This window comes from Solenopsis invicta, chromosome 14, assembly GCF_016802725.1.
Source record: "Solenopsis invicta isolate M01_SB chromosome 14, UNIL_Sinv_3.0, whole genome shotgun sequence".
Classification (NCBI taxonomy): Eukaryota; Metazoa; Arthropoda; class Insecta; order Hymenoptera; family Formicidae; genus Solenopsis; species Solenopsis invicta.
Genome location: NC_052677.1, coordinates 3,840,177 through 3,984,355, shown reverse-complemented (window position 1 = coordinate 3,984,355; position 144,179 = coordinate 3,840,177). Strand labels below are relative to the sequence as shown.

The 144,179-nt window shown below is 36.1% G+C and overlaps 4 protein-coding genes, 2 long non-coding RNA genes and 1 pseudogene across 11 annotated transcripts in view; 4 read left to right on the top strand and 3 right to left on the bottom strand.

Moving 5' to 3' along the window:
- The window catches only part of LOC105202199 (putative nuclease HARBI1), a 1,062-nt gene extending 68 nt beyond the window's left edge, over positions 1 to 994 (bottom strand). The window contains exons 1-2 of the mRNA XM_026141867.2: positions 517 to 994; positions 1 to 439 (exon numbers count right to left, since the gene is read on the bottom strand). The exon at positions 1 to 439 is cut by the window's left edge and continues 68 nt beyond it. Of these exons, the coding sequence (XP_025997652.2) occupies positions 1 to 439; positions 517 to 768 (691 nt within the window). The 5' untranslated portion in view covers positions 769 to 994. The remainder of the gene's footprint in view (positions 440 to 516) is intronic.
- Positions 995 to 63,844: 62,850 nt separating this feature from the next.
- LOC105199700 lies at positions 63,845 to 64,381 on the top strand. The gene has a single exon (XM_011166899.1). The coding sequence runs from the start codon at positions 63,845 to 63,847 to the stop codon at positions 64,379 to 64,381; it is 537 nt and encodes a 178-aa protein (XP_011165201.1).
- A 15,726-nt stretch (positions 64,382 to 80,107) lies between these two features.
- LOC105207122 lies at positions 80,108 to 83,608 on the bottom strand (annotated as a pseudogene).
- Positions 83,609 to 85,358: 1,750 nt separating this feature from the next.
- LOC113005675 (solute carrier family 35 member E1 homolog) lies at positions 85,359 to 133,099 on the top strand. Of its 5 annotated transcripts, none has more exons than XR_005576246.1 (8): positions 85,686 to 85,822; positions 87,786 to 87,991; positions 88,121 to 88,681; positions 95,748 to 95,974; positions 108,824 to 109,067; positions 109,227 to 109,441; positions 109,594 to 109,695; positions 110,711 to 111,259. XR_005576246.1 is itself a non-coding variant. In XM_039457028.1 (3 exons), the coding sequence occupies exons 1-3, from the start codon at positions 85,495 to 85,497 to the stop codon at positions 128,152 to 128,154; spliced, it is 1,044 nt and encodes a 347-aa protein (XP_039312962.1). In that variant the 5' UTR covers positions 85,359 to 85,494; the 3' UTR covers positions 128,155 to 133,099. The 5 variants fall into 5 exon arrangements, 1 of the variants encoding a protein (XP_039312962.1); XR_005576244.1 differs by having other exon boundaries at positions 109,227 to 109,469; XR_005576245.1 differs by lacking the exon at positions 110,711 to 111,259 and having other exon boundaries at positions 109,594 to 110,022.
- LOC120359469 lies at positions 89,590 to 94,364 on the top strand. 2 transcript variants are annotated; one of them, XR_005576247.1, is made up of 4 exons: positions 89,590 to 89,862; positions 92,573 to 92,856; positions 92,989 to 93,140; positions 94,230 to 94,364. It is a non-coding gene; the product is annotated as an uncharacterized LOC120359469 (long non-coding RNA). The 2 variants fall into 2 exon arrangements; XR_005576248.1 differs by lacking the exons at positions 92,573 to 92,856; positions 92,989 to 93,140.
- Positions 115,588 to 117,370, bottom strand: LOC120359468. The gene is made up of 3 exons (XM_039457029.1): positions 116,948 to 117,370; positions 116,357 to 116,528; positions 115,588 to 116,276 (listed from the first exon to the last, which is right to left on the bottom strand). The coding sequence occupies exons 1-3, from the start codon at positions 116,957 to 116,959 to the stop codon at positions 116,125 to 116,127; spliced, it is 336 nt and encodes a 111-aa protein (XP_039312963.1). The 5' UTR covers positions 116,960 to 117,370; the 3' UTR covers positions 115,588 to 116,124.
- Positions 133,100 to 140,662: 7,563 nt separating the features above from the next.
- LOC120359521 lies at positions 140,663 to 143,512 on the top strand. The gene is made up of 2 exons (XR_005576279.1): positions 140,663 to 140,766; positions 141,512 to 143,512. It is a non-coding gene; the product is annotated as an uncharacterized LOC120359521 (long non-coding RNA).
- Positions 143,513 to 144,179: the final 667 nt, after the last annotated feature.

The window sequence follows — 144,179 nt, the reverse complement described above, 5'->3', positions numbered from 1 at the left end:
TAATCATATTATTTCGAGGATCTCCTATTAATATTGGTATTTCTATTTCATCGCGTCTCAATAAACAAATATTGTGTAAAACGCAACATGCGATAATATAGCGCGGTATTAAATCTGTTCGTGTCATTGGAAGTTTGTCCAATAAACAACGCCATCGTCCTTTCAACAGTCCAATAGACCGTTCTACGACCATTCGCGCAGACGACAATTTCTTGTTGAAACGATTTTCGGCCGCTGTCAGGTGATTATCTCTATACGGCACCATTATATGTCGTTGTATCGTGTATGCTGCATCCCCGAGTAAGTGGCTGTCTTCCGGAAAAAAATGTTCATTACATTTTTGTTGCAATCCGGAATACATAAAGGTTCGCATATCATGAACCGATCCTGGTTGCCCCGCGTAACAGTGAATGAATCGCAGTTCTGCATCGCATACAACCTGCACAATGCATTAGAAAATGATTATTTGTCATTGGAATTCACATAGTTAATTATTATTATTAGTAACACATTTACTTGTAGCTGTACTGCATGATAATTTTTCCTGCATATATATGCTTCAGGATGTACTTTAGGCGCAGTTATTTTTACGAGTGTGCCCTCTACTGCACCTATTATTCCTGGAAACTGGTATTGTTGTTCCATTTTTGTCCAGGTATGTTCAGCTTTCTTCCTTGTTGGCCAATATATAAATACATTTCGCAATTTATATAATGCTTTCACAACCCTTAATAAACAGTTGCCTTTCCAACGTCGAACTTTGTGCATATTGATCTGTAATGAGTCATATTAAGTGGAAAACAACAAACATTTCTTTATTAAGAGTTACAAAGTAATATTCATTAATAGCATTATTTTTTATTTAAATTGTGATAATCAGTTTTTAGGAAAAATGTTCAAATATTTATTAAACTATTTTTCTGAAAACATATCTTTATAACATAAAGTTTAAAATCTAAATTTATAGACGGTTCTCCAATCTCAAGCCTATCTCTGTTTCATATACAGGGTGAGTCATTTTAGTCTATGGACCCGAATATCTTCCAAATAACGGTATCTACAAAAAAATGGTTTAGATAAAAGTTGACCAGGACAGAGGGGGTCATTCAATTGTACCATTGGTTTTGACCTTGAGGTCAATTTTGAAGGTTATTTCAAGGTCACGATGGTTTTTTTAAATGGAACATTTTATTTTTGACTGCGGATTTCGAAAGAGCGGAAAATTTTACATCAAACTTGTCTTATGAAAAAATTGTTTTTGCGACCTTGGAAAGGTCAAAAATGAAGGTGAAATACCTAAAAAACGATATGGTGTACTTTTTCTGAAATGACGTGGTTTTCTGGGTAACACAAATGTGCATAATGCTTAAACAAAGTCAATGAATTGTAAAAGTGTTAATCACTTTGACTAGCTTGACCTTGAGATCAATTTTCAGGTTGTTTGAGGCTCATAACGCATTTTTTGATTAGTAAATCCTATTTTTGACCGCAGGACCCGTTTATTGACAATGGGCTCTTAAACAATGGCACTTTTTACATGAGCATAGGGATTGTTTAGTTTTTCGACCTGACCTTTTAAAGGTCATATCAAGGTCAAAAGCACTTTCATCTTACTTTTAGCGTTACCCGGAAACAACGACGTGGACGTAGTAAGTTCTGTTTCCTTTAGGGTGCTTGATTATCGTGAGTCTCCTTGCCTCTCACGTCGGGGTGCTTGATTATCGTGAGTTCCCTTCCCTCTCACGTCGGGGTGCTTGATTATCGTGAGTCCCCTTGCCTCTCACGTCAGGGTGCTTGATTATCGTGAGTCCCCTTGCCTCTCACGTCGGGGTGCTTGATTATCGTGAGTCCCCACGCCTCTCACTGACACTGTAATTTAAATGAATTACTCACGGAGTAATTGTTCAAAATTACCTCCGTTGGCTTCGAGGCATAACTGCAATTTGTTTTGAAAACTATCCACAGTTCTAAGCAGGGTAGCTCTAGGAATGGCTGCACAAGCTCTACAAATGCAGTCCATAAAATCATCTCTTGTGATTGGTCGTTCAGCAAAAACATCATTTTTCAAGTATCCCCATAAAAAGAAATCAAGCGACGTCAAATCTGATGAGCAAGGAGGCCATTCAACTGGACCCCTTCGTCCAATCCATCTGTCATTGTAACTGGCATTAAAAAGGCAGTTGACAATGAGTGCATAATGCGGTGCAGCACCATCTTGTTGAAGCTAAATTCTTGCTCTTGTTGCTAAGTCAACATCTTCTAATAAGCCTGGTAAGTGATCTCTTAGCAACGATAAGTAACTGTCTATCAACGTTCTCTTCAAAAAAATAAGGTCCAATCAAATAACCATTTACAATGCCGCACCACACCATAATACTCCATCGATTTTGATGATCTATTGGCCTATACCAGTGGGGATTAACATCTGACCAATAATGTTGTGTCTATTAAGTTGTCCGTCACTATAAAATTTAGCCTCATCTGAGAAAAGCACATACCTAAAAAAATTAGGATCATCGTGTAACATTTGTAAAGCCCACTGGCAAAAAGCAATACGCATCAGATGATGATTAGGCTGTAAAGCCTGCGTAAGAGTGATGTGGAAAGGGTGATAATTTAGAGCTCTTAAAATTCTAACAACAGTTCTTTGTGGTATACCTATTTCCCTTTCAATCTGGCGAGTACTAACATGAGGATTAAGGTGAAGTATTGCTAAAATAGTTACAGCTCGCGCATCATTTTCCTCATATTCATGATGTTGACGTTGACGAACAAGATGTCCATTGCGAGCTCTTTGGACTAAACTACGTATTGTCATATCAGTTGGATGTCGCCTTTCAGGAAAACGTTGAGCATAAAACCTTGATGCTGCATTGTAATTGCTATGACACTCCCCTAAAACTAATATAATATCAACAATCTCATTAGGACTATAATCAGCCATTCTGGAAAGGTAACTTGTGAATGTAATTACCTACATACCCTGTATGTATGTTTGGAATTTTTAAATTTGAGCAACTTTAAATAGTAAATTTTTCAATTATGCAAAAGTGAGTAAGAAAGAAAAGCAATAAAACTTTATTATAACAATAATTATAAATCTTAAATCAAACGTAATTGTTTAGTTTTTTTCAATCGTTGATTATTAGCATTAGGTATCGCAGTGCTGTCAGCTACTTGCAACTTTCGGCCGAATTCTTGTGTTACCCAGAAAACCACGTCATTTCAGAAAAAGTACACCAGATCGTTTTTTAGGCATTTCACCTTCATTTTTTACCTTTCCAAGGTCGCGAAAACAATTTTTTCATAAGACAAGTTTGATGTAAAATTTTCCGCTCTTTCGAAATCCGCAGTCAAAAATAGGGTGTCCCATTTAAAAAAACCATCGTGACCTTGAAATAACCTTCAAAATTGACCTCAAGGTCAAAACCAATGGTACAATTGAATGACCCCTTCTGTCCTGGTCAACTTTTATTTAAACCATTTTTTTGTAGATACCGTTATTTGGAAGATATTCGGGTCGATAGATTAAAATGACTCACTCTGTATATATATATATATATATATATATATATATATATATATATATATACTTTTTATCAGTAAAGTGATCGTGCCATCAAAGGATTATTTAAATCAAGGTATTGTGATTTACATAACCATCATCTTACTAATAATTCTCGCTAAAAAAACCTATTCTCTGTCTCGTATAAAAATCATTACCTTTTGAGAGGAAAAGTTTGCTGAAGTTATGCGTTCTAGGCGATAGTTAATATTACAATTGTTTAATCGTTATTCATAGGTACTTAACAATTGTGCTTATTGCTCGCGATAATCGGCATGACGAATTTTTCCTGTTCTTAAACTTATCCTAGCGATCTTTACGATTTAGTTTACCTATTTACTCGTGTAGATAGGTATATTTGTTTTATATAGAAACAGGAAAGAAAAAGGCGACCACCAAATCCCCTTCCTTTTTTTTTCTTTCATGTTCCTGGTTACTTATTTATTTGTTTTTAATTACTTTACAATATTTAAGACGCTTACAGAGTTTCTACATTGTTTTGGCGAGGTCAAGTATACAGATACATATTTTTCATATGGTGGCGTACGTATCCCCCTTTTTATTACTATCATTATTTTTTATAGGAGGAAAACTTCTTAAATTATTTGTTTCTATATAACTTATTCGCTGTATCATTAGTTTAAACATATATATATATATATATATATATATATATATTTACTTATCTATGGTTTCTTTTCTTCCTCTCTTTATATATTTATGAATGAAAGGAAATAGAAAAAGAAAAACGACCTTTGGCCCTCCTTTTCGGTTTCTTTTGTTATTGTCGATGGCTTATTCTTTTGTTGCTAATTACTCGACTATTCAAGTACGCTTGCGTGAAGCTCTGCGTTGCTTTCTTTGTTAGAGGATAATTCTTTGGTGAGAAGGAGGTTTATTCATATTTTTATATATATATTAATAATAGTCAAATGCGTACTGCTTTTTCCCCGTTTATCATTAGTATCATTCTCTTATAATTGTTTATCTATATACTTTTCTTCGCTATATACCCTATGATCAGAAAGTACCGGGAATTTTTAAATAAAACAAAATAGAGTTAAATTTCAGGCAAATTTATTTTATCTCCTTCAAAATATGATCCATCTGAAGCAACACACATGTGCCAACGCTTGACCCAGTCCTCCATGCATCCCTGGTAGGCCGACGAAGGGATGGCCTTTTGTTCCCTCGTCGCATTCTCTTTGATCTCCTCGATCGACTGAAATCTCTTTCCACGAAGTGGCAACTTCAACTTGGGGAACAAAAAAAAGTCGCACGGGGCCATATCAGGTGAATACGGTGCTTGCTTGATGGTATTTACTTGATGTTTGGTCAAATAATTCATTGGTGTTTTTGCAAGAAATTCAGATCCTTCGGAACGAGTCTGGCTGCCACGCGTCTCATACCCAAAACATCAACCACAATATGCTGTGCCGTTCCATATGCAATGCCAAGTTCACTAGACATCTCTCTTAAGCTGGTATGACGATTTTCAAGCACCATTTCTTTCACTTTCTTCACGTTTTCATCGGTGTTCGACGTCGATGGACGTCCGGAACAAGGGAAATCTTCCACCACTGTACGACCACTTTTAAAGTCTTTATACCACTCGTATGCTCTTGTTTTTGATAGAGCAGATTCGCAAAATGCTTTTTGCAACATTTTCAGTGCATCGGCACACGAAATTTCGTTCGCAACACAAAATTTCAAACAAACTCTTTGTTCAACAAAATTATTCATGATAAAATGCGGCAAAATGAAAAAAGTTGACTGATGTAAACAAACGCCAGGCAGACACTTGTAACGAACCGCTTTCCGACCCCCCCCGGACCGCCAAACCGTCCGAACCGTCCGGCCGACCATCCGCCGGACGGCCGTTAAACGGCGCATAGCGCCTAATAAATACACAAGTATCGGAGCGAACAAGCGATCGCTCCCGCGCTCTCATCTTCGCGCGCACGCGCTCTCGTTCCCGCGCCGTCCGTAGCCACGATATGCGCGCGTGGTCCGGAGCGAGAGACCCGAGATCGAGTGGCGGGGATGCTGCCACCGGACCGCTCCGCCGTAATGCGCCGCGCATCCCCCTCACCACGATCCTCGGGTATATAAGGCGACATTCGCCGGAGGCAGGGACCTGATCCGCTTCTGGCCGGTCCGCCGAACAGAAGTCTCCCCAGGTTGTCACTGAGATCGAGCGCCTCGGTCTCCGCTAAGTTACTTAGTTGACAGCCGCTCCCGAATCCGATCCCGAGCTCCGCTTCCCGACTCGTCAACCTGGGCTCAAGTACACTTGGTCCCCGTCAAGTCACTTGACACGAAGGCGATTCTCCATCCACCCCGCCTCCCGAGTCCGACGCCACCTCACGTACGGGGGTACGGTGCTCCGTGCCTCCACCAAGCGCACTTGACGTGAGGGGGTGTCCCCCGGCGGACATTCGCGATCTTAACTGCCTCGCAACGGTCCGCGCTACGAAGCTAACGGAGAAAAACACGAATTCGTGTACGCGCCGCGCTCACCGCTCCCCGCGCCACGCTACCGCCGAACGTCACGGCCACGAAAACAAGGCCGCCGGGATTCGCCGAAAAACACGCGACTAAATTCGCCGAACCGCGTCTCGCACAACAGGTGCACCTGTAGACCGATTCCCGCGTATACAGACTACGCTGAGCCGAATTGCTGAGTCACGTCCGTCCGCGCGCTTAACCGATATAACTCTTGATATATGTATCGCGTCCGTCCGAGCGTCTAGGAAGATTAAGTATGTACCGCGTCCGTCCGAGCGTCTAGGAGAAGTAAGTTTGTGTCACGTCCGTCCGCGCGTCTTGTAAACCTGAGTTCAACAAGCTTTGTATCACGTTCGTCCGCGCACTCGAACACAAGGCTCTGTACCGCAGCCGTGTCACCGCCGATGCCAAATGTAAAAACGTCGAGTAAAATAAACACGTGGTTATTTTTCTACCTTTAAGAAAACGTCTAATTCCTCCAAGCGACCTTTCGCGCCCGATCCTGTACCGTCGACCGTCCGTGCGCGAAACACGGTCGTTACACACTAATGATCGGATGGCACTAAAACCTGACAGATGTGCGTCTTAAGGTCGTACCAACATAAGAAAAAAAAATAAACCGGTTCCCGCATGCGCGGTACTTTTAAATAAAAAATTCCCGGTACTTTCTGATCATAGGGTACATACATTTTTGTTCGGGTAAAAACAGGAAAGAAAAAGGGTAACCATCGAATCCCCTTACTTTGTTTCTCTCGTGTTTCCAATTATTCATTTATTTGTTATTATTTACTTAACTATGAAGACACGCTGGTGGAATTAAAATAGCACATTAAAAATGGTTTTTCGGCGATGTACGTATCGTATGTTTGTGTACATATTCTTTACGCTTACTTATTTATCTATTTATTCGTTTGTTTATTAACTATTTGGTGAAAGATATATTGTGCGGATATGGCATCTCATGAACTGTGAGTAATTGTACTAAGATTAGAGTAAGCTATTTAATCGAGATGCAATCTCCACACCATACTTATCGAAAATCAAATAAATAATTATATGTCTACAGTAAACATTTTTAAATATTCTGTTAATTAAACATTGTTTATAATATATATATATTTTTTTTATTTATTATTTTTTTTCATTTGCTAAATAGATGCTTGTTATAAGTATTCCTAAATATCGCCTCTAAATATTAAGTAATATATTATAATGTGGCCCCCTTTTTTATACTTGCTAAATAGATATTCTTACAAAGATTTTGTTTTGGTATATAATTTTTTTATTGTATATATATATATATATATATATATATATATAAATTTATTTTTTTATTTTTTTATTAAACAATGTAATAGGTCTTTTCTCTTATTTATTGAATATATACAGGGTGATTCAGAACGACCCATGTGTCCCTGTAAAGACGTGTTCTTGGATAAATTCTGAGACAATTTTTCCTGTACGAAAATTTTGTCCGACGCTTACTTTTTGAATAATAAGAGGATAAAGTTAGCAAATCACGGGCCGTGTACACATGGTAGACAAAGGCGGCGCAACTCACCGTCCGACGCGGGCGCTTACCCGTATCGGACGGTGAGTTGCGCCGCCTTTGTCTACCATGTGTACACGGCCCGTGATTTGCTAACTTTATCCTCTTATTATTCAAAAAGTAAGCGTCGGACAAAATTTTCGTACAGGAAAAATTGTCTCAGAATTTATCCAAGAACACGTCTTTACAGGGACACATGGGTCGTTCTGAATCACCCTGTATATATGTATATATATTTTTTCTTCTGCGTAGGTCAAATATTTTCTTGATTATTTTTTCCTCGTTTCTTCTTTTGTGTTTTTTTTTCTTTTCTCTCCCCCTTTTTTGCATTGAGGTATTTACAAGACTACTTAATCATTGTTAACAGAGAACGGCGGTCACACTTCGGTTGGTTTGGCCGGCTCTCTGGCATTTGTTTGGTTTAATACATGGGTAACCCCACCCGAGTTCAGGCGTATGATGTCTGTATGCTCAAATGTGTTAAGGCAGTCCTGACATTCCTCGGCGTCGTTGTACTTCACCATCTCTTTTCGACAAATTGGGCATTTTTCTTGATTATACAGAAAATTCATATGGATCAGGAGATGTGGCGCCACGGCCACATGTTCTTTTTGCATTTTGTTTGACATTGTTATATAGCAATTTTCGCAAATCTTGCAATGGTTGCCGAATCGTTGATACATCGGGCGTCCGCTTATCGTGATGACGCATTTGAGATCCATTATAAGTCTAGCAGTATTCAGGGCGCGCAAGGCCTCTTTTGTTTCTTCTCCTCGGTTTCTTCTTGGCCAACAGGAGTTGAAAATGACCGACATCCTTGTGTACTGCAATCGACGATCAAGTAGTGATTATTGAAACTTTTAGTACAAGGGAGGAAGAGCTCTCTTCCCTTGTTTTCTTGAATTAGTTCGGTATGTTCGAGAGATCGGATTTCAATTTTGTTCTTAATTTAATTTTATGCACCTCTCGTCACATACGTAATACTACGGTCGCACAGATCTCGGATTTCGCCTAGAGTCGCTATTACCGGTATTCCGTTTCCAGCATTTAAAAACGCTCTATCGGCTTGCTCAAATTTTTGGAGGCAGCCTTCACATCGTTCGACTGCTTTGACCGTTACAGTTATCTTGTAGCAGATAGCACAGTAAGTATGATTGCGTACCGCGTTTATGTGGACTAAATGATGTTTATAGAGGCGTTCATATTTAAGTCGCGTAGCAGAAGACAAGATTAAGTAACAATGGTGGCAAATTTTTGAACAGTTTTCGGAATGTTGAAATATCCTTGAGTTTCCTAAGCTGGTAACGCACCGAAGGTTGTTCAGGTACACAAAGTCTTCCCAGAATAATTCACGACATTCCCTTTCTAGTTCTGGCCAATCGCGACAGAGAGCCTCCCTCATTCTATATGTATTTGGTGCAATAGGAAATTCATCGCTTTAGGTATACATGTATATATATATATATATATATATATATATATATATATATATATATATATTGTGACGTGGCAGTTTTATCTGCCTCGCCACTTCGTCCTCCGCCTAAGCGTAGCGCGAGGAGGCGCGAAGGACCGGGCCGGGCACTCAACGAGAGAGCGAAATCTCCGGCGGGATTGCGTTGCGTGTTATTTTATTTAATCATTCGCGGCTTCTTTTATGTAACCGCGGGCACCTCGACAAACGCCGCCGAAGGACCAGCAGCGGCGATGGAGACGGACAGCGACCGGGAAAGGAGAGGGCGATCGTCCAGGGCCGGCGCACCGGAAAACGCCGACGAAGAGGAGGAGATAAGACGTGGCGACAGCTAAGCGCCACGCAAAGGAGACTCGCGAGTGTCACAGCTGATGGACAGGCTGGGGCGGACGAACGGCCAGGACGAGGGCCGTCGAATGCCGGCTGTCCATCGAGGAGGATAGCGGCGAGGAGTCGCCGCTGGAAAAATTCTGCTGCTGTTGTCGTCCACGAGGACGACGAGAACGGCAAGGATGTTGGATGCCAACGGGGACCGCACGACACCTGCGGAGACCCGACACTGCGCTGCCGTGACGTCACGGCTAGATAAGGGCGACCGCTGATAGGCCGCGCCGCTAGGCGCAAGGATATCGCGCACCCTGGGGGAGGGGTAGCGCTCATCGATCACGCATCGAGCGCGATCCTCTCGGCTTTTGCGTGCGACCCGGCGATCCCTGCGGTGCGAAGCGTGAGCGAGCGTGCGAGATATCGGCTGGAGATATCGGGAGCGGCTATCGTCGAGTGTGCCAGGCCCGGACAAGCCCCGCGGATCGAGGAGCGGAGGAAGAACCGTGCTGAAGTCGAGGTGACCCGTCTAACCGCTGTGTGAAGCCACGAGCTGTCGGTGTCGACCGGCTCGCGTTCTGAGGTGGAGCCATTAGGTTAGTGTGCGAGTGCGTCCGCCGCGTGGCGATTGAACGCACCTTGCTTCTTAGTGTTTAGCTGGCTCTCCACCTCAAGCCCGAGACCTCGTCGAAGCACCCAGCTGTCGGCTGCCGCGTGTGTTTGAGCCGTCCCGCCGTAGAAGCTCGCGAACGACCGGCTTCTCGGGAAGCCGCAAAGCCCTCGCGCACGTGCGTGAGTCGTGTTACGGCCGTGATCATAAGGCCGTCCGAGTCGCTCGCACGCATCGGTGACTTGGTGTATCGCGCGTGGTCTATTAATTTTGTAATGCGGTTCCGGCGACTGCGTTGTCGTCGGCGCGAATCTTTTACTGTACGCACTTCCGTCTCAGAATTGCGTTGCTCGCCTTAGCGGAGGCTCTGCATTCGTGTTCTTGCCGCGCCGGTCAGAGCGCGCGTGATTGGCTGCCGCGCTTCGCGCGGGACCCGTCGTCGTGATCGGCGCGTGTAGCGTAATTACGGTCTGAGTTGAAATAATTCCCGCGTCTGGATTATTAATTCCTTTGGTCAATGCCTTATCGCTGTGTCTTTCTTTCGTACGTTAACCGCTTTTCTTTTTTTTTCTCTTACTTCATTGTATGCTGTTTCTATTATCTGCAATATATGTGATCTCTGTCTGTTACCTCGGCCTGACGTTATTTAGTTTCTCGCCTACCCGTCTCCTCCAGTAAGAGAGCCGCTTCGTCCCTGTCTCCGCTTCCCCGCCCCTCTACCAGTTAGAGGAGCTAGCTGGCCGCGTGCGAGCGACGATTTCGCGTTTCGGCATGACCCGTTCTCGCGTGTTGTTAAGCCGTGTTTAGAGTGGAAGAGTGAACCCGGAGACGCGACCGGTATTATCGCGTCTGGCGCCCAATCTCGCGATTTGGTGCGAACGTTTGGTGTTGCTCGGTTCGCTCGTCGCTCCCGCGCGTGTTTCGCGAGTTATCCCATTGTTTGATCGCGTACTTCGCCGTTGCTCTCCGGCGTCAGGAAAAGTACGTGACATTATATATATATATATATATATATATATATATATATGTATATATTTATGTGTTTGTAATACTTATGACCTTCCATTTTTATGTATGCAAAATTTTTTTATTACTCGATGAATTTCCTAACCGGGGAGTCCCTTTCTTTGACGTGTGTCGCGCTTAATGCTTAACCTTAATTATCCTACCTACTTGATGAATAATAGTTACTAATACTAATGTTATTACTTATACGCCTTATTGTTATACCGAAGGGTATGCATATGCCAGGATTCTTTCGGAGTCTTGAGCGTGGCCTAGTTTTACGAGGATGTCCTTGACGTCAAGTATTCCGCTCCCACATTCGTTTCTTATCTCCATCTTCACGAGCGCCGCTTCTTCTTCTACGTTCCCGACAGTGCTGATCCATCCTACCCATTGTTCAATTAAAAATTTTAGAAGATGTCTGGCCCGCCGGGTCAATATTCTTTTTACTGGGCAAGGTTCTGTATGTGCTAATGCGCAAGGGATTGCCCACCATTCAAAATCACGGAATCTTTCTTCAAATTGATAGATTTCGCAATAGGGCCGCTCGATAATGCAGGCCCAATCTTTTAGAAAAATGGTGGCTGTTCCATCCTCATAGGCACTAAGAATAACGCCACGTTGCCATCTCCGTCTATCATGAACGGCGACAATTTCATCTGCTTTGATGTCGTCGGGTCGGTGATGCAGCAGTCGCCCTCGTCGCGTCATCCGGCGTTGGAGCTCCTCTAGCATTTCTTCGAAATCGTCTGCAGAATTTTGTAGATGAACCCAAATCAAGGTGGGCGAGTCTACCCCTATTATTTTTACTTTCAGAGGGCTTCGAGTCAAAGTTCCCGTATTTATGTGGCCGATAGCAGTTGTCATCTATAAGAGAACCACGGACTCATTGGTGCAAATGTATGGTATTGTTTACGTTAGAGATAGAGAAAAAAAAATGGAAGACTTTTTTTTTTTTTTTAGTTTTTTCTCGAGCAAAAACTCGAGAATGTACGTTGAATTTTCTTTAAGCGGGAGCAGGGGGTAATTGTGCTGTTCCCGTCTAGGATTCTCCTGTAGTTCTGAGAATCTTATTGCTTGCGATCCTGACTCGTCAGGTGCTGAGGGAGATGGATTCCTTAATTTACAACGGTCCTTTCCTAGGTGTAACAAGAGTTGAGTGATTGAGTCCCATATTGCTCCTACCAAATATATTGACCATCCGTACACGGTGTGCAGGGCATATCCGTGCACAAAAGTATCTATTATTAGTTTTACAACTCTTACTGACATGTATATTCCGATTAACCCTGCGCTGACGTTCCCAAAGATCAGAAATCGATTCCAGAATTTTTCCCATGCAGATGTAGCTATTTTCTCTATGGAGGCTTCGTCCAAAAGGTTAGAGATAGATCCTCCATTTATGGAGCCCGATTACCCCATCATTCCTCGGGCTACCGTGTTAAGCAGCGCTGGCCATTCGGCAGGAAACATTATATGATCTCTAAGCGTTTCGAGTTCATTTTCTGTATATATTCCACTCGTGGCAAGCGAGCCGGGACTAATATATTTCCATGTTGGTTTAGTCATGGGCTTCATAATTATCGGAGGTAGCGTCTCGACCGGTTTGGGTGTGAATTTATACCATGAGTTTCCGAGAAGATACATGGCGGATGCGAGTGAGTTACAAGTAACCTCCGTCCCTTGACGCAATAAAATATGGGTTTGTGGGGTTAAAAATAGACTCTCGTTATTTCGTAGTACTGATAGTTGATTACAGCATTTCCCAGTGTGAGCAAGTTTTACTTCGACAGGTACGCATTTCACTATATGTATCACTTCTCCGGCTAACAAAGCCATATATCCTGGCCCTTGCATTATGTGGTAGGCGAAAGCGTCTGGGGCGTGAGTGGCAAGAGCCAATGCGTTTTTTAGTACCTTTTGTTCAAGGATGCATTGTTGTTGGAGGACATTTCGATATAATTCGTTTACTTGAGTGCGTACGTGTTTTTCCACATACAAAAACTTGGAGTTTATGTAGGCAAAAATATCGAGGTTTTGCGGGCGATATTCTTTACCGAATATTGAACTCCCGAAAGTTGTTTCATAGATCAATAATTTCGGGTGTTCGGTTCTTATGAGTGTGTATCCACAGTGTGTATATTGTCCTCTCATTGTCAGTGCGAAGGTCATTTCTTGAGAATTTAAAGAGTAAACTACCTGTGATTCTTTGCCGGTATCATCTACTAGTACATCCGCGAATCCATCATAAAGTGACCCGAAATTAGAAAGCGCACATTGACTCGGGGGGAGTGGGTCTCAGTAGGTGTTTCCTCCTTCTAGATCTACACATTGAGTGGACTTGAAATCGCAGGTCACTCCGGACCGGAGCACTATTCGATTTGAGTTGAGTTGGACCGTGGCCTCATAATCTTGGAGTGTGATTTTTACAGTTGCGAGCACAATCACGTTGGGCCAACTTCCAAAAGGATCGGAATAACTAGTCCCGTGGCACGTTCCTCCGTTATCTATGTGCCCTGCTAAAGTTACTGGCCGTGAGACCGATTGATTTGCCTTTACGTCGGATACCACAGTGTTGCCGTGACGATAGATTCCGATCCATTGCATTTTCATGCAAGCTTTACGGGAGGTTTCTTCTATGTATGAGTATTTGTCATTAAGCACATCACCGGTGTGAGAAAACATTCCGCATGTTTTTACTATCCTATCGATCTCAACTTTGCATTGAATGACTCTTACTGTTTTAAATTCATTGATCTGTAAGAGTTGTATATATTTTTTGGTCTGGTTCACACGTTGGAGAGGTATATTGCATTCCTCTGTATTAAGCAAGGACATTGTTGTTATATTTGCCATCGGTGATCCGCAATCGTAGCCTATTATTCCGGCTGTTTCGCGGGCCCATGCTATTATTAGTATTATAGCCATAACCCGGGGATCCATCTGAAATTTTGATTGTTGTTACTATTTATTTTAATGGTTAAGGGTGGGTTTTATATGGGAAACTCTCAATCGATTGGGATGTACAATTCGGCTATTTTTTTTATTTTAACGTTCTTTCTATTTATTATTTCGAGAATTTTGTGAAGGCCAGTATAATGATCTCCGAATTTACCGGGTTTTTAAGGCCCTTTTAATAAGAATACGTAATCTCCAGGCTTAAACGTCTGTGGATTAATTTTCTTGTCGTAGTATTTTTTCGACTTAATTTTGGCATTAATAACATTTTCGCTGGCGTTTGTTTGAATGCCGTGAAGTTGCGTAACTAAATTTATCAAATAGTCATCGTAACTTGCTAATTTATCTTCTGGGCCTAAGAGTTCATTAGTCGGAATTCTTGCTATTTTGCCGAATACTAATTCATATGGCGTGTGCTTCGTGGCTTCGTGGACGCTGGTATTGTAATTAAATATTGCGAGTCCGATCCATCTATCCCATTGCTTTTGTTCATTAGCATACTGCTTTAAATATTCTCCTAATGCATGATGCGATTTTTCTAATGAACCGTTTGATTGAGGGTGGAAAGCCGTTGTGCGAAATTTGCGAATTCGGAACATCTTTGCTATTTTCTTCATTAATTCACTAAAGAAATTTCTTCCTTGATCGGTCAATATGGCTTTAGGCGCTCCTAATACACAAATAAATTTATCTACAAAGGCTTCCGCTATTGTTTCGGAAGTCTGGTCAGGTAAAGGAATCCCCATACAGAATTTTCTCAGCTGATCCTGCAGGGTTAGAATGTATTCGTTTCCTCTTAAGGTTTTAGGTAACGGCCCCACAATATCCATAGCAACTTTGTCGAAAGAAGATCCTGGCGTGTCAGTTATCATCATGTGTTGTTTAGTTTTTACCCTAACTAATTTTTTCAACTGACACTGCAAACATTGCTGTATATAATGCTGGACATCTGTCTTCAAATTTTCCCAATAATAATTATGTTTGATTCTGTTATAAGTTTTTGTAACGCCACGATGTCCTCCGGTAGGCAAGCAATGTGTTTCTCCGATTATAATAGGTCGAAGATCTCTTGGAGGGTATTTAACTAATCCATTGCAAATAATTAGTTTAGTCGTGGAGTTGGTAAACGTTAATTGCAATAGTGGTTTAATGTTATTCCATGATACAGTGTTAATAATATCCGTTTTCGCAATACTAAGAGTTTCTAGTTTTAATTTTTTGGCCATAACACAGAGATCTTTTAGCACGGCTGTTACCTAAGTTAAAGTCATCGTTGGACCCTCGCGCTGTCCCTCGCTAATGGGCAACGCCATATGGTAACGTTTTTTATATTTTATAGCCTTAACCCTGCCTAAGGTAAGATCTTCCAGGTTTGGAAGCTCATTTCTTTCGAATAATTTTTGAGAGCCTAAATCTAAAGGTTTTTCTGTAGTATCTACAAAATATGCCACGTTATCCTTCGGCAAGAATAATAATTCTCGAGAGTCGCAAACGTTGCTTTTAATTATTTGATCTTTAATAATAGTAGGCTTTGCTTTTCGTCGTTTATTTATTTTGCTAATTTTATTTGCGTCATTTTCACTATCGCTTTCTTTATCCGGTGAATCATTTCTATTTCTTGCCTCGTCGTTTTCTTCTTCTTCATCTTCTGTTTCCTCGTCTTGGTTTTCCATTGTCTCGTCATCAGTATTATCGGTTTCTCTTGCTGTCGGTCCTTTTTTAATCCTTGATGATTCGGTTTCGTCTATCGAATATTTATGAGCGGTGTCTTTAATCCTCGCTGTCTGGCTTCTCATCTGTATTTTGTCGCGTGTAGAAAAGCCTTGAATTACTTTCTCTTTTATACGCGACGACTCCTGCGGTTTTTCTGTATTTGTAGACACAGGCTGTGTGGAATCCATATAGTTACTATACAGATCGTTGTCCGACGGCGGATTCTCAAATTCTTCCTCGTCTGAGAGATACAATTCAAAGTCTTCGTCTTCTTCGTCTGTTTCTTCTAATAAATCGGCTATAATTTCTGCGTCTTTTGGGTCATTAGGATTTAAGATTTTATTATGCCTAACTACATTACAGATTCTTTCATCGTAATCTACTGGATTTCTAGATAAAGCGTCGGCATTTACATTAGTTTTGCCGGCTTTATATACTACATCGTAATCATATTCCTCTAATTTAAGTCTCCAGCGAAGTATACGCATTTTTGCATCTTGTGCATTTTTGAACCAGAGTAGAGGTTTATGGTCTGTGACTAGCGTAAATTTGCGTCCGTATAAGTATAAACGAAAATGTTTAACGCAGTAAATTATTGCTAATGCTTCTTTTTCGTAGGTATCGTATTTTATTTTATTATCGGTTAATGTTCGAGATGCGTATGCTATTAGTCGATCTTTATTTATTTCTCCTTGTGATAAAATGCCTCCTACGGCTATTCCAGATGCGTCGGTAGTCAAAATAAATGGTTTAGAAAAATCAGGATATTGCAATACTGGTTTTTCGCATAATTTCTCTTTCAATGCTTCGAAAGAATCCTCTTGAGCAGATGCCCATTCGAAGCGAAAGTCGTTTTTTAGCAAGTTTGACAGTGGTTTTGCTAGCGCAGAAAAATTTGGTATAAATCGCCTGTAATATCCCGCCAATCCAAGAAACTGTTTAATATTTTTCGGAGTTTTTGGTCGAGGAAATTGTCTTGTGGCCTCTAATTCTTTCGGATCGGACTTAACACCGCTTCTACCTATTACCAATGACAAATATTTTTGGAGAGCAACACGAGCAAAAGCGTCAAATCGCAATTCATCGTCGTAGGGACCTTAACCATCCTCCTCAAGAAATCTAAATTAATACTCGTATATATCTTAATTGCAATCATATTAATGCGGAGATAAATGAATTAGCACATGATCCTGAATGTTTACGTCTAAATGTTGTAAAGCAAAAAAGAAATAGTTCTTGTTTATTTTGCAATCAATTGCAAGATCTCAGAAAGTTGTCTATCGAGTGTAGGATTAAAGCTTTTTAATAAAAAATATATACTGTCACGTACTTTTCCTGACGCCGGAGAGCAACGGCGAAGTACGCGATCAAACAACGGGATAACTCGCGAAACACGCGCGGGAGCGACGAGCGAACCGAGCAACACCAAACGCTCGCACCAAATCGCGAGATTGGGCGCCAGACGCGATAATACCGGTCGCGTCTCCGGGTTCACTCTTCCACTCTAAACACGGCTTAACAACACGCGAGAACGGGTCATGCCGAAACGCGAAATCGTCGCTCGCACGCGGCTAGCTAGCTCCTCTAACCGGTAGAGGGGCGGGGAAGCGGAGACAGGGACGAAGCGGCTCTCTTACGGGAGACGACGGGTAGGCGAGAAACTAAATAACGTCAGGCCGATGTAACAGACAGAGATCACATATATTGCAGATAATAGAAACAGCATACAATAAAATAAGAGAAAAAAAAGAAAAGCGGTTAACGTACGAAAGAAAGACACAGCGATAAGGCGTTGACCAAAGGAATTAATAATCCAGACGCGGGAATTATTTCAACTCAGACCGTAATTACGCTACACGCGCCGATCACGACGACGGGTCCCGCGCGAAGCGCGGCAGCCAATCACGCGCGCTCTGACCGGCGCGGCAAGAACACGAATGCAGAGCCTCCGCTAAGGCGAGCAACGCAATTCTGAGACGGAAGTGCGTACAGTAAAAGATTCGCGCCGACGACAACGCAGTCGCCGGAACCGCATTACAAAATTAATAGACCACGCGCGATACACCAAGTCACCGATATCTCGGACGGCCGTATGATCACGGCCGTAACACGACTCACGCACGTGCGTTAGGGCTTTGCGGCTTCCCCGGGAAGCCGGTCGTCCGCGAGCTTCTACGGCGGGACGGCTCAAACACACGCGGCAGCCGACAGCTGGGTGCCTCGACGAGGTCTCGGGCTTGAGGTGGAGAGCCAGCCAAACACTAAGAAGCAAGGTGCGTTCAATCGCCACGCGGCGGACGCACTCGCACACTAACCTAATGGCTCCACCTCAGAACGCGAGCCGGTTGACACCGACAGCTCGTGGCTTCACACAGCGGTTAGACGGGTCACCTCGACTTCAGCACGGTTCTTCCTCCGCTCCTCGATCCGCGGGGCTTGTCCGGGCCTGGCACACTCGACGATAGCCGCTCCCGATATCTCCAGCCGATATCTCGCACGCTCGCTCACGCTTCGCACCGCAGGGATCGCCGGGTCGCACGCAAAAGCCGAGAGGATCGCGCTCGATGCGCGATCGATGAGCGCTACCCCTCCTACAGGGTGCGCGATATCCTTGCGCCTAGCGGCGCGGCCTATCCGCGGCCGCCCTTATCTAGCCGTGACGTCACGGCAGCGCAGTGTCGGGTCTCCGCAGGTGTCGTGCGGTCCCCGTCGGCATCCGACATCCTCGTTGTTCTCGTCGTCCCTGCGGACGATTGCAGCAGAATTTTCCCAGCGACGACTCTTCGCCGCTACACTCCTTGATGGACAGCCGGCATTCGACGGCCCTCGTCCTGGCCGTTCGTCCGCCCCAGCTTGTCCATCAGCTGTGCCACTCGCGAGCCTCCCTTGCGTGGCGCTTAGCTGTCGCCACGTCTTATCTCCTCCTCTCCGTCGGCGTTTTCCGGTGCGCCGGCCCTGGACGATCGCCCTCTCCTTTCCCGGTCGCTGTCCGTCTCCCTCGCCGCTGCTGGTCCTTCGACGGCGTTTGTCGTAGTGCCCGCGGTTACATAAAAGAAGCCGCGAATGATTAAATAAAATAACACGCAACGCAATCCCGCCGGAGATTTCGTTCTCTCGCTGAGCGCCCGACCCGGTCATACGCGCCTCCTTGCGCGACGCTTAGGCGGAAGACGGAGTGGCGAGGCAGCTAAAACTGCCACGTCACAATACATACCCGAATCAACTCGCTGCTGCTTTCAACATTTAGATGTAAATGGGTGTATACCACAGGTCCTATTGGAGGATTTATAATTCATTGACAGGCCTTATCGCTTATCTGGTATACAGTTGCATCATTTTCTGCAAGGTTTACGTCAATTGGCAAGAGTTGATGAGCCTGACTTCAATAATAAACAAAGCTTTTCAGAAGATGAGTTTAAAGTGTTAAGTCCAATAACACGTGAGCAATTTCAAGATTTATATACCTATTGCGATCCTGTACTTGAACCTGGTGACCAACTATCATCGTCATGTTAGCAAAAAACATCTACTAACATTTTTATGTAAAATTCGTCAAGGATTATCTGATGATTTTCTCAGAGTCATGTTTAAATTCAATAGTAGGCAAGCTGTAAACCATGCTATTACTACAGTGAGAAGATCATTAATGTCATGCTTTGTTCCTTATAATATTGGAGTAAATACAATTACAAGAGAACAATATATTGAAAGACACGTGACGGATTTTGCAAATGAACTTTACAATCCGAATCCTAATGTTCGTGTTGCAATTGCATACGTAGATGGAACCTATGTGTATATCAATAAATGTAGCAATTTTAGAGCATTAAGACAATCATTTTCAAAGCATAAAGGTCGTCACTTGATAAAGCCAGCTCTTGTTGTAGCTCCGGATGGATATATATTAGATATTCATGGGCCTTATTTTTCCGATTCGCGTAATGATGCCTCAATGATCGTAAACGAAATGGATGTTGGACTTCAAGAATGGTTTAATAATGGTGATATATTAATTGTAGATCGTGGTTATTCAGATGCTTTGCCATTTCTCGAAAATCTAGGTATTAATTGTAAAATGCCTACACTTCTACAACGAGGTCAGCGTCAACTAAATACCGACGAAGCAAATGATTCTAGATTAATCACCAAAACAAGATGGATAGTAGAGGCACGTAATGGTCACATAAAATCTGTTTTCAAGTTTTTTGAAAAAACAGTTCATATGAACCATGCCATTAACATCGGAGACTTCTATCGAATTGCTGGTGCAATTCTTAATAAATATCAAAAACCCATAGTTATAGAAGGAGCAAATGCAGAGCTAGCTCAAATAATATTACAAAAGTCTCGTGTACCTAATGTTGTTCAAATCAGAATTGAAATAGATAATCTTCACATCAGAAATGCAAGATGGATTCATTTGAATGCAAATCACGTACCTTATTTTCCCAGACTTAATTTGAATTATTTAAAGGAATTGACAGTAGGAATATATCAAATACATCTGGCACCCGCTTACTTCCAAGACAAGCTGCAAAGAGAGCAAACAGAAGTATTTGAATTAGATGAACTTAAAGATGAACGAGGTCTGATTAGAGTGCGGATATATTCTCGTTTCAGAAATGCAACAAAATACCAACTCTGGATAGCATATATTGCAGACGACGTAAATCAACAAACTAGTGAAGAAGTTTCGCGTGAAGCAGAACACGATGAACCGATTTTAGGGTATTATTGTACTTGCAAAACTGGAGCCAGAACACTCGGTTCATGTGCACACATAGCAAGTATATTATGGTTCTTGGGATACGCCCGACACCAGCCACGAGTTAAATATCCTAGCACTGCAATGCTGGAAACAATTATTGATGCAGGTCACAGACCGTTATGAGAGATTGATCAGCAAACAAAAGTTCTACAGTCTTGTGCGTGTGCGTGTGCATGCGCGTGTGTGCGTATATGTGTATGAGCAAAAAATAAAATAAAAGATTATTTATTCAAAATGTTCAAAATAATGACTCTTTACTGCAATACAAAAGAATAAATGTTTTTTTTCCCAGATACATACACATACACATACGCGCGCGCGTGCGAGATATAAATTCCATAGACGTAAATTCACATTGTGCAACGTTCATATGGTATCAATGTTAATGCCGGCGTACACGCACCGGTACAAATAGTGTCCCTCCGCGCTGACGCTCTGAGCTTCTTCATAGCACGTCGATTCGTGTCTCCTCTCTCGATTCAGCGTCGAGCGAGGAGGATGCACTATCGTAACGCTCCCCACTACTTTTTGCCTGCACCCCAACCTCCACCGCGCTGCCACGAAACATGTACATGCACGTTTTCGCGTATGTGCGGCAGCCGAGCGTCAGCGCGGAGAGACCTTTTTTGACGGTGCGTGTACTATCTCCCCGTCGCCGTCGCCTCGATAAAGTGTTTACTCTAACAAAAAGGGATAGACGCTATCAGATCTGCGTAGATTTCAAGATTTAGAGTCTATCCTTTTTTGCTTACTCTCTGTTTCGCTCTGTCGAGGCGACGGAGAGATAGAAGCGCTTTGACTCGCGAGTCGATTTTAGATAGGCCTGTTTTAGCATTTCTGAACTTTTTCAGGGCTCATAAATGAACCGTGATCAAAAAAGATATCACGCGTCAAGTGCTATCATTGGTCTCTCAATAATAGATTTTCAATATGATCGAGGGCACAACGACAAAAAACAGTGCTCGGCACCTATTCCTTGCCAAGAGTTGAACAGTACACATATTTCAACTGTTATTTATTTCACGCAGGGATGCTAAACTACGGCTTCTGATTGCTCGGTCATGTTTGATGACATGTTTTGACATGCACGAACACGTCGAACACGGCATGCAGGCTCATGTACGACATACGTTCGTGCTACTGGCAGCCGTAGTCTAGCATTCCTCCGTGAAACAGAATATAACCTTTGATATCGCATGCATTCAACTGAGCTATTAATATATACTCGTATAATTAAAATCTTTCGACCATTACCTTCAAACTTGCATAATATTTCATCGGATAGACCCCATTTTACAAGCAATTCCCTCGTCGCAGTGTCCATCTCATTTGCCACTGTTCACTCTCCACAACAGATCACAACGTAGATCACTTTGGCTGCCATATTAAGAAATCGTGGCGCACATCGTGATGATGAGATCGATTGCGCCGGCGCGCTGCGCAGCATGTCCGCTTCGCGCCGGCGCCAAGTCAATTTTTGTAATCATAACAAAAATCATTTGTCAGCACTACATAATGTAATCAACAAAAATATTTTGTATTGTGAACAAAACTAAAATAACAAATTTTGCTTAGATAACAAAAATTTTTGTTGAAAAAACAAAATAATTGTTAACAAAACGATTTTGTTGACAAAACTAAAAAATTTTTCTGAGTGTGCCTATTAAGCCAGGGACATATACGAAAACTTAAAGTAGTAAGACGTTATACTAAGCGAATTAGTCAATCACAATAGAGAATGTAAGGTAATTGGCTGTTTCGCTTACTGTCATGTTTTACTGCCTTAAGTTTTTTTGTGTATCCCTGGCTTTATAAAAGAAAAATTACAACTTATCGATTAATTTGTCCATTTTTTCACTGAAAACCTTTATCGCATTTTCTTGAACAGCAATAAGTTCTTTGTGCCTTATATATTTTGCCTCTTCTCTTTTGTTATTAATATTGTCTAATTGCACAAACATTTACTCAAATTTAGTTTTTTTGGAATGTTTTTCTTTGGTGCTTTTTCTTCAGAGGAACGTTTTTTTATTTCGATATTCTCTTTGTTATTTTCAATATCATCAGCCTGCAAAATATTTTCTACATTTAAATCGGTATCTAACGCTATTCCCCGACCTCTAGAAGATGATGCAGTTGCGAGAGGAACGACATTGGGTTTGCGTCCTAACATTTTGTTGAATAAATCATAATATTCGAATTTTATAACAGCTGCACCACCCTGGTAAAAATTACGGATAGAAACGGACAGAAAACGTATTCTATCGTATTTGTTCGCTTTATTATGCGTTTCTTAATCCGTAATTACAGACAGAAACCGATAGAATGTGTTTCGCAATTTATCGGTTTCTGACTGTAAAAATGGATAGACAACTCCAAATTCTACCCGTTTCTGTCTGCAAATGCCTATATGCATCCTATCCATTTCTGTCTGCAATTGAATACATAAGCACCCTGTCCGTTTTTGTTTGCAAATACGTATACGCATCCTGTCCGTTTCTATATGCAAACGCGTATACAAAAGGTTTTATTATAAAAAAAATTTTTTTTTGTTTTCTTGCAAATCTTATTATTTTTATTTTTATTTTAGGTTAATCTAATTTGCATATATTCTATTTTACTAATTACGATTACGCTTTATTTTACAATTTTTAAAAACGCATATTGGCGTCGGCGGGATTCGAAAATTTCGGGACAATAATCTAATACGCTAACACTGAGCTAATCATACACTTGTGATATCGTTAATAAAAAGTTATATTTGAAGTAAAACTGATTTGAACAGGAAGAAACTTATTGTGTTGAGTATCGCGCGAATACTCTCACTAACCCTTTGATTATTTAGGCTTATTGTTAGATATTTTTAAAATAAACTATATAAACTATATAAATAATTAAAATCTGTTCCTTCGCTTTCTACATTCTACACGCCAGGATTTCTGTCCGCATCTATCTGCAATTACATATCAGAATCCTATCCGTTTTTAATCACTTTGTACCCGGCGCGTTTTTTATCTGCACCTGTCCGCGATTACGGACAGCGATTCTGTCCGTTTCTATCCGCATCTTGTCCGTAATCACATTTCACCTGTATCTGTCTGTAATTGCGTACAGAAGATCTGTCCGTTTCTGTCTGCATTCTATACACTACTATTTCTGTCCGCATCTATTTGCAATTACATATCAGAATCCTATCCGTTTTCAACATCCGTTTTCCACATTATATCCGGCGCGTTTTTTATCTGCACCTATCCGCGATTACGGACAGCGCTCCTGTCTGTTTCTATCCGCATCTTGTCCGTAATCACATTTCACCTATATCTGTCTGCAATTGCATACAGAAGTTCTGTCTGCATTCTAGATGCCGCGATTTCTGTCCGCATCTTTCTGCAGGACGTACAGGAATTCTAGCCGTATCTATCCGTATTGTATCCATTGATATTTCTATCTATTATCTGCCCGCATATATAAGTAATTAAAATCCGATCCTGCCCATGGTCCGACCAACAAAAATAGCAACAAGAATTTAAATTAAAAATAGGACCGAAGCATGAAAAAACATTAATGACGTAAAAAGAATTTGTCAAAACTTAATTTTGCAATCAATTGTTATAAATAAATTACTAAAAATTGATTGTAGAGGAAAACTGATTATGTATCGATTCTACGTGAAAAATTACTCGATAAACATATATACTAATGCTTTCTTAATTGGTATAGTTGTTATAATTGTTATAAACAAATTAATTTCAAAATTGCTTTTTGCAATTTGCGTTTTTGTGTTTTTTATGTTAATAACAATTTGTTTATAACAATTATAATTGTTCCCTTTTGCAATATGTTTTTTATGTTTATAACAATTTATTTATAATAATTATAATTGTTATAGACAAATTGTTATAAACATAAAAAACACATTGCAAAAAGCAATTTTTCAACTAATTTGTTTATAACAATTATAATAACTATTATAATACCAGTTAAGCGTTATATATGTTCATAATCGTGAACAATTGTGGATAGAACTTGCGACGAATAAGATAGAAACAGATAGGATTCGTTCACGTAATCGCGAACAGAAATCGCGACGGATACAATATGGATACAAACAGATAAGATTCGTTCACATATTCGCGGATAGAAGCAGACGGAAATCCTGATGGATACAATGCGGATAGTAACGGATAAGTCTTCTGTACGTAATCGCGAACAGGAGCAGACAGAAATCACGACGGATACAATGCAAATACAAACGGATAAGATTCTTGCACGTAATTGCGGACATGTACAGATAGAAATCGCGGCGTATAGGATGCAGACAGAAACAGACAGAACTTCTGTACGCAATTACGAACAGATACAAGTGAAGTGTAATTACGGACACAATGCGGATAGAAACGGACAAAATTGCTGTCCGTAATCGCGGACGGATGCAGGGAAAATGTGATTACGGACAAGATGCAGACGGAGACGAATAGGATCTACTACTGCAAATGCGGATTTTCTATCCGCATGTTGTATTTGCAGATAGAACGGACAGTTTGCAGTTAGAAACAGATAGAAATTCTGTCTGTTTCTGTCAGTTTCTGTCTATAATTTTTACTAGGGCATTTGCTGTCGCTTTCATATTATCAACTTTTGCAGTATATTTCTTTTTCTAATTTTTAAATTTAAATTCGCACTGTTTCGGTGTGTAATAAAAATTTTTCTGGCCCAAATTCGTCGAAATTAATTTCCATACCGCTTCATTTCGTATTGTGGATGATTGAAACATATTCATTTTATTTTTGTATTCGTATATTAATGCTACTGTTGCATCATGCGTCCATTTACTGCTCTTTTCATCGGTGCTATTGTGTTCAAATGAAGAGCTTTGACAGCTTTCATTAGTGGTCGACATTTCTTCTGTTGCAATTTTAGCATACATTAAACTCTTGTCTGAAAATAAAATTAAATGAAATATGTTAGTGATGCAATTTTATGTTACATTTACGCTTTACATTTGTTACGTCCAGTGTTGAAAAAGGTAGGTAAGATATGGAGGGAGAAGGGAGGGAAGACGTAACAACTTGAGAACGTGCACACGAGGCACAAACAAGCCGTGTCGACAACCCAGGATATATGGGTCAGTAGGACCACAGCGGGGAACCAACAAATATCCGGGCGTTCGCGTCCCTCGGTCCTGTTTTGAGTCAACAAATTTAATTGCTTTACCTCGGGATTGGACCTAGTGCTTGGCTTATTAGAACGAGGAATAGTGAATCAGATTAAGAAATCAATCAAGTTCCCTTATAGTCAATCATCGATTTATTAAAAAAAGGTAATGAAAAATAGAATAATAAAAAAAAGATTTAATACTAAATGAAAGTAACTCATTACAAGTTAGAGTTGTTAAGGAACACAAAATTAGTAATTAATTAGTAAAAACGAAATTTCGCAGACTCGTAGTACAACGTTGAAGATTGACAATTACGGTTATATATATATTTACATTCATAATATCCTATACTTATGTGATAAACAGGGTATCCGAATGTTTATGTATAATTGTGTCCATATTGTCTAGAGGAATTATTCTCTAATTTCTCTTACAGTAGCGGAATTGAGGCAAAAATGATTAAGGAATATTGTTTTCGGGACTAAGTAATAATTTGGGTATGTGGAGGAAGAAGACGGGAATAGTGCCGTCAGGAGGGAGGTGGGGAAAGTAGGCGCAAACGGTTTCCAGATCGAACTGATCAAGCCCAATTGAAAATGCGCCAGGAGGGGGAGGATTGGAGCACAACGGAAAGACAGACAGGACGGCATTTAACGACTGGAGGGGGCCAGGAGCGAAAAACGAACGAGGCGGGAGTGGTGGAAGTTCGTCTAAGTATTCCACGCTGGGGGCAAAAGAAGGGAAAGGATGTTTGTGCTCAAGATCGTGAGATCCGAGGATCGGAAGTTCCAAGGGAACTTCTTCCTCCTCCTCGAAATCGTGGAGCTCGGGGGTCGGAGATCTCTGCGGAAATCTTTCTTTCTCGAAGTCCTGGACCTCGGGGTTTGGAGGTGGAGATAGGAAGTTAGGGGAATCGAGGAAGATCCTGTACGTGAGTTGGCTCGAAACAGAGGAGGGAGGTGACGGTTCCTCTTCGTCGAGAGGGACCGGAGAGTAAGAAGGTTCAGGTGAAGAATTTACTGGTGAGTTTACGTGTTTGGAGGGGGATGACGGTTCCTCTTCGTCGAGAGAGACCGGAGAGTAAGAAAGTTCAGGGGGACAATTTGCGGGTGAGTTACCGGAAGTTATTGAAATATTCAATTGTTCGTTATGTAAATTTCCTCATTTAAGTAAATTAATGATAATTGGTATTTCTTCCGAGGGGAGATTGAGTGACGCAGCAAGCTTCCTCGCTCTCCGGTTTCTGCGATTCCGACGATGACAGGCTCCGGCGAGACTTATTTTTGTGTATTTTTTGTGGAATACGATTATTCACTGGAACAAAATAAATAAAAATTTGACTCCTTTTTCTCTCTAATATACGGAAAGAAAGAATTTAACTGGGGACAGAGAATGGGAAGGTAGTTGAATTACAAAGGAGTATAAGTCTGAATTGAATCGACAGAGCCCGATTCAAGTACAGAAAGATAATAGTATAATTTTTTTTTTTAATCAAATCAAGCCGAAGCTCGATTTAATCCAAAAATGGAAATTAAATTTGAATCAAATCAAACGGAGTTCGATTCAATCTAGAAAAATAAGGATATAAATTTCTTTGCATCAAATCGAACCAAAACTCGATTTAATCCAAAATGGAAATTAAGTTTGAATCAAATCGAACGGAATTCGATTCAATCCGGAAAAATAAAGATATAAATTTTTTTGAATCAAATTGAGCCAAAACTCGATTTAATCCAAAAATGAAAATTAAGTTTGAATCAAATCAAACGGAGTTCGATTCAATCCAGAAAAATAAGGATATAAATTTTTTTGAATCAAATCGAGCTAAACCTCGATTTAATCCAAAATGGAAATTAAGGTTGAATCAAATGGAACGGAATTCAATTCAATCCAGAAAAATAAGGATATAAATTCCTTTGAATCAAATCGAACCGAAACTCGATTTAATCCAAAATGAAAATTAAGTTTGAATCAAATCGAACGGAGTTCGATTCAATCCAGAAAAGGTAAGTCCAGTAAAGGTAATCAGAAATGCACGGAGGGAAAATGACAATTATAATATGAATATGTATAGATCACCCGTAAAAGAGAAAAGCTAGTCAGCAAAGATAAACTGATGATTGGAAATTACTACTTGTTGATTGAACGGTTAAGGTTGACAAATGTGATACTCTCGGGGCCGCAGCTTTCCAAACTGGGCCGCACTCAGCGGGAGATGAACAGTTCAGTCAAAGGTATTGCGGGTACGATGGAGAATGGTCGCCAGATCCCAAGTATGCCTGTTTCACTATGGCACTTTCCAGACCGAGACTTGTGCTCTGCACGAATTTAAAGGCCGCGGATCCGAGAGTCACAGAACTCGGGCATGCAAGATGCCACGGAACTGTGATTCGGATTGAGCAATAATCGAGACTAGACTAGCGCTCCGCTGGAAAACGCGCCTATTTATATAACTTTTCGTCTATGATTCTCTTTGTCCCATCGAAGGCCGTGTGCATCACTTTATTCATTAATACACCCACATGCAATATTTGTTTTTACGACTTTTTTATATTCCTCGGTAATTGTTATCCGAGAAAGCGGCAGGTTTGACAATTGAAGTCCCGGAAAGCATTAAATGTCAAAATTCATCGATTTATTGCTATGCGGGACATTCAGAACTCAAAGGGGTGCACACGTGCGTCTTCCAGCTCCCTGATTTTACTATCTTCGATGTTTTGGGCATCAAGCAACAGTGTTACCGCAAATCTCTATGATTGGTGAATTTATATCTACTTAATTTATGCCATCTGATTATTGCCGTGAGAGTCACCGTATTCTTCGAATCGGGGTGAGATCACCGCCGCTCGGCGCCGTTAAAAAGGATATCCGCTGGTTGCGAAGGAAAGAAATCGTTACTCCGTAGAACGTAACACATTGTAAAAAGATAAATTACAAAGAAAAAAATAATTTATAAAAATGTTAACCCTGTCTTTAAAAATTTTAACCTCTTTATTTGCGAGAACAGCTCTGTTTTATATTATTCATTAATTTGCAAGCCGTGAAAGGGAAACTTAATAATTAATTAAAAATGTCTTCACTAAAAAATAGAAAATAAATTACCTGCAACATTTTGTATTAATGTAAGGCCATTTTCATTTACAATTCTTCTTTCTATTTCGTCTGTCACTATCACATATTTTTCCATTTTTGATAGAATTAAAAATAGAATAGATACGCCTAAAAGCATCTTTATATTGTATTTAGTAGTAATCGGTGGTAATGGGGTGTGTATTATATGCACCATTACCTATAAAGTACCTCTTATTTAGGTTAAGGTAAACAGACACTCATTACTGCGCATGTCGAGTTATTTCTACCCACCTCTTTGACATGAGTTAAGTTAACTCTGTCAAATTTATGAACGACTTACTCTGAACGTACTTCCGGTCATATTCGAGTTTCTGAACGCTATAGAGTCAACTCTAGTTAACTTTGAGTTAAAGAGTAAACTTTGTGAACGCAGCCCGGAACACAGCGTAGTTAGTTACAGTGCTACCAACTTTATGATTAAAAAAACTATTTTCAATAGAACTTTCGGAATACACCCACTTAAATTCTAGTGAGTTTACTAGTAATATAAAAAGTGTACTGGCAGAGAGAAACCTGCCGTTTGTTTTCTGTTCCTAAACTCCCTGAATTAGTGTGCACTTAAAGTGAAATAGATGTATATTTGAAAGTTAGTGAAAACAAGAAGGAACGTTCCAGTGCAGTCTAGTGCAGGAATAGAAAACAAGCCTCTGAGAGAGGCCATGCGGTCGATTCTCGTGTAACGCTTTCTCTAGGTCGTACAGTGGCGCCAATGGATCCACATTTTCAGTCGGCGGAACTATATGGCTGGATCTACCTTTTTTTCCGCTCGATTGGTGTTTGTCCGTAGATCCACCTTTTATTTACCGATCGATTGGTGCATGTCCGTGCTAGATCTGTGCTATGGGTAAAAGTGAGAGATGCGTTAGTTAGGCAAAGACGGACAATCGAACTCTGTCCGTCCTCTGTTTAGACCATCAGTTAGAGAGAGAGAGAGAGAAAGAGAGAGAAAGCATCGCGGTGGCAAACACGGAACGAGCGGCGATGTTATCTCCATGGATACCCTCCTCTCCACTCTCCTTTTGCCCATCTCGTTTTCCGCGCTACGCTCTGGCCGTAAAATGCAGAAAGAGGATTTTGGACGATTTTTGGGCAGGGACATAAAGAGGCTAGAAAGCGCCCACTTTTTACAAATGTTTCATATTTTCTTATAATGGTATGTTCGCGCATGTATGGTTTAAAAATGACGATGCGCGCGTGTTTAATATTGTATAATAATAATAATAATAATAAAGACTGAGGGGGCGGTCCTCGGATCGAAGATCCGCCTACGGCACGCAGACTGCTGTCCATTGTGCCACCTCCAGTCGTTTGCTGCCTACGGGAGCCCCGATTCCCTCCAGAAGAGACTCAGGTTCCTCATAGGCAGCCTGCTAATCTGCCCTGGCTCGGGAAATGCCGAGCTTAGTAGTTTTAGTCTCAGCCCCGCGTAGGCCGGACAGTCGCAAAAAATGTGGAGACTTGTCTCCTCTTCCTCCCCACAGGCCCTACACTCGGCCGTATCGGAACGGCCCAGCCTGCGCATGTGGTAGTTGAGGGCTCCATGGCCAGTCAGTATTTGCACCACTAGCCTAGCGTCCCTTCTGCTCAAGGACCTTATGTCCCGACCTAGGCCCTCACTGGGTGTTTCCCCCAGTAGAGCCCCGGCCTGTCGACACTTGGTCCTCAGCTCATTTCTCCAGAACTCGAGGTGCTCGCCCCGCAGCCAGGCCCGAAGCCTCTCCCTGCCAAGGCAGAAAGGGACCCCAGCACCGGTCCCGGCCCGGACACCTCCATTCCTGATGCGGCCCTGGCGAGCCGATCGGCCTCTTCATTGCCCTCAATCCCCGAGTGACCGGGAACCCAGGTCACGGTAACTTCTTTGTCCTTCGCCAGCTTCTCCAGTGCATTTCTGCAGTCCCAGACCAGCCGCGAGGTATAAATCGGAGCTTCGAGTGCCTTGATGGCAGCTTGACTGTCCGAACATATTCTCACGCGCCCACCTGTCTCCTTTACTTCCAGGGCCAGTTGGGCACATCTCAGGATTGCCACGATCTCCGTCTGGAAAACCGTAGCGTACCCATCCAGGGGCAGGCTTTCCGTCACCCTCCTCTGTCGGCAAACAATGCCCGCGCCGGAGCTCGTATCCGTCTTGGAGCCATCTGTAAACCAGACGTCCCCGTCCCAGGCCTGAGCCGATGCTCCGGGTTCAATCCCGTCCGCGAGCCCTGTGACCTGCACTTTAAAGCGCCTGTCCAGGGCCCGAACTGCTGGCATCCTGTCCTGCCTCATTCCGAAGATGGGGTCGGTCAGCACGCCGCTGGGGAACTTAGTGTGCGCCGTCCCCTCTTTCCATTTCAGTTCACAGGCCAGTCGGTATGCGGCGATCGCCGCCGCCTCCACCACCACCTGGTGAAGTGGTTCAATCCCGAGCAAAATACCCATGGCTGCCACCGGCGTGGTTCGCATTGCACCCAGGGCCCCTCTTAAAATCAGGGCCCTGATGTGCTCGAGCGCCGCCACCGCCGCTTTCTTCCGCGCCCTCGACCACCACACGACTGCTGCGTAGGTAATCCTGGGTCGAAGTATTGCAGTGTAGATCCAACAGACCATCCTGGGCTTCAGCCCCCACGTCTGGCCCACGATTCTCCTGCACATCCAGAAGTAGGAGCACAGACTCTTACAGCGGCTTTCAAGATGCTCCCTCCAGGACAGCTTTTTATCTAGGATCACTCCTAGATATTTCACTGACTCAGTTGGGATTAGCCTTGTACCTTCAAAGATGGGCCCCTTTATAGTGCCCACTTTGTATTTGCGAGTGAAAACAACGAGCCCCGTTTTCAGCGGATTTACTGACAAACCGGTCCCCCTGCACCACCGCTCCACTGTTCCCAGTGCGTTCTGCATGAGCTCCAAGAGAGGCCCGAGAAAGGGTCCTCGCACTAGCAGAGCCACGTCGTCAGCGTAGCCCTGCACGAAGAAGCCCCTCTCACTCAGTCCCTCAAGCAGCCCATCCACCACCAGGCACCATAGCAGTGGAGAGAGTACCCCGCTCTGGGGGCACCCCCTCTCCAACCATCCACTGACCCTCGTTGTTCCTAACGAGGCTACAACTCGCCGTCCTAGCATGCCCCGGATCCACTCTACGAGTTTCTCCGGCACACCCCTGTGCAACGCTTCTTCACACACCACCTTGTGCGGGGTGTTGTTAAAAGCACCCTCTATGTCTAAGAAGGTGCCCACCGCGTAACCGCCCCTCTCCAGTTGCCCCTCGATGAACGACACAGTCGCATGAAGAGCCTTCTCCGTGGAGTAGCCCATGCGGTACGCGTGCTGCGCGCGGTGCAAGGGACGCCGCAGGAGAACGACGTCCCTTACATACGCGTCGACCAATTTCTCCAGAGTCTTCAGGAGAAACGAAGTCAGACTTATCGGTCTGAAGTCTTTAGCAGAGGAGTAGCTCACTCTTCCCGCTTTTGGGATGAATACCACTCTCGCTAGTTTCCATGCGCTAGGCGTATGGCCCAGAGCCAAACATTCCCTCAAAGTCCTTGTCAGAGGTCCCACGACCAGCTCCAGCCCCTCCTGTAGAAGAGCCGGAAATACTTGATCTGGTCCCGCCGACTTGAAGGGTTTGAAGGTGTTTATCGCCCATCTCACTTTTCCGGGCTTGACAATACTGGCCGCTAGTCCCCAGTCCGCCTTGCGAGCCCTGCGCGAGCCCACCGCATCATAGGCAAACAGTTCACCGTGCTCTCTGCGGAAGCCCGGAAAGCTGGCCTCCAGTAGATGCACCAGACATCGCTCCCCGGTCACCAATGTCCCATCGGGGAGACTAATGGAGTCCAGGACGGCGTCTGGATTTCTGGCTAGAATCCTGCATAGTCTTGCGGTCTCGGGCACGCCCTCTACCGACTCGCAGAACTCTTTCCAGCTCTTTTTCTTTGCCCTTACCACGGAGTCTCTGTAGTCTTTCTGGGCCCTTCTGTGAAGTTCCCAGTCCGACTGGCGGCCCGTGTTCCTGGCCCTATTCCAGGCCCTCCGAGCCGCATTTCTGAGCTCCTGCAGCTTGGGACTCCATCAGGAGTTGCCCCTGGAATTCTTGACCGTCCTTTCTGGGCAGTTCCTTTCATAGCTCTCCACCAGAGCCCTCTGCAGATGATCCACGCAGAGCTCCAGTTCCTCCTCGGTCCCGTGCCTCCTTGGGAAGCCCTCGAGATGGCATTTCAGGTCCGCCCGATAGGAGTCCCAATCGGTCCTTCTGGGGTCCCTGAACGTCGTCACTTCACCTCTAGCCCAGGCCAGCTTGAAGGTGATTTGCCTATGGTCTGACAGTGAAGGTTCGCGCGAGACCCTCCATCCGATCACGTCCCTCGATATACACCTAGAACAGACAGTTAGGTCGAGAACCTCTCTCCTCACCGTGCAAAAGGTGGGCTCGTTACCTCTGTTGAGAATCTCCAGGTCCGTCGACGCTGGAAATTCTAACAGCCTCCTACCTCTATCGTTGGTATCCGTGCTACCCCAGACCGTGTGGTGCGAGTTAGCATCGCAACCCAATATCAGGGGAAGCCGCTCCCTCTGGCAGTACTCTACCAGTCTGGTCACCGGTTCCGGCGGCGGTGGGGCCCCCTCATCATGGGGAAAATACGCGGAGCACACCACCACCCTCCTCCTGCTTCCCAGGGAATCGGCGACATCGAGCTCGATCGCCACCACATCTCTGGAACATAAATGCGGGATTAGTCGAGCGTCAACGCCCTTCACCGCTACGCAGGCTCTGGGCTTTTCGGCTGTTGGAGGCTTAAATAACCTCTCGCATACTGCCACGCCACTGATGCGGCCCCGGACAAGCCAAGGCTCTTGTATCAGTGAGATGGGTGTGTGCACCGCAGCTTGTTTCCTCGACAAAATCGCCGAGGCCCCTTTGCTGTGGTGCAAGTTAATTTGAGTAAGGGTCACCCCGGGACGATCGAACTTTACGATTCGTCCATAGGGGGCCCCTTCTCGCCCTCCCTATCCCCACCTTGGGCCCCGCTCACCTTGAAGGTGACTTGGTCGAGCCCGAGGTAGGGCTTGAAGTCCAGCGCCTTCAGTTTGAGGACGCTGGACTCTGGAATCCTGAGAACCAGGTTCCTACCATCCCTGGTAGCCCCTACGTTCTCACCCATAATTTTCCAGCTCCCGGTGCTGAGCCCAGGATTCTGCCTCTCCAGCCGCTCCAGGACCGCGGCCGGTTCATCGGGAGCCCCCGGGACCCAGACCACGGCCCTGTGCTGCCTTTGAAGCACCTCCGGGCCCACCACCTTGAGCTTGGCGTTTTCCCAGGGAGAGATGCTCCCCATCTGCTCAGCGAGCCAGACTAGGGACGCCTCATCCCTGCCTAAAACTACCGCGGCCGCTCCTCTAAGGAAGGTACGGCGGAAACATGGAATGGGTCCTTCCCGGATCCCACTGATTGCCCTGCTGACGGCCAGCTTCAAAAGAGCCAGCCGCTCAGCGGTAATTTCCTCCTCGGGATAACCCTCGGGGATGATAACCCTTGTTAAAGGGTCCGCCGCCGTAGGTCCCCCGGCGTAGGTCCCAGTATGTTGAGCCCTATGCTTTTTAGCGGGTCCTTCCGCCAAAGGGGGAATATCCGTGGAGCCCTTCCGGCGTTTGCCGCCGGCGTGCCCTTCCCTCTCTCTCAGCGTTGCTACTAGGGGGGTCACGGTGCCCGAGGAGGTCCCGCACTGAGACCTTTCTCGTTCCCGTTTGGCCCTCCTTTTCTCCGCACCAGAGCGGTTCCTCTTGCCAAGAGGGCCCGCCGCTGGCGCGGAGCTCTTCTCTAAGACGGTGGCGGTGGCGCCTCCGGAGCCCGGACGAGCCCCATCTGCACCCACCGCCTCCGCCTGTGTGCCGGAGCCGACGGCGGTGGCGCTTCCAGAGCCCAGGTGAGCCCCGTCCGCAACCCCCTCCGCCGCCACTGCGCTGGAGGTCCCGCACTGCGAGCCCTCCCTCTCCGTCACTACGACTTTGAGTTTGTCGAATGTATCCATACAGTTCCCACGAGTAGCTAGGGAACAAAAGGTCCGCCCACACAGAGCCCCGCATGCGTAGATAAAGCTATTACTCTGGGGTGTCGCCTGGTGCCCCAGAGGCATCGTTCAACACACTGCTCCCTCAGTGCCACGCAACCATCGCCACGATAGCTTACAGCTTGGCTTAGAGAACTGGTCCGCGGCCTTCCTGACCCCACGCAGGGTTTTACACGTGGGAAACCAGTTATAGCCGCCACTGACCGGAGGTACCCTAATCCCACGCAGGATTTTATCCCTGGGGGACTCGGGCCCCTCCGGCCGTTCTCCTATCCGCCACCCGGAGACGCGCCCGGTAGGTAGCTCAACCCCCGGGTTAATATTGTATAGAAAATAATAATATTAATGTAATAAAGATTAATATGGAATATATGGATACCTGATGAGAGTATTATTTTCTTTCTGGTATGGTACATCTTTCATATATATGCTGTATTATAATTCCGCGATAATTTTTTTTCTATATTAATACATATTATGATTACACACACACACACACAAACACACACACACACACACACACACACATACAGGGTGTCCGGAAACTAGGAAACCTACCGCTTTGAGAATATAGAGGAGATGGAAAGGGACAAAAAAGTTTTATACCATTTTGCGATATTTGCAATAACAATCAAGTTATAAAATAAAACGTCTAAGCCAATGTGCGGTGACACTGCGCCATCGCGCCTAGCTCGTAGGCAACGGCGCGAGACAGGTGACACAGGGATGCGCACGATTGGACACCACCACTCACAGCGGTCGATGCCTAGAGTTTTTCCGTTGGTTTGGTTAGATAAGTCAAGATGATTGGTTGGTGTCCAATCGTGCTGTGTCCAAAAGAGTGTCACCCGGTGACACGTCGTTATTTGAATTTGCACGGCGCGACGGTCTGAATCCGCCGCACAGCGTGTACATACACTGCAAAATTTAAATGTGTTATTTATCAAATGTGTAAGGAGAAGCTTCAGCTAAAATACGCGGTGAGACAAATTCAGACCGTTGCGCTGTGCCAATTCAGACAATAACGCGTCACCTTTACTGCTGCGCGCCGTTGCCTACGAGCTAGGCGCGATGGCCTAGCATCACCGCACATTTGTTAGACGTTTTATTTTATAAATCAATAATTATAGTAAATATCGCAAAACAGTATAAGACTCTTTTCCCTTTTCATCTCCTTTGTATTCTCAAAACGATAGGTTCCCTAGTTTCCGGACACCGTGTGTGTGTGTGTGTGTGTGTGTGCGCGCGTGTGTGCGTGTGTGTGTATATATATATATATATATATATATATATATGTATATGTATATATATAATGTTATTTAATAATTGGAATAGCGAACAAATTTTTTCAGTAATATATTTCTGTCATAATATATACTCATATAAAAAAAAATCATGCAGTTATAATAAAATATATTAGCAAATCTGAAATGTTCTCGTATTTTGAATATATGTATATACAGTATCTCATTACTCGTGGACCAATGCTCGTGAGCAGATAAAGCATAATAAGTTGAACAAAAATTTTATTGTTCAATTTTATTGTAAAATAAGAAGCTAATGCATTAAAATGAAAAGTATCTTTCTCTCTCTCTCTCTCTCTCTCTCTCTTTCTCTCTGTTGATATTATAGAAGTACAGTATCTTTACTGTAGGAGAAACAAATATAGGATTGGATAGATCAGGTTTTACAACATAATGCAAGTGTTTGGGTTGAAAAATATAATTATTACTGATGATGTAGTGACTATTATACCCCGCACAGCACGTAATATTGCAACAATATTGCGACAATATTACAATATAGCAAAAATATTACAGCGATATTGTAATATTACAGCAATATTGCAGCAATATTGTTGTTATATTGCGATATTATATGCTATACGGGACCAATTAAGTGTGACTATAAAATTAATTTGCTTTTTTTGTAAAACCGGACATTATATAGTCTTATTTAAAATTTATAGACAAACTTTGTATTTGTTATATTTTTATTATTACAAACAGAAGTTTATTTATATTATACAAGCGGTTATAACATAAAAATTGTTTAGTGACGCGTGATGCGCGCGTTGAGATGCCGGAATTCACCCCGAGTAGAGCGCGAGCAAGAACTGCGTGAACGATTGATTTTTGCGGCGCTCGGCCTAGACACGGCCCTGAGCGCGCGATTACGAGAGCGAGTCCGACGCGAGAGCGCGAGCGACGACGATAGCGTAACTTCTGTATAATGAGTGAAATGGGAGGCGGGAGAGGAAAAGAAGGCGAACAGAATGATCACTCGATATAATTAAGGTTTCAATTAATTACACAATGGTCGAGAATGTTTCTGTCTCGATGATGGGTAAGAATGCCCGCGCAATCTTATTCAAGATGCGCGTATCGACAGCAAACGCAAGTTCGCGCGCCTTATAACTCCCGACACTTCCCGAATTCTTTCTCGCTCGGTTTCGGATACTGTGTAACTCTCTCGCGTCGCTTCTTGAATCTGAATCTGCCGATCTCTCGCAGAGAGAGCGAACCTCCCTGCTCTGGTTTAAGCGAAGAAAAAGCCGGGAGAAGCAAATTCGGCGGAAAAATGTCTCATTGGCTCGGATGGACTAATTACTGTATCGTCATCGACGATTTAAAACAGCCACCGGACCGGACCGGTAAACTCGCTATTTGCTTGGGCCCACCTTTCCTTGCGTGTACGGACGACCACGACAAAAACTTATTTGCTTCGCACACAAAATATTATTATCTCTATCGTCGAAGTTTCTCGTATTCTTACTTTCGCATAACTAACGAGACAGAAGATTCTCGACGAGATACAGCGCGTAGAACGGATGTTCTTAGGAATATAATAATATGATGATTTGCACAATTTTCATAATTTTGAATTTGATTAATCAAATAAATTGACATGAATAAAATAAGAAAGAGAAAACAAAGTACGGTAACTTATAATTAATTTGACTCGACTATACATGAGTATTTTAACTTGAACCATCGCATAATGATTTGAACTCAAAACAAAAATTTTTATATTATCTCTAATATTTAAAAATAAAATTTTCTTTTAAAGAAAAAGGCTGTTGCCTTTAAAAGAATTATTTATATTTAATAAAAAAATATTATTTAGATCGTAGAATGCATTTTCAACAAATGTTTTAAAGAATGCAAAATAAAAATTAAATCTTAATAAAAGTGTTTAATTTCAATACATTATTTGTTGCTGTTAATAAACCTGACATAAAGATCGTAATGTTGTAATAATCGCAATAATACTTTTGTTAATCATTATAAATAATTAGTTAATAAAAATAAAGTAATATAAATAATTTTGTTAACAATGGTTTTCTTCATTAAAAAATTTTTATTTTTTAAAAAATATAGAAATAATATATAATAAAAATTTTTAGATTAAAATTGTCTGTATAATATAAATAAACTTTTGTTTATAACAATAAAAATATAGCAAATAAAATGTTTGTCCACAAATTTTAAATGAGACTATTGTTTTGCAAATAAAAAAAGTAGTAAATTAATTTTATGATCTTACTTAACTACTAGTCGCGACATTATTAATAATAATTATTTTCCAAGCCAGACACTTGTATTTGTTGTTATAAAACCTGACCTATATCCAATTCTATACATTTGTATGTTCTATAGTTAAAGGTCCCGTACTCCTATAATTTTAGCAGAGAAAAAGAGAGAGAGAGAAAGAAAGAAAAAGAGAGAGAGAGAGAGAAAGAAAGAGAGAGAGAGAGAGAAAGAGAGAGAAACTTATGATTTTAATGCATTAGCGTTTTGTTTTACAATAAAATGTGTACATTGTAGAAATTGTTATAAATAAAACAATTATTGTAATAAAATTAATATTTTTATTTATTTTTGTAATTTTAAATTATCATATATATCACATAATATTCCAGAAAACATTTTGCGGATAAACGTCCAACAAATCACGCGCAAAAGGGATTCCTACAACGCAAGCAAAACCTTATCCAACTGCGTCGTCATAGCGCTAGCAAAACACTAGCACACATTGTGAGCAATTTCAATAAGCGATATGCACGCAAAACGCTGGCATACTTTGCGCGCAATCTCAATAAGCTATACCCTGCTGAAAATGTGCCATTAAAACCGATTTAGAAAAAGTTAATCTGAATCGATCGGGATTTCTGCACCGAAAATACGGTATTAAGACCGATTGAAAAATAAGATCCAAACTCAGATAGATTTATTAAAACAGAATACATTAATGTAAACGAAATAAATGTTTAATTTACAAAAAAAATATTTTTGTATTATATATATAATAATATATAAGGTAAGGTACTTTATTCCTTGCGGAGTACATTGCGGACTTCCGCTCCGCTTACATAGTTTCAACCTTTTTTATTATTGCATCCTTTACAACGCACGAGAGAGAGAGAGAGAGAAAAATCACTCATCCATTCATACCTCCACACTCATTCTCTGAACCTCCGTTTCCGCCGCTTTCTTCCACATTTACCTCTCTTCCTTCCACATTCTTATTTATATCCACCCTCTTCCCTCCCTCATTTCCTCCAGTTTTTTTATCCAAACCTCTCCCTCCCCCCTCTCACCTAAAACCTATCCTACCATCTCCTGCCATCCCTTTTCCGTCCCCCAATCCGTGCATTCCTCCCATATATGTTCCCACGTTTACTCTCCCCATCCACATATCCTACACTTTCTTTTCTCTTTTTCTTCCCAGTATCTACCTCCTCTCATACCGTCTCCTAACCTAAACCTCGCAATCCTTTTCCATCTTTCCTCTTTCCAATCCCTCTTCAAATACTCCGGCACTCCCTTTCCCTTCACTCTGTTATACCATCAGTTGAACCTCGAGCTCCTAATTTTTTCCCACTTTTCCTCTTTCTGCCGCCTCTTCTCTCTTGCTACCACCTCTTCCCCCCTTAACCCTTCCTCTTTTCTCAACTTTTCTATTTCCTTGATATTCCAGCTCTTTTCTTCATAGAAACCTCTTCCTTCTTCCTCCCATTTTGCCATCACCTTTCCCTCCTTCGCTCTACCTCTTATCTCCTCCCAACACAACCTTTCCAACTCCCCCCTTTCTCCTTCACCCAGTTTCTTTTCGTAATTCCATGCCTTCATTCCTGCTCTTCCCCTTAATTTTTCCCTCTGCATCTCCTCCCTTACCATGTATCCCGGTGTGTACCTTCCCACCCCTATTACCCATTTCAAATACCTGTCCTGTATCCTCTCTACCCTTTTTTCCTCCCCCAAATTTCTGCCCCATAGCTAACCATCGTCCATACAAACCTATCAAATAACTACATCCTTCTAGCCCAGTCCTTTCTGAATTTTCTCTTTCCTATTTCCCATACTTCTCTCATCACCACCGCTCCTTTTTTGACTCTCTCCTCTATATGTTCTTTCTGTCCCCCATTTGCCATCATCATGTAGCCCAGATATTTATACCTTTTCACTTCCTCTATTTCATTTCCTTTCCATTTCCATTTCCATCTTTTTCTGTCTCCCACCCCCTCTTCTACATCTCATCACTTTTGTCTTCTCCACATTTACTTCTAATCTTTTCTGTTCTACATATCTTTCTAATGTTTTTATTAACCCTTTCATCCCTGCTTCATCCTCTGCCACCACCGCCACATCATCCGCATACGCCAGGGAATAGATTTTTCTTCCCTTCACCTTTACTCTCCCCCATCCCTCCTTTTTCAATTCCTCATCCAAATCCTCTAGCAGTAGTGTGAACATGCATGAGCTCAACGGACATCCCTGTCTCACTCCTCTACCTGTCCAAAAGTTTTCTCCCTCCCTTTCCCCCACCTTTACTCTACTTATTGTCTCCTCCTTCCTCACACCTCACCACCAGACTCTCTCTCACTCCCTTCCTTCTCATTGTCTGTACCAGTATCTCCCTATCCACCGAGTCAAACGCTGCTTTCATATCAACAAACATAACTACTATGTAACATATCCACAAACATAACTACCTACCCCCCTCACCATCACTATCACTCTTCCCAAGGTATTCCTCAAATTTCTTTTTTCCCTTCTCCGTCTATACCCCCCTTCTTCCTCTCCCTTTCCTTTTCTCGGTCCTTTCTTCCCTCCGCCCTCCTCCCTCTACCCATACCGTTATCGGCTGATGATCGGAGTCTACCCAATCCTCCATCTTCATCTTTTCCACCTTCTTTCTTGTCTCCTCATTCCCGATCACATAATCTATTACGGTCCCTCCCTTCCCTCCTGTATACGTCCATTTCCCTCTTCATCCCCCTTTACGCTTCCATTCAATATTGACCATCCCAATTCTCCTATATAACCACATAGTTTCTTTCCTTTTCTATTAATTCTTTTATCCTTCGAGCTCCTGTTTCCTTGTTCTACTCCTCTCTCTTTATCTTTGCCTATTATTCCCCTTTCTCTCCCCGTCCTAGCCTTGAAATCCGCTCTATTAACACCTTCACCCCTTCCTCTCTATCCTCCATCCACTCTCTCAGCTGCCCCATTTTTTCCTCCAAATCTCCATTTACATACACTCCTATTAGCCCACCACTCTCCCCCTAAATTTACTTTTACTGCTTGTAATCCCTTCTCTTTTCTTTCCTTATGATCTTTTTCTCTCCCTATCCCTTCCCTTATCCCCACAATCATTCCTCCCATTGTCCTTCCTTTCTTGCTCTTCCTTGCCACCTCTTGCACTTCCCACACGTATCCTTTTGGCAACTATTTTCGAACTATTTCCCATCCCTTCTTCTGTAACCAAGTCTCACTTAGGAACATCACATCCCATTCTTTTAGTCTCTCCCTGAAATCCTTCTCTTTGTTTTCCATGCCTGCCACATTCCAAAAGCCTATCTTATACTTTTTGCCATTTTCTTTTTTCTTATTCCTCCTCTTTTTCCTATGCTTCTCATTTTCTATATTTCCTTCTATTTCCCCCTCTCCCTCTCACTCCGTCCACCACCTTACTAAAAATCCTTTTTCTCTTTTTCCACCCCTCTACCCTTCTCCATCCCCCTTTCCATCCTCTTACTTCTTTTCCGTGCCATTCCCTCAACTCATCCTTAATCTTATCCCATACCCATAATTTCTTCTCAATCCATATTTTCATACATCCTTTTCTTACTTTCCTACCTTCCCTCCTTATCCTTTCCGCTTTCTTCCTTATCCACGACTCTATCCTTCTCTCCTTTTCTGTCAGATTATTCATTATCCACTCCCTCCTTTCCCTCAGCTTCGCTTTCCCTACACTCACTAATCTTACCCATACCATTTCCCTTTCCTCCTTATCTTTTATCCCTATACTCCTTATCCCTTCTACTCTCGCTGTCGCCCGCGTCGCCCCCAGTATCTCTTCTATCTCTTTTCTTAACCCCTCTATCCCTTTCTTCTTTACTTTCACTCCTTTTACGATTATATATCTTTTCCTCTCTTCCTTTTTCCTCTTTTCCCCCTTTTTTTAATACGATGAGGGAAATGCTCATGGCACACCAGGTTGCCTAGACCTGGTAGTGTTGGACTCGAGTCAGGATGGTGCTAACCCGGCCACGTAATTTCAGCGACCAGGCTCGTCCCCCCCGCCTACCAACTAAAAACCTCACCAAGCCACCTCGCCCCAGGAAGGCCCCGGCCGGCATATGCTATTCCATCAGTAGCTTTCCCTCGGGGTCAGAGCGTGAGCCCCCCGACACGCCAGTTTATCGGGTTGGGAGATGACGTAACAGGGCGGCAGCCGAGATACGTCAGCTGCCGCCTTGTCCACCCCGGGGTAGCGCCGTGAAAAATACTGCACGCTCCTTCCACGCTCCTTTAGGGCAGGAAGCGAGCGGCGAACTTACCCGTTCCGCTCCAACCCCCTACCCAAGGTCCAATGGTCCCGAGGGACCGACCGGGCCTACCTCCTATCTTCGAGTGGCCGACTCACCCGATGAGCGGAGATCTCTACTAATTGGGCGGCCCAACAGCCAGGGTCCTCGTCTCCTGAGCATCCCCGAGCGCAGGGGCAGCCGGAAACGAGGGGATCGCGGGGTGTCCCCCCCCGTAGGGGGGTTGCTCCGCGGCCCTATCCGAAGATAGGCGACCCCGGGGGAGAAGGCGTCAGCGCCTTCTCCGCCCGGGGTCTCAACGCCTCTTGAGAGGGGTGCTCGAGTCGCGTCCCACTCGCTTCTCCCGTTGCGGGAGAAGGAGGGGCTCGAGCACCACCTTCGCCTGTGGGAGGTGCGAGACACTCGGACTGTCGAGTGCCTCGCACCTTTTTTTGGTCGGCGGACTCGTCCGGAGCCCAAAGGCTCCGGACGACTTCGACAATATCTCGATCACCCCCGTGACAAAGGCCTCACCGACAGAGGTCTGCGTCACGGGAAGAGTCTCTTTTATGTCTACATCGGCCATTGGCTCCCCCGACACATCACCATCCACGGCCTGAGCGCCGGACGGGGTGGGAGGCGGAGGGGTCAGCGGCCAATCTTCTTCTGGAGCTCCGCCATCCTCCCGCTGTGGAGGAGGGGAAGCCTTCTTCCCCGGTCGCGCAGCCGGGGAAACCCACGCGCACTTCTCACCGCCGGGGCGGTGATTGTGCGCTTTACCTTTTGAGGCACACTCCGGGCAGAACAGCCTATTCGCGCATTCCGCCAGGGTGTGCCCCTCCCCCCGCAATTAAAGCAACACCGGGCTCTGTCTACACCGACAGGACACCGGTGCTGCGTATGCCCCCGGGCCAAGCACCGGAAATATCGCTGTGGAGGTGCCTTGAGCACCTCCACGCGAGCCGCCACCCAACCCAGAACCAAGCTATCCGACCGGGCAATCTTCGCAGCGGCGGCGACCGGGCACTGTATTATGACAGAGCCCAGCCCCCGCCGACTGCGCGTCACCCGGCCCATCTTGAGGTCCGCCACGAAGCATGACCCGGAGTCGGCGACCGACGTTGCCACCTCCTCCGGGGTCACCGAGTTGTCGAACCCGGAGATGCGGATCTCTATCTTCCGCAGAGGGCAAGAGATCCGCACGTCCGGGCCCCCCGCGACGCGCCGCATCTCCGAGGCCAGTCGCTCCGCCGCTGGCCTGCTATCTTCACCAGGGATCTCCAGGAGGAGACCCCCGGTCTGGGCTCGGCGAACCCGCAGCCCATTTCCCCCCTGCAGCAATATGTCCCCGAGGACGATGAACTCGCGAGCCCGCCGCATGACCCCCGTGTAGGAGGCGTCGTCCCCGGTCACCGTCACCAAAATCGCCGATGACTTGGGGACGCGCCTCCCGATCCTTCTCGCCGCGAGGACACTTTGCGGCGGACCTCTTTGTTGTTGCCCCTTCCCCTTCTTTTTTTTGGCTCAGCCGCCGGGGAGGCGGCAGACGCCGCTGCCCTCGATGGCCGAGTCACTCCTTTGTTGAGCGACGGGGGGAACATCCCCCAGCTGCTCACCATCTTGGGACAAACGGGGGGCACTCTTTGGCCCCCCTTCTCCACTCTCCTCCTCTTTTGGGTGATGGCGACTTCGACCCAGCTCCAATCGCTCGTAGGCGTATCGGGGCCGGGCGCTGCCACCGGCACGAGGAGGGTGGGGCGCAGGAGGCTTCTCCCGCGGAGCTCCCGCACTCCACTTTCCCCTCTTTCCTTTCTTCTTTTTGCCCCTGGTGTCGGCGGGGACGGCGGCCGGGACAGCCCCCGTCTCCAGGCGCCTCTTCAGGCCCTCCACCGTCGCCGTCAGCCGCTCCAACATCCCCAGCACTCGCTCCTCAAAAGAAGAAAAGCCGGGGGCAGAAGCGACCGACGGAGGCGGCGGAGGGGAAGGAGACCTCTTCCTCGTTGGCTGAGAAGCAGTCGCAGCCGAAGAGGGACTCTGCAGCATGAGGGCGCGTTTTGCTACCCCCAGCTGCTTCCTCAATTCGGCGACCTCGGCCCGGAGGAAAGCAAACCTCCTCCTCCCGGGCCGCAGCCGTCGCTTCCTCCTGCCCGTCATCTTGCCCGAGACGGCCTATGGCGCGGTACGCCAGCGTCATGAGCGCCTCCCGGGCAAGATGGTTGTTCAGCTTAATTCGCCTCGACAGGTTGTCCGACAGTGGGCAACCTATGGAGGCCTTGTTCCTTGCACCCTCGACCTCCTGGAGCCAACCATCGGCCAAACCGGTCAGGTCTGTGGTTGTGCTTCTGGAGATTACTTCCAACTGTCGGTCAACGTACCGGCATTGGTCCGGCATGAACAGGGTCGGGGGGATCCTGATACGCTGCCGAGTCCGCGCATTGCTCACCCCCGTTCCCTCTCCCTCCAACTCCGAGCTACGTATAACGTTAGCTCGGAGCCGGCGGGCCCTAAACCGCTCCAGGGGAACCCCGTTGAGTCGATCTTCCGCGTCCGCCCCATCGGACAACGGGGAGGGGGACCTGAAGGGTCCACTCCCGTCCAGGCGGGGTCGGCCACGGGCGCGCCTATTTCTGACATGAGTCGGGAGGTCGGATCCGTCTCCCGGAACATCCGGGATCCGGACTGGCTCTCCAATTCGTCCAAATCAATGACCGGCTCCAGGGAGTTCTCGGTCATTGCTTCCTCCTCCTCCTCACGCCGATCAACGTCCATGGGCTCAGCCCGGAGTTGAGAGAGACCCTGCCGCCTCTGACGAGGCGGGTCAGCAAGGTCCTCCCCACTCGAACCTCCCCCACGGACGCGGATCGGCGTTCTGCTTCCGCGGTTCTGCGGTAGCGTCGGGTACGCCACCGTTTCAAAAAAACGGGTCTCCGACGATCCAATCGCGTTGCAGTCCCGCCAGTCGACGCCTATCTTGCGGCAGTCGTCGACCAGCAGGATCGTGTCCCCCTCATCGATCAGGGCAGAAGCCTCGTCCTCAGGGGAAGGCTCCACTCCACCTCTCCCGTCAAGGGAGACACCCCCCCCGTCACTCGAGGAGGAGGAAACCTCCGATTCAACGCCGATAAGGCTCCACGAGCTGAGGCTTGCGGAGCTGCAATAAGGCGTCAATGCCCTAGCCAATCGGCGACGCCATAGTTTGCGCTAGTAGGCTTTGGACCTCGAGTCTGTCCAACGAATTGGAACAGACCTTTGGCCTATACGACTAGCGCGAGGACAAACACGTACATTAATTACCACACTAGCCTGATAGCCGGCGGAGCATGTGGTCACTCCGCACGGCCGCCTGTTGAACAATAACGACAAGGGGGCATCTGGGATACTAGTCCCCCCTTGCCGGCCCTGGGGTATCCGACCCTCCCTGGGCGGTAAAGTATCCCTATCCATAACCATAGATTCATAAATGGGGTATTGTTTTTTGAGGGGAACCCCTTCCTCGCCCCGAGGGATACTACAGGCCGGTATCCGGGGACCACCGGCCCAAGGCGACTCTATTGGATGACACACACATCGCACGCGCCGACCAGGGAAGAACATAGAACAAAACCTAAGGGCACGCGGTTAAGCACACCCGGGATAACCCACGATTGACGCGCGCCAGACAATGGACTGCGGCGGGCAACAGGGACCCCCAATCCCGATAGGCACCTAGAGCGATCCCCGAATCGAGGCCTCGGCAAGAACTAACACCCCCCACGACGATGTCCCCGCGCTAACGCGAAACATCCCCGAGAGGAAGTGCCAGTCGCACCGGTATACGGGCTGATACTAGGCCCGAGGACCCGGCGTCGATGCACCCGGGCTAGCCGGGGATATCGACAACCAGCGGGTCAACACGCGGGATTTAGTCATCGACCAGAAGATCACCCCAGGATTCTGCAAGGAGAGGGCGACCCGACCCCCCGCCGCGACGAATACCATACACTGAACAATTAACACTCCGCCATGGCGTCTGAGGCGCGAAACGCGACATCACAGACGCCGCCACCTTGATTTTTTATAGAAGTTGACTCCTCGCGACCCGGGCGGTGAAGCCAAGGTCCCCGGTCCATCACGCACGTAATTTCAGCACGTGATGGATTACGGTGTGTCAGCTCGGGCGCCAGGGTCGCTGAGATCCCTGAATCTACGGCTTACGAGAGACCGCAGACCCCTAGCGAGCTTGGAAACCGCTGGAACGCCAATTCCTGTATCTGGAGTCGATCCGCAGCCTCGGGAAGCCCCGAAACGACTCCAGACTCCTACGGGACTCTTTTCCCCCTCTAACTCTATTCTCCTCATCCTTTCTTCTAATTTTTTCATCTTTCCCTTTCTCCTTCTCTCCATCTGCTTTACCCCTTCCTATTCCTTCCTTTCCTCATCCCCTTCCTCTTTCCCCTCCCTCCTCCTACCCTTCTCGATCTCTTCCACTCTTTTCTCTAAACTGTCTAATCTTTCCTTCATATCTTCCATCCATTCCCTCATCTCTGCTTTCCCCTCCTTTACCTCTCTTAATTCCGCTTTAATTTCCTTAAAACCCTCCCTTACCTCCCTTAATATCTCACTCAACTCCCTTTTTTCTTGCTTTTCTGGCTGTTTTTCCGGCTGTTTTTCTAGCTGTTTTTCCGGCGATCTCAATACCTTTATACTTTTCTAAAAGATATCTGCCTGTAATGCGTCTATCTCCTTCCTTTTCTCTCCTCTCTTAAACGCATCTATCAGCGATAGACTATATACTCTATCCCTTATCCCTTCTGCTTTGCTTGGTGTTCCCACCTTCTTCTTCTCCTCCCCTTTCCCCTCCTCTACTTCCCTTTCCCACTCCTTTCTTCCCTCCTTTCCTTCTTCCATCTCGTCTTTCCTTTAACCTGCCCACTTTCCCTATTCAAGAGTTTATTTACTTGCAGTCGAGTTGTAAATAAAAAGAAAAACAAAAATTTCTTTTTTTTTTTAATTAAGTAATCTATTTTTGTAGAAAATATTTACTAGAAAATATGACTCTTTTTATATTTCAGATGATCACACTTTTACTCTAAGAAAACAATTTAATTAAGTTTAATAATATTTTTAGCTTACTTTTATAATTATTATATAGATGTAGCAAATATAAATATATAAAATCATATATTAAGATATTATATCGGTTACTCAAACGTTACTCCAATTCAAAATTTCCCGCAACTGCACTTACTCTCTCCTGCTATGCTTCTCACTTCTACCGCCCGATGTCGCTACCCTCCCTCTTTTCTACTTTCTCTCTACACTCTAAACCTGCTCTCCCGTCTAACCTTCAAATCCCGTCCCAACCCTACTCTCACTCCTGTCTCACTATTCTGTTACCCCGGCCCTTTACTCTTATTCACCCTCTACCACTAGCCTCTTCCCTTTCCCTTCACCTCCTCGCACTCCACCACGTTTTACCTTATCCCCTAATACCTGCTTATCAATCGCACTCTCCACACACACACGTCAATTACTTTTGCTATTGAAAACGGAAGTCCAATATTTTTTGTATTCTTTTCGTTAAAAAAGATTTAAAAAAAGATTAAATTTGAATTAAACATTTAATTTATGTACAAGATTAAATAACAATACGAATTGTTATTTACAGGTAAAAATATTAAATTTTATGTGGAACAGCGTTTCATACACACGCCATGTTTGAAAAAAATGAAAGCGAGTATTCGTCTCGAGGTTACAGAAAGCAGCTTCTAAAAGTATTACTAAAGTATGAGCTGACGAGTTGGCGGCGGTGGCGCCTAGATATAATGCCTGTGGCCGCACTCAACTCACGAGAAATTCTCCTGCGGCGTGGCCGCCTAGCGGTGACGTTAGCACTTACTTGTTAAACCCATTTCAATCTGAAATCACAGAATTTCAACTTGCTGGCAAAACTCACGCAAACCGCGTATACAGTTTACATGCACAAGACGCGCAAACTTTGCGCGCAAAAAATGTTATCTGGGGAGCAAACGACTAGCAATATGTTAGCCATCTGCATGTAATTTGCCAGTACATAGGATAATACATGAGCTATCCACTTGTAAGCAATATACACGCTGTAACACATTCTACGAACAAAACGCATACAAATCTGTTACAAAGTTCGTATGCACATCGCGCGCAAAACTTGCCAGCAAGAAATGATATCTGGGAAATTATTATAAAATTGTATTTTTTTTGTAGATGAGAAAAATCTTCAAAGACTTCTCTTGGCCCGTACCAAGAGCGAGTGTTGGATTCAACCGAGACTGAGAAACAGTTAGATCTATTACAAATCTGTCTTATCCTTATATCGGTTGCCTACTAATTAAAAACCCCACCTCTTATCTGCACACCTGAAAGAAGATATTTCAACGACCTAAAAGCATAACTTTGAATTATAAAATAAAAATATAAATACACTACTCAAAAGAAATAGGAAACACTTTCCAAACACCAAAAATTAGGCTATCTTCAAATGACTGTAACTCGGTGAAAAATCATCGTAGATAAAAAATAAAAAAAGCATTTCGAAGCTTGAAGATCGAGCTTTAACGCTCTATCAGCAGATTTTCAAAATTCTTTTAACTTCCTTGTCTTATGCAGTAAAAAAGCACACCTTGTTTTGTTTGTTAAAATTTTTTATTTTTTGACACTTTGCAGCTTGACCAACAAATTTTTTTTGAACAATTCAAGTAAAGTCAATAAACTACAATATTTTACAAAATGCTTTTTTTAAAATTTTTCTATGATTTTTTTTGACCGAGTTATGCAACTTTGAAGCTAAATCTACATTTTTTACAAATGATATCCGTACTGCATGAAAAATCATCGCAGACGAAAAATCAAAAAACCATTTTAAAGCTCGAAGTTTCAGCTTTAACATGCTATTAATGGTTTTCAAAAATTTTTTCAATTTCTTAATACTATGCCCCAAAAAAGATATCCTGTTTTTTCCTTAAAATTACGTATTTTTAATAGCCTGTAGCTCAATAAAAAATTTTTTTTCGACAAATCCAATGCCATAAAGTATGACATTTTCTCTACAAAATGCTTTTTTTTTAATTTTTTCTACGATTTTTTTTGACCAAGTTACATGACTTCGAAGAAATACATTTTTTACAATACATTTTTCTAAAAAAATGACGTCTACCGCCGACATTAGCATTACCCAATGTGCATCACGTGGAGGTTGCCGGTCGGATTTTTGCACATTGTGTGTGTGTGTGTGTGTGTGTGTGTGTGTGTGTGTGTGTGTGCGTGTGTTACAGCAGAGATAAGGAGCCCACAGTTCGTCACTTCTGCGGTATTTAATGACTCCAAACCCTCTCTGCTGTGTGTGTGTATGCGCGCGCGCGCATGAGTGTTCAATAGTGTGTATTTCCTCTTCTCTAATCAATTACTGCTTGCAAGCGTTCTTGCATATTTATACATCTTGCAATACGATCTTGCGAAAGGTTGTGCCAAATTTCCGTTAAAATTTTTCCCAATTCTTCTAAATTTTGCGGCTCTTTCTCGCGACGCCTTAATCATCGTTCCATTTCATCCCAAATGTGCTCGATTGGATTTAAATCCGGGCTATTGGTGGGATGATTTAACAGTCTAATTGCGTGTCGTTGAAAAAAACGTCGTTATATTCGCCGTATGAGGTCGAACGTTCTCCTGCATGAAAATAAAGTTCCGACAGGTTTGATTTAATAGCAAAACGTGAGGTCGTAAAATATCGTTGATATAACAAACACACACAAAATACACACTATTGAACACTCATGCGCGCGAGCGCATACACGCACAGCAGAGAGGGTTTGGAGTCATTAAATACTGCAGAAGTGACGAACTGCGGGGTCCTTATCTCTGCTGTGATACACACACACATACATACACACACACACGCGCGCGCGCGATGTGCAAAAGTCCGACTGGCAACCTCCACGTGGTGCACATTGGGTAATGCTAATGTCGGCGGTAGACGTCATTTTTCGGAAAAATGTACTGTAAAAAATGTATTTCTTCGAAGTCTTGGAACTTGGTCAAAAAAAATCGTAGAAAAAATTAAAAAAAAAGCATTTTGTAAAAAAAATGTCATACTTTATGGCACTTGCATTAAATTTGTCGAGAAAAAATTTTTTATTGAGCTACAGGCTGTTAAAAATATATAATTTTAAGGAAAAAACAGTGTATCTTTTTTGGGGCATAATACTAAAAAATTGATAAAATGTTTGAAAATCATTAATAGCATGTTAAAGCTGAAACTTCGAGCTTTAAAATAGTTTTTTGATTTTTTGTCTGCGATGATTTTTCATGCAGTACGGATATCATTTGTAAAACATGCAGGTTTGGCTTCAAAGTTACGTAACTCGGTCAAAAAAAATCATAGAGAAATTTTAAAAAAAGCATTTTGTAGGTAAAATATTGTATTTTATGAAGCTTTACTTGAATTGTTCAAAAAAAATTTGTTGGTCGAGCTGCAAAGTGTCAAAAATATAAAATTTTAACAAACAAAACATGGTGTGCTTATTTACTGCATAAGGAAGTTAAAAGAATTTTGAAAATCTGCTGGTAGAGCGTTAAAGCTCGATTTTCAAGCTTCAAAATGCTTTTTTTATTTTTTATCTATGGTGATTTTTCACCGAGTTACAGTCATTTGAAAATAGCCTAATTTTTGGTGTCTGAAAAGTGTTTCCTATGTTTTTTTGAGTAGTGTACATTATAACAATAAAAAAAATATATTTTTTAAATAATATTACTGAATAATATATTTAATTAAATTTTATATTTATGATATATTTATGAATGATACATTTAATAAAATGTAATTTTTAACGCGTGCAACGTATCTGAGAATTAAAAATTCTTTAATAGATTGATATATGAATGTATATGTGTGTGCATTTTTATTAACATAATGTAAAGATCACAATCACAGCTGAAATAATTACATAAATTTTAAACTAGCAGATCTTATCACGAGGAAATGTGATATATAATTTCCTATAAATAACTGAAAAAATTACTTTTTTTTATGTCTTTTTTTCCTTTTTTGTATATTTTGAGTATATCATATATTATTTTGAGTAAAGTGATCAAAATCACTTGTATTATATACATATTATACAGTATTCGTTGTTCCTTGCCCTTTATAATTGCTGAATACCGCGTATGCACGTACACATTTACTTTTATTTAAATTATACTTTCTTAACCGCATAAATTTTTTTTTGTCCAAAACATTGTTAGATAAAAATGCAATTACAACAAAAATTGAGCTAAAATATTAAATAAAATTTTTTTTAGTTTGTGCTATATATGGCGTTTGATGCCGATAAAGAATTAATATTTTATTATCATTGTATGCATCTCGTATTATATTATTGATAGTAAAAAAGATACATGATTTTACAATTTCTTATGATCTTATTAGAACCCTTTATTTCTTTTTTTCGTGATGAGATAACTGCTAGTTAATGATTTATATAATTATTTCAACTGTAATTGCGATCTTTTAAAAAATTGAAAAATCCATGCATCTTTTTCTCATTGCAAAACATAATTTGTAAATATTTTTTATAATGAATGTAATATCATGATATCATGCATGATAAGTAGGGGAGAGTGGGGTAAATCGGACCATGTTCCAAATCGGACCTTTTTAAATTAAATGAATACGGTTAAGCCGATTTGCTTGCCATTTATAATGTAAAGTCCTTATAAGACACCAAACATGTGACAGCAGTTTGATAGTTCTCTGTTATATCATTCACAGAATAGACGCGAATATGTATTTTCAGCCACTGTGCAAAAATAAAATAAAAAAATCCTTGTAAATCATTATTTAAAAAGTGTTAAAAATTTGAAAAATAATTGATTTAAGATAATTAAAGAGTGTAGAATTAAAAAATATAAATTATTTTGTGATCTCCTTTGCGGTTTATTGTAAAAATTGTTCCAAAGTTTGAAAAGACTTTTGTCTAAATCGGACTTTTACGTCGTTTGCAATGTGATCGTAGCACTGGTAATTGGCCGACTAAATTTGGTCGTAGAAATGTTAAATTAGTAAAATATTATGAATCATCAGACTCAGAATAATTAAATTTTATTGATTTCAACTTTAATTATATAATAACAATATCATAACATGACCGACAAAAGTCTAACTATATGAACTGTCACTAATTTGTACTTTTTTTAATAAAATTTTTATTTTTTACTGTCAAATTGTTCGTTTTTTTCAATACTAAGAAAAATACATTATAATCTTTTAAAATTTTATTTAAAAGTTGATAAAAATGGAAGTGTCCGATTTGGACCAGGGGGTGATCCGATTTGAAACCAGTAGTTTCAAATCGGACCGGAAAAAACGTTTTTACATTTTCTGTTATAATTCAACACAGATGAAAAATACGTCAAAATGGTCTGAAGCAAAAATGAAGGAAATTAAATTTTCTATTGGCACCTTTAGTTTTACAATCGGATTTTATTTGCGTCTTATAGAGAGCAAAAACTGCAACTAGGTCCAATTTACCCCACTCTCCCCTATAGTATTTTTAATACATTTACTGACAACATTGCAAGATGCATAAAATAATAAAAAAAATATCAAGTAAAAAATTTGAATATTTTTTTTCTATATGTTCACTATGTTGAACGTTATTTTATTTATTTTTCTTATTCTTTAAGTTGTTTATGTTTTATATTCTGCTTTTTTTTATTACAATGTACTTTATTATTATTAGGAGTATAAATAAGTTTCCGTCGTTTTTTATCAAAAATTGGGCATTTATTGTGAAAGAACGGTACCTAATGTTTTATTCGAAGTCCATTGCAAGCCACTACTTTTTACCATCTTTCTGGCAGCATACGGATACCGCGTCGAAAGAATGCTTCATCTTTTGAAGCTATCCACAAATCGACCCAATTTTTTGTATCTTCATATGATGTGAAGTGTTGCTCAGACAGGTCATGCGCCATCGATCGAAACAGGTAGTAATCAGAAGGAGCAATGTCTGGTAAATACGGCGGGTGGGGTAAAACTTCCCAATTGAGTGTTTCCAGGTAGGTTTTGACCGGCGCAACATGTGGACGAGCATTATCATGCAGAAGAATAACTTTGTCGTGTCTGGAGTAGTAGTGGACACGTTTTTCCTTGAGTACTCGGCTCAATCTCATCAACTGTGTTCGGTAGAGAGCCCCAGTAATGGTTTCATTCGGTTTGAGCAACTCATAATACACGACACCAAGCTGATCCCACCAAATACACAACATGAGCTTTTTTCCATGAATGTTCGGCTTGGCTGTCGATGTTGAAGCATGGCCAAGTGGTCCCCATGATTTTTTCTTCTTTGGGTTGTCGTAGTGGATCCATTTTTCATCACCAGTGTCTATACGATGCAATAAACCTTTTTGTTTATGCCTGACAAGCAGCATTTTACATGTGAAAAATCGGCGTTCAACGTTTCTCGGCTTCAGTTCATATGGAACTCAGTTTCCTTGTTTTTGAATCATTCCTAATGATTTTAAGCGATGTGAAATTGCTGGTTAAGTCACTCCTAATGTAAGTGCAAGTGCTTCTTACGTTTGGCACGAATCTTCATCTAGTAATGTTTCCAATTCCGCGTCTTCGTACACTTTCGGCCTTCCGCTACGTTCTTTGTCTTCGACGTCAAATTCACCGTTCTTAAACTTGTGAAACCACTCACGGCAACTTCTCTCACTTAAGGCAGCCTCACCATATGCCTCTACAAGCAATCGATGCGCCTCGGCTGCAGATTTCTTCAAATTAAAGAAGTAAATTAAAAGCTCCCGCAAATGACATTTATTCGACTCAAAACTCGACATTTTCGCACGAAAAAAGATATATGATCCTGATACAAAATCGCTAATATTTTAAGGTTATGTTGTTGCCAAATGTCCAACCTTACGATATAACGTTTTACAACAGACAATTTCAACTATAATATACTAGTGGCGCCATTTTTTGTGAAACGGAAACTTATTTACTATATACTCCTAATATTTAATTTTTTTTAGCTTCAGTTTTTGTTTTATATTATTTTTATTGTCTTATCTTTTTTTTATTAATATTAATTAGTGTTTTACTGGTTTAAAAATTTACTTTTAACTTTTTTGTGACAAGGTTAATTACTTATTTTTGCAGCACGATTATTATACCTCGTACGAGAATATAATTTTATAGTAATCATTTTAAAGCTTGTATCCGATGATTATAATATTTTTGATTTTTATCTAGCCACTCTGGATGTATTTTATTTGTTGCGTATATACATTCAATCACAATCTTTTCAAAAATCTGTGTAGATTCCCAATAATGTTGCCAGATACGATTAAATGCCATTAACTGTGTTTTCATTATATTTGTAAACAAAGTTGTCAGGCGTACTAATTTTGTCACTGTTAGAGCATTTTCATCTTCATTTGGATATTCTCGATATTCTATATATTTCTTATTTGCTGTTGATTCATCCAGGTTTCATCATATCATGGCGACAATGTTCACAATTGCTTTTTGCAATACTTTGTCACGCTATAAAACCAGCAAAAAATACAATAGCATTTTCATCATAACTGCTGTCAAGTGGATTTATACTTTCGATTTCTTCAATATCACATTCTTTAAGAAGAATATTCACATCTTTTGTAAGCAATTCGCTTTCGGGTTCATCATATTCTACATCAGTATTGCTTGTATTTACTGCATTAATATTCATTGAATTTTTAACTCTTTTTACGAGTTGACTTGGTTGATTTATAAGAGTTTCAGTTTCTGGACATTGAACATTGCCTTTATCACTCGCCTGAATAGGCGCACTTCCCGTGGAAAGTATATGTCTGATGGATAATCGGATCATTCTTGCCGTTAGATTAGGATTAAATCTTCCACGTTGTCTTAATTTTAAAAATAAATGTTTTACTGAGTCTTGATTACATAATCCTATCGCAAGCTCAAATCCTTCATATTTATTTGAAAGATTTTTATAAACTGCAAGAATAGCTTTTATAGTTAGGACTAAGCCTTTAAAGCAAGGCATTTGACTTATATGTTCTGCTGACTTTGATATATATTGTTAATAATTCTTCCTCTTTTCCGTCCCCGTCCTACGTTCACCCCGTCCACCCCGTTCACCTCATCCGCCCCGTCCACCCCGTCCACCCCGTCTTCTTGCTGCTGAAATTGCATTAGCTATTAATTTTTCAAGTTTTTCTCTCTAAAACAAAAACATAAAAAAATAAGTAAAGTAGCAATAATATTAAAATGTTCTAAAAAAATACTGTATTTAAAACTGTATTTAACATTATATTCTAAAAATTACTTACACTTAATGTTATCATTGTCGGCGTTGGATTAGCCGCTGACGGCGTTGTCATCGCCGTTGAATCAACTACCGTCGTTGGCATTGGATTAACCGTCATCGGCGTCGTTTTCGCCGTTGGATCCACTACCGTGGTTGGCGTTAGATTTATCGTCGACGGCGTCGACATTGCCGTCGGATCCACCGCCGTCGTCGGCGTTGGATTTCCCGTCGACAGCGTCGTCGTCGTCGTCAAATCCACTGTCGTCGTTGTTGTTGTCGCCATTGGCAGTATAAATGTTGGCGGTTCCCTTCTTGATTGTCCTTTTAATAATATAAAAAAAAATAAATAAAATTATCCTTAAAAACATTAATACTAGCTAAGTAAGCAAGTGAGAGTGAATAAATGAATGTATGTAAGTGTGGAGGTGTGAGTGTGTGTGTGTGTGTGTGTATGTGTGTGTGTGTGTGTGTGTGTGTGTGTGCGTGCGCGTGTGTGTGCGTGCGTGTGCGTGTGCGTGTGCGTGCGTGCGTGTGTGTGTGTGTGTGTGTGTGTGTGTGTGTGTGCGTGCGTGCATGCGTGCGTGCGTGCGTGTGTGTGTGTGTGTGAAACACAAACAACATTACTTTTTTTTACATTAAGCAATAAGTAACAGTAAAATTATTCATGTTTCAAAATGTAATGTAATTTCAGAAAAAGTATACATAATAGATTCTCGTTTTTCCTTACATTTTTTTAATAATTAGAAACTTAGAAAATAATATGTTTTTTGTATAAGAACAACTACAGAAATAAGAAAAATACTACATTACATTTCAAAACATGATACATTTCTATCTTTCGAACAAGTGAGCCATACATGTTTTATATCTACCCGTCGACACACACAATACACAACACAATACATAAACACAATGTCGACTAACTCAAATTTTTGGTCGGATAAACATAAACATAAAATTTACTCGCTTGAAAGGAGAAAGAATTATGAGAAGAATTAGATTTAGAACAACCAGAAATATATTAAATAAAATATTTCATATTTCAAAATGTGATACAGTATTTTTCTCAGTTTTGTAATTGTTTTTACTCAGAAAACTTATCTTACTTTTAAAGTAAACAAGTCTCTAATTAGTAAAGGAAAAGCAAGAATTATGTTCAATCAAAAAACTGCATTACATTATGTAATGTCTTTAGGCTCTAAGAAATCACTCAACGCAGTAGTACAATAATCTCAGGATATTTATTACCGTAAATGGCTACATACAACTAAATAAACTATTATACGAGAGACGCGGCGATCCGCGTGCTTGACCTCGCTCGCTTCCTTCTTTTTTTCCCCCACCTGCGCGTACCGATGCTACGCAGCGTCGCCGCTCGCGCCGCGTATACTACAACTTTCCCGCCTCTTTAAGTGTTGTTTTTGTTCAAATGAGGAGAGCGCCGCCGTTTAGTAGAAATCCCTCTTGATCATCTGATCGGCGTGTCGCTTTTGCAAGGTATCGTTTTTATCCTTGACTACGAAAGTGGACGGCGACGTTTGCTTTACAATTTCTCCTTCCACACGCTTGTCTGATCTTACGCTATAGTCATCGATAACTACTTTGTCGCCTGGTTTGAAATCAGTTTTCCTACTACCTGCTATCGCTACTATTTGTGCACGCTGCCGCTAATCAACTGTTTCACTCAGCGTAGGACGTAGTGAATCAAATCTTGTCCGTAGTTCACGCTTAAACATTAGCTGAGCAGGGCTCCCATCGGTTGTACAGTGCTCGATACTTCTGTAATCGAAAAGAAACATGTTGATCGCGTTACCTACACTTTCTCCCCCTTTAACAATTTTTTTCACTTTATCTTTGAACGTTTGAACAATATTTTCCGCAACCCCGTTTGTCGCCGGGTGGTGGGGTGGACTAAATGAATGTTTTACTCCATTTTCGCGCAGAAACCTTTGAAATTCTTCGCTTCTAAATTGCGGGCCTCCATTTATAACACAGTGTAGCGGGAACCCGTGTCTTACGAACAACAGTTTAAATTCCTCTATCAATCTGTACGCTTTCGTATTATTATTAAAGTTAATAATTTCTGGCCATTTTGAATGCGCGTCTATCACTAGTAAGTACGTTTTACCAAATAACTCTGCAAAGTCACAATGGATTCTCGACCATGCTTTGTCTGGATATGGCCAGGTTGTCAATAGAGTATGAGGCGGTTTTTTTTTTCAATCAAACAAATGTTACATCCTCTGACTAGCTTTTCAATGTCATTATCAATTCCTGGCCACCAGACGTATGATCAAGCAAACATCTTAATTTTAACTATGCCTAAATGAGCAGCCTGAAGTTCTTTTAATATTAATTTTCTCATGCGTTCTGGTATCACCGCTCTTAAGCCCCAGAATAGACATCCCTTTTATACCGATAATTCTAATCTCTTATTAAAAATACTTTTTAATTCCTTTGACATTTTTTTTTCATCTTTTGGCAATTCACTTAACGCGTATTTAATCGCTGTTGAGATTAACGGATTTCTTTTGCTTTCTTTTTCAAGCGTTTTGCAGTTGTAAGTTATGGGGTATACTACACATTATAAAACATGGTAATTTTTGTTTATATGTCTTTAGTCGTATTAAATGTATATGTTTTTCTACAAGTATAATTCTACTTATCCTTATGTATGCCAATTTCTTTTGCACCAACTTGCACTCATTCGCGGCTGACAATAGAGTGAAGACTGAAGACAAGATTGAAGAACGCCGAATAAGTCACGAGACGCTACACGTGCTTAATTCTCACTACACAAGTTTCTCAATAACAATAAACTGGCCAGGCCAATGGTAAACGCAAAAAGCATTAAACATTCATCATTTATCAATTTTCTATAAAAAATTTAAATTACATTGTAATTTAAAACATATAAAGATAAATATAAAAATAAATCTATTATATAAATGTAATTTTAAAAAATACTTGACATATTTTGAAAACAATAATTTGTATTTTAAGACTGTTCTTATATTAGTAGTAATTTTTATTATAAAAAACAAGTAAAAATAATAATAAAGTAAAGACAATTCGTTTATGATGATTTTATTGTAATATTTTTGTAATTTATATTTAAAAGATATAAATTCTAGAAATATCTAATGAATGAAAGAATATCAAGAAAGGAAAATATATATATATATTGTAACGAACCGCCTTCCGACCCCCCCGGACCGCCTAACCGTCATAATCGTCCGGCCGAACATCCGCCGGACGGCAATTAGCGGCGCATAGCGCCTAATAAATGTTAGCATAACAGAGCGAACGAGCGATCGCTCTCGCGCTCTCGTCTTCGCGCGCACGCGCTCTCGTTCCCGTGCCGTCCGCAGCCACGCTCTGCGCGCGAGAGACCGAAGCGAGAGACCCGAAATCGAGTGGCGGAGATGCTGCCGACGGACCGCTCCGCCGAAACACGCCGAACATCCCCTTGCCACAATCCTCGGGTATATAAGGCGACGTTTGCCGGAGGCGAACCTTATCCGCTTTTGGCCGGTCCGCCGACTAGGAGTCCTAGGTTGCCATCGAGATCGAGCGCCTCGGTCTCTGCTAAGCCACTTAGTTAGCAACCGCTTCCGCCTCCGATTCTAGCTCCGTTTTCCGACTCGTCGACCTGGGCTCAAGAAGAACTTGGGCCCTGTCAAGTCACTTGACGTGAAGGCAACTTCCATCCGATAAGCCTCCCGAGTCCGACGCCACCTCACGTAAGGGGGTACGGTGCTCCGTGCCTCCACCAAGCGCACTTGGCGTGAGGGGGTGTCCTCCGGCGATCACTCGCGGTATTAACCGCCTCGCGACGGGCCGCGCAACAAACCGACAACAACGCACGGATCCGTGCGCCGCGCTCACCGCACTACGCATCGCGTCTCACACGAGCGTCACGGCCACAATAGCACGGCCGCCGCAATTCGGAGAAAAACACCCGAAGTAATTCCGCGAACCGCGTCTCGGGCGACAGGTGCGCTCGCCGAAACCTGTATAAATAGATTCCCGTACCGCATATGCCCAAGCGTTTGTAAATAGATTCCCATACCGCGTATGCCAAGCTTGTATATATCGATAAGTTCCGAATCTCTGTGTCACGTCCGTCCGCGCGTCTAGTTGGCTAATTAAGATCCGCGTCTCGATCACCGCCTGATCGCGTCTACGGATTTCTAAAGCCTCGTACCGCTATTAGTACTGCGTACTAGTAACCACAACCGTGAATGTACCGAATTGATGTAAGCCTAACCGCGTGAAATAAACGTATGTGTATCTACCAACTTAAAACACACGTCTAATTCCTCCAAGCGACCTTTCGCGCCCGTTCCCGCACCGCCAGTCCGTGCGCGAAGTACGGTCGTTACATGGCGCCCGAACAGGGACCGATCTAGATCGGGAGGAATTAGACCGCGCCGGGAATGCCACGCAGCTGGATTTACCGCCTCGGCCGTGAACTTTTAATCCGCCAGCTACACCGACTCGAGCTCGATACCGCCGGCACCGTCGAGCAGCTCCGCCACCGCTTAAGCGAGTATTGCGTCCTGCAACCGGAGTACAGCCACGACATCGACATGCCGACTCTATCCGAAACACGCATCAACCTGACCGACTCCGCCGCGACCAAGGAGAACCGCGTGAAATCAATTAGTCAAATTAGGAAGTGGGGATGCCATTTCGACGGCAAGGACCCCATCTCGTTCCTCGAACGCGTGGAGGAACTGCGAGACGTGTATGGTTTTACGGGTTCGCAATTACTCCGCGGCCTCCCGAGATGCTGCGCGGCGACGCCCTGTTGTGGTACCGTAACAACCATTCCGCCTGAGGCTAATGGGACGCGTTTGCGGAGGACTTACCGCGCGTACTACTTACCGCGCCGATACGCTGCGAAGTTGCAGCGACATCCAGTCGCGCGTGCAGGGTAACGAAGAGCCGTACCGAAAATACGCCACGGACGTACTGACTATGATGCGCCGCGCCGGGGGGTACACAGAGAAGGAACAACTCGACCTCCTCTATGAGAACCTTCACCCTCGCTACAAACTATACGTCCAGCGCGAGCAAATACGCCGCACCGCCGAGCTCCTACGCGACGCCGAGGAGTTCGAAGCAATACAAGCGCAGACTCGCGAGCGTCAGCCCGCTCCTAAACCGCCCGCGAGTAACGCCGCCGCCGCATACGAGAAGAGCAAGTGCTGCTGACGCTGCAAGCAGCGTAGGCACACTCGCTTCGACTGCCGCCGACCCGCAAAAAAATTCTGTTTCCAGTACGGCAGGAATGGCGTGTTCACGCGGGATTGTCATCTGCTGCCGGAAAACGCATCCGGGACCGGGGACTAGACCGCCGAGCCCCGGTCCTCCGTATAAACTTCACCCCGCGGCCGCACATACGCCTCGCCATCGGAGGCACCGAGCTCACCGCCCTGTTGGACTCCAGTTCCGAAGCGTCCTTCATCAGCCTAGCCGTCGCCGACCGTCTTGAGCGACTGGGCTACAAGCGGCGACCAGCGACCGGACGCGTGTATCTCGCCAACGGGGCGAGCGAGCCCATCCGCGGATATCTCGTGCTTCCGATCCGCTTGCCTGGACACGAATTCGAGCACGGGTTTCAAGTCATGCCGGGGCTGGACGTCGCCATGATATTCGGGGTCGACGTCATGGCACGCGCCCGCATGACAATTCCGCCACCGCCGCTTATACAAAACCGCCCGCCGACGACCACGTCTGTGGTTCCGCGCGCCGACACAACCGACACACTACCGGTCAGTCCGCAAGCTCCGACACCGACGAGGCCGACCGACTACGCACATTCCTCGCAGAGGAATTACCGCTCTTCGAGCGCATACGGGGACCGACCGACCGTGTGCAGCACAAAATACGCGTGAAAGATAACCACGCACCGATCAAGCAAAGATACCGCCCCCGAAATCCGGCCGTACAGGCAATAATTGACCGCGAGGTCGACGAAATGTTGCGCGACATAGTCATTGATCGATCTCAAAGCGCTTGGAGCTCGCCCAAAGTCATTGTCAAGAAAAAGGACGGGAAGCCGCGGTTCTGCATCTTCCGGCGCGTCAACAACGTCACGGAACGTGACGCGTACCCTCTGCCGCAGATACCGGCCACGCTAGATAAACTGAGGGGCGCGCAGTACCTGTCGACACTCGACCTTAAGAGCGGGTATTGGCAGGTGCCCCTGGCATCCGAAAGCTGCCCCATCACCGCGTTTACCGTACCGGGCCGGGGGTTGACGCAGTTCACCGTAAAGCCGTTTGGGCTACACTCCGCCCCCGCCACGTTCCAGCGCTTGCTGGATTCCGTACTCGGTCCCGAACTCGAGCCGCGCGTCCTCGTATATCTGGACGACATCATCGTCGTTAGTCGCTCCTTCGACGAGCACCTGGCCACGCTCCGCGAAGTCTTCCACCGGCTCCGAGAGGCACGGTTGAGAATAAACCCCGAAAAATGCCGATTCTGCACCGACCGTCTGAAATATCTGGGTCACATCGTCAACCGGCAGGGCATTTGGACCGACCCCGATAAAATGGCCGCGATCGTAAACTGGCCCGCACCGCAGACCGTACGGCAGGTCCGCCAGTTCCTCGGGTTAGCGTCTTGGTACCGCCGCTTTATCCAGGACTTCGCAACCGTCGCCGTGCCGCTCACCGCGCTGACACGGAAAAACGCATGCTGGACATGGGGCAAAACCGAGCAAGAGACGTTTGAACAGCTGAAACGCACGCTCACATCCGCACCGGTACTCGTCTGCCCGAATTTCGGCCGGACGTTTGTGCTGCAGACGGACGCGAGCGCGATCGGCTTGGGGGCAGTGCTGACGCAATACTTTTCCGAGGGCGAGCGCGTCATCGCCTACGCGAGTCACACTCAACCCCGCCGAGCGCAGATACAGCGCAACCGAACTGAAATGTCTCGCCGTGCTATGGGGGATACGGCATATGAGGGAATACTTAGAGGGATACCACTTCAAGGTGATAACCGATCACCAATCCTTGAAGTGGCTGCAGACCCTAGACTCCCCGACCGGTCGCATAGGTCGCTGGGCGTTTGAGCTCAGGCAGTACGACTTCAAGATCCAGTACCGCACGGGGACGCTCAACAAGGTCGCGGACGCGCTATCCCGCAGTAACACCGCCTTGCGAACGGCTTGTACCTGGTAGTAGCGTTGGCTGGAGATCGCGCGAAACACCCCCGCCGACGCCCCCGACTTCCGGATAGAGAACGACCGACTATATCGTCACGTACTACACGACCTGGATTTTACCAAAACGCCCAGCGACACTCAAAGGAAGGAGTGCGTTCCGCGAGAAAACCGCGCTGAAATTCTCGCGAGGTACCACGACGCGCCGACCGCGGGGCATCTCGATATCGCCAAGACGATCTCCCGCATCGCACGCCAATACTATTGGCCCGGCATGTTCCGGGAGATCGCGCGCTACGTCCGACAGTGCCGGACGTGCCTCGGACACAAACCGGATCAGCGCAGACCAGCCGGTCTGATGCACCCGACTGCGGTAACGCAACCGTAGCAGTACGTCACGATTGACCTAGTCGGTCCGCTGCCCCGCTCGAATAAGGGTAACACGTGGCTGCTCACGATGCAGGACCGTTTTACGAAGTGGTTGGAGATGCGCGCACTACGTCGCGCGACCGCCGCCAACGTCGTATCTGCAATAACCGAAGCCGTTGTTCTGCGCCACGGCTGCCCCGAGGAAGTCTAATGGGACAACGGCACGCAACTCCGCTCGGCTTCCCTGACCCAGCTACTGCGAGCGCTCCAAATCAAACACTTAACGCCGACGTATGCCCCACACTGCAACCCGGTCGAGCGTACGAACCGAACAATCAAGACCATGATCAGTCAATACGTCAATCACGACCACCGCAAATGGGATGGCCATCTCGCCGAGTTGCAGTTTGCCTACACCGCAACCCACGACGCGACGGGGCATACGCCGGCGTTCTTGAATCACGATCACGATTTGCGGCAACCCGAGGAACGAGAGCGTCACGGCGAACCACGCGCACCGCACGTGCTACAGCACCGGCTACAAGACGCGTTCGAAATCGTCCGAATCCAACTCGCGCGCGCTTTTCAGCGCCAAGGAAAATATTATAATCTACGCCGCCGCGAGTGGCGACCACAAGTAGGGGAGTGGGTCTGGAAGCGCGAACACCCCCTGTCCCGCCGCGCAGACGCCTTTAACGCAAAACTCGCGCCGAAATTCCTAGGACCCTTACAAGTGCGACGAATAATCTTGCCAGTCATTGTAGACCTCCGAAGCGCGGGGGGGAAATGGTACCGACACGTACACATTCAAGAATTGAAGCCCACCCCTCCCCCGGACGCCGAAGGAGAAGAGAGCGAATCTGACTCCGACACCGAGTAAGCGCGATAAACAAAAAGACGAATAAATCTCGACGACCGCAACCGCCAAATTCCTGAGAGGCGTCAACAAGCGACGACAGAGAGGTGGCACGACGGCTACCGAGCACCGACCCGCTCATTTCGCGACGCACCATGGAACGCGAGAACGATATTCTGGCAGCGATCGACGCATGGCTAGGAGAGACCACCGCCGAAGCGTACGGCAAAGCCCGAAATGGACGGAGTAAGCCGACCCGTGCTACCGCCGGCTACCGCATCACGACGACCGACAGCCGCCCGGAGGTCCTCCCGAACACCCGGAGACCGCCCGCCACCGTCGGGGTCCGCCGCGGACGGTTGAATCAACTTTCCGATCGGCGGCGACGGGAGAAATTCACGTGGCTAACGCAGGAAGTGCCCCGGCCAACTCCACGGGTCACACCGCCGCCACCGCCACCACCCAGGAGTACGCCTACCCCGCTGAAGGTCGTGGGACCGCTTCCGCCACCTGACATCCCGGTGGAGGTGGAACCCGGGGTCGTCGTACAGGTACCCCACTTTGCGGTACATTCCGCCCGCGAATATAAACCTCGCATCGGGGATAGACGCTGGCACCTGCGCTTCGACAGGACCGGCAAATTACGGTCCTGTAAGGAGAAATCCTATCCACGACCCGGAAGACCCGAACCGAACACCACCAACGATAAACACGGGCAGTAGGCCTCTATGTTTAGGCCTTATTAAATGAGGGGGTGGTGTAACGAACCGCCTTCCGACCCCCCGGATCACCTAACCGTCCGAACCGTCCGGCCGAACATCCGCCGGACGGTAATTAGCGGCGCATAGCGCCTAATAAATAATTAGCATAACAGAGCGAACGAGCGATCGCTCCCGCGCTCTCGTCTTCGCGCGCACGCACTCTCGTTCCCGCGCCGTCCGCAGCCACGCTCTGCGCGCGTGGTTCGAAGCAAGAGACCCGAGATCGAGTGGCGGGGATGCTGCCGCCAGACCGCTCCGCCGTAACACGCCGCACATCCCCTTGCCACAATCTTTGGGTATACTCGTATAAGGCGACGTTTGCGGGAGGCAGGGCCTTATCCACTTCTGGCCGGTCCGCCGACTAGGAATCCTAGGTTGCCATCGAGATCGAGCGCCTCGGTCTCTGCTAAGCCACTTAGCTAGCAACCGCTTCCGCCTTCGATCCTAGCTTCGTTTCCCGACTCGTCGACCTGGGCTCAAGAAGAACTTGGTCAAGTCACTTGACGTGAAGGCGACTTCCATCCGATAAGCCTCCCGAGTTCGACGCCACCTCACATAAGGGGGTACGGTGCTCCGTGCCTCCACCAAGCGCACTTGGCGTGAGGGGGTGTCCTCCGGCGATCACTCGCATTAACCGCCTCGCGACGGGCCACGCGACAAACCGACAACAACGCACGGATCCGTGTACGCGCCGCGCTCACCGCACCACGCACCGCGTCTTACACGAGCGTCACGGCCACAATAGCAAGGCCGCCGCGATTCGAAGAAAAACACCCGAGGTAATTCCGCGAACCGCGTCTAGCGCGACAAGTGCGCTCGCCGAAACCTGCGTAAATAGATGCCCAAGCGTTTGTAAATAGATTCCCATACCGCGTATGCCAAGCTTGTATATATCGATAAGTTCCGAATCTCTGTGTCACGTCCGTCCGCGCGTCTAGTTGGCTAATTAAGATCCGCGTCTCGATCACAGCCTGATCGCGTCTCCGGATTTCTAGAGCCTCGTACCGCTACTAGTACTGCGTACTAGTAACCACAACCATGAATGTACCGAATTGATGTAAACCTAACCGCATGAAATAAACGTATGTGTATCTACCAACTTAAAACACACGTCTAATTCCTCCAGGCGACCTTTCGCGCCCGTTCCCGCACCGCCAACAGTCCGTGCGCAAAGTACGGTCGTTACAATATATATATACAGGTTGACCCATTTTAACTTAGGCAGCAAAATAACTCGAAAAATAAGCACACTACGAAAAAATGTTTAGAATCAAAATTTCGTCATTTCGAGGGGGACGTACAATGATGTTAAAATCAGCCCCCCTACCCTTCCCCCTGGGCAGTGAGGGGGGGCAAGTTTGAAATCTTAAATGGGAACTCCTATTTTTTATTGCATAGTCGGAATCTTTGGCTAAAAACACATACAATTTGTCTTAAACATTTTTCTTGATTCATGATAGATGGCGCTGTAATCGACGAAATTCGATTTCTTCGATTTCTCTTACTGAGAACCCATGCTTACGATTCTGTAATAAATTAACAATAAAAATACCACGTTTTCATTGTTAATACTCGAAATTAGTCTTAAAACAAACTTCTTATTATTTTTTATTACTCATTACTTACTTCTCAAGAAACTATTTTTAGCGTAACCCGTAGCATAATATAATTGGGTTCGTAAATAAATTTTTGAATTGGAAAATTTAATTGTTTTATCAAAATATAAGTACTATGATAACGATTTATTAAAATAAAATCAGTTAGTTTGTTTATATTTTTTTAATAATAAAGTTCAAATATTTATAGAAATTCAAATGAATGATAACGCATCGCTATTGGTGTGACGTCACGATGTTGTTCCTTTTCCGCGTGCTTCGAGCCTTCTGCTGTGTGATAGTTTCGCACAATTATTATTATTAAATTATAAACAAAAAGTAGTTTCAAATATAGCAAATATTTTAGAATCAGGTTTTATTAAAGCTGATTTAACAAATTTGTTTAAAATAGACGTATTTATAGTTTGTAAATTTATTAAGGAAAATGACAAATTCAACGCTGCTGAAGTTAAGAAATGCAAAAGCTGCAATGTAAGTTCATTTATTTCTAACATCAAACGAAGAGTATACTGCAGCCAAAATATCAGTAACCTCTTTCGTATCTCATTGTCAGTAAGATGAAAGGAATAATTTGCAATTCGCTCTCTATCGAGTTGACAGGAAAAAATATGTGGCATAACTCCAGATTTCATTTTTATAGGCTCACCCATTGAAGAGAAACAAATATAATTTTCCATGTCATCTTTTAGTTAGAAAATATCAACTAAAGAATTATTTGTACAACATATCATTCTGAGATACTATTCTCATAACCTAGCCTCAAAACTTTAGAAATATAGATACTAATGGAAATAATGGTTTTATATTGAATATTTACAACAAAATGATCATCACAACAAAAATAATTCGATTTTGTTGATTCATGCGGACGTCGAGCCAATCGAAACCACAACTACCTTATTACTTCTTCGCGTAGTACTGTCACAAATACTTTAGCGGGTGCACTTTTCGTAATATTTTTGCACAACAACACAAAACACCATCGATAATTCATGTTTATGTGTTGTAATAACAATACAGCAGTTCAAATTAAATAAAAATTGAGCATACAGCTGTACTAAGTACTATGTGCATACATACTATGTTTTCGGCAACAACATCGTGACGTCATTTTCGAGTTCGGATAATCTCGGGCAATTCCGGAGCGTTCAAATGATCAGACTCTCGACTGTGTTTTAAAATTACTATAACTTTATAAATAAAGAGTAGATTGCAAAAATAAAAAAGTTACAAATATATTTAAATATATTCTATCGATTGACAATGTTACTAAAAATTGACTTAAAAACCGAATTGCATAAATCTAAGACTAGCAGATGGTATCACAGAGAAGTTTACTATGTATACTTCTTTGAAATAATTGATATAATGATATCAATTATTTGTGTTTGTTTTTCTGAAATGTTTTGTATTTTAATACACATGTGTATTAAAATATTTTTGTATCTAATTATTAAATACAGTGATTTGTAAAAATCACGGTATATAATATATGTATATACATAATACATACATATCAACATATTAACATATGTATATATTTGTATATGCGTCTATGTATAATTTATTACCAACATAGAATGTATTTAATGTATTTCCTTTCATTCTTTTTTACTTTGTGTCTTGCATTACATCATTAGTAATAAGTAAATGCACTGGCGGATTCTAGGGGGGGGGGGTTTTGGGGTTAAACCCCCTTGGAAATTAAATCTAAATTTAAAAAAATCGATTTTTTTAGATTCATTTAAAAAATCTAAAAAATAAAAGATCTAAATAAAAAAAATGATTTCAACATTAAAACTAAATATCGACGCGGAAAGCGGAGGCGGTCATGCCAGTTTCCAAATTCTATCACCACGCACACACTCGTACGGTACGCTCGTCGCAGGTGCCGCCGCCGCGCCACTCTTTTCTTTCCTTGTATGCGTGGTGGGGGCAGAGTCTCGAATTGCGCGGAGGCGCTCGTGAAAGTCGTGAATCTCAAGCTCTCGGCTCAAGGGCCTGTTCTCCCACTCTGCGCGCTCGCCTCCTCCGTCTCTGTATCTGTATACGTCCCACAGTCCCCATATAGTTTATACGTGCGCCGCGTGCGCATATATGCGTTGTTATGCGTTTAAAATAGTCGTGCACGACATGCAAAATTCAAGCGATTACGGACGACTCTTTCACACACACACATATATACATATATCTACACATCAACGTTCTCAGGCGTTGCCGGACGTTTGGGCCGTTTGGCAGCCTGCGTTAAACGCTTTATAGAAAATAAGAAAAATCGCATTCAGTTAAACAGAAAATAAATTCTTTGTGTTACGAAATTTATTTTTCGGCATCTATTTTTTTTTGCATTAGTCTTTTGAGAAGTATATTCGCTCATTTTCATTCGTATTCTAAGTAGCCGACTGGCTAAGTTGTGTAAGAAAAATGAAACGAAATACGACAATAGTCGATTTCTTTAAAAAAAAATCAAAGCCAAACGAAAGTTCAGTTTCGGAATCCCCTCCATCTTTACCCTCTTCCTCTTCCACTTCTAATTTTCCTACCCCTTCTCCGTCAACTTCAGCTTCCTGTTTGCCTCCTTCCTCTCTGTCAACTTCAATCTCTGTTCCTGTTCCGGAATTTTTTGAAGAGAACGATATAGTTATGTTTCTCGACAAAAAAATAAATATATTTCAAAAGGTAGACGCATTGAACAATCTTTATGTACCTAATCCAAATTTTGTTTTCCCAAAAAATCCACAGTTGCGTAATTTAAAATTTCAATACTCATGGCTTCATAAATTTAAATGGCTTTCTTATTCTAAGGCAAAAGATGCAGCATTTTGCAAATATTGTGTTATTTTTGGTCCTGAATTTGCTGGAAAAGGCATCCAAGAGCTGAAGCAATTAGTGAAACAGCCATTTTGCAATTGGAAAAAAAGCCTAGAGACCTTTAAAAGTCATGAAAATTTAGAATACCATAAGAAATCCTTGCTTGATTACGAATCTGCTTCTTTGATTACTACGAAGAAACAAGACATGATATCCGTTCAAATTAATAAACAAAGAAAAGAAGAAGCAGAAAGAAATCGAAAATATTTAAAACCGATAATAGAAACAATTCTATTATGTGGACGACAAGGTTTATCTTTAAGGGGTCATCGAGATGACGGTAGAATTGATCCACAGATAAACCCGGAACAGAATGACGGAAATTTTAGAGCGTTCTTAAGATTTAAAATTAGAGATGATAAGGAATTATGTCACTTGTTTCAGATTCAAAACAAAACTATTTTATACACTTCTAAAACCACACAAAATAAAATAATTGAAGTTTGTAATTCACTCATTTTGAAAAAATTGATTTCGCGAATAAAAGATAGCGGGTTTTTTTCAATTTTAGTGGATGAAACTACGGATATAACTTCGAACGAATGTCTTTATGTATTCGAATATTTAACAACCAAACGATGCATATTGAAGAACTTTTCTTACAATTCTACACTATTCACGACTTAACGGGAGAAGGATTAGCCAATAGCATTTTGAAAGCCGTGATGGAATTAGGTCTTGATCCAATGAAAATTCGAGGACAGGGATATGACGGTGCTGCTTCTATGAGTGGAAATTTTAATGGCGTTAAAGCACATATTTTGAAAAAATATCCTTTAGCAAAGTATGTGCACTGCACATGTTTTAAATTTAGCAATTTCTGACTCTTGTAAAATGAAAGAAATAAAACATTGCATGGGAATTATTAGCAAAATATGCTCCTTTTTTAATACTGCGAAACAAAACTTCCTATTACAAGAGGAAATCAAAGCTGATTTAAGTCGAGAATCTACACATTTTAAATTGAAACAACTTTGCGCAACAAGATGGTCAGAAAGGCATGATTCGGTCTCTATTTTTTTGGAACTTTTTGATTACATATTGAGCGCGTTGCACAAAATAAGTTCTACTTGGGACTCTTCTGAGACATCTTCTACCGCATTTTGCTTGTTGACATCTATGAAAAGCATGGAATTTATAATAGCTCTCCTAACAATTAATCGAGTTTTCGATTTTTCCAGTAATCTTTGTAAATATTTACAAAGTCCTAAGATCGATTTATGCGAGGCAATTTCATATGCAAAAATTGTAACTCAAAGAGTTAACGAAATTAGAGAAAATGTCGACGTTGAATTTGAAACTTTGTATGCAAAAGCTAGTGCATATGCAGAGAAATATGAAATTGAAATAAAAGTTCCAAGGCTTGCTATCCAAAGATCAATTAGTCCAATAACCTATTACAAATCCAATATATTTATAAATTTTCTCGACCATTTCATCATGGAAATGAATGAAAGATTTCTCATTCATGAACAACTTTTATCCAGTTTTCAATTTCTATTAGCACCTTCGCTTTTAGACCAGCATAATTTGCATCTTTTAAAAAATATTCTTCAAACGTATGAAGCTGATTTGCAATACAACATAGAAGGATTGATGAATGAGTATGAAATTTGGCATAAAAGAGTGGAAATGTTAAAACGCCCGTTAAAAAATGTAGAAGATGCGTTAAATAATTGTAATCCAATTATTTGCGAAAATATTTTTATTATTTTACGTATTTTTGCTACTTTACCCGTGTCGACTTGCGAAAACAAGAGATCATTTTCGATGTTACGACGTCTGAAAACCTATTTGCGAAGCACAACTTCAGAGAATCGTTTAAATGGATTGGCGCTCATGAATCTTTATACAGATTTAATGCCGTCTGTTGAAGATGTTTTATATGAAATAGCTAAAACAAACTTAAAAGTACTCATTTAAATAATACAGAAAAAAATAATAAAGAAAAAAATAAATAAAAACATAAAATAAAAAATACAACAATAAAAAATAATAACATATAATTAAACATATAATTAAAAATTAAAAAATTTAAAATTTAAAAAATTTAAAAACTTTTAAAAAATTTAAAAAAAAATTAAAAATTAAAAAAAAAACAAAAAAATTTAAAAAGAAAGTAAAAATAGGATCAGAAGTTTCACCACGTCCTCGTCGTTGATCCTGGAGTAAAAGCTAAGCGTGAAACCTAGAAAAATGTCAAGTAATTTTGCCGAAAATCCCCCCCCCCATGACCGAGGTCAGGATCCGCTAGTGAGTAAATGTATGATTTTACAATTTCGTAGCATGATCACATTAATCTTTTATTTGTCCTGTGATAACATCTGCTAATCTAAAATTTATGCAATTATTTCAATTGTGATTGCGATCTTCTACGAGATTAAAAAATGCATACTTATTTTACACATTACTCGAAAATAATACTTGCTGCACAGTAATATGATTTGTAAATATATTCCACTCTATTGAGCTGTTATATAAATACAATCTCATAATACACATGCAGCAATTTATTTTCTACAATGATGAAACTATAAAGAAACTAAGAATAAAGAGAAATGGAAAAAAATATTTTGAGATATATAAAAATTATTTATTTTTTATTTTTATGCGTTTTACGTCATTTTATTTGTTCAATAATTTCTGCATCTTTTTATGGGATACCTTGTCTGTTTTTTCAGCACGATTATTGTATTGTGTACGTGAATATATAGTTTTACACGGATTAAAAGTTGCAGTGCTTTCAATCGATGTTTATAACATGAATTATTTTTATGAAACCATTCTGTATACGTATTATTCGTGACGTTTATGCATTCTTTTGTAATATTTTGTAAAATAGATGTAGACGCCTAATAACGTACCCAGTTACAATCAATTGCATGTAATTGAATTTGGATCACTTTTGCAAAAAGACTTGTCGGTCGTAATATCTTTGTAACTGTAGGAGCATCTTCATCAGGATTTGCAAATTCTCGCAGCTCTATATATATTTCGTTTACTGTGGCGTCATTCATTGATGTTTTCGTCATAATATTACAACAATTATCGCATTTAGTTTCTGCAATGCTTTTCCGTGCTACGTATCCAGGAAAATATGCAATAGCATTGTAATCGTAACTACTTAATAAACTTTGATTTCCAACATTATCATATTCTTCAAGAATATTCACATTGTCATTAAGTAATTCGTCCTCAGGATTAATTTCGTGTTGTACAGAAACATTACTGTCAGTCATTAAAGTCTCTATTGACTTAATTAACTTTGTCGGTGAATTAATAAGACACTCGGCTTCTGGACACTGTACATTGCCTTTGTCACTTGTATGGATATACCCTACGCATATAATGTGTCTTACATTACATCGGATTACTCTTGCAGTTGGATTATTATTAAATCCACCACGTTGTCTGAATTTTGAAAATAAGTGTTCTACAGAATCTTGGTTACACAATCCTATCGCAAGTTCAAATGATTTATTTTCTATTTTTATATCATTATATGTTCCTAAAAGTGCTTGTACGGTCACAATAAATCCTTTTAAACATGGAATTTTCAAGATTTTTTCAGGTAACGTCGACCATTCTAAACACCGTGACAAATTCTCTTAACAAATTTACAATATCAGGATTTTTATCAGAAACTAATCGTTTTCCACTAAACTTCATATTATAACTGTATGAATTGCAAGCATCAATTACATTGTTCATGCATTCTGTAAAATTTGCCGTTGCTTCCCATGTATCACTTTGCAATTCTCCTCCATAGCCCGCTGTTGTCATTGCGGCTGTAAACCTTTCACTCAGCACTTGGAATGGTCTTTTGACGTTCATTGATTGAAATTTATTGGAGTAAAGATGTGCCTCTGTAATGTGTGATAATAAATTTGATCCTCCTTGTGCAGCATTATCAATGCGCCATGTCTATTCATAATCGCTAAAAGATGCCACAACTTTTTTTCCGCAATATAAATATTTGTGTGTTCTTAGCAAACTCACTAATCGTTTTACTAAATGTGGAAAATCAAACGACGCGTAATATTTTTTTCTTTTATGAATTAAGTATGGATTATCTGTGCTTACACCTAGTTGATTATAAGCACTTTGATTTGATGAGCCTTGATCACATGTCAAAATTCGCACATCAGCATCTGTATTGCTCAGTCTGTCCAAACATTCTTTTAATAAACTGATTATTTCTTCCGCTTTCATGCATTTTCCAGGAAGAAAATATGCCAATGGTTGACGCCACGGGTTACGCGCGTTAATACTGTCTAAGCAAAAGACAAAAACACATTTAGCATTTTCGTTTCTTCTTCCCAAAGGTCCAAGCTCTACAAGTCTTTCTACTTGATCTAAATGATGTGAGTATCCTTGATAAGATTTTATTGCCATTTTGTCCCATTTTAAGACACATACTCTCTCTTTCACAGGCAAGTCTTTGAGTTTCTCTTGTAATTTTAAAAATACAAAATCACAAAATCCTGGCATGATATTATATTCTTCATGCCATCTTCTAATGGTTCGTTCAGAAGGGAACGTGCAACCTGCTTGTCGTAAATGGCGCAACGCAGAAGATGAGAAACAAAAAAACTGTTGCGCAAGGCTTTTCTCTTCTTGCGTATATGGCGTATTTGGTGTATGCAATTGTAAATTTATCATTGCCTGTGCAACAGGATGTAAATTTTCTTTCTCTATCAGATTTTGTAGAATTCTTTTCTAGCTCTTTTTAATTGTTGGTTTTCTGGGAACTTTTTGTTTACGCAAACGATATTTTAAATGTTTTATTATTTTATGCAAACGAGCAATTTCTTGCTTTAAAATATCCACTTCTGATTGCGATTTCTCGCTTGCGTTACATATGTTTGTTTTTTTAATTATAGGTGCCGCGTTACACGTTTTTTATCTCTGATGGTTCCCCATTAATCCATTCCATTAAATTTTCTTTTTCATCCGAAGTATCAAAATAAATCTCTTTTGCACGTTGGTACGTTTGAATATATCGATTACTTGGAACATCTATTTCTTCTACGTTAACGTTATTGTTAATTTTTTCTGACACTATTTGTGTGTCATTGCTTATTTCTCCTATACCAATTTTTGTTGGTATTTCTTTTAATGTTAAATTTTCTACTTTATTCGAAGTATCAAAATGCATTTTTTTTGCACGTTGGTACGTTTTAATATATCGGTTTTAATACTCGGTACATCTATTTCTTCTACATTAATGTTATTATTAATTTTTTTTGACATTATTTGAGTGCCATTGTTTAATTCTCCTACACCTATTTCAACCGGTATTTCTAATAATGTTAAATTTTGATTTGTACGTGTATTTCTTGTTTCCGATTCTTGTTGTGAGTATCCCTTAAACTTTATTGGAACAGCATCTCATTTCAATGTTTTAAAATTTTTCTTGCTTGTTGGTCCTGTTTTGAAGGAACTTGGATCAAAATGATCTTCACATAGACCAGCACGACGCAATGAGTTGGCAGTCCATGTTTCCAATGTAGTATTTCCTGAAACAAAATTATGAAACGATATTAGTAAAATATTACACAATCGGTGTGCCGTACAAATTGTAGAGAATTTAAAACTAAGCAAAAAGAGTTATAAATAAATATAAATATGTGTACCGCATAAAATGAATACATGTTATTTTTAAAACATTTTAAAAAATTTGAGTGAATGATGTTCGAAAGATGCAACAGAAAAGTATGAAGTTTGTCTCTTAATAATTTCAATTAAAAAGTTAAAAATAAACAATTTTTAATTTCTTAAATTTTTTAAATTTAAATGTGTATCTTAAAAATGTTTTAAAATTTCTAAATGTGTATTTTAATGACTGAAAAGTTACTAATTTTTTTTATAATTTTTTGAGAATTACATTTGAGAAGAAATATAATTGAATAATTACGTTTTTATTTACTATTATCGCAATAATAAAAGTAAGGAGCTAATGATTAACGTATGATAAGTGTATTTTGATGTGGGGGCAAATTTTACATATGAATCCGACTATACCCGTTATAGTATAAAAAATGGCATTTCTAGACCTCTAAAATGTAATAAACGGTATAGCCGAATTTATACATGAAAATTCCCCACCCGAAAATAGATTTATCATACGTATCATATCATGCTTTAATTCTTAAAAAAAAAATTTTTTCACCAAGTTTTAATCCGCTATCTTTGTTCTTGTGATAGTAACAAATAAAAACATAATTATTCAATTATATTTTTTCCAATCTTCTGATTTACAAAAACTATAAAAGAAATCATTTCAGTTATCAAGTTAAATATTTTTGGACATTTTTAAGGTGCAATTTCTAATTGTAAAAAATTCGAGAAGTTTAAAATTGTCAAATTTCAAGTGCAATTATTAAATGACAAAATTTGTTTTTTTTGTTACAACATCTTTCCAACATTATTTATCTACAATTTTTCAGATTTTTAAAAAAATAAACGTCAATGTTAAAATATTAAAAAAATATATTACGTAAGTTTTTATGCACAAAATTAATCTAATTATTTAATCCACGTATTTTTTAACATATTTTATTTTATTTATTGTTTGTAATAATAAATTTTGTATTATATTACATAATTTCAGTTTTATATGTATATAAAAAAATAGATTTATATACAGATTAAAAAGAAACAATGAAAACTGATTTAACTAGTTTATTTTCTTAAAATTGTATTTGTCTTGCTTTTGAGAAAATAATAAATATATAATTAATTTTACATATTATATTATCTTTATTAACTTTTCATACATTATGATAAAAATAGTAGGCTAATGTAAAATAATTAATATGAATTAAATAATAATTGTCTAATCTTCATAGCCATCATCATTAATTATAGGATTTACATTTTCAACACAAAATATTCTACTTACAAGGGGAAGACGCGGTGACTCACCCTACGAATTTTACCTTAATATTCTTAATTTTTCTGTAAAGAAAAAAGATTTACGTCTCCCGGCGTTTGAACGCCGGAGGACATAAACTTTTTTTTATCTCTTGAATAATTAAAAAAATTAGGTTCAAAATCCTAAAGTGTCACTGCGTCGTCCCTTGTTAATATTTCTTGTCTTTTAATTTTTGAGAGATATTGACTATGAGATAGACTAAATTACTTCAGATACGTGTAAACAATATCCGATAGAACGATTTCTAAAAATATGCTACATTTTTGAGTTCTCGATTGAAATATTACTTTAAACAAATGTCCATCAATTAATATAATAAATATGATAAGGAACTCACCGCTATTACGTATCCATAATTGACATCTAGCGTCAGTAATAACAGGAAATCTATATAAATGTGATCCCATTGAAAATCTTCCGTTACGACAATTTTTATACATACACTTATCGTATATACATTTTACACAGTTTTCACTCATTGTTACACTGTTTTGTCAACAAAATTCTTTGCACAAAATAAAAGAAAATAATATAAATTAGAGACAGAGCGTAAACTAAAAAGAATAAGCGTAAAGGAACTCGATTTTTTTTGTAAATCAAACAGTGTTACTAAATAAATAAAAGAAAAAGAAAAAAGAAACTTATAATTGCAACCAAAAATGCGATTTGGTACACAACTAAAAGAACAGGCTATCGAAGTACTCTGTCTCACTATCAAATGCGGATTGCGCCGAACAATAGCGTTCTTCGTCGTCACGTAAAGTCGTCGCGTTGTTTTGTTTTTCTTCTTTTCTAACGCTTATTTTTAACCGTTTACGAAAAAGACGAATTGAACCAATAAGATTCATTGTATCATAATACATATTTAAAATTCAAAAATTACAGCTTAAATAGGCAGTTTTTTATAATTAGGGAGTTTTAAGAAATCATATATACAAATAAATTTTCTATATATATATTATGCTTATAAGTTTATTATAATTCACCAAATTTTTGTATGTTAATGTTATAAAAAATTATATTTACAGCAATGCTGAAAAAGAAACAAATATTCAATAATCATACATAATGTTATTAATACAAATGTACGAAATCAGTCTTCTTCCCAAAGAATTATAATAAATACAATTATCCAGATTTTTTTACATACTTTGAAATATTTCAGAACTATTGAAAAATTCTGCATTTTTTCTCCAAATTTTTCATATATGTAAGTTTAAGAAATATTATAACAATAAGAACATTTTAAACTTGGTCTGTATAAATTTTAATTACATTACATATTGTACACTGCGGGTACTGACAAGGAGAGACCGGTGATCACAGCTGATGATTTTTCTGTCGTACGGAAAGACTGACAAAATACGTCATCACTTGGACGACGAAGTCAATGAATTTTCTTTTCTTTTTTTTTTTTAAATCAAAATGTGCAACTTTGCATAAAATAATTGTAAAAATCCCACGGGTTCATATATTTGTTGTTATCATTTGCCTTGAAAAAACATTTCCGAAAAACTGTGTATATCATATAAATAAAATTAAATATTTTTACATATGTGAAAATGTAAACCTTATGAATAATTTGTTCAAAGTGAAATTATTCGTGATATTCTTACATTTCCAGATGTAAACATTTTTACATAGTTTTATCTTAAATAGACAGCAATTCACAGAAAAAGAATTTTTAAAGCAATGGATATCTAAAGGAAAATGTATACGTTCTTTTTAAATGGAAAAAAATATATATATATAAAATGTATAAACTTGTTTGATTCATTATGATTTACAATTATTTTGTGTAAGAATTGTACGCATATGCCATTATAACAAAATATAAGACATGTATAAAAAGTGGGCGCTTTCTGGCCTCTCTACGTCCCTGTTCAGCAATCGTCCGAAATCCTCTTTCTGAATTTTACGGCCAAAACGTAGCGCGGAAAACGAGAGGGGAGAAGACGGTATCCGTAGAGATAACATCGCCGCTTGCTCCGTGTTTGCCACCATGATGCTTTCTCTCTCGAACCGATGGTCTAAACAGACGACGGATAGAGACCGATTGTTCGTCTTTATCTGACTAACGCATCTCTCACTCCTACATAGCACGGAGGAGAACCGTAATATCGACATAGAGCTGCTGAGAACCACGAAAACGTGGACATTACCGACGAGGAAAATGGACCTTGGCTACGTAATTCAAGGTCCATTTTTCGTGAATCTCAGAGACCTTCTCAAAATAAAGTCGCACCTAAAATCGAAGCGCTCTCAGGTTCCTCTTTGAATGGGGTGTATTCCGAAAGTTCTATTGAAAAGAGTTTCTTTAATCATAAAATTAGTAGCACTGTAACTAACTACGATGTGTTCCGTAATGTAAGTTGAATTTGTGATTATTGTTGGTTTGCAAAATATTATTTACTGATAATAATTTTGATTCTAAAATAGGAATTGAAGAATGCACAAGTACTTCCAAAGATTGAAAATTAACTGCAAAGTTTGTTTGTTAAAACTTTTTGACTAAATTTTTTGATATTGCCAATCTTGATATTATTATTTTATAATCACTTACACTTATTTGATTTGGTTTGAAATAAGTATGAAATCATATTATAGTAATATTTAATAAAAGTCTATCATTTATAAGTATGCCAGCTAAGCTACTGTAATCTCTTTAACTATTTAAACAGAATCAATTTTATCATACACTATTAAAGCACACAAACGGATATAATCTAATTTACTTATAATTAATAATTTAAAATTAATCAGAACTTGCAAATTTTAGCTTTACGGAATGTTCGGAAATCCATCTTTTGCTTAATCATTATTTTAAAATAAAAATGATTGTTAGTAAATATTACTTCAATAATACATGATTATAATTATTTTAATAAATAATACGTCATTAAAATTATTTTATAAATAATTAAATTACAAGAAATTAAATTAACTTCTCCGATGGTCTCTACAAGCTAACGAAATCACAAACTCAACTTTTATTACGGAACACAGCGTAGTTAATTATAGCGTTTTCGATTGGGATGCACTGGCTGCACTCAGTGTCAGGCGCGTGTTCGATTGGCAGTGCCAATGCGCACTTGGCTAGTGTCACGTGTTCGTTTGAACCACAGATATCTATACTAAACTAGATCGCTAACCTGTGGCATTAGCATATGACAGTATTGAGGCAGGAAGGATATCCGGTTTCAGCCATGTTACCTACAACAAAATGGCCGCTCCAATGCCACTCTTGCTTGGCATTATGGCACGTCGAAAAAACACTCGATAATCACAATTAATATGCTCAACGGTAAAGTGTATAAAATACACTTAGAAAGTGTATAAAATAAGAAAACATTAATTTTAATTAGGGACGCATAAAATAGTAATAAAATAAATCCATTTATAGTAAAAAAATAAATTTTATTGTAAGAATTATAGACAAAATGTTAATAATACAATCTATGTATTATTAAAAAGAATCAATTTGGATAATTTATGGCGTTTGCTTACAGGATTTACAACGTCTTTATTTAATGTTTTGGAATGTGAATGCATTCGAATAGTCAAATATGTTTTGCATACAATTTTTATTAATTGTAAGCGATGAGGTATATCTGTATCTATTTCCAACTCTTCGTAACATTCATCATTATTACTAAATACATTCGCGTTTAATACGAATCTGCGTGTCACTCGGTAAATAATTTGAGAGTATGCATCTTTATTCGCTAGATTATTTGTACCTTTTGCTACGGACTGCAGAAACTCAATTTCGGTGGCACAAATAATTTTTTGCCACCATGATTCGATGCATAAACTAAACCCCCCTTATTTTTAACATCAATTAATAATGTATATGATGCAAAGTTTTCTTGCCTATCATTATTTTTTCTAATAAGATTGGCAATGCAGCCTTTGCAGGTTAATTTAAGAAGAATTTTTTTAACTACAAAACCTGCTACATAATATAAAATATTATCTTTTAGGTAATTATTGTCACCCACATTGATAATATTGTATAATTCTTTGTTTTCAACGTCAGAAAAAAAATTGTTATTGTTAATATCGGAATTTACACCATGAATATCATCATGCTAATTTTTAACATTTGTTTTCTTCGTCCATGTTAATTTAAATCCTATATCTGTATGTTCTAGGTCAAAACCGACACAATTTGCTTTTTCTGACGCTAAAATCGAATTTTTCACAAGTATACTTTTCATGGCAGCTTTAAATTGTAATACATTTGGATTGTTATTCCAACTGTGTCGTCGACGCACTTGTGCAAAAAATAATTCTAAGTGGTCCTGGCCGAACCTGTACGTCATTAAGTATTTAAAAGAGTCTTCTAGTAATATAATTTTAGCAATTTGAAATATCGATTTAACGGCAGCCGCAAAACCAATAATAAAAACTTTTCTTCGACCAACACACAGTAATTGCTTATTGTTAGCTTCAGTTAAAGTATATAAATATTCAATTTTTTGTTCAATTTTCTCTTGCAAAAAACTGATGTTGTTATATAATAATGGTTTTTTAAACCCCTTTCCGAATGGATTGCGGGAATTTAAAAAGTCGAAAATTTCATCAATGGTTTTAATAAATTCTATTGTGCCAGTACAGTTTTTAAATTCTTCAACTTCGGACAATTGTAAAAATTCTAAGGCGGCCGCAGTTGAAGAACTTAAAGTCTGTACTGCGAGTTTGACTTTCATAATATTTGCATTATAATTTATATGCACAGAATTAATCCTGTTTGCAAATTTTAAATTCAATTCCAATTGAAGTTGATGTAAATTTGTTATATGACTCCAATTGATATCTGCAGTGGGAGATTTAAAAATTTTTAAATCTCCCAACGCGTTTCGGGCAAGTTTTACGCTGTGGCATGCAACGGGTACGAAATATACATTGTAATCAGAGCTCGGATGTTTAAATGTTGTTTTTAAATCACAATAATTTGTAAATAAATTACACCCTAATAAGTTCATTGTTGAATAATTTACGTGAGCACCATCACAAGTAACACTCCATATCCGAATGCCTGATTGCTGCGATAGTATTAGTGCAGTTTTCACTAGTTCTGCTAGAACGGGAGTGGTTACTTTATTAATGAAAAAATAACCTACCGGCCACTTCCACGTGCCTCTAAGTGAAACTAACATAAAGACGAGGGCTTCAATGGCTTCTGTTTCGACAGGTTCAATGGATACCCCATTACCATATTCACATAATCCAACGAATTTTGCTGATATAGGATCCCAGATTACTTGCTTTTGGATTGCCTTTGATCGAACACCATATTGCAATTACGCGAAACTTGTGGGAATTTTGAAATCTCTTGAAAAACATCCATCATAAAACCAGGTTCTGCATTCACTGACGACATCCAATTTCTTATGCTGCTTTCATGCGGCAAATGTAAAATTTTTCTGAAAATACCATCATTATTGATTATAAAATTAACTTATTACTCATAAATTGTTAAAAAAATGTTCATACCTGCAATAGTTATAAGCCTTCGGCGAATAATAATGCAGAGTCACCGCAAACTTCTTAATTTCGTCACTATATCGGCAACCCTTCCGACTTCATTTTGCATTCTTCCATTCGTTCTGGAATAATTCGCCAAGGCTTCCACCAAAATTATTAGAAATAACTTGACTTGGATCATTTTCAAGTAGATTCTTTGCTCTGTTAATATAACTGATATTTCTATATAACTGATATTTTGACAATTTATATAACAATTACAATTTATATACAATTCTTTTTCCGGCAATTTATGTATAATTCTTTTTCCGTTCACAAATATCTACCGATTTTATATACTTTCATACTATTTTCTTGCAACTACAGAATATCTTTTTGTAAGGGTATACATACATGTATATTTGAGTATGTCAACTTTATGTCTACAAAGCTGTACACTCAGCGTCATTGATTCTGTCCCTCGAAAATTTTTCCAAATTTTTCCAAAGAAGTCACCACTTTCTACATACTTACACTTTATAATTAATGTAACGACTAGAGCTTATTGATCGTTACATTAATTATAAACTGTTTGTAGAAAGACAACGACTTCTCAGTTTGGAAAATTTTCCAAGGGACAGAATCAATGACGCTGAGTGCTCAAATACATATATTGTATCAGACACAGAATTTATACTTTGTCATTGTACCGTAATGTTTTTAATAGACTCTCCATCTTTTCATCTCTTCGTGATACCTTCTGCATCAATGTCTTAATTGTTCTTTGCATTCGTTGTTTTCTTGGAGACATTTTCTGCATCTTTAAATAATAAACTGAAGGATCCATTATTTTCCGTTTTTTTACCGTAGTTATTTTAATTGTATCATCAATTGAATTTGCACTGGTAGTTGCTTTTGGACTCTCAGACAATACAATTGGAGTATGTTTAAATGAAGAAGTGCTTGAGCTCTCAGAATCAATATTAGGTGATAATTGATCGATATCTGGTTTCTTTAATATACTCCTCCAAGTTTTTGCAGGCGAACTCGCAGCGGGTGAATTTGTTACATAATTAGTTATATTAGGTATGAATGCAGGAGCAAAAACCTTAGAAAATATAGAAGGCACAGCAAGATTTTTCAAGCGTACACCACTTGTGTTTGTACTCTGTCCATGTAGTCCTCAACTTTAAAATGTGCACTGCAAATGAGGTGATTTTTAGTTGGTTGAAAACCTTCTCTTCCAATTGCGTTAATCCACATTTGCAATATTTCAGGCCGATTTAAAGGAAATCTAAAACGTGTATACGTAATGCTTATTTGAAATATAATCTCAGAATGTCATAAAACTCGTATGTTACAAACATATACATTCTATTTACCTGAATAAATGAAAACCATTTTTATTGCTATTTTTGCAACCCGTTATGCAGCAATTGCTTGGCATTATGGCACGATCAAAAAAACACATTCGATAATCACAATTAATATTAATATGTTCAACGGTGCTCAGCGGTCAACCGGCTCAGTTGTCAAACCTGTCAAACACATACGCACTAACCCAACCTACGTAGACGCCATTTTCTTGTTGGGTAAGATGGCCGAATCCGGATATCCTGCCGGACACAGCTATTCAGCCGAAGGTAGCGATCTAGTTTAGTATAGATATCTGTGGTTTGAACGCACGACACTCGCATAGTGCGCACTCAGTGCGCACTAAGTGGCACGAGATATTTTGACCGTGCCAGTTCAGTGCACTGGGTGCATGTAAGCATCAGTGCATTATTGTAAGCAATAACGAAGGAAGTTTCAAATTTGAAAAAATGAGCAATCTGGATTTGGATCTTTTTAATATTTTGGAAACATTTTTTGAATCTTCTTCTAGTTCAAGCAAAGAAGAAGAAATAATTGTAATCTTCCGAACTAGAAGAATGATTCCAAAAACTGTAAATTATGTAGCATGTGTGAAAAAAAATGGATATAAAAAATGACACCGTAAGTGTTATATCTTTTATACAAGTACATCAATTTTATACCTTTTTTAAAATATAATTAATTACTTGATGTAATATAATAGCATTTTTTTAATGATTATATACTATTTAATTACATATAGTAAAAATCATTACTTACTGAACACGAGATTACTTTTTTGAGGTTACTTTTTTCTTTTTCGCGTGATCTATTATAATTAACTTAAGTGACACTTGCACTGAAAATTTGGGCGTGTTCTTTTGCATTTGCACTATTCAGTGCAACTCATGGAACTTGTCCAGTGTTGGCGTGAACTGAGTGTGCACTGGTGCGCACTAACTTTTTCCCAATCGAAAACGCTATTACAGTGTTACCAACTTTATTATTAAAAGAGATATTTTCGATAGAACTTTCGGAATACAGTGTATGCAACACGAACAAACCTATTGTATTAGAGGTCGTCCATATTGAATATTAGTTAGAGACCCTATATCAGAGTCTGGACAAGATGCGGTTTGGGCAAAATCGCACGAGAGAGAAAGAGATACACCTCTCTCTCAAACTTATTCTGGACGTGTCTAACCTCAACTTAAACACGAAATCACGTGACACGTAAAGCTATTGTTGTGTGTTCTTTGTGCAAGTTTATTTTAAAACCTATCAAAAATGGGTGGCTGTGCAGCCCCATTTTGTAATAATTCTAGAGCTAAAGGATACAATCTATTACAAAACAATGCAGATTGTGTAATAAATGTTTAAAATCAGTTGGCTCAAAAACTCCAATATTATATTCATTTACCAAATTCGTACAATTAAAATGTTACACAAATAATTGTTTATTTTTTGTTAATGTTGAAACTTTTTTAATCTTTTTTAGGTTTGAACAAATATTTCGACATTATTCTAAATATTTTAATAACATTATAGATATAAATTTAAAAAATTTTTTAATTAAAGAATGTAGTAAAGTTACAGCTAACCATATTTTACCATGTCACAACTTATATATAAATATAATTAAGAAGTTTGTAATTTTTAGATTAAAGATTTTTAATAAAAAAAATGCAATAAAATGTAAAAAAATATGACAATAAGTCAATGGTAATGCATACTATATTCAAATATATTGTATTACGTTATAAAAAAATTTTTATTTATTTATTTCCTATACTCGATTTTTCTATAACATCTAAACATAATACGAATATTGGAATTCAAATACAGGCGGGAGTTGACCAAAACTGAAGAACCAATCAAAAGTGATTGTCGCCTGTCCAGACTCTGATATAGGGTCTCTAATATTAGTTCATTTATGTATATTTATCTAGGTGGCGACTAAAACACAAAGCAAACTATGGGAGTTGGTTATCTATTTACTTATATGATCTGTGATTCAGTTATCGCGTGTATCGCGTGTATTGCGTATATATACCGGATATATGCGTACAAAGTGACGAATATTAGGGAATTGGACGTGAATTTAGGTATCGCGCTTTCGCGCGAAACACCATGGACGGTAGACGAAATAATCGCGAGATTATAACAGTATTATTTCTCTGTCTACTATGGTACGCAGTGTCTAGCAGCAGCAATGTTGTCGGCAAGATGTTGCTGTCGGAGTTTCCGTATCCACTCACAGTGACTATGGTCCAACTGACATCGATTACTGTGTACTCTGGCCCGTTCTTCAATCTGTGGGGCGTGAGGAAATACTCCTCCAACATAACATGGAGCTACTACTTGCGGCTCATCGTGCCACTAGCACTGGGCAAGTTTTTAGCCAACGTGTTCAGCCACGTCAGCATTTGGAAAGTGCCCGTTTCTTATGCTCACACTGGTATGTATACACAATATTTTAATAGTGGATATGTCAAGTACATCATACTTGTACGTACATAATGTATACGCGCATTACATCATGTATCACTTCACTCATCACATTACATTACATATGTCTCAAAAAAAGTTGAGTGGTTTCTCATGATCACATGAAAACATTGAAAACAAATTTTATAAAAGTAGACATTGAAATAAAGGATTTCTTAAAATAAAATAAGATCTTGAAAGATCAATTTAAATTTAATTATGAATTAAGTTTAAATTATGAATTTTATATTTGTTTGAGTTAACTTTCGTTAATAAGATGATTAATTATCTTTAGTTTATTTGATTGCTTATAGTTTACACACACACAAACATATATATATATATATATATATATATATATTATAGTTTGTGTGTGTGTAAACTATAAGCAATCAAATATATATATATATATATATATATATATATATGTATGTATGTATGTATATATATAATACACACACACACACACACACATCTTGAATTTTTGTTTATATATTTTTAGTAAAGAAACTATTAATGAAATGATTTACAGGAAGAGAGTAGGGAAATTTCCAATAGCCTTTTAACTATGAGAAATATCTAAATAATCTTAATCAATTAATTTTTATTTTCATATTTTCAAACAAAATTGACTTAGTTTGCACATATATTTACTCTATTATTAATACTTAATTAAATTTATGGGAAGACAACTTCATAAAAAGTATGTTTCTGAATCTTTATGAAGTTGGCATCTAACTTTCAAAATTAGAAATTTTATTAAGAATTCTGTTTACATCCATCATAATAATTTTAAAGTTCTTATCAGGTTTTAGTTATGGTTTGGTTATTAAATATTTTCAAGTTAATTTTTAATCTACCCATACCTCACATTACAAAAAAATTGATTTTTATGATGAAATTGTAGTTTTTAAAGTTCTAGAGTTTCTGATATGTTTTTCGTAAGAGTTTTGACCTATATGTATATTTAAATAATTTTTAACTCTTAAACAGGTATTGAAAATTCCCCTAGATTTTTGATCGCTTACTGTGTGAATACGGAATGAGAAAAAAGATTTGGGCTAGGTGGAAAAAAGTTTGAAGTTTCCTGTATCAACTGTTACAATTTACCAACTTCATTGCTCAATTAAAATAAAATGGTATGATAGTAAAGTTTTTTCAGGAAGGTTGCCCAGACCCACATATGTGTTTAAGTGACACCTCATCATAAGAATAAAATATCATGTTATTAGAAGTTCTAACCATTATTTCTGATAGTTCTGCAATAGTTTCAAAATTTTCTATAGATTTTGTCCTGAGTTTCAGGACAATATATATTTTTAAACAATTTTTAATCTTTACAGTATGGAGTTACTAGTTTCAGATCCTGAGACATTTAATGCAGTTTTTAATTGATTGTTGGGCAGTTACATTGATTTTTTCTAGTAACTGAACTGTTTAGGAATCCAATCAGGATGTATTTGTATTTTTCCCGCAATTACTATACAAAACAGATATACAAAATATGAACTTAGATACTTAACAGTAAAAGAACAATAAATAAATAAAAAACTATATACTACTTTCTGAAAAAATGTATTGCATCGATTCTCGAATTATCGAATTTATTGTTGTCGCTTTTCCGAAATGCTGATTGGTTCTATCGCTGTGCTAACTTCGTGATCGGTTGTCACAGCGGAGATCGTGTTAACAGTAATAGACATAATAACTGTTACATGCATAAAGAGGTTAATAGTGTAATATTATTATATTATTGAATTAATTATTACAAATTTATTTATTGTGTTGGTTCTGTTTCCTGCATCTAAAGATTTTTCTTTTCCTTTGGAGGATTTCATGATTGTTTCAGATAAGTTTTAATAAACGTCTTTATTTATAGTTGTAAAAATTATCCTTAGAAAGAATTGATATTTTGTATTGTACTTTATTTTCAGATAGCGATTTCGTTTAACATTTATTACATTATTGTTGTTAAAATGTTCTTTTGTATATAAACATATTGTGAGGTTGGATTAGAAAAAGTATAAAAATGAATTAATGATAGAAGAAGAGTTTTGTGGTACTAATACAGAAAAAAGAAGGGAATTTAACAAAGTGGAGAAGGTAATGATTTGAAGATTTTTATATAAAGGAACAATGGGTAAATATCATGTGATATTTGATATTTTGTGTTAAAAAAATAAAAATTTTTCTAATAGAATATTATCAATTTTAGTAAATATTTATAAATTTAAAAAATTTTTTTCTAATGAAATTTTATCTATTTTAGTAAATATTTTTAAAAACGTGAAATTATTATAAAGAAGAGAAGAGAAAAGGAATAGAATAGTATTCTATAATATGAAAAGAAAGGAAGGAAGGAGGAAGGATCAAAAGAGTTTAGAATGGAAATAAAATGATTAAAAAGAAAAATGAATTGAAGGTGTTGGAAAAGGTAAAGGTTTTTAAATTAGAGTTGAATAAAGTAAGGACATCAATTAAACATCAGATTAAGAGTTTTTTTTAATAATAGACAAATATTACATGATATATTGATATTTTGTGTCATAAAAATGAAAATTTCTGTAATGGAATATTATGTATTTTAGTAAAATTTTTTTAAAATGAGAAATGATATAGAAAAAGAGGAATAGAAAAATATAAAAAAAGAAGGATCGAAGAAGTGTAGAATGGAAATAAAATTGAATAGAAATAGGAATTGAAGGAGTTGGAGAAGTAAAGGTTTCTGAATAGAATAATACAAAAAGGAAAAAAGGAAGAAGGAAAGATCAAAGAAGTTTAAAATGAAAATAAACTTAAAAGTAGAAATGAATTGAAGGTGTTGGAGAAGGTAAGGGTTACTAAATAAAAAATGAATAAAGTAAAGACATCAATTAAACACCAGACTAAATGTTTTTTTTTTTTTTTTTTAATATTGGGCGAATATTACATATTTTGTGTCATAAAAATGAAAATTTTTGTAATAGAATATTTTGTATTTTAGTAAAATTTTTTAAAAATATGACATGAAGATATAGAAAAAAAAGGAATAGAATAATATAAAAGGAAAGATTGAAAAAGTGTAGAATGGAAATAAAATTGAATAGAGATAGGAATTGAAGGTGTTGAAGAAGGTATAGGTTTTTGAATAGAATAATACAAAAAGGAAGGAAGGCAGAAGGAAGGATCAAAGTAGTTTAAAGTAGAAATAAAATTGAAAGGAGAAATGAAGGTGTTGGAGAAAGTAAAGGTTAATAAATAAACGATGAATAAAGTAAAGACATCAATTAAATACCAGATTAAAGATTTTTTTTAAATAATGGACAAATATCACATAATATTTTGATATTTTGTGTCATAAAAATGAAAATTTTTCTAATAGATTATTATTTATTTTGGTAAAATTTTTATAAATGTGAAGTGAAGATATAGAAAAGAATAGGAATAGAATAATATAAAAAGGCAGGATCAAAGAAGTGTAAATTGGAAATAAAATCAAACGGAGGTAGGAATTCAAGGTGTTGTAAAAGGTAAAGGTTTTTGAATAGAATATGAAAAGGAAGGAAGGAAGTAAGAAGGATCAAAAATTTTAGAATAGAAATAAAATTGAAAGGAAAAATGAATCAAAGGTGTTGGAAAAAGTAAAGATTTTTAAATAAAAGATGAATAAAGTAAAGACGTAATTAAACATCAGATTAAGACTTTTCTTTAATAATGTACATATTTTGATATTTTATGTCATAAAAATAAAAATTTTTTTATTAGAATATTATGTATTTTAGTAAAGTTTTTTAAAAATGTGAAATAAGGATAGAAAAGACGGAATAAAATAATATAAAAAGGAAGGATCGAAAGAGTATAGAATGTAAATAAAATTGTATGGAGGAAAGAATACAAGGTGTTGGACGAAATGAAGATTTTTGAATAGAATAATATGAAAAGGAACGAAGAAAGGAAGAAGTATCAAAAGAGTTTCGAAAGGAAATACAATATAAAATTGAAATGAGAAATGAATTGGAGGTGTTTGACAAGGTAAAGATTTTTAAATTAAGGATAAATAAAGTAAAGACATCAATTGAACACCAGATTAAAGGTTTTTGTTTAATAATGGGAGAATATTACATATTTTGATATTTTGTGTTATAAAAATAAAAATTTCTTTAATAGATTATTATTTATTTTAGTAAAATTTTTCAAAAATGTGAAATAAAGACATAGAAAAGAAGAAGAATAGAATAATATAAAAGAAAGGATTGTAGAATAGAAATGAAATTGAATAGAGATAGGAATTGAAAGTTTTGGAGAAGGTAAAGGTTTTTGAATAGAATAATACAAAAAGAAAAGAAAGAAAAAAAAGGATCAAAGAAGTTTAAAATGGAAATAAAATTGAAAGGAGAAATGAATTGAAGGTGTTGGAGATGGTAAAGATATTTAAATAAAGGGTGAATAAAGTAAAGATATCAATTAAATACTTGATTAAAAGTTTTTTTTAATAATAGGCAAATATTACATAATATTTTTATATTTTGTGTCATAAAAATAAAAATTTCTCTAATAAGTTATTATGTATTTTAGTAAAGTTTTTTAAAAATATAAAATATAGTTGTTGAAAAAAAGAAAAATGGAATAATAAGAAAGGGTAGAAAGGAAAGAGGAAGGATCGAAGGAGTGTAAAATGGTAATAAAATTGAAAGGAGAAAGGAATTGAAGATATTCTGGGAAGGTAAAGATTTTTAAATAGAGTTATATAAAAAGGAAGGAAGGAAGAAGGAAGAATTGATTGAGTTTTGAATGAAAATAAAATTGAAAGGAGAAAAGAAATAAAGGTATTGAAGAATGTGATAATTTTTAAATAAAAGACGAATAAAATTAAGAATGCTATTAAATACTGGTATGAAGGTTTTTTTAAATAATGGTTTTTTTAAATATCGTGTGATATTTTTATTTTTTTGTCAAAAACAATAAAAATTTCTGTATTGGAATATTACCTATTTTGCTAAATTTTTTTAAAAATTACTATTAAAGATGAAGAAAAGAAGAGGAAAAAAAATATATAAATTGGAAGGAAGGAGGAAGGTTTGAAGGAATTCAGAATGAAAATGAAATTGTAGAAAAAAAAATTTGTGATGAAGGAGGTAAAGATTTTTTTAATAGAGTAACAAAAAGGAAGGAAAAAAGAAGGAAAGATCAAAAAAGTGTAGAATGGAAATAAAATTAAAAGGAAAAAGGAATTGAAAGTTTTAAAGAAAGTAAAAATTTCTGATTAGAATAATATGAAATGGAAGGAAGAAGTGGGGATGGATCAAAGGAGTTTAGAAAGAAAATAGAATTCAAAGGAGAAAAGAGTTGAAGATATTGGGGAAAGTAAAGATTTTTGAGTAAAATAATACAAAAAGGAAGGAAGGAAGGAAGGAAGGAGGAAAGATCGAAGGAGTTTAGAATGGAAATAAAATTGAAAGGTGAAAGTAATTGAAGGTGTTTGAGAATGTTAGGATTTTTAATTAAAGGATGAATAAAATTAAGACACGAAATGAACACCAGTTTGAAGTTTTTTTTTAATAATGTGCAAATATGCGATAATATTTTCTACCATAAAAATAAAAATTTTTCTAATGAAATATTACATATTTTATTAAAGATTTTAAAAATGTCAAATAAAGAAAAAAAAGGTATAGAATAATGTAAAATTGAAGGAAAGGAAAAGGAGGGATTCAAGGATTTCAGAATAGAAATGAAATTGAAAGAAGAATAGAATTGAAGGTGTTGGAGAATATAAAGATTTTTGAATACAATAGTATAAAAAGGAAGGAAAGAAGGAGAAAAAATCAAAGTAGTTTTGAATGGAAATAAAATTGAAAGAAGAAAGAAATTGAAGGTGTTTGAGAATATTAAGATTTTTAAAAAGAAGATAAATAAAATTAAGGCATTAATTAAATACCAGTTTAAAGGTCTTTTCTTAATAATGGGCGAATATTACATGTTTTGATATTTTCTGTCATAAAAATAAAAGATTCACTAATAAAATATATATTTAAGTAAAATTTCTTAAAAATGTTAAATGAAGATAAAGAAAAAAATAGGAATAGAATAATAATAAAAGAAAGGAGGAAGGATCTAAGGAGTGTAGAATGGAAATAAAATTGAAAGTAGAAAGGAATTGAAAATGTGTTGGAGAAAGTTAAAATTTTTAAATAACAAATGAATAAAATTGAGACATCAATTAAACATTAGTTTAAAACTTTTTAATAATGGGCCTATATTACATAATATTTTGATATTTTGTGTCATAAAAATAAAAGTTTTACTATTAAAATATTACCTATTTTATTAAAAAAAATTTTAAACATGTGAAATAAGAAAAAAGAAAGGAGTAATAAAATACTGTAAAAAGGAAGGAAGGAAGGAGAAACGATCGAAGGACTGTAGAATGGAAATAATATTAAATGGAGAAAGGAATTGAAGGTGTTGGAGAAAGTAAAGGTTTTTGTATAAAATAATATAAAAAGGACGTAGGGAAGCAGGAAAGATCGAAGGAGTTTAGAAAGGAAATAGAATTGAAAGAGGACAGTAATTGAAGATATTTAAAAATGTTAAGGTTTCTAAATCAGAGATGAATAAAATTAAAAATGCTATTGAATATTGGTTTCAAAATTTTTTTAATAACGAGTGTATATAATGTGATATTTTTATAATTTTTGTCATAAAAATAAAAATTTCTCTAATATAATATTATCTTTTTTAGTAAAGTTTTTTAAAAAATGTGTATTAAAGAGCAAGAAAAGAAGAGGAATAAAATAATATGAAAAGAAAAAGAAGAAAGAAGAAAGAATTGAAGGAGTTCAGAATGAAAATAAAATTGAAGAAGGAAGGAATTTATGGTGTTTAAAAACGTAAAGATTTATGATTAGAATAATATCTAAATCAAGGAAGAAAGGAGGAAGGATCGAAGGAGTTTATAAAGAAAATAAAATTGAAAGAAAAAAAAAGTTGAAGGTGTTTGAAGAGATTAAGGTTTTTAAATCAAAGGTGAACAAAATTTGGAATTCTATTAAATACTGGTTCGAAAGTTTTTTTTAAAATAATGCGTGAATATTATTTGATATTTTGATAATTATAATAAAAATAAAAATTTCTCTAATAAAATATTATCCATTTTAGTAAAGTTTTTTAAAAATGAGTATTAAAAATGAAAGAAAGTATAGAAATACAATAGAATAATATAAAAAGGAAGGAAGGAAGGAAAAAGGATTGAAGAAACTTTGTATGAAAATACAATTGAAAGGAGAAAGGAATTAAATGTATTGGAGATGGTAAGATTTTTTAATAGAATATTATAAAAAGGAAGAAAGAAAGGAAGGAGGAAGGATCAGAGGAGTTTAGAATTGAAATAAAATTGAAAGGAGAAAGGAATTGAAGTTGTTGGAGATGATAAAGATTTTTGAATAGAATAATAGAAAAAGGAAAGAAGGAAGGAGAAAGTATTGAAGGAGTGTAGAATGGAAATAAAATTGAAAGGAGAAAATAATTGTTCGTGTTTGAAAAGGTTAAGATTTTTAAATAAAGTATGAATAAAAAAAAATTAAAACATCAAGTAAACACCAGTTTGAAGGTTCTTTTCTAATAATGTGCTACTATTATATGATATTTTGATATTTTGTGTCATTAGAATAAAAAATTTCTCTAATATAATTTTATCCATGTTATCTGTTTATTTCGACAAATTGTTTAATTTATTACGTGTATCACGGATCTTCCAATATAAACTCTAATCCAACATGTTTTACGTTGATCGTATTTCCAGTTATTATTCCCATATAATCTTCTCAAGTTAATCATTTATTTTAAATTATTTATGCCTGTTTATATAAACAACACAAAGATCTTTTTAAAATTTCTGTAGTAATTATTTTCTTAATTATTGATACAATTAATATTTAATATTTTAAAATACTAAAATTATTAAAAAAAGTTTATAAATAATAAAATGCAAGCACCCAAATGTATTAATAAAATTCTAACTCAATGAGTTCCGAAAACACAAGGATATAAATAGCGTATTTATAAAATCCAATTGAAGAAAAATTCAACTTTTAAAAACCAAAAATATTTTTATCTGCATCTTAGAAAAAATTAATATGCTATTTTAACTTGCTTAAGTTAATTAAAGTTTTATAAATTTGTAATTTTTGTACAACACTCAATATATGTAAAATAAAATAATCTTTGAATACCTATATTATATAAAGGTAAAGGTTTGTAAATAAAGAACGAAAGAAATTAAAAATACAATTGAATGCGAGTTTGAGGATTTTTTAAATAATGGTTGAATATCATATTGTGTTATAAAGTTTTATGTTATAGAAATGAAAATTTCTTTAATCGAACATTATTTCTTTTAGTAAAGATTTTAAAATGTGTGCAATGAGGGTAGAGAAACGGAGAGATATGAAATAATATAAGAAAGAAGGAGAAAGAATTGAGTGTAAAATAAGTAAAAAATAGAAAACAGAAAGTAATTAAAGGAGGTAGAGAAGGTAAAGTTTTAAATAAAATTCGAAAGAAATTAAGAATGTAATTTTACACAAATTTGAAGGTTTTTTGATAAAGGATGCATATCATGGTATATTAATATTTTATGTTTTAAGAATTACTATTTCATTAACCGGACATAATCTTTTGTAGTAAAAATTTTAAGTGTGAAATAATGTAAGGAAGAAGGAAGAAGAATTGTGAGAGTGTAAAATAGGAAAAAAGTAGAAAGGATTTAAAGAAGACTGGGAAATGTGAAGATTTTTAAATGAAGGACAAAAAAAATTAAGAATGCAATTGAACACAAGTTAGAAGATTTTTTTAATGACCACGTATATCTCAGAAAATAAAATTTCAAAAGTGAACTTTTCATTGTGATATCTCTGCCCATAGTACACGGATAGAAAAAATAAAAACATTTTCATTATAAAACTTTACCCATCGTTTGAGAGTATTTAGAACTTGATCGATTCAAAAGTTATTGAGATATGATAATCTCGTGTTCTTGGAAGTTGATGACTCGTGTATAATATTTGTTTTTAATACAAAAATGCAATCATATCACGCTAAGTATAAACGTTATTGTATATTAAATAATTATAAACTAAATAATTATAACATGTTTAAATTTTAAATTTTGTGTAGATTTTGGTTATATAAAAAACATAAAAGAGTTGTACATATGGGTATCAATTACAAGAACGTGATATTAACGTATACTACTATTAATGATAATTTTAGAGACATTTATCCTATCAGGAAACAATATTTTTTAAATATTTAAAAGACATTATAATGAAAAAAAAAAAATATATATATATATACACATATATACATTTGCGTATATATATATATAGTATATATATAACATTTAAAAAACATTGTCTACTGATAGGGTAATAATAAATCAAATCATATTCTATGTTTATTTATTCATAATCTGTCATCAAGAACATGATCTGTCATTTGTCATCGTGAACTGTATTATTCTTAATCATGAATATATAATTTTTGAAATTCTTATTATTTATATATTTAGTTATATGTAAACATGAAATTAAATAAATGGCGCGCGCCTAGCGCGCGCTTGTGTTGTTCTAGTATAGTTTAAACTATGTACAAGTAATATAAACACATTATAATTTAATTTATTATTTAGAATATGTTTAGGGAAATTTGGTAATGATAAAGATAGAATAACATAAATAGCGCTATTAGCGTGAAAATATGATTTGTCTCATATTTACCAAATTTGTAAAAATGGACCCAAGTAAAGTTTCTTTGAATTTTATACATAAAAGCACATTTTTCACTCCTTTCAATAGTTATCCGTGTGTTTTCCTGTCTAAATAGGCGTCACTTTACATGCTTTTTACGACTATTTACAGACTGTTAGGCGGAAAAAGGATAGTCTTAACCCATTTTTAAGCCATCTGATTAGTCTGTTTTATCCAAATTGGCTTTATGTACAAATGACACGTCGGACAAAATTACATGTTATTTTACGCAATTTCTCGTTTCTGGCGTCACGACTTCAATCTGGCCGCAGCGAGTACTCAGGAGCCTTAATATCTAAGAAGCTGTCAAAAGATTAAGAGAGTGAACGTTCAAAAACGTATAGTAACTTTTGGAATTTTTACTTATATGTAGTTAAATAGTGAATGGAAATTTATTTTTTTAATGTGTTTATCTTAAGGTACACACAATAGAATAGAATAGAATAAAATAGAATAGAATAGAATTCGATCCTCTTACAAATCTTACACTTACAGTTTTTCACTATTTAATTTATCTTACATCTATCTTACAGCTAATTTAACACTAATTTACTATATATGTACACACACACACGTCCGGGACCTCCGCTTTTGTCACAATTCCAATTTTCATTTCAATCTTTTGTCCGAATTCTATTTCTGCTCATTTTGGGCAAATTGGGCATATCTCTTTCTCCCCCTCACACTTTTTCTCTTACTCTTTCTGTATCATACTCTTCTTTTTACTTTGTCTTTCATTCTCTTTTCCTCAACCTCTCTCTTACATCCTCTCTCTCTCTCTCTCTCTCTCATCCTCTCTCCCCCTTTCTTACTCTGATCCTTCTTTCTTCATCTCTTCCTTTCTCACCGCTCTCCTACTTACTTTCTGTTACATAAAATATTTTTTTTTTTTTCTGTCAAAATGGCAGCGCTGGAGCGCTACAAGATTGCGTTTTTCTCATAGACCTCTACGGCTTGCAATAAAAATGCCATATACTTTCTAAAGATAAAATACAAAATTTTTTTATAATGTACATTTTTGTTAAAGAAGTACGCATGTTTATATTAAAATATTGATTTCTGTAGAAAAAGGAACATTCAAAAACAAATTTTTATTTTTATCTAAAAAATTTAGAGAAAAAGTATTTATAACAAAAAAGTTTTTAACCGATTGTAAAAATCATATATACTTTGCTAGAGCATTTAATTTAGCAGCTACTGTAAAAATTTTAAGCAGAATGGATAAAATTTGTTAAAGTTATGTTGCAAGCCCCAAAAAATGTGGTTTTGAGAAAATCACGTTTAAAGTTTTGAGCAACATTATTTCATATTTAACTAGAAATTTTTAACTTTATTAATTTTTAAGATTCTAAGGAATCATTTAAAACAATTATTTTTTTTTGAAAGTTTCACCCGGATGTAATTCCTTAAAGATGTTTGTATCCTTTAATTATAGATATTTGGAAAATTATAAAAGACAGTCCTACAACATAAGTTTTATCTAATTTATATTTTTGTTAACGATTTTACTTTATAAGTTACAAAATATTTATTATATTGTAATAGTTTAGGATTATTATAAAGATATATTATAAATATCTCTTGTAATTATCTTCTTTGTTACTGTCAAACAATAATTTCTAAGAGTATAATTAGGATTTATAAAAATATATAATTACATTTAATAGTTATGGCCAAATATTCTCTATTTTTTTCAATTAATAATTATATGAAATGAGGATATAATAAAATAATATATTTTGATAAAATGATTTTATTTATATTTATTACAATACATATAATTTAAAATCTAGTCGAAGACCCATATAGATCTGGAACTGTTCACATATTATATACATAGTTCTCGTCTTATATTGTTTTCTTTTTATAAACTAACAACATGATTTCTTGGCACAATTAGACTGCATTTGCATCGTATAATTCAAGCTATTAATGTTATTAAATAAATGTGTTTTGTTGGATTCTGACCATTATTGTAAATAATGTCTTTCCTTAGTTCATCAATTGGCCTTCGAGCTAGAATTATCTCTAGCATACTGTCTTTCCTTTTCTATAAAATCATCTGCTCTATCACAGCTTCGATACAGCTTCGAAGATATGTAAATTGTGTAACACATAATTGACCAATATTACGTGAGGAATCATATTTACCATATTTATATGTAGGTACTTCATTCTTCAAAATCTTTCTTTCAATCGAGAAAATGCTCTTTCCACTTGTCTTATTTTTGACAATTCTTTGTCGACGTTGATTTAAACTTGCATTATAATAAAAATATCAAAAAATGTATAGCATAATTGCGATTTTTGTTCTAGATAGCATGCAAGCTATTAAATTACTAGAAATTCTGCATGCTATATTCTGCAAATTTAGTAATTGGCAGAACACAGCATACAGAACTAGCTCCCATGTGATCTAAAGATTATGCTACATTAATCGCATCGCAACGTCAACGTTGCAATCCAGACAGTGTCTAGCTATCTTGATACTAGCTTGACGTTTATTGGCTTAGAATCATTGTGACATTGCGATGCGACTAATGTAGAACAATTTTTACATGAAAAAACTACTTTGTGTTGCAAGTCGCTTTATAATTCAATTAATGCAAGTACAATATGATAATTAAAACAAAAAAAGTAATAAAATCAACTAACTTCTGTCAAATTACCTTTGTTTATATAGGATGGCATGCACTAAGACAATATTGAATAAACTTTATTACAAATAATATACTCATTTCCTAAGAAGAACTTTGCATGATTTTTTTGTACAGACATTTATAAATCTGAATTTCTGAATATCCTAGAATCAGACAGAATTCGCGACTCCCACAAAACAATGACCAGACCTGCAAGATATTATAAATATCTTGCAAAATAATAGCAAAATTTACGTTTCTTGGTTTTATATGACTCGGAGTGAAGCTAGATAGATAGAAACATAAAAATAAGTTAAGATATGCTGTTAAAATCAACGAAACAATCAAAATATAAAAATAGAATTACATGTGGAACAAGAATGGATATTTGTAAACTAGATTCTAGAACAGCTGGAAATACAATTTTATTCAATCTCCTTTTTACAGCATTTATTTCGTCTCTTTAGGTGGCCACACAATATTATCTCTATATTATTTATAATCAGAATTCCCAACTTGCAGATTCTGTTACATGACGCATGCTTGTGTATGTACCGTGCCATTGAAAAAAACCCAGATAACAAAATGCGCGCATAGTGATTTTACAGAGCCGCATGCCGTGCGGATTATGAACTCACGGTATCCAACAGATGCGTCATCATATAAGAATCATATTGGTCGCACGCGTGCGGTATTCATGCGTGCGAGCGATATGAACCTCAAATGCGTTCTCCAAATGAGACTCATTGCTTACATACATGTCTACTGCACTCAAAAATTCTAATCATTGCCCATTTTTTTCATGTCCCAATCAGCACACAATATTTAAAAAATGTTTTTAAAAACATTAAAAAAATTTTTGCAATAAAAAAATTCTTTAAAAACGTTAAAATTAATGGATTTATGCTCCTTTTTACATTAAACAAATTTTTTTATAATATTGAGGTTTTTTCTTAAGAATTTTTTTTCCACGAAGTCACCCATCCAAGTTGCGACCCCGGTGAACATTGCTTGATCTCTGTGATCGTTGCAAACTGATCTCTTGTGATGATCTATAAACACTTTGTGCTAATACATGTCCATCATTGATAGATCAATATATGTTATTGAAAAGACGAAATCTATATAAAGCATATTATTTATATAAATATATATAATTAAGTTAACTTTTTACTGATTTTTATAGATGTTATTGAAACATTTTTTAAACGAATTTTAAAATCAATAAGTAACTAAAAAATAATTAGCTTAAATGTTAAATAAATAATAAACATAATTTTATAGATGAAAAGTAAATAAAATAATTAATATTAAATAAACATTTAAAAAATGCTTACTAAAACAATTTTTTTAATTGAATAATTTATGAAAAATAAATACTTAAACAATATGGTTAATACATCGAATAGGGAAGGCTGCCTCGATGACCTTGACCTTGACATATGTTGTCAAGGTCGTGACCCTGAGTAACGTCCAACAAGTTTTAGCCGTCACTCGCCCTTCGTAAAAAAGTTATAATCATAAAAATCATTTATGAAAATTAAAAGCGCTAACTACACATATACTCACATATACACATAAAAATATGGTACAGAGAACGCGTGGGCGGGGGAGGGGCTCCGCCCTTCCCCCTGCATCCCTTCACCGTATTTTTTCTAACCTAACCTAACTTAACCGTATTTTAAGTGTAATTTGGCCAAGGATATCCAATTGACCACGTTGCAATATTAGATTTAAAATTAAACTAAAATAGAATTAAGAATTAGGTTAGGTAAGGTTAAGAAAAATACGGGAACAAGGCTGATCTTACAAGCTATTAGTATTGTTCCGCGCAGTGTGCGTGTGCGTGTGCACGTAACCTAACCTAACCCATAATTTCAAATCTAATATTATTACAAATTTCGGCAAAAATAGGAATAGGTTCCCTGCCGAAAATATGCGATTAAAACCGATTAAAAAAAAAGTAATCCAAATCGATCGGGATTTCTGCACCGAAAATACGGTATTAAAACCGATTAAAAATTAGATCGGAATTAGTATAATTCGGACGGATTAATATTGGGATAAATCCATTTCAATCCAAAATTACATGATTTCATAAATTATAATTAAATCGAAATGCAATATGACACGCTGAGACTCTAACAAATCTTGTGTGCCATTTTTAAATAAAGAGATATTTGGATGACAACACTATAAATCACGTTTAAAAATTTGTAAAATTGTTCAAAAGCTATGATTTTTTGGCAGTTCATAAACCGTCAAGAAAAAAATAGTTTTAGAACAATTTTACAAATTTGTTAAAATAATTTACAATGTTATTTTATCAAAATAGCTTTTTATTTGAAAATAGCACGCAAGAATTCTCAGCGTCTCAGCGCATCATTTCTTGCTACTAGTGTCAGGATTCTTAAATGTGATGGTCACTGAGAGTATTTAGGAGTCTTAATGCAACTACATTAAAATTTGTAAAAATTTTTATATTATTCATTACACTTAAACAATTTATAAATTTAAAAACAGAAATATATATAGAATAGGTGTCATATTTCACAGTCAGAAATATCGTAAAGCACGAAAGACGAGCAATACAATGGTTCAGTTGCATTCAGGTGAATATGAACAAATATTACACATCACTCTCTTAAATAATAAATGTCACATTCAAATATCAAAAATTACAATCAGTTCCAACAAACCGTTCGTACATGTATCGTACATGGATAAGATAGAATGAGAAGATTATGTACATAACTTAATAGTTCCAATAAGTGATGTAAAAAGCAAGATTATTCATGTAGATGTAGGATATTCTAGATATTTATGCAAACCTCCGAATGTATATGAGATTCAATAATATGGTAATAAATACAATGCTGTTTATAAAAAAATGTTATTGTACATTTTATTTAAAAAAATTTTAATGCAAATGTTATGCAAACCTCAATTATTAATAAGAAATATTGTAATAAACAACTTTTTATTTATTTAAAAAATCTACAATTTATGTCTAGGTATACTAACGTGGTTGAAATTTAATTGTTGGTTAATTTACAGAATGACAATGTCAAAATTTCTAATATAATTATTGCATATAATATAGTAGAAATGCTTAAATTTCGGAGTTGCCAGCATCCTACAAGTTAACCAATGATTAAATTTAAACCTTTGATAGAAATGGGCATTAAGCGGATTATTTTGGATTATATATCCATTCGATTATTCAAATTTATTTGGATTGACAACAGTATGGATTAGAATGTAATTATTTCGGATTAGAAATAATTCGCGAAAGCGATATTAAAATCAATTACGGTTTGTATAGAATTAAAACCGATTATTTTTTAATCCGCTCGTGGATTGAATCGATTAAAAGATGCTTAAAACCGATTAAAAAGGATTCCGTTTTAATCGGTTTTAATCGCACATTTTCGGCAAGGTTAGGTTAGCAAAAATACGTGAGGGGGTGCAGGGGGAGCCGCCCACGCATTCTTTGTACCACATTTTTGTGTGTAAATGTAAGTATATGTGAATATATGTGGGTATATGTGTAGTTATCGTTTTTAATTTTCATAAACTTTTTATGATTGTAACTTTTTAACGAAAGACAGCGATGGCTAAAACTTGTTGGACGTTACTCAGGGTCATGACCTTGACAACATATGTCAAGATCAAGGTTATCGAGGCAGCCTCCCCTATTCAATATATTTACCAACAATATTAAATAAACGTTTAAAAAAAATAAAATGAATATTAAATAAATATTAAATTAATATTTAATAAGTGTTAAATTAATATTTTTGAAATTGTTTTAAATAAAAAATTAATGTAAAATAAATATCAAATTAATGTTAAGTAAATGTTAAATTAATGTTTTTAAAAAATGTTTTGTCAAATGAATAATTAATGTGAAAAAAATATTAAATAAACATTAAATAAATATTTTTTTAAATCATTATTTCAAGTATTCAATTAATGTTACATAAACATTAAATAAATATTAAATGAATATTTTCTTTAAATCATTTTAAATATTTAATAAATGTTAAATAAATATTTAATAAATGTTTAATAAATATTTTTGTTATAATGAATTGTACAATGAAAAATTAATATTAAATAAATATTAAAAAAACATTTAAAAAATATTATGTACTGATTGAGGTACTTTTAATGCATTACATCAATGTTTTTTAATTTTTTTTTAGGATTTACAATTAAAGATTAATAATAATATTATTTACATCATTTTTTAGTAAATTAGCATTAAAAGTATTAAAAGCATAAAAAGTACTTGAAAAAAATGCGAAATGATTGGAAGTTCATATAGTATTTTGGACAGCACCGCGGAAATTGGCGGTTAAGTGACGATCGGAAACGCGTATTCTCATGTCCAATGTGCGACGCTATACCGGAATATACCCAAGTGGAAGCCTGCCGTTGCCAAGCGAAGATTCGCGATAAAAACGGAGCAGACGACAAGAACGAAGCAGGCGACGAAAACGGAGCAGGCGACGAAAACGGAGCAGGCGATGAAAACGGAGCAATCGCGATGATGCAATGAAAACCGAACAATCGCGATGCGTGTATCGAACAATACTGTTGCGATGTCCTTAGCTTTCCGTGTGTTATTTACCGCGCATATATTATTACTATCTCATATCATCGACAGGTCTTCTTAAAAACAGAATATGAAAAATGCTTTGCACTAGCAAATTATATTGCACCACACTTACCGTTTATTCGTATTGTCAGAACTCTGTTGCATATATCAAACTCTTTCTTTACTTACGTTCAAGCAATGCACCAACAGACACGACACAGAGCGAATGAAAAACGTATGCACATAGATTATTCAGGAGAACAATGAGTGTCGCAAAACAAAGTCCTATCACGGCGCGTTGATTGCTGTCCGCATGACAAATCTGATTTGTCTAGTTTAGCCATTGTCTCATCAACCTAGTCGATAAGGCTATTGCGACTAAGAAGTTGCCTAGTGCAACCAATTATTTAATACCTTTGGAAATTGGTTGCATTAGTTTAGTCGAAATTATATACTGGTATTGCGATTTTTTATCTTAATAGTGCAAATGATTGTAGCAGCAAACTTTTATGCAGCCAATAAAAATTGGCCATTGTGGCAATTTTTTTTTTCCAGTGTGTAAATGTGTGTGCTGAAATGTGCTTGCATTTTGAGTAACGTCGGCTAACAAAAGAAACGCGAACACATTTTAGCACAAATGTACATACACGCCACGCACACAAATGCTTTATGTAACAGGATCCGCAATTTAGAATTCTTGTTTAGAGCATTTACAACTGTAAGAAAGTGTGTAAAATAGATTTTCCCATATTGAAATGATTTGCAACAGACTTATTCTACTAATTTAATTATTACTCATATTGTTAATAGAAAAACTTAATATTTTTATTTACAAAACTATCCCTCATCGAAAAAACTTTGGAGTGGCTAGAAGCCAAGTAACTGACAGAAGTTGATTTCTACTTGGAATCATTGGTCTTTTTTTTCTGCTCACGTAATGCCAAAGCTAGTCGGAGCTTGAATTTTTCATAAGTTTTAATTATATAAAAGTGTTGACGATACACTTTATTACTAAATCTTGGTATTATTTCGTTAGATGTTTCCTATCCTCACAGCAGCCTCGATTGTCGAATCTTAGCTAGGCTCTAGGATGTATGTGAAGTTAGCATATCAATTGTCAGCATATCAAAAAAAAAGTGGAGTTCTCTTTGCATACAACCGAGTTCTATAGTTCCTGATAAGTTATAACAATAGTTCTGGTCATTTAGCATAAATAAACGAAAGTTGAGAAATGATATGCTAACTTCGCGCGAAGTCAGCATATCATATAATATTTTCAAAATTTAAACCAATGAATTTTATAGTTTTTGACGAGTTTTATAGTTCTAAAACATAGTTTTGACCATTAACTATCCCATTAATTATTATTCAACATTGAAGCAAAAGAGGCCATTTTTGCTTTAGTACTGCCTAACTCAGTGAAAAAAAATCGTGCAAAGCTCAACAAAAACGCAAATTAAAATTAAAGATCCACCTTTTCGAATGCTGTAAACCGCATTTGCGTGCAATTTTTATTTCGCGTCGTGGAGCTTTGCAAAGTTCGTAAAAAAAATCTGACAAATGTTAAAATCTTATAAAAATTTTACCAAGTTGTACAGCGTGAAATAAAAATTGCACACAAATGCAGTTTACAGCTTTTAAAAGCGTAGATCTTTAGCTTTAATTTGCGTTTTTATTGAGCTTTGTACGATTTTTTTTCACTGAGTTAGGCAACACTGAAGCAAAAATGGTTCCTTTTTTTAATGTTGAATAAATCGGTGAATAAACATCATACAACGCTCAACAAGTACGCAAATTAAAGATAAAGATTTCGCGCTTTCAAACGCTGCAAACTGCATTTGTGTGCGATTTTTAATTTACGTCAAATAAACTCGCAAAATTCGTAATAAATTTTGCCGCATTTTTATTTTCATCCGTATAGCTCCGGTAAAAATCAGTATATGTTTTCAAAGTCAATATTAAAAGTGTACATAGAAATATTAAGCTGTAAAATGTGTTTTGAAACATTTGATTTATCATTTTTGTTGATTTATCATGTTACACTCTCTTTTGGGGAGTAACTGTTGGTGATCCTTTAATTTTTCTGTTGAACGCTCACTTAATTTTTGCTGAAGTCGATATTTGAACTTTGTGAACAAAAAAATTATAAACTGATTTGCCAGGCCTCATTTTAAAGGGCGAAACCTTTTGATTATTTTAGTTGATTTTTCTCGAAGAATCTTTTACACTAAGAAATAAAGTAAGAAATTCAAAAAAATTTTTTAAATTTTCCAAATTTAAACAAATTTAGGAAGTTGTTAATTTTTTTCTATTTAAATTAACGTGAAAGTTGAAAAACCTTTTAAAGAGATTTAGTACTTAAAAAATAATCCACAATATTTTTAATGTTTTATTGCATTATGAAAAATTTTTTATTTTGCAAATTTTTGATTTTTAAAAATTTGCTTGAATTTTTTCTTTTATTTTCTAGTGTAAAAGAATCTTCGAGAAAAATCAACTTAAATAATCGAAACCTTTAAATCATTTTAAAGGTTTTGCCCGTTAACTTCGTAAAATATCTGTAAATCGTTTAATGATTTATCAATCTTAAAACTAGAGATTTCAAGCTTTAAAATGCTTTTTTTTTAAATTGTTTACGATTATTTTTGAATAAATTACACTCTCTTGAATTACGCCTATTTTTCGGAATCAGAATAGGTGATTTCTTAATTTTGCTGTCGAGTGTATTATACTAGTAAAACATCACAATTATTTTTAATTTTGTCTATAATTAATATTTTAACTTTGAAAAATTCTGGCTATTTTAGTGCAATTTTAGCTTATGGAAAGTTAGAATCATTGAAAATCGTTATTCTCTGTTGCAAGCCACGTACATAATAAACAAATGACAATGGCTATAACAATTAATGTACAAGTGGGCCTTATTTAATAATACATTATTTATAAAAAAGTATATTTATTCCAAAAAATTGATATAAATATTTGTTTTTTCCTATAGTTAAAAAGTTGAATAATATGTTGTAATAAACCATAAAATAATGTATACTTATTAAATTTACAATACATTTTTATAAAAACGATTGATTTACTCACTTTGTTACAAGCTTTCGTTGCACTGAATAAACGTGTTGCCAGCGGTATTAATTTCCTATTCAATCTTTATTTACTTCCTATGACATATCTTTTAAACATACGAGGTATGATCAAAAAGTAAGGTGACTTTTTGAATTTTGCGCGCTCTGTACAGTCGTGAGCTAAAAGGTAGCAACCTATTTTCTTTAATGCTTTTTGGAATGTAGACTTGCTCATTGAACGGCGAACATAATTGGTTCTTACCTGTGGATTCAACCAATTACGTTTGCCGATCAATGAGCAAGTCTACATTCCAAAAACCATCGAAGAAAATGTGTTGCAACCTTTTAGCTCACGACTGTACATTCTAATTTCAAAATTTTTTTTTGTGTTGGTACACTCACGATTATATGTTCACAGTTTTGACTATATAGCATGTGTTGTTTTTATGTGAGAGGCATAAAGGTTAGACTCGTGTTTGCGTGCTCGGCGATTTTTTGCTGTTGAAAATAATGGAGCAGAGAGTTTGTATTAATTTTTGTGTAAAAAATGGTATTAAGTGTTCAAAAACTCTTGAAATGTTGACAGTGGCGTACGGTGAGTCAACTTTGAGCAAAAAAAATGTTTATAAATGGTATAAGTTATAAGTTATTCCAAGAAGGCCGAGAAAATGTTAACGATGAACCTCGCTCTGGACGCCCCAGCACGTCAAAAGCCAACGAAAATATTCAGGAAGTGAAAGAAATTGTGTTGAAAAATCGTCGAATCACGATTAGAGAAATAGCTGATGATCTTAACATATCGTTTGGCTCATGCCAATCAATTTTAACGGATGTTTTGGGTATGACACGTGTGTCAGCGAAATTCGTTCCAAAACTGCTTAATTTTGATCAGAAGCAGCGTCGCATGAACATCGCCCAAGACATGTTGAACGACGTCAATGATGATCCTGATCTGCTCAAAAGGGTTATAACTGGTGACGAAACATGGGTATATGGTTATGACGTCGAAACCAAAGCCCAATTATCCCAGTGGAAGAGCCCAGGAGAGCCAAGACCGAAAAAGGCACGCCAAGTTCGTTCGAATGTGAAGGTTTTGTTCACAGTTTTCTTTGATTACCATGGCGTTGTGCATCAAGAATTTCTACCACAAGGTCGTACGGTAAACAAAGAGTATTACCTTGAAGTTATGCGGCGTTTGCGTGAATCAATAAGAAAAAAACGTCCGGAAGTGTGGAAAGAAAATTCATGGATTCTGCACCATGATAATGCACCTGCGCACACGTCGTTACTAGTGAGTACTTTTTTGGCCAAAAACAATATTATCATCATGCCTCAGCCACCGTATTTACCAGATTTGGTCCCCTGCGACTTTTTCCTCTTCCCAAAATTGAAAAGGACGAAGATTTCCGACGATTGAGGAGATTAAGGCTGCATCGCTGGAGGAGCTCAAGGCAATACTCAAAAGTGCATTTCAGAAATGTTTTGACGACTGGAAAAGCGCTGGCACAAATGCATTGTATCAGAGGGGGATTATTTTGAAGGGGATAACATAATTTTGGATGAATAAATGAATATTTTTTTATAAAAATAAAAAGTTACCTTACTTTTTGATCACACCTCGTATATTTGAAACATAAAGCGGGCTTTTAAATGGTAAATTTAGAAGTGGGCCTTATTTAGTACTGGGCCTTATTCGGTTCAAGTACCTTAGTATATTTAATATATATTATTATAAATATATTTTAATATTATAAATAAAATATATAATATGTAGCAAAATTAGTAAAGGAAAAGAATAAAACACAATAAAACATAATAAAATTTAATTTAAATTGATATATTTGAATTTTATTACCAATCAATATTTACGTTTTTACTTGAGCGCAAAAAACGATAAATTTTAACAAGTTTGGTAGCTTTTTATACACCAAGATTTTGTAGTTTTGACTACACAAATTCAAGTGTTGAGAAAAACTTCAATGAATGCTGAAGACGCAGGACATGATAGCAAATTTGCAAAAAAATCATAGAATTCTTTTGGTAGTTCATTGGATTTCTCGGTTTTTTTTCCATAATTTTCTACCATTTTGAAGATAAAAATTTATTAATGATATTTTCTTGTAATATTATCTTCGGAAAAAATTTATTATTTTTAATTTTAAAAGCCGTTACGCTTGGAAGATATTCAGGATAACTGTTAGATATCCATTCCTTGGCGATATCTTCTTGTTCGGCACTCAGATATTGCCTGTTAATTTTTGAATCCATAATGTGTGCTAGTAGGTGAACTGATGTGATTGCTTGATTGAATCGTTCTTGAAAAAAACATTTTATATAATTGTAAAACTTTTTCGTTTAGTAAATTAGACCACACTTCGATTGCCTCCGATATGTACTATATGTTGACTCACGCTGTAGAATGTTTAATGCTGATGCGACTATCGATAGTTTTCCTAAATATATCGATTCGCTGTAAATTCCTATGTTATTTAAAATGCTTGCAATCGAATCATCAAACTTATTTTCATGCTTCAGAGTAATTTCTTTATATTTTTGGTAATTTGCGACAAAGATCCTGACGCATTCTAGATGCGAATTCTATTTGGTTTTGTTAGGGATTTATGGCATAAGTCCATTTTTTTCCTTGAGTCATACATGTGCTTGGTGTATATTACGAAAATACTTTTGAATTTTAACCCTCAGCTGACACACTATATTGGATTTGATGTTTTGCCACATATGGCAAACATCGTCACCAGGACCATTTTCAATTGCTAAATAGGTTTTAAATATACTACTAGGAACCGAAAGAAATATTCTTTTCAGTATGTTTTGTTAAAAATTTAAATACTGATTTTTTTTTTATTACAGCTTCTTTAATCGGCGCATAAAAGTGCAACAAAAGAGAATTAGTAATATGATAGATGAAGAACGATTGAGCCGAAGAAATAGGCAATATGTTCCTTATCAATTTTCACGTCCAACAATAAACTTGAAAATAATCCATTAGACAATGCGTGCAACCGTTCGTTTAGATCAACATTCTACTCGTCTGTTCAGTATCTATTTGTTTGCAATATCAATAGAGAATGAGAGAATACTAGACAAATCAAAAGTACGTATGTGTACAATGTATGTACAATATATTTATTTGATTGTAATTTTGGTTACATATAGTGAATTTTATCTTATTTATAGTTTTTATCTAGTTTTAATTACATTTAATTCAGCAAATTGTTAGTTTTTTAATATAATTTATCAATTTTTTTTACAGAAAACCGAATTCAACCGAATGCACTGCCTTTCAAGCCATCATCGTACTCTGTTTTTCGTGAAAGATAAAATGGCTGGAAAAGTTATTATATTATTAACAATATCTAGAATCTCTAAAAACTCCATGAAATTAAAGAAGAGTAGAAATATGTGCTGGATGTTTACTATTTGGTACGACTATAATTGAAATTGAAAGCCACCAGCCAATAGCTTAAGGTTTTGTGGATATAAAATGTATAAAACAGTATGTGATATCGAAATTTTTCATATATGAGAATTTTCTTTAAATAGAATATTAATGATGATAAAAAGCTATATGTATTTAAAATGTTTACGGCGTAACATTAAAAATTTTAATCTTATTACAGAAAATTGTACATAATACAATAGATAAACAATAGTAAGAGGCAATTGCAGACACAAAAAAGGAGGAAAATAATATTGCAAATAATTGGATATTGAACAGATATGTACGTAATGTTAATCTAAATGAGTTGTTTATTCTCACTGACTTCGACCAATACACGTAATTTTTGTTCATGATTATATCGAGTGCACGGATTAAGTTTACTCATATTCAAAGTATATACTGTATCTGAGTCCACACACACACAAATTTTGCAAATTTCCAGATTTGCAGATATTGTAGCTCCACCTAGCTAAATATCAAAAGAGATTACATTTTTATAAAATGCAAATAAATTTGCGTTTTTATAATCCCAAATTAGTTTATTATGAATTATGCCAGATTTCTTATGTTTTTATATTTAATAAATATGTAAACGTATTATGTGAAATATGTCATACTTCTTTTTATTATATAATTGTAATTTTCTATGAATTGGAAATTAGTACTAACATGGACATATTATTTACAGGTTATATTGAATATTATTTTCCGTTTTATTGATTTATTTTTACTGTTATATTACTTAGTATATAATTGTTATATAATTGCGTTTACGGGTTACATTATACTAACATAGAGAGATACGATGTGAATTATATTTTATGTAATAGTAGACTTTAATTGCTGTTTCCAATATGTAGTATTATTATTGTATAATGACATAATTAATATTACATTAGTAATCGTCTGCTCTACCAGATTCAAAGTTATCAAGAACATATTAGATTTTTAATTGATCATTACCTATCGAGAGAGGAATGGAGGGTGGTGTGATAACACCACTTCCAACTTATTAACTTACAATTAGTAATCACAAGAATTCAAAACTTGACCACGATCTTCTGTCATGAAAGATTAACTAGAAAAAGAGAGATAAATTTTAAAACAGTTTTTCTATTATAACGACTAAAGTATTGGAGTTAGGTAAAATATGCATAAGATCTTTTTTGTAGAGCTTATCGCGAGCTTTATTTTTTATTTGACACATGTTTTTTGTAAAATAAATATTTTTTGAAATAATTAAGAAAAACTGTTTTTTCTTTCTCTAAGTAGATCTCGAAAACTGTTAATTTTAGGAGGTCACGCCCATTGACACTTTTAATCAGGACACCTGGAACTACAATTTTCCAAAATACGAGAAGATTTGACCGAGATTCAAAATCCATAAGAGATGTGCGGGATCCTTTGGATGCGATAATAAAATGACTATCCACCATGCCCATAATTGCACCTCTCTTTTGAGAGAGCGAGTGCTGCGATGAAAAAGTGACATATCACCCAGAGAACGTGGGCTTGTGATACCAATTGAAACCTAACTTCATGTGCCTTTTTATCAACATCACATCGAGAAAGTTGAGTTTATCATCACTCATTTCTAACGTCAATTGTAACCTTGGATGAAAGGCGTTAAAATTTTTTTAAATTGACTCCTCCGAATAACGTGGAATTATCATGGCTATGTCATCAACATATCTTAAATAAAAGGAAAGAATATAGCCAACGTTCTCTAGAGTCCATTTTTTCAAGGACTAGGTCCGTAATAATCTGTGAAAGGGGTGAGCTTATGGGTGTCCCAAAATTCTGTTTGTAAAAAATATCAAATGAAAAGTAAATTGAATCTAAAACTATTTTTAAAACCTTCAAAAATTCATCCTTAGGTATATTGCATTTTTCTGAGATGCTATCCCATTGTTGATAATCCATTATTTATTTATTTAATTATTGAATTATTTAATTTGCTGATGTAGAATTTTTATTATACTAGAACAAAAGGCGCGCGCTACAAAGCTTTTAATATCATATAGAGGAGAAGAGGGTAATATGGCACACATTTTTATTTTATTGAATAACTTTGTTTATAATTAATATTTTCTATTAAAATTTGAATGATTACATTTGTCAGAGTATTGTTTGACAGATTCTAGATTCAAAGTAATGAAATATTTATTATTTAGGACGTGATTTATAAAAATCTAATGCACTGCATAATCGGTGGAAGAAAAAAAGTGGTTGTAATATGGCTATCTATAAAAATAAATTAAAAAAATTAGTTTAGTTTAAAAGAAACACAGTACCTTGTTACAAAATTATATATTTTTAATTTTCCATTGTTTAGAATTTTTCTGATTTAGAATTTTTCTGCGTTCAAAAGCTTTAAAAATACCATTAGAAATTTTATCAAAAATATCATTTTATTCTTGTTTTTCATTTTATCCTTTACATTAAACAATAAGTATAAAATGATGTCTCTAATGTTTCTAAATATCGCTCTTTAGAATGACAATTGATTTATCAAAGAAATATTTCGATATAAAAATTTTTAATAAATTTTGATATAAAAATTTCACTTAAAAAACCATATTAACAAAGTTCCATGTTATTGTTTTAAAAAGTGGATTTTTAGCATAACTCAAAATGTATGCGGCCGAATAAAAAGGCCGAATAAATAACAAAAAGATATTTGTATGTACTTTTGTATGATAGTACACTCAAGTTTAACCCTTAAACACACCGATCCTGTAAAATACGGAAACACATTTTTGGATCTGGTTGAAACTTTTGGTTGAAACTTTTTCAACTTTGAGAAGCTATAACTTTGAATACAATCAATATTTTTCTACGATTTTTTTTTTTTTTAACAAAAGTTTAAAATTTCAAGAGTGTGACTGCACAATCGGCATTGCCGAAAAATAATTTATTGTGAAGTTATAAAAGAAAAACCATTAAGCAAAAATGAGAAATTGGTCAAAAATCCACTTTTCCTTCAAAAAATCGTATCTTCGCAACAAAAAACGTTTAATGACTTTCAAATACGACGTTTTAAAGCTAAAGAGTCACACTTTCAAAATAAAATTTGGCAAAGTCATTCCTTTTAAAAATATAATTATGTAACATGGAGAATATGAGGTATTTTCGGGCATCTAAAAATCCACTTAAAAAAAAAATCATATCTTTGCAACAAAAAACTTTGAAGAACTTTACAATACGGCGTTTTAAAGCTAAAGATTCATACTTTCAAAAAAAAATTATATCATTGTCATTTCTATAAAAAAATGTACTTATGTAACAAGACGAATATGGGATATTTTTGATTAAATCATGTCTAAAATTGAAAATTGATGTGTTTCATGATATATTTCGGGAAAACTCCCTTTTCTAAGCATTTTATAGTATTCCAACTTTAGACACAGTATATGCGAGTAACATCCGCAAACCGACTTGTTCGAACGTATTTTGTCCAGCTTTTTTATTTAAAATACTCACAAAAAAAGTTTCATTTACACACTATATGGGTCGCATTGACTCTAACAAAACTTTGCTGCCGTGCCGTTTGAATTCTAGTTGACCAAAAAAGTTGATCAACCATATCAATCGAAAGAGGAGATTTCAAACATTTTTACGTCTTGGTTTGAACCTCCTATCTCATTCCGTCTTCACATAGCAAGCGTTCAAAACTTCATATGGGGTCTCTCAGACCCACTTACGTGTTTAAGGCTTAAGAATAATAAGGAAATGTATGTAATTAAAGGTTAAAAGGTGTACCTTGAACAAGTTAGAGAACTGCTCAAAAGTAAAAATGCCTTATAACAATTGTCAGTCATTATGTATTGGCACATTAGCATTCCTAAAAAACGGGCTACTAAACGAATAACTCTATAAGCAATTGTTAGGATACGTCACCTAATAACGGAAATAATAGGGGTAGCCATATTGTCGACAGTAGCCATAATATACTTTTCTCTTTTTTATATATTATATATTATATATATGTGCGTGCGTGCGCATATACATTTATCTAAATTATATTATATTAAAATCTTAAAAAATTTTAAAGTTAATCACGATAAGAAAAGTTTTACATAAATTAATAAAAATTAATTTATATATTTATTTATAAATTTAAGATAAATAAAATTTACACTGTTGCGTCCGCGGTTTTGCGCGGTCGCGATCCGGGACATAAATTTTGATTTTTCTTTAATTAGTTTTGTGGGGTACTGGGCAGCTGTCACCAGTCGTGCCTTCGAGTCGTGCGACAACACTCCCAGATGCACGATGCTTTATTTATGTGAGTAATAAGGAGTAGGGGGTAATCTTGTGAAGGTTTGTAAATAATCAGAGAAATAATTTATATAAATAGGAAGTTTATTAAGAATAAAAACAAAAGAAATGGATAGTGCAGTGTGGTTGAGCGTGGCGTGAGGTTGATTAAGCAACGAAAGGGTAGATGTAAGATATGTACAGATATATATATATATATATATATATATATATATATATATATATATATATATATATATATATATATATTACATGAAAGCATAATCTTAAAGAGAACGGATGAACAATTAGATTTTATGTAACGGCGGAAGAACCGCTTCCGTCCACCATCGTACGCGCGGTGTGGTCTTTTTCGGCCCATACCTTCTTGAAGAGATACATGATTGAATTAGAATGAAGGATTGCCACGATGATATATGACTGAGAAAATAACTTACTGGTCTTCCGAAAGAAATGTTGTTAAAGCGTTAGAGATAGAGAGAGAGGTCAGTAAGTGATCTATCGCGTAAGATATCTATAACTTGTGGGAAATCAATTATTAGTAATTGTAGAATAACTGAAGAGCAAAGAAGTATATGCGTATACAAGGAGACAAATCCGCTGGATCGGAGTGGACACCCGTAAGAATGCCTTTCTGCGGGTAAAGGTTGTCTAGGAGAAGTTTTCGAGTCACAGAGAGAGAGAATAGGAAGACGCCGAAGAGTCGCGTTAGCGAGTCTTCTTCGACGCTGCAGGAGAGGGAAAGAGGGAGAGGACGCCGAAGAGTCGCGTTAGCGAATCTTCCTCGGCGGGGACGGAAGTGAGAAGGATGGAGGCTGCCGAGGAGTTGCGTTAGCGAATCTTCTTCTCGCCAGGGAATCAACGCCAGGGTGACGGGGGAAAGGACAGAGAAACGAGTGAGGCCACTCTCTAGCTAATGCTAGGTGTGGTTCAACTCTCTGGATCTTTGGCGGGAGGGGGAGAGCAGGAAAAAGGCGATTCGACCGGGGCCACCCCGAAGACCAACGTCTTCGTCAGGAGTAAGACCCACCCGCTGCTGAGATCGTACCTGGAGGTCTGCACGTTGGCGGTCACCGATGGCAGCGATTCTCGCTTGACCAACAAGACTGATCTGATTTTTGGAGCTCCGATTTCGCTCCTTATGTAGGCAAGGATATAGGCAAGAGGTGTTGCGGGACAATTCCTCGGGATTTGCGGAAAATTCGGAGCGATAGTTTTTTGTAACGCGTAGTCCTTAGGAACCCGCCCTGTTCCGCGACCGCGCGGCTTGCGGAACAGGGCGGGTTCCTAAGGACTACGCGTTACAAAAAACTATCGCTCCGAACTATAGTTCGCGCGAAGCGCTTGTAGACGGTTCCGGGGGTCGCGACTCGCGGGGATTCCGTATACCACACTTCGATGCGAAATCTAATGCTTGAAAAATTAATATAAATTAAGTTCTTTATAGGATCTCGATTAGGCGTACATGCCCAGTGAGAAATGACAGGTTGAAAAAACGTCAAATCAACGTCTAAACAGTTGATATAGACGTCTAAAATTTGGTCTATTAGACGTTTTTGTGTCTTCTAAATTAGACCACTATTAGATGTCTTAAAGACGTTCAATAAACGTTTATTAAACAACTATTTGACATTTATGTAGACGTCTTAAAGACGTTCAATAAACGTTTATTAAACGACTATTAGACATTTATGTAGACGCCTTAGAAACGTCTTATAAGCGTATTTAAACGTCTACTACGTTTACACGTCATCATTAATTGGGTTTAGCAACACTCGTAGTTATGAAACTGACCAATTACAGTCATTCCATTCTTCAGATGAATACTTGTAATTAACCAGTTTTATAACTACCGATGTTATTAAACTCGATTAATGGTGACGTATAAACGTAGTTTTAATAACGTTTATTTACATTCGTTTCTATTAATATACAGCTTTAAAAAAACTTGTAAAAATGAATCTTGACTAATCTTTTTCCGCCCAATAGTCAGTAAATAGTCGTAAAAAGCACATAAAATGAAACCATTCAGACAAGAAAACACACAGTTGAACTAAAATTTCCGACGTGGCATTTATAAATAGAATTTGAATAAAATAGAATAACAAAATCGCTTTAAAACACTTGTAAAAATGGGTCTTGACTATCCTTTTTCCGCCTGTCAGTAAATAGTCGTTAAAAGTACGTAAAGTGATGCCTATTCAAACAGGAAAACACATGGATATTGAAAGGAGTGAAATATGCTTTTATGTATTACTTCAAAGAAACTTTACTTGCGGTCCATTCTTACAAATTTGGTAAATATGAGATAAGTCAAATTTTCACAATGGAATATATAATAATGGAATGACATACACAACATTTCGTCGTCAATCTGTCACGTTTCTACTATAGCTCTAATTTTGTCCGCGACGAAACGTTACTACCGTCAATACGGAGTTCTCGGTGAGGCGTCAGGAGTCTTAACAGGAATATATGCAATTTCTTGCTTCCGATGTGGAGCTTGCTTCAACCAATTTTGACATGCTCTCTTCAGTTTATTAATGTCACAATTTTCTTTTTTATTACACATCACAGCACCTGAAATGAAAATTTATATTATCGTGGAATTATTTCTAAAAATATCTGTAATCAACGTGCAGAAGAATATAAAAATTTACCTTGAATTAGGTCCCACATATGACATTGTTCAAGAGGAATTTTTGATGAATTGGGATCAAGACCTTTAAAATTTATGTTTTTTGCCAAACAGTTGTACATTAATTTTTTCATCACATTCATCGTTGCTTTTGTTTCATCTGGATCACTTCCATAAAAACTAATATATTTAATCTATAAAAATATAAGAATAAAGGTCTAAGGATATAATTTAGAAAAAAACAGAATACAGAAAGAGCTACGATCATAATCATAAATAGAATAAATAATATAAAAAAGGTACACCCACGGTCATCGATTCTGTCGCTCGGGAAGTTTTCCAAACTGAGAAGTCACCATCTTTCTACATACTCGCAGTTCATGATTAATGTAACGACTATAGCTTATTGGTCGTTATGTTAATCATAAACTGTATGTAGAAATTTAAGATAGTGACTTCTCAGTTTGGAAAATTTTCTGAGGGACAGAATCGATGACGCTGGATATACTGTGAAATTAAAAGTATTTTAAAACGTATAATAAGAAAAGAGAACACAATTTTTTTAAATACTGAGTGTATATATAATCATTATGTATATGTCAATATAATTTACCGTAGCTGACATATTTTCTGGCTCTCTCAAGTATTTCTCAAATTTTCGAAGATCATTTATAGATTGTAGAGGTAAGGCAGGTAAATTATTGGGTACATGACTGTCCAACTTTATCTTCGCCACAACCGTTCTTGCTAAATGGGAACAATGGGAAGCAACACAACACACGCAACACCAACAACACCTTTACGTATCGTAAAACAATCTGCACTAAAATTCCGCTAACATCGGAAAACAAATGATAGGGAGATAGCGCGCGTGTAGGCCGGCTCAGCGCGCTTGCTCAACGGTCTCGAAGTCCGTTCTTTTAGCTTTGCACATGTAAAAGGTTCAATTGAAAAGAACAGACCTCGAGATGTTGTGTAACGCGCTCACATTTTAAAAAATATATTTGATGGAATAGCTGCACCAATTTAATAATTGTAAACTACAAAATTGAAAACTGATCATCGATCCCTTATTTAATTTCTTAATATAATTATAATTAAATGTATAACTTCATTATTAAATAAAAATATTATATGTATTTACATAAATAATTTATAATGTATCGAAAGTGAACAAGAAAAATATAATATAATAGTTAATGAGTTTTATGTTTTACAGTTGACAATTCTTGAATTTAATCGATCGATTAATTAAGTTAACCAGAAATAGTAAGATCAATAATGGAATTTCTATAAGAATGCTTTTACAGAAATTTAATTTTGGCAGTATTAAATTAGTCAGTAAATAATTTTACTTATTTTGAGTATTATGTACAAAAATACAAATAACATTGCTTTCAAGCATTTTCGAGAAAATCGCAATTAAAAAGTTTTGGGCATTTTATGAATAAGTCTTGCAAGAAATATGATTTGGACGACAATAGAGATGATAAGTTGAAAAGACGTCTATTCGACGCCAATGTCATTGATGGTTGATATTAAGGCGATGCTAAACGTCTAGCATCGCCTTAATATCAACCATCAACGACATTGACGTCGAATAAACGTCTTTTCAACCTGTCATTTCTCACTGGGTGGTACGGTGGAGGACCATGTACCGAAGCGTTATGCGATGTTAAATAATATTTTATTGTTACTACTACGGGGAGTTAGTTTTAACAGGAAAAATTTCTATAATTTTTTTATGAGTGTTATTTTTTGAATTTTCGTACTTGAGAGTGTACGAGGCAATAGCGCCAAGCACACGCTATCGTTTTATGCGTAAAAAGTTAAAGTTTTGTTGTTATCTATGAGAGATCAATCTTTATATTAATTCAAAATTTTTTGGCGTTTTTATTGGTCGCGATTTTAGAGTTGATTTAAGGTGGTTCGAAAGTAAACTAAAAGACTAGCCACATAAATAAAACTTTGGGAGGTTGTTCTTTAATATATAATAAACCATCTCTTAAAATTTAAGACCCTGTTGCCATGTAAATTATTGCAAACAAGCAATATAAAAAATCACTTTTTAACATAGCTCTTATGGGAGGTTATTGAATTTTTACCGAAAATGATATAATATCTTTTAAGAAAAACTAGAGATGTTAATAAAAAACTGATTACTGAAAGATGAAATCACAAGTTTTCCAGTGGTATATGAAAGGTTGTGTGTTGCCATGAATTTTTAAGAAAATTTAATTGAGAAAGTGATGATGCATGCGTGTCACGGAAGTAAAATGGTTAAGAGGTTATAGACGCCAGCGGAAAGACGGCGAGTCGGCTGCTAGATCTACACTATCTTCACAGTACTTGCGCACTGACGCGAAAGAAGATGGGTCTTGCGATCAAGACAACATTAATCAATCGACCTTTTATAATTATTATAAATTTATAAACTACTTATAAAAATCAATGGGAACATTATCAATATTAATAATTTTTATTTAGATAAGATGTTTAGGAAAAATCATAATGTATTTTATCAAGTTTTATGTGAGTTGTATTATTGACTAACGATGTCACTTTAGAGCCACCTTAATTTGAGTTGCATGGTGCGGTAGTGGGAAGCATCCATGAAAGAATCACGCCTCGATAATTATAATTTTGCTGTTCCTAATATTTTATATTAAATTGGAAAGATGAATAGAATTCCAAAGCGCGGAGCTTGGTGATATTAAAGGGGATCGCGAGCCGAGGGGTCGGCGCGCACGAGGTTTGCCTAGCGCCGATAGATACTCGCGGGTGTTGCGCGTCGAGGGGGCGGCGCCGCGATGTTGCCAAGCGGTTGCGCATGTAAAAGCTGTATAAGCGATATCAGATTATAATTTTGATGTAGGATTTACTTAATTGGCCGGAGGGTGTTCCCGATTTCTAATTAGGCTATTATCAATACGGATGGCGCAGGAAAATAAAAATTTTATCCGCCAGACGTAACAACACTATTTTTTTTACTAAATTGTATAATAAATTTCAAAAATAAAATTATACATTTATGATTAAGAATAATAGAGTTTACGATGACAAATGATCATGTTCTCGATAATAGATTATGAATAAATAAAAATAGAATATGAATTGATTTATTATTAAATGTGTATAAATTTATCACATCATTTAATACGTAGTATACATTAATATCACATTTTTGTAATTGATACTTGTATGTATAACCTTTTTATGTTTTTGTATAACCAAAATCTATACAAAACTTAAAATTTAAGCATTTTATAATTATTTATTTTATAATTATTTAATATACAATAACGTTTATACTTAGCACGTGATACGATTGCATTTTTGTATTAAGAAAAAAATATTATACACGTGTCATTAACTTCCAAGCATACAAGATTATTATATTTTATTAACTTCTCGATTAAGTTCTAAATGCACTTATACCTTGGATAAAGTTGTCTAATGAAAATGTTTTTATTTTTTCTATCCGTGTTCTACGGACGGAGATATCACAATGAAAAGTTCAATCCTCTGAAATTTAATTCGGTTCTTAAGTCAATTTTTAGTAACATTGTCAATCGATAGAATATATTTAAATATATTTGTAACTTTTTTATTTTTGCAATCTACTCTTTATTTATAAAGTTATAGCAATTTTAAAACACAGTCGAGAGTCTGATCATTTGAACGCTCCGGAATTGCCCGAGATTATCCGAACTCGAAAATGACGTCACGATGTTGTTGCCGAAAACATAGTATGTATGCACATAGTACTTAGTACAGCTGTATGCTCAATTTTTATTTAATGTGAACTGCTGTATTGTTATTACAACACATAAACATGAATTATCGATGGGGTTTTGTGTTGTTGTGCAAAAATATTACGAAAAGTGCACCCGCTAAAGTATTTGTGACAGTACTACGCGAAGAAGTAATAAGGTAGTTGTGGTTTCGATTGGCTCGACGTCCGCATGAATCAACAAAATCGAATTATTTTTGTTGTGATGATCATTTTGTTGTAAATATTCAATATAAAACCATTATTTCCATTAGTATCTATATTTCTAAAGTTTTGAGGCTAGGTTATGAGAATAGTATCTCAGAATGATATGTTGTACAAATAATTCTTTAGTTGATATTTTCTAACTAAAAGATATTAAAAAAATCTTCAAACACGCGTTTAATTGCATTTTTTTTTTTTTTTTTAATGATAATTATCTTATCCTATTTATTTCATTTCTTTCTTCTTTCTATTTTTTACTGTCACAATTCTTCCTCCTTTCTTTGTGCATTATTTTATTTCTCTTTGTTTCTCTATACTCATGAATATTTTAAAATTTTTACTAACAGATATAATGTTCGATTAAAGATATTTTTTATTTTTAAAACACAAGAATTCAAAATATGATATGATATTTATCAGTTATAAAAAAATCTTTAAACACGCGTTCAATTAAATTTGCCCATTATTAAAAAATATTATTAAACTGCTGTTTAATTGTTGTCTTAATTTTATTAATCCTTTATTTAAAAATCTTTACGTTCTCCAACACCTTTAATTCTTTTTTTTTCAATTTTATTTTTATTGTAAATGATTGATTTGATTTTTTCCTCCTTTGATTTTTTCTCCTTTCTTTCCTTCTTTTTTATATTATTCTATTCAAAAATCTTTACTTCTTCCAACACCTTGAATTCCTTTATGCATTTAATTTTATTTGCATTCTACTCTCCTTCGATCTTCCTTTTTTATATTATTTTATTCCTTTTTTTTCTATATCTTTATTTCACAGTTTTAAAGAACTTTACTAAAATACGTAGTATTCTATTATAGAAATTTTTATTTTTATGACACAAAATATCAAAGTAACATACAGTATTCACTCATTATTAAAAAAAAACCTTTAATCTGTGTTTAATTGATGTTTTAACTTTATTCATCCTATATTTAAAAATCTTTATCTTCTGCAACACCTTCAGTTCTTTTCCCCTTTCAATTTTATTTCCATTCTAAACTCTTTTGATCCTTCCTTCCTTTTCATATTATTCTATTCAAAAATCTTTATTTCCTCCAACGCCTTTCTCCATTTAATTTCCATTCTACTTTTCTTTGATCCTTCCTTTTTATATTATTCTATTCCTCTTCTTTTCTATATCTTTATTTCACATTTTTAATAAACTTTACCAAAATACATAATATTTTATTATAGAAATTTTTATTTTTATGATACAAAATGTCGAAGTATCATATAATATTTGCGCATTATTAAAAAAAAAACCTTTAATCTACTGTTTAATTGATGTCTTAACTTTATTCATCTTATATTTAAAAATCTTTACCTTCTCCAATACCTTCAATTCTTTTATCTTTTCAATTTTATTTTCATTCTAAATTTCTTTGATCCTTCCTCCTTCCTTTCTTCCTTCTCATATTATTCTATTTAAAAATCTTTACTTTAGCCCCTTCAATTTCTTTCTCCATTCAATTTTATTTCCATTCTACAATTCTGTATTCCTTCCTCCTTCCTACCTTCTATTTTATATTATTCTATTCCTCTTCTTTTTTTTATCGTCATTTCACGTTTTTAAAAACGATGAAATTCTGTTAGAGAAATATGTATTTTTATGACACAAAATATAAAAATTTCATGTAATATTAGCACATTAATAAAAAAAAAACCTTCAAACTGGTGTTCAATTGATGTCTTAATTTTATTCATCAAAATATCACCTGACATATTCACCCATTATTTCTTTATTTAACAATATTTAAATTTTTATTTTCTCCGCCTTCTTAAATTCCTTTCTTCTTTTTTTATTTGACCCATTTCAAAATCTCTTACTCCTTCTTTCCTTCTATTATTAATTCATTCTTATCTTTTTTCAAATCCAACCTCACAATAATAATGTTTGTATACAAAAGAGCATTTTAATAACAATACTATGTAATAAATGTTAAACGAAATTGCTATCTGAAAATAAAATACAACACAAAGTATCAATTTTTTATTATAATAATTTTTACCACCATAAATAAGAACGTTTAATAGTAAGATTTATCTGAATCAATCACGAAGTCGTCCAAGGGAAAAAGAAAAATTTTTAGACGCAGGAAATAGAACCAATACAATAAATAAATTGGTAATAATTACTTTGATAATATATTAATATTACACTATTAACTTCTTGATGCATGTAACAATTATTATGTGTATAATTGTCAACGCGATTAAGTATAACCAGAAAGGAACCTGACAGGTGCCACGGCGGCTTTTTTTTTTATAACGCTAAAATTCTCGGCGCACTAACGACGCACATCCATTTAGGCCGGAATATGAACTAAATTTACATCCATTTTGCGACACTGTCAATAAAAATGGTTCAAGTCTGTGCTAAAATCATGTAGTGGGGGTACCCCTACTACAAATTCCTTTTTTTTCTTTATTTTTCCCATTTTAAAACTCTTACTTCTTCCTTTCTTGTATCATTAATTTATTCTTATCCTTTTTCAAATTCAACCTCACAATAATAAAGTTTGTATACAAAAGAGCATTTTAATAACAATATTATATAAAATGGTAAACAAAATTGCTGTCTGAAAATAAAGTATCAATTTTTTATTGTGATAATTTTTACCACCATAAATAAGAACGTTTAATAGTAAGACTTATCTGAATCAATCACGAAGTCGTCCAAGGGGAAACGAAAAATTTTTAGACTCAGGAAACAGAACCAATTAATTTGATAATATATTAATATTACACTATTAACTTCTTAATGCGTGTAAGAATTATTAAGTGTTAACACGTTTAAGTATAACCATCAACGCGATCTCCGTGATGACAGTAGATCACGAAGTAAGTACAGCGCGAGAACCAATCAGCATTTTGGAAAACCGGCAACAATAAGCTTCGAGAAATGCGACTATCGATTTAACATGGATTTTCTCAGATTAGCACGCATCACAGATATCTATCTAACAACTAGATCGCTACCTTCGGCTGAATAGCTGTGTCCGGCAGGATATCCGGATTTGGCCATCTTACCCAACAAGAAAATGGCGTCTACGCGTAGATTAGGTTAGTGCCTATGTGTTTGACAGGTTTGACAACTGAGCCGATTGACCGCTGAGCACCGTTGAGCATATTAATTGTGATTATCGAGTGTGTTTTTTCGATATCGTGCCATAATGCCAAGCAAGAGCGGCATTGGAGCGGCCATTTTGTTGTAGGTAACATGGGTGAAACCGGATATCCTTCCTGCCTCAATACTGTCATATGCTAATGCCACAGGTTAGCGATCTAGTTTAGTATTATATATCTATGGCACGCACGCTAACGCGCGCGCTTCTCAAACAATAAGATTTCGTTTTTTAATCATTATTATTACATCCCAGATAACAAAACGTGATAACTCAATCTAAAGCAAATCATCGCGCAGATTAAATTGCTTGTTAATTGCTATTACGTTGCCTTTTATTTAATGCGACAAAAATATTTTAGTCAATTTAGTATCAATATGCTGAGTTTTATTGTCGAGCAAATGTAGAAAAATTATTGAAGTCAATCTGTGTTATTATATTGTGGTAAGTTGTGTTTAGAACTTGCCATTACTATATTTTAAAAATTGTTTATAGCAATCTGCGAGCAACATGACAGCAACATGTGAGCAACAATTCCCATTTATAACTTGTAATAAGTATAATGCTGATAAGTTGTTGGAAACTTGCTGGTATTATATTTTAAAAACTATTGCTGGCAAGAACGTAATGGTAAGAGGATACCCCCTTCTGTTGCTTTGCTGACAACTAATATGAATATTTGTGACAAGTTATCGACAACTTGCAATTATTTGGCTATCTGGGATTATAAAATTAATTTTTTAATTACTCTTAAAATATTTAATTATGTCAATAATTATACATGTGGTTGTATAAAATTTTTTATAATTACACAGGCACACAAATAAGGGTATCATGTTCGAGAGACTACATCTATGTATTCCTATGTATTTTGACGCCCTGAAACTGAATATGATTTTAGAATTGCTCCATCAGATCAAGATTTTTTCTATACTCAAAAAATTGCTAAACGTTCCTTAAAATTACACACTATTTAGCCCGGTAAAACAAAATCCAGGGCGTCAAAATACATAAGGATAGATAGGTGTAGTCTCTCAGAAATAACACTTTTTATTTTGTTTGCCTGTAATTATTTTCCAACTTTAGAGTTATTACTACATTATGTTGTATATACAGGGTGTCACAAAATATTTGTTTATGCTCTCGTGGGTTGATAGAGCAAGTAAAACTGAGAAAAAAGTTCTTTATCATTTTTCAAAATTCACAATAGTTAACGAGATAAAAATTAATATAATCGGCAAATAAGCACATACTTTTCCTACCCGGCGGTGAAGCGGGTAAGACAGCCATTGCTGCTTCTCCCTTCTTATCGCGCCGCCTGTTGCGGCTGCTTATGGTTTGGAGACGGACGGGCGGTCCCCGCGTGCGATGAGTAGGGAGAGTATGTGCTCATTTGCCGACTATATTAATTTCTATCTCGATAACTATTGCGAATTTTGAAAAATGTTAAGAAACTTTTCTTCTCAGTTTTACTTGCTCTATTAACCCACGAGAGCATAAACGAATATCTTGTGACATCCTGTATAATTAGAAAATGTTAAATATATGAATATTGGTTAAAGAAATTTTTATTTCTAAAACAAAATCTTAAAATATGATATATTTATCCGTTATTTTAAAAATCTTTAAACTCGTGTTTGATTGCAGTCTTAATTTCTTTTGTCTATTTTTAAAAATCTCTACTTTCTCCGCTTTCTTTAATTTCTTTCTTCTTTCGATTTTTTTTTATTATACACTTTAACAATTCTTCCTTCTTCCTTCTTACATTATTTCATTCTTCTTTGTTTCTCTACCTTCATTGCACACTTTTTAAAGTCTTTACTAAAAGAAATAATGTTCGATTAAAGAAATTTTTATTCGTAACAAAATTTCCAAATATGATATGATATATTACCTACTATTAAAACATAATGAAACGAAAGTATAATATCGATGCTCAGAAGCATCTGTGATCCCACCCTTGAAAAACGTTTTTTATATCTTAAAAAATTATTTTACTTTTATTGTATGTACTTTGACTCTCGATTTTCTTTTTTTTTCATTCTAATTTTTGTTCTAATTTGATTGCCTATATCTTTCTTCTTTTATTCCTTAATCTTCGTTCTCAATTTCTCACTTTATAAATTTTTTTTCTTGCTTTCACCTGTCCATACATAATTTAGTGGATATTAAACAATTGATTAATTTTTTACTCACTTTATTCGCTTTTTTCTATTCTTCCTCTATTGAACTTTATAACACGCTGCATTCTCCTTTTTCTTTTCTTTCCTTCTCTTTTACTTTTACATTTTATTTAATTCTTTTCCTTTTTTCCTGCTTATTTTCTTCTCTTTTTTCTTTTATGGAAATGCTGTATGATATAGTTCACTAATAAAAAAAAGAAAAAAATAGAATTTTGTTACAAATGTCATAATTTTACTAACAAATTTAAAAAATGATATTAATTGAATGGATATTAAAAAATTATTTACTTTTAGCTCGTCTTTATTCAATTGCCCTTTGTTCTTTTTTTTCGTCCTTTATCACACATTACTTTCTTTCTTCTCACTTTCCTTTATATTTTATTTTATTTTATTTCATCCTTATTTTCTTCTCTTCCTTCTTTCTTCGTTAAGACATTATTTCCTTCTTTTAAATGTGATTTACTGAAAAAGCAAAGAGAAACTAACCTTTTACCGAGTAATCTAAATATCATGCCTTAGCTATTTATTATTAAAAATTACTTTATTTTTATAATGTATATTTTCTCTCTCTCTCTTTCTCTCTTTTGTTCTCCATCTTGCGAGGTGCTCTCTTCTCCTTCGCCCTATGCCCTCTTCTTTAATATTTTTTTTAATATAACAGAAAATAATATGCAATTTGTTTTGTTTTAAACAATTTGTTAGAATAATCACTTTTTTTATTATAATTGAAAATGATATGCTATTTTAAACATGTTAGAACTGAATAAATACTCTTTTATTCATCATTTAATATAACAAAAAATAATATGCAATTAATTTTATTTTAAATAACGTGTTTTTTTTAATTGCTCTGTAATCAAAATAATATCAGTTATTATTTATAATAAATTTTTTATTCATAAAAAGTAGCCTATTTTAGTATATTGATCCTAGATTTCTAACTTGACAATTTATTATTTTATTTACTATTAAAATCATCTTACCTGCATATGAAAACAAGATAAAATTGATGTCTTTAAAAAAACTAAATTTTAGAATAAAAATATTTAATTGTGCTTTTGTTAATTATTCAAAGTGATAATAAATACAATATTTTTCAATAAATATAATTAATGCGAATCCAAATGATGTATTCGTTGGTTTATAATTATTAATATTAAACATTAATATTAAACATACAAACATTTCGATCTTCGATGTGAATTCTCTTCAGTATAGCTGTAACTTAGAAACAAAGAAAGTAATTAAAAGTGGTAATCGTTTCTTTTTCCTTAGTAATCATGGTCAACAAAATATATGGTACGAAGTATTAAATGTTAAGATCAAAGTTCTAAAATCCATTGAAATAGTGAAGAAAAAGCGGTCGAACAGCGTACAGATTATATATATAATGTTAAATGCCAAATTTAAAGTTTTAAAAAATTTTAATTTATTTAACAATTTTTAATTTTTATAGATATTAAACAATGCGTTAGTAAATCTGAAAAAAAATAGATTATTATTTTAAATTATCACAGAATTAGGATAAATTGATAAATCTTAAAATCACTATTTTATCACTCTTTCTCCTATATATATCTTAACGCTTGAGAGGATTCCATTCTAGAACTCTAAATAAAGATTCTTTTTCTCTTTATTTTTCCTCTTATTTCGTACTTTCTATTCTTATTTTAATCTTAGTTATATATTAACTAAAGTTTGGCTCTGTCCCAGTGAAGGCTACAATGCCTCTTTTCACGGTGGCTTTGTCAAGAATAATACTTCGGGAGCGGCAAACGTTGAAGGTGTATCTGAGTCTCGTACCGATTGTCAGCGGCGTAGCTGTAGCCACATTAACGGAGCTTAGTTTTAACATGATCGGTTTGATAAGCGCCTTAGCATCCACTATGGCGTTTTCCTTGCAAAATATTTATTCGAAAAAGGTAATACAATATAAATGATAAATCTTATTTTACGTTTATAATTCTGTTTTTTAATCTTGTAACTTTTGGTCTACAGGTACTACATGACACAGGAATACATCACCTGCGGCTATTGCATATACTCGGCCAACTAGCTCTATTTATGTTCTTGCCAATTTGGATTGTATATGATTTGCGCAGTTTGTTGTATGAACCAATGTTGAGACCGTCCGTAGAGATAAGTTATTACGTGTTAGGACTATTATTTCTAGATGGAATACTTAATTGGTTTCAGAACATTATTGCATTTTCTGTGTTGTCTATCGTGACGCCTCTGACGTACGCAGTGGCGAGCGCCAGCAAACGCATATTTGTGATAGGAATAACATTACTTGTCCTTGGAAATCCGGTTACATGGCTTAACATATTTGGTATGACTATGGCCATATTAGGGGTATTGTGTTACAATAAAGCCAAATATGATCAAAGAATAGAGAAGCAGAATAAGACGATTCTTCCGAAATATTATAATGCTCAAAACGGTAATAGCAGTTCCTTTATGATAAACGGTTTCGCAGGTAGACATCAATCATTTGCAATCTAGTCTCGATATATAATTTCATATTGACAAGTTCATATAAGTTTTTTACGTTGAAGAAAAGTCCAATATTTATTTTCGTAAATGTAAATTAATTTTCATAAATAATTGTTACGTATTATTATAAATTATTACAACAGTTGGATATAATTGAATAGGAAGAAGTTCATATAATTAATTATTTTTCACGTTATATATATGCACATATGTCGCGCGCACTTACTCATATGTAAGTGTTGTATAAATATTTACCGTATGGTGAAGAAGACAAAAGTTCTTTTGTTTGAAATAGCATTTTTTTAAAATGAAATATCAATAATGTCTTAGAGGACATGTATATACTTAGATAGGTTAAAACGATATCTGACTTTGTCAATTTTTTAAGAATAAACGAAAAGCCATAGAAAAGTCGTGTTTATTCTATTATAAAGATCACACTTTTTTCTACGTCCACTTGTGAGCGTCATTTGTCCTCGTTTAATATTTGTTAAACAACAAGGACAAAATGGTTCTAAAAGCGTTAAATGGAATGCACCCTAAAAAATAATATAAAATAATGTCGATATTCCAATTCTTTTTGGAATAAATACTTTTCTATCTTTTTTTGTTTTTCCACAATAAATCAGCAAAGTTAGGCTAGGTTATGTGTATATGACTTTATTGTATATAAAATTATAATATTTTTTTATGTAAATTGGTTTTTATTTTATTTTTTCTAATCTCTTTATGTCTTATTTAGAAATTATTAAAATATTAAGTAAATATATCGAATAAAGACTCAGCTTCAATGACATATGTTGTCAGGGTCATGATCCTGAGTGACCTTCAGAAGATTTTAGCTGTCTGTTATTCGTTAAAAAGTTATTGTTAAAAGAAGTTATAAAAATTAAGTTCATAATTCGAATTTTACATAACATAAATGGCATATTATTTGTATATTTATACTATGGACATAAAGGATTTCCACTCTTCCTATAGAAAAGCAAAACCCGAAAGATATAACCTGACCTAATCTAACTTCCATCCCCAGCAAATTGAAATGGACAGAAATTGATTTGTGCTTAATTATTCTTCTTTGCGTGTCATGCTCTTGTTAGCACATAGACGATCTCTTCTACATATATCCGTAAATATATTAGACTTATTTTAACAACACCAAATAAACGGCTTATTAAAAGACCAGCAAACGAAAATGGATTTAAAAAATCAAAAATAAGTAAAAATAAATTCAAAAAAATCAAGAATTTGCATTCGGCAATGACCATATAAATCCATTTCTAAACAATTAATGAAAAAAAGTTATGCGACCCGTATAATCCATTTTAATCCATAAAACAGGATTGAAATAAAGTGATTTTTATTTTTTCAATGTAGTAGAAATTTCCGCAATCCATTTTAATGACGTAGGATTGAAGTAACTTATTGCTGTCTTTTAATCTAAAATATATTCAAATAAATTAAGATGGATTACAAATCTTTAATCCATTTCCGTTTACTGGGAGAAACTTTCATAAATAGAGTTACTCGGTGATTTGTCTTTGCCTTCCGGGAGGTGGCGATTGATTAAAAACCGATTTAGAGTTATTTAATTTGAGTTATTTAGGTATTTACTGTTCTAGGTAGATATGAACCTGGATCTTTGGCACAAACTCGTAATTCTTTTTCCACGTTGCTACAAACTGTGTATGGTCATTGCCAATTTCAAATTCTTGATTTTTTTAAATCCATTTAAATCCAATTAAAGTTTATGAATTCTTTGAATTTATTTTAGTCCATGGAAACCGTGGAATTGAAACTACGAGGTTCCTATACTGTTAATCCTAAAAAGATTTTGCGGATCACGCAACCCATTTTAATAACAGGATTAAAATAAATTAATTGCTCTTCTTTTAGCTCAAAAAAGGTTTGAAAGCTTTAAATCCATTTTTGTTTATAACACGGAAGTGTGTTTTATTCTTTTCAATTAAAAAAAATTTTGTCGGTCATAAATCTTTTAATTCGTGACACAGAATTGAAATGAAATAATTCTTATTCCAATAATGCACAAAGATTTTGTTGTGAACTATATAATGATAATTTACTAATATAAAATGATTTAATATTATAAAATTATTTAGTAAAAACATTTGATAGTTTACTAATGATATAAAATGATGGTTTTTTTTTAACATTAAACATTAAAACAATATTTTCAGTTACGATTCAATTTATATACATTTAATGATAATTTATTCAGCAATATTATTCAGCAATATCTAATGATTACGTCTCAGACGTTCTGGCACGATCCCGCCCATAATGCGCGCGGAGAATAAAAAATTAATTCCTATTGTAACATGTATCTGGTAAATAAAATGAATTTAAAATCAGGTTCTATTTTTTCTGCTTGAAAATTAGGTCAGTTTTAGGATTTTTTTAGAATTATAAGAAAAGAGGTAGAAATTCGAAACTTTGCATATTATTTATTACATTTTAAAATGTATAAAAATGTTTTTTGTAAATAACAATATAAAATGGTGGCCGCAACCATATCGGTCCGAGCAATTGTGTTTATTTACACGGCCCAATCTTGAACAGAATTCCGACTGTAAAAATTATATGATACAAATAAGTTGCAGAAAAATTTACTAAAAAATATTAAAGTAAAATATTGAAAATTTTCAAAATAGTGGCTTATCAAATTTTAAGTTCATTTTTGATCGTTTTTTTTTTCAAATTTAATGCTGTGCAAAAATACTAATTTTTTATATTCCATTCTTTATTGAGGTTTATCCTCCAATAAAAAAATATCTAATTATCGTACGATTTGGCCAGATTTAATCATTAATTGGATTGTTAGATATCTGGTTTAGATAAAAAAAATCATGATTTCGAGAAAAATGCGTTTAAAGTTAAACTGAATCAGGTAAAATTTGATATATACAGTTCTATGTTGTTTTCTATATGAAAAAAAGCATAAATTTTCACCACAAGTATTTGAATTGCCCAAATTTGACTTTACACGATCGCGTCACGTTAGTACATCGCTTTAATAGGCCATCTTAAATAATTCGAATACTGCAAAAGCATTTTACAAACATAATTTTTACACTTTAGAGATGTAAAAAATGTTTTTAAAAAATCAACTTTTTTATCAAAAGAAATAGAACTTGGTCTTAAATGGATAAAAATTTATTATCCATTTTAATTAATTTAAAAACTTTTTGAATTAAAGAATAGTTTATTTTAATTACGTTATTTCAATCCTATGTTATAGATTAAAATGGGTTGCGTGAAAACTTTTTTGGAAAGAATCGGATTTGCTTATTTCATTTTAATTCCATTTCACGAATTAACCCTTAATTTGTAATACCATGCTTACAGATCGCTATTGAAACTTTTCTTAATAATTTCCTTGACATCCACAAGAAACGCTCTAAACTCATAATATCTTTATATGCCATCTATTTCTACCAAATACTGCAATGGTCCCATTATATTCACTGAGAACGTATAATATAAAAAGGTTGAAAAATTGTAGTAGCCTCATAGTTTAGGATTTATTGTTTATGTTACTATTTCGCAATATTGGACATGTACGCATTTCTTCATCTACGTCTTATTTACACATTTTATTTCTTATTTACTATGGTTAGGTATGGTGTGATGTTATATTTTAATATTAGTATCATTTTTATGGTTCAACTTTCTTAGTTTTTTTAAGATTTTTAAAATTTTTGAATGGAAATAACGATTTTTTGAAAATTGATCTTTTTTGAACTTTAACCCACTTAGGGTTAATGTACTATTCTCTGTTTTGTACTAAAAATGTTTTTTTTTTTTAATATTTTAAATGATATATTACAATATGGAGGATTTCATTTAAAACGAGATTTAAAATCCCACAAAAGTATCCCTTAAAGAAAGCAATTTCTGTTATTTTCTTTAGGAGGCAGAAGGGGAAGATAAAAAACTGCTACTTTTATGAATTTTTTTAACAGAAGCTAAGGGTGATTAATTTAAAATTTTACACACATTTATACATATTTGTTTGTTATTCGGTAATTTTTACAAGTCGAAATAAGAATTATAATATTGTTCAATTACACAATTTCCGTAAAAAGAGAGGAGATAACGTTAATAGCAACCCCTCTAGGTGCCATATTTCAATTTCGGCGGAGTGATAATATTATGTAAGTAGTAATCTGCCAATTTGCAAAGCTTTTCTGACTCATAAAATTAAAGTTTACAGTTTAAAGATTAAAATGGATTACATGGACCGCATAACTTTTTTGAATTGAAAGAATAGGAATTGCGTAGTTTCAATTCTTATTAATGAATTAAAATGAATTGACGTGGTCCACGAAATCTTTTTTGGATTGACAGCATAGGAATCGCGTAGTTTCCTTTAGGAGTAAAGTAGATTCAAGAAATTCTTAAACTTTATTTGGATTGAAATGGTTTCAAAAAATCAAGAATTTGGATTCAGCAATGACCACACCAATCAATTTCCTCTTTCAATTCATTTCCATTTGCAAGGAACATATGTCACGATTAATGTCATTGTAGCTAGGTTCCTAATTTATTCGATATATTTACCAAATATGATAATACTTAAGTAATAAAATCTTCATATAAATATTAATAGTAAGTTTTTTGATATATCTTAATTAAGATATATATTAATTCTAATTTATATTCTAATATATAATATATAAAATATCCAAAAATATTTTAAAATGTTTACACAAGACATGAATTTTTGTATGTCTAAGACGGGCGGATTCCGATAGCACACCACCACTCACAGCGGCCGATGCCTAGAGTTTTTCCGTTGTTTGGGTTAGATAAGTCAAGATGATTGGTTGGTGAGCTATTGCACCGTGCGCTATCGGATCCCGTCCGTCTAAAACAGAAAGAGAAAAAGTTAAGTGATGTAAACATAATATACAATACGGTTTTATTTTAAATAGCATTTTGATATTTTTTCCCATAAGAAATACATGTTGTAAAAACTTTGTTCTATATAATTCTAATTATATCTTAAAACTGCCGTTTAAAACAATTCTTTTTAAAAACACTTTGTTTTCAATATATTTGATAATGTTTATATTTCATTGATGTGTACACACACATTTACACATATATACTTATATATATATACAGGGTGATTATTAATGAATGTCCTCACTTTTTACCATAGGAGCATGATTTATTTGACGGTTACGTATTTCTAACATATTATTATATTAGAAATTACAAATGCGTGCTTCTGTGGTAAAAAGTGGAGACTTCATTAATAATCTCCCTGTATACATATGCATGTATATGTATATATATTTTTTTTGTATAAATGTTGCAAAGAGATGTGATTTACAATTTTCAAATTTAATATAAAAACTATTGCCTTTTAGGAAATTACTCTAACGAAAATTTTACTTATAATATTTCGTAATATTTAACAAAAATTTTTTTATTTAAAACTTATAAAAATTTTTGCAAGAATATTGCAAATTTTTTTAAACTTTTTAAAGTTTTCTTCAGAAATTGTACAATAAGAAATATTGGAATGCATAAATCACATATATATAATGATTTAGAAAAGATATAGGCTTTTTCATATCTTTTCATATTTGCTCTGAAAGACGTTTTTTTTCTGTTAATTCTGTATATTAAGGCGATGCTGGACCGGTCTCTACACGTGCGTATTTTTGTGCACAGATAACTTTTAATTGGCTTAACAGATCGCAAAATCCTTTTACACAATTAAAGTAGTGACAAAAACACAGTTCGCTAGCTATAATTTAATACAAAAAACGAAAGTTGATTAAAAAATTATAATATAATTGTCGGTTTCTGCAGCAGACTCGTGACAACATGTGCTCATATAAAAATTGTAGACATTGTATGTATAAAATAAGTAGCTAGCGAATTGTGAATTAAATCAAAGAATAATACGGCGCTTGCAGAATGATCCTAGAAGCTCTAGTATAAAAGATATAAGTGTATGAAAATTGTTTATGTAATTTTATCGTGATGTTGGTGCGAAGAGCATTAGTTTAGTTGCTCGATATTCCGACGGAGGCGCTGTAATCGAATTTGCAGCGAAGCGTATCGCTGGATCATTACAACGACCTAATTTATCGACCTTACTCAGGCTCGTAAAACTTTTTTAGTGCCCTGAGAAAAATTTTTGCATCTAGCGTAACAATGCCGTTGATCGTAAAATCATAATAAAAATATATAACGGCTATAAAGTCTGTATTAGATTACGCATTAGATATAGAGAATTGCGAGTTGAAAATTAGAATCCAACCAGTCAAAACAAAACGCAAAATTCAAATTATCTGACTGGTCAAATTCTAATTTTCAACTTGCAATTCTCAATAATTTGATGCAACCTTTAAATTCTTTTTAAGAGAAATATTCAAATTGATATTCACTTAGATTATAAAATGTATCATAATAAAAGCAATCACATTTTATAATCTATGTGAATGCTTTGAAATTTGTTTACACACACGCACGCACGCACGCACGCACGCACGCACGCACGCACGCACGCACGCACGCACACACGCACGCACGCACGCATGCACGCACGCACGCACGCAAACACACACAGACACACACACATGTATGTATATATAAATGCTTGAAATCATGTTTTGTTGCCAGAAAACGTTGAAAATATAATACTAAAAGAAAATAATACTATAAGAAAATATAATACTATAAGAAAATAAATCGTTCTTTTGTAGATAGACTTTCGAAAAAATGTTATTTTAGTATACTTTTATGAATTATACGTTATTATACAAATTAGGAATACAATATTAGGAAATTTAAAAATCCTCTTCTACTATCAATTCAATTAAAATTTCTCAAGAACACAAAAAATAGATTTGCCATAAAAATTTACAATGAGTGTTTTAAAAACATTAACAAAAGTTTAATAATTTTTACATATGTTTTTACATATATCTTGTGTCCAATTTTAAGTTAATTTTATTGTAGAAGAGCATTTTTGAATTTCTGGTTTTCTTTTAATACATTTTACCAAAAAAAATTTTTTGACCCGAGGAATCGAACCTGGAACCTTCAGCATAGTAGTCAAGAATCATGACCGTCCAACCACAAAGGTCAATTTACGATTCTTCTTCCGTAATGGTACTACAGCTGCTAAAAGTATTTGATCTTTTTCTCAAAAATGCTTGAACAACGGGTTCTATCGCAGTAAATGTATGAATGAATATTACAATCATATCAAATTTTATAAAATCAATGACTGGAAACCGAGTTCCTCTCGTTAACGCAATACTGAAAAATTTTCGTCGCATGGTCGGCAAATCGAGATCGGAAATTACGTATCTACAGCTGTAACGAGAGAAAAGCAGACAGCTCGAAACGTTAGAGGATAGTTGGAGAGAGAAAGGGAACGCTTGAGAGAGAAGGAAACAGAAGAGTCTTCTCCGACTCAACGGCGCGCCGTTGCTTGTACGATCACGTCGTATGCTTTCTCTCTTAATCCAGCGTCAAGCGAGAAAGATGCGTGGGGAGCTCTTCTGTCTCCTTCTTTCTCAAGCGGTTTCTCTCTTTCTCGACTATCCTCTTCTGTCTCGAGTGTTCTCGCTTTCTCTGCAGTGTTGCCGGCTTGTCCTGTAATGAGGACAAGCCGGCAACACTGCATAGCTTAGTGAAACGATTTCAGATTTTCGTCTTGCGGAACCGAGTTGCGACGCGCGCGCGACGTATTACTATTCTATGTTTCTCACTTATATACATATATATATATATATATATATATATATATACATACACACACACACACATGAATAATTGTACGTATATTGAACATACGTTCAATTTATATGTATATATATATATATTTTTTTTTTCCCAATCTCGATTTTCCGACCATGCGACGAAAATTTTTCAGTATTGCGTTAACGAAAGAAACTCTGTCTTTAGTCACCGATTTTATGAAATTTGATATAATTGTAATATTTATTCATACATTTACTGTGATAGAACTCGTTCAAGCATTTTGAGAAAAAGATCAACACTTTTAGCAGCTATAGTACTATTATGGAAGAAAAATTCTAAATTGACCTTTGTAGTTGGACGGTCATGATTCTTGATTACTATGCTGAAGGTTCCAGGTTCAATTCTTCGAGACAAAATTTTTTTTTGCAAAATGTAGTATTGAAAAAACCAGAAATTCAAAAATGTTCTTCTACAATTAAATTAACTTAAAATTGGACACACAGTTAAAAAATTTAACACTTTTTCTGACGTTCTTAAAACACTCATTGAAAATTTTCATGGCAAATATATCATTTGTTTTATGTTAATATCATTTGTGTTCTTGAGAAATTTTAATTTAATTGATAATACAAAAGCATTTCTAAACTTCCTAATATTTTGGTATAATAACGTACTTAGCATAAAATATTTAAAAATGATTTACAAATTATATATGTTACTGTAAAAGCCCGAATTACGGTAAATCCTAAGATTTTCCAGTAAAACCTAAGATTTACCAACACTTAATGGTAAAAGTCCGAACAGTTCTGTAATCATCGTTCATTTCGAACTTTTACCACCATTCACTTGGTAAATCTTAGGATTTATCTCAAAGGCACGGTAAATGTTGAAAAAGACATGTCATAACGTGTTCGGCGCAAATTTTATTTGTGTTATTTTTTACTATTCAAGAAGTATTTTAAAGGTGTTTTCAAATGACTAGTTACTAAAAATTAATAAATAAAAATACCAAATGAAAATAATTTAAAATAGGTAGGGATTTGACTACTTAGTAATATAAATGATTAATAATTACTCTCATATGATACATAAAAATGTGTAAAGTTTTGACTGATAGTTAAATGAAATAAATGCTAGACAAATATATATTTGTATAGCATAATTTATTATACATTTAATTTCTAATTAAAATCTTTAAAATATTTTATAAATAATCATCTAAATAATTTATATTTTATTTATTTTAATCTCTATATCTGTGTCGCGCTTTCCTGCTTCCTTTCCTTTTAAAAAATATCCTTTTCAAAAATGTAAATTCGTGTAGCATCGTAAAATAAAATAGTAATTTGTTTAACGAAGTAGAGCTTTCTAGCTATGCTTTTTTCAGAATTTCATTATCATCATTTTTTACAAAGTTTTACACTTGAAATATTTGTCTATTTTTCGGAATCAGAATAATGTTTGATCAATTTTGTTGTTATGAAATATATAATGATAATTATCTTATTTGCTATTTAATTTTTAATAATAATAATTTGTTTATTTAGGTAGTGGTATATTACTTTTTTAATATTATATGCTATTTGGAATATATATATATATATATATATATATATATATATATATATATATTTGTTATAGGATAATATTGGATATTGGATAATTGTTAGTCGGTCTTATTAATTTTGGTTATTGTCATACATATATAAGGTATATGATTCGTTATTCATTGAATTAATTATCAATTTGTAGTTTTATTGTACTTTTCTGTCAGTTCTGAGTCTTGGTTGTACGTTAATTCAATTTATATCTTGTCGCTACTACTGTCAATTCTACCATGACTACCACAAGTCTTTTTGAAGCTATTTTTCGTAATTTACTTTCCAATTGCCTGTATCTCGTTTTTCTTTCTAGTACTAGTGCTAATAAAGCTTGCGTCAAAATCTATATGACTTGGGAACACGTATCACTGAGAAAACTTGCTGTCTATTTTAGACTTTTTGACATTCATTGGTCAAAAAATTAGAATTGAACATTAACTTAATTTTCTAGAATTATATAGTTCTTGGTAACTCGACTATTGTTTTCTCTTCTCGAATTAGTAGCAATGGTACTGGAATTAAAGTTTGTATGTCTTGGGAACACAACTGGCTGAGAAATCTGACTGTCTGTTTTTAAAAGGTGCCAAAATTTATATGTGGTGTAAAGCTGATTTAAATGATTCTGTAGCTTGAGGTCACACCACTAGTGTTTTTATTCTAGATTCAGTGGTAATAAAGCTTACTAAAAATTCTGTATGTGTTGGGAACACGGGTTGTTGAGAAAATTGATTGTCTATTTTAGACATGTGACACTCGTCGATCACTAAATTGAAATTTTAATGTTATGGCATATTTCTCAGCTATTAGCATTCCCAACGTGTACAGACTTTTATTCTGGCATAATTACCACTAAGACTAGAAAAGAAAACGATAGTCAAGCTGATACAAAGCGTATTATTATTAAAAAATTAATAAAACATTGAAATTTCAATTTAGTGATTGATGAGTATCACATGGCTAAAATAGACATTCAATTTTGTCAATAACCCGTGTTTCCAACACATACAGAATTTTAAATAAGCTTTATTACCACTAAATGTAGAATAAAAACACTAGTGAAGTGACCACAAGCTATAGAATCATTTAAATCAGCTTTACACCACATACAAATTTTGTCACCGGATGTCAAAGGTGTCAAAAACAAATAGATTTCTCAGTCAGTTGTGTTCCCAAAACATACAAACTTTAATTTCAGTACCATTGCTACTAATTCGAGAAGAGAAAACGATAGTCAAGTTACCAAGAACTATATAATTCTAGAAAATTATAAACAAAACAAATATATATATAATCCAAATAGCATATAATATTAAAAAAATAATATACCAATACCTAAATAAACAAATTATTATTATTAAAAATTAAATAGCAAATAAGATAATTATCATTATACACTTCATAACAACAAAATTGATCAAACATTATTCTGATTCCGAAAAATAGACAAATATTTCAAGTGTAAAACTTTGTAAAAAATGATGATAATGAAATTCTGAAAAAAGCATTTTATAGCTAGAAAGCTCTACTTCGTTAAACAAATTACTATTTTATTTTATGATGCTACACGGATTTTTTGATTAATATTCATGCAGTAATTGGTTTTTTTATAATCTGAACATGATAAGATGTGTTTTCCCATATATAATGAGTTTTCACTTCCCACAAAGCTTATCGTAACAGACTTTAGAGCTGAATAACTCATGAAACAAAGCTCCAATGGCGAATAGATAAATTAAAAGTTATTTGTAGTGGCGGGTTCTTGCTGATAAACCTGTTGTTTCTTTCCTGATCTTTCTGGTTTAAAATTTCACTTTTTTGACTGGGAACGATAACTTTCATATATAAATAATTCTGAACATTGTCGTGATTCTAACGCTCTGTGTGCTTACCTGTGAGGAAATTTTTGTACATTACTAAGTTTCTAATCATAAAATGTTGAATTGGCTACCTTTCTTTTATTACTAAAGCTCTTAATTAAAATTTTAACCCATATAATGTCCCAAAAATAAAAAGTTCTGTAAAATGTAAAGTATAAATGAGAGTGAAGACTCCGTGAATTGTAATGTTTAATGAATGGAGGCAATTTTAGCGTACATAATATTTATGTTTAAAAAAAATATTTATCTTTAAAAAAATATTTATCTTGAAAAATATGTTTAAAAAATTTAAACGTAAATACATTAAAATGTAAATTTTATTTTAGTTTTCAGAGGGTTCAGAACATAATAATGTAAAGTACACACAAGTATATATGTATATTGATACACATATATAGTGATTATAATAAAACGTAATAATATTTATTATTATTTTCACATTTTACATATGAAAGGACGAAAGATGGTCTACAGGACAAGAGTTATTAATGAACAATACTAATAAATATTATTACATTGCGTTATGAATACTATAAATATTAAATTATTATTATAGTTTAAAATTTTTTTTATTTTAGTATTAAAAATGTAATGAAATTATAAATTATATTAAAAATATAAATGTTTCATGGCACACCATTTTCTTTTTCTATAGCATAAAACAATAATATATTCCGAGGCTATTATAATATTGAAAAACTAAAATTATTAACTATTGAATTAAAATTATGTTTTCGACATAAAAGTAATTCCATATTTTTATTATGATTTGTCATATAATTTTAATTAATTAATAAAATTCATGATTTTTATTAAATTATTTAAAAAATTTTTTTATAATATAGAAATTGTTTATATGCTATTGAAAGATTAAATGATTTGCTATAATGTTTAATTTATAATATAACATGTAAATTTGTATATTTTTCTGCAAACTTATATATACACATATATAACATGTATCCGACATCGAAAAGAATTCTGGAGCGCTCGGTCCATCGACATTATCGCGCGCGAGCGAGCGGAGGGAGTGAGAGGGAAAGACTAGCTCTAGTGCATGATCTTCGAAACGAGCCGAGGCGTGACACGGCGCGCGCGACGATTCGGTCAGCGCGACATGTTTCGTGGCCAGGCGAGCGCGCGGTCGCGGGAGAAACGCGCGCACGCACATGTCTCGGTATCACTGCGGAGATCGGAGAGAGGGAAGGAAAGTGATGGGGCGCAAAATTACGGTGAAGTTATAGTTGACATAAACATTTTAGTGTGTGTTTAAATGTCGTCAACCTAACACTAACCTGTCCCTGTCCAAAAGAGGATATAATGCAGAGGTGTAGGATACCTATAATGACAATATAATGTCGAAAGGTTTCTGTCATCACAGACTGTTTACAGTGGTAAGCTGTACTTTTATTAATCATTTACTGTCAGAGGCGTTTATCGTGAGCTGACTATCAACTCTTTCCAGGTACACATGTGTACCAGGTACACATATATACCATCTTGAAAGGTTAATTAATTATCAGAGGCGTTTATCGTGTGCTGACTATTATTAATTAAATATCAGAGGCGTTTATCGTGGGCTGATTATTTTTAATTAATTATCAGAGGCGTTTATCGTGTGCTGACTATTATTAATTAAATATCAGAGGCGTTTACCGTGGGCTGATTATTTTTAATTAATTATCAGAGGCGTTTATCGTGTGCTGACTATTATTAATTAAATATCAGAGGCGTTTACCGTGGGCTGATTATTTTTAATTAATTATCAGAGGCGTTTACCGTGGGCTGACTATTATTAATGAAATATCAGAGGCGTTTGCCGTGTGCTGACTATTATTAATTAGATATCAGAGGCGTTTATCGTGGGCTGACTATTTTAAGTTTGTATTTGCCTATCTTATAGGCAAACATAAGCAAACGAGAATAGAGAAACTATGAAAAATTTTTGCGTTTCATAAAAATGGGCGATGGGAATGAAGGATTCATTCCATATTGCCTACAAAATATTGCCATATTCATGTTTGACATGAAAATATAATTTTAGTATTATGTATTATATACATCATTTTCTAATGAAATGGCAATAAATGTGCTAAACATTTAGTCTGACTAACGTCAATCTCTTTTTGTTACATGCAGCGAAAAGAGATAGCGTAGTGTCAAAGTGCAATGTATATTGCCAACACATTACGTCCTTATTCAACAGCAGAAACCCAACAGGTCGGACAAAAAATGTTTCGCATAAACTCATCCGCCTACAAAACGGCCCGAGCGTGCCTGTCGAAATATACGGTACTGAGTTGGGCAGTTTCGTTTGTTGAAAAGACAAGGATGAGTGCAGAACTCAAATGATAATGGATCTAAAAATATCGATATTATCGACATTTTTAGTTCCACTTAGTAGATGGCGCAGGACCGTCGGAGTTCGGCCGTCACTCCAGCATCGCCTTAAATGCTATACTAGCACAAATATCTGTATATAATAGATCATATCTAAATATCTTTATTTGAGTACTTTAAACATTATATTGATTGGAAAAAAAAATGTACTTATGAGATCGAACGAGTTATGTGCAAGACCATTGATAAATGTATACAGCAATATTTTATTTCTTGTAATTAAAAAGACACATTGAATAAAATAAATGCAGCATTATGTTTCTTATTTATATTTTAGTGATGATAATAAAATGGTATTTTGCAGATTATAAGTTATTTTTTGAAAATCAAGTGTAGAGTCCCTAAAATTGAACTCTGAATAAAAGTAAATACAGTGCTTTGACAGTACAATATATAAAATATTATACTAGCATAAGTACCTGCATCTAATAGTTTATATTGGTCTAAATATCTTTATTTGAGTATTTTAAACATTATGTCGATTTGAAAAAAAATCTGAAAAATACTTATTCAGATTTCTTTTAAATTATTTTCTCAGTATTTCTAAAAAGAATTTTATTCGTATAAAGCATTTTCTAAAAAAATTATAAAAATTGTATAAAAGTTTTATATAGAAATTATAAAAAAGTATATGAAGAATATTGACACAAAGTTTTATTTGTAAAATTGTAAATAAACTTTGTTTAGTTTCCTAATTCTGAAGATAAACCTTCTGATAAGATGTAATTTATACAAATCAAAATTATTATTTTTAGCTAATTACTGATTTAATTAGAATTACTACTTACAATTAGTCTAACTAAATTCCTCAAAATCACTTTCAAGTCTGAAAGTCTGTGCAGTCCATTTCTAACGCTGAAAAGTATCTCAAAGTATTATGTATTAAAATATACAGTATGCGTCTAAATAAAAAAACGACATACATGCGCGGTTAGCAAATCATAAATTCTTTTAATATCAAACATTTTCACAATTAACGAAAAAACTACAACGGTCGGTACAAGTATTTTTAAAGGACGGATACTTTCACTATGCAACAGATAAAGATATGATAAACCCAATAAACAAAATAGCTGTTGAAGCAATGTCGCATTTTTATGACGCATATTGTAACATTATTCAACTAAACAAATCACTTTTTCTCACCAGTGCCATAATATATATCTCAAAGATTTTTTTGTGCTAAATACAATGCCGTTGTCAGACTTTGGGTCATTTTTTATATTAATTTACTTAAAATCTCGATATGCTACACACAAATAGATAAAAATTGTTGATATTTTTGTTGATTTTGAATATTGTTCGTCAAATCTATAATATAGATTGTACAGAAAATCTAAAAGCATGAGAAATTTTTTGGAGTATGTACTGCGGTACTTGGAAGAGATTGTAGATGTTGAAAATGTAAATGTTACAAATGTAGACTTGTATATTTATTACATTATGTATCTTCTAAATGATTGCAGCTTCCGTTTAAACGCAGGTTTATATATACGAGCTGAATATTATACGGACTACGCTTGACACTATTTCGATTTTATTTATACTTTTTAAATTATTAGCTCATTACAAAACAATTTGGATACATCTTTAAGTACGTCAAGATAAAGATTTGCGTTCACAGGTTACGTATGAAGAAAGAATGTAATGCGAATGGAATTGTATGTAGAAGATGATGTAGCGGAAAAAGTCAATCTATATATTTATTTTTATAAATAAAAATACACATGTGTACAAAAATATATTGGAAACATTTATTCACCAACCAGCGCTCGTATATAAAATTACCGCCACATTCCGAGAATACAACTTTAGTCTATAGTAATAACAATATTCACGTTTATTTTTTTATTGATTTCTAAAATGTACTTATATAAGCAGGTTGGCAAAATTCCATATTTTTTATATACAATTCATGCAAGTGGTAAAAATTATTTTATTTTCTGAAAAACATCGGCAAAAACTGCTCTCTTCTAATAACAAAATAAATAGAATAAATAGATTACATAAAATAAATAGAAAATAATGAGAGAATTTTGTCAATTGAAATTTGAAAGTGGCTTCAGTTTAAATTTTATCTAAAATAAAATCTGTAATAAATTTGAAATTAGCAAATAAATTATTTTTTTATTACAAGATATGGAATAAAATAAATGCAAAATAGATCTATATAGATAACATTTTTTAAATTCTGTTACTATTATGTTTCTCTTAAACTAAAAATTAATATAAAATTTAATAATATTTACAAGTAAAAATTTTAATTAATAATTATTCAAAAATTTAGTAAAAAAGATATTTACAAATTAAAATAAATGATGTTGAAGCTAGCAGCGGATTCGCAGCAGCAGATTCGTCAAAGCAGGGATTCTCATTCAAAATAAAATACATAAGAAACTTTGACATA

Coding starts and splice junctions, on each gene's coding strand:
- LOC105199700 (XM_011166899.1), top strand. CDS start 63,845: ATGATCAGTCAATACGTCAATCACGACCACCGCAAATGGGATGGCCAT.
- LOC113005675 (XM_039457028.1), top strand. CDS start 85,495: ATGGACGGTAGACGAAATAATCGCGAGATTATAACAGTATTATTTCTC. Junction 85,823..127,362: donor CGTTTCTTATGCTCACACTG/GTATGTATACAC, acceptor GCTCTGTCCCAG/TGAAGGCTACAATGCCTCTT. Junction 127,572..127,647: donor AAAATATTTATTCGAAAAAG/GTAATACAATAT, acceptor TTTGGTCTACAG/GTACTACATGACACAGGAAT.
- LOC120359468 (XM_039457029.1), bottom strand. Junction 116,277..116,356: donor TATGTGGGACCTAATTCAAG/GTAAATTTTTAT, acceptor TTTTCATTTCAG/GTGCTGTGATGTGTAATAAA.